Source organism: Myiozetetes cayanensis, unplaced genomic scaffold (assembly GCF_022539395.1).
Source record: "Myiozetetes cayanensis isolate MyiCay16 unplaced genomic scaffold, myiCay2020 scf5-8, whole genome shotgun sequence".
Classification (NCBI taxonomy): domain Eukaryota; kingdom Metazoa; phylum Chordata; class Aves; order Passeriformes; family Tyrannidae; genus Myiozetetes; species Myiozetetes cayanensis.
Genome location: NW_026087742.1, coordinates 72,751,845 through 72,882,217, shown reverse-complemented (window position 1 = coordinate 72,882,217; position 130,373 = coordinate 72,751,845). Strand labels below are relative to the sequence as shown.

Genomic DNA, 130,373 nt, shown 5'->3' with positions numbered 1-130,373 from the left:
TTAGCATATTTCTTACTGTGTGTAAACATTTCTTAAAAAGTGATCAAATTAAGTGTTCAATTCCCACGTCTCTAAATGCATTAATCCTGATGGAATCTCAATAATGAGCCCTTTTGGGGACGTCTGGAACATAGCCCCAGCTTCCATCTCAAGAATGGAAGTGTTGATCTGAGATTAAATCCATGTGCATTTACCGAGTGCTTGGATGTCATGGTGATAAACACCACTAAAAGTCTAAAACAAAAAGAACAATGACATGTAATAGTGAAAGGATTTGCAGGAAAATATAAATCTTGTTGACTCAGAAAAGAAAATTGAAAAATGGCCAAATAACATTTGTTGAAAGAAAGTATCTTCAGGAAACTCTGTAGAGTAGACAGTTGTTGAATAAAAGAAACACTAGTGACATTTTATAGTCTGTATTATGTAAAACTGGCTTGAAAACAATGCTAATATGAACATTAAATACAACCAGAAAGCTATTTATATAGAAAAAAACCAGGTTAAATCAAGAAAAGAATGGAAAGAAAGAGCAAGAAAGTCCAAGTGTTATCTTGGTGTGTTTTCATACATTTATGACATAATTACTTTGGAAAGAAAATCTCACAAAACAATCACATTCTTTTGTCTATCTCAATTTAATGAGGTAAATCATAGAGTCATATGATCATTAGGGTTGGAAAAGACCTCTCAGATCTTTGAGTCCAACCATTAGCCTAGCACTGCCAGGTTTACCACTAACCCATGTCCCTATGCACCATGTCTACACGTTTATTTGAACACTTCCAGGGATAATGAATTCATCACTTCCCTGGACAGCCTGTTCCAATGCTAGGCCACACTTCTGGTGAAGAAACTTTTCCTAATATCCAATCTGACCGTCCTCTGGCACAAGAGATCTTATCCTATCTCGTGTGACCTGGAAGAACAGATCCACCCCCACCTGGCTGCAACCTCCTTTCAGGTAGTTGTAGAGAATGATAATTGTAATAAAATAAAAAAAAAACACAACACACACACACAGACAAACAAACAAACAAAAAACAAACAAAACAAAACAAAAAAAACAAAACAACAAAAAAGGAAAGATTGCATTTTAACATAACCGTAATATTGTTTATTTTTTTAATTAACTAAATTTTAGATTGATTTTGAGATGCTTTAGTGGTTGACCTTTTCATATCAAGAAGTACATAATATATTATGAAATTTATAGACTCTCTGTGAACCTCTAATTTAAAGACCTTCAGTAAGAAAAAAATATTTGAATTTCAGTGCTCACTTCAGAGTTTTTAAAAATGCCTCACTGCATATAATGAAGGAAATACCTTTAAGCAACTTTCCTCTTAATATCTAGTAATAACCTTGGAAAGAAGTATTGTGTGAAGAATGAAAAAAAGCAAAATGACCGTAAAGTCATATAACAGTTAAAACTGAGTGCTGCAAGGTGACCTCATATCTGGATAGCCAGGAAGATACTTACATATGTGGTAGCTTGAAGAACACCCCATAGTGAAGAGGAAACTGTTGCTTCAGGGGAGATGTATTAGTTAGTTTACAGAAGTGCTAGATCCCCACTTTTGGTTCTGTTTGTTCTTGCATCTTCAGCTAAGTATAAAGAAACTGGAAAGCAGAACCCCTAGTTTACTGCCTTTGTTTTTGTCAACAACAAATACATGTTAAAATACATATTTTAATGTTTGCATGATATATTAGCTGTACATTAAAAATATTCCTCAAGAGAATATTATATCTTCAGGTAAATACTTTTTCTTCTGAGGGAAAATAAGTAATTTCACAAATACTATTCAGCACTGGTTTAGATTTGCTCTCACTGAAATACCCCTTTTACTGATATGTCTTTATTAGCATGACCAGGAAAAAAAGTCCCCTTTATTTCTATAAACATGACTTGCAAAGACCATTAGATTCTTGCTGTTCCTGTAAGTTCTGAACAGCAGTAAACAAAAGACAACTGATGATGTTCCAGAAAAGTAAGCATTTTATTTTTTTTTAACATCAGTACTGTGGGATAAAGTCTCAGGATATTTGGATAGATTTATTTTTTTTTTTTAAACTTGAGCACAATGTAACCAGGGTGCTCTTAAAGATTTTGCATAATATTAAGTAATTGTGCAAGCTTTTTCAGTCCCCAGTGCTTGAGCATTTAACTGAGCACTTTCTTTTTATTCTTTCTTTTGCGTATAGTGTGATTTTCTTGTGAGCAACCAGTTTCTCTTTTTGTTTTTCTCTCCGTTTTACAGTATAAAACTCACTCTAGGAGCATCAGTTAAGGTGACCAGCTTGTAGAATTTCTACATCTCCCATCTCTGGGGTACTTATCAGATACTAATCAGATACTAATCAGGTACTTACGTTCCTGTTTCCCCAAGGGACTATATAAATACTGAAACAAAAACCTCAAGTTGCCAGGAAAACCTGGTGATCATTTTGGTCCACCCCCCTGCTCAAAGCAGAATGAACTGGAACATGTTGCTCACATCCGTGTGCTGATAGGTTCTGAATAGCAACAAGGGCAGACGCTACAGACTTCCTCTGCAACAAAAACCTGTTTTTCTTCTGTTAACTAACAGGCTTGTTTCCATTTTTTTCTTTTTTTAATTTAAATCCAAAATCCATTTTAGTTCTGTGAGTCTTTCAATTTTAAAGAACGGGAGGGGTCTTTTTGTCTTGAATTGTTTCTAAGAAAGTTAGAAAAGAGAAGAATCATAGAATGATTTAGGTTGGAATGGACCTTAAAGATCATCTAATGCCAACCTCCTTACCATGGGCAAGGTCACCTTCTACTAGAGTTCCAACCCCACCTGCCATGAGCTGGAATGCCACCCACTGTAACAGGTTGCTCAGGGCCCCATCCAGCCTGGCCTTGAACACTTCCAGGGATGGGGCATCCTCAGCTTCTCTGAGCAACCTGTTCCACCTGACTATCCTCTGAGTAAAGAATTTCTTCCTTACATCTAGCCTAAATCGCTCATTGTCCTGTAACTATCTGCCCACATAAAAAGTCACTCTCCCACTTTTTTGTAAAGCACCTTTAAGTAGTGGAAGGACACAATGAGTCCTTCCTCGAGTCTTCTCTTCTCCATGCTGGACAAACCCAGCTCTCTCAGCCTGTCTTCATAGGAGAGGTGCTCCAGCCCACTGATCATCTTCATGGCTCTCCTCTGGATTCACTCCCACAGGTGCATGCCTTTCTTGGGCTGAGGACTCTAGAGTGGGATGCAGTACTTCAGGTGGGTTCTCCAGAGTAGAGTAGAGGGGGACAATCACATTTCTCAACCTGTTGGATGTAATAGAAGGGTTAACTTTGTTCATAAAATCTTATGTGTATGAGGGAGTCAGAAACTTTTTGTTGTAATTAAACAAGAGGAGTTTCACAGACAGCTTGCTAATCAAGCAAGTGTCAATACGCAACTGATAAGAACTGCACCTTTTCATCTCTGACAAATACCAGACTACCACTTACCCAGCCACCAGAACTCAAGCAACAAACAAATTTACATCCGAAAAGCCAATGCCAGACACCACTTAACATGTTCTTAACAACCATGAACGTGTATAAAAAGAGACACTGACTTCATTTCGGTGTGTGCTTCGGCAGGGCACTGCCCTCCAGGCCACCCAGCGCTGTTTTGCTTTATTATCGCTTGCTTAATAAATTTATCAATGTTTAATTGGAATTGAGTTGTCTAAATTCTTATACTAACTTATAACATTGGACATTCCTCTTTTGATGTTGCCCAGGATGAGGTTGGCTTTCCAGGCTGTGGGCACACACTGATGGGTAATGTACAGCTTTTCACTCACAAGAACCCTCAAGTTCTTCTCTTCAGGGCTGCTCTCGATCAGTTGTTCTCCCAGTCTGTATTCATGTGTGGGCTTGCCCTGATCAAATAAGTTATGCTCTCTCTTCAGCTGTCCTTCCCTTCACCTGAGATTTAAGATTGGAAAAATGTTTACAGCATCCTCAAGTTAAAGGTTTCTCTGAATAGGGATTTTATGAGTTTGAAGGTTTTCTGGAATCAGGGCCTAAAAGGAAGAGAATATTTAGGGGTCTTTTCTCTTGCCCTTCAGTGACGTTTTCAGTGAGAATCCTAAGTCACAATATTAATTAATGGAGAACTAATGTCTGTTTCTTGGACCAAGGGAATGGCTTCAGTAATAGGCAGTTCTAGTAGATTGCCACATTTTCTAGAGATTAGGCACTAGAGTGAAATCAAACATCATCTTTATTTATGTACTGTACATGTACTTGTATGTGAAATGAAAGAACCAGCCATTTAAAAAAACCCAAACCAACCAAAGAAAAAACACCAACAACAAACCTCTCAGCTTTTGAAATTACTTCATACTGTTAAACATACTAAAATACTGATATAAATAACAATAAATCAATAACCTTTAGTCCTGAGAATATGACTTTATTCCATCAGGCCTTGTAGTACTGCACAAGTAATGGAAAGGCTTTTAGTCAACTCAGAGTTCGCTTCAATAAATGGGAGGTCATCCAGAATCTCTTCCCTGCTGGTCCTTGGTTTCTATCAGAATAATGTAGCTTCTCCAACTCAGTTGCTGGCTAATGGATCTCTAAACCTTTAGAATGTAACCTTGACAAAATATATCAACTTGCAAGTAAATTTTGTTTCATCTGATATTATCAAATATGAAATAAATGGATGCAAATTTTTTTTTGTCCTCTCTTCTAGTTTTAAAACAGGTTTTTGCCTGTCTACAAAGATGAAAAGTATTTTATATACAGGGTTATTTCAATGATATATGATACTGTAAAAATGGTATGCAATCCCTTGTATTGGGATGTACTGTAATATTTTAAATAATGCAATTTAAGTCTTAAGAGGTTCTGTTAGTCCTAAGAGAAGAAGGGCTTTTATAGTTGAAAACTTCTCAAGTATCTAATCTGGGAGTTTCTCAAAAAGACACACAAACTTTTTTCATTCTTCAAAAATAAGAATAGTAAAAAAAATTATTTGTATTGTCGGAATGACATTTAAAATACTTTACATCGTGAATCTGCCATCCTTATCTTCAATGAACAGAACATTATCTCAGATCTCAGTATCTCAAGTCTCAACCCTTCTACAGTCTCTTATAACGACTTGGATTGGTTTTGTCTATTATAGTACTATAATAGAATACTTGAGCTAAGAGTGTAGTTGCTATAATCTCACTATTGAGTAGATGGAAAGAAGTAAGTATTACTTATCTGAACTATCCTCTACAACTTGCCATCTTCCATCATGAAATATAGTCACAATATAAACACCTCATTTATGAGCCTAAAATTAGGTGGACTAAACAGATCAAAGTAGTTCACTACCTTCTGCAATCACTGTAGCAAAATGTTACCATAATGTTCATTAGAAATAAAAAGAAAAGGGAAAAAAAGAGAAAAGAAAAAGGAGTATGCCAACAAGCTTTTAGTAAGTAAAATTCACTGAATCTGAAGGAGAAATTCAACATAAAACAGGGTAGTTGATAATAGCAAGATATTTTCACTATTTTATCTATGAAGAAAGTCATAACTAGCTGATTTAATCTTACACATAAATTTCCAATAGTAAAAATGTAAGGAGAAAAAGACATGTACAACTTAAATATCAATTCTTTTAGTTTTTGTTCTCCAGAGACAGATATTGTGTTGATTTTTCATGAAAATGTGACTTAATAGATTTCATAAGTTTTAGCAAATGTAAGATAACTTTTTATATGTTGGTAGAAGCAGAAAAAGAAAAAAAAGAGTCATATTCCTTAATTCAAAAGACATTGTTAAAAAATATGATATGTGAGTGCTTTATTAGGTACCCATTTTCAGTAAGCAAAAATGAATAAAGATTGAAACATGTTACATGGACATGCTATTATATATTTTCACTTGAAAGGATTTAAGAGTAGTTTTGCAGTGACAATGTTATAAATATCCATTTTGTCAAAATAGGAGAACTGAGAAGTGGTAATGGGAACACAGCATATGTCTTTCTGTTCCTTTTCCAGTAGATTAGTTTCCTGCAACAGTATATTGCAGCAGTATCTGTTTTTTCTTAAAACCAGAGGGATGCAACTGAAGTAATCCTTATACAGCTAATGCCGTATTTCAGCACTTACCTTACCTAGAATACTGATTTGATACTAATATGTATATGCTTGTGTGTTTTCTTTTGCATCCATACTGTATGGACTTTTGTCTCATAATTTTGAAATAACATATGTTTTCCATATAAATAAACATTGGGCACTATTAGTTATTGTTTTAATAATAAATATTTTAAGGAATTGTCTAATAATCTGGTATTTTTAGAACAACTAGGTTTAAAAAAAATACTGCAGTATGAGATCATAGTGTATCTAAAAAATGCTCCCTCTGAGCGTTTATAGCAGGTCAAGCTTCTACTCTGTTCCATAATGGAATGAGATCATTGCACAGTTTACACTGAAGAAAATGGCCATGGCTACTACAAGTTCATCACAAAATGCAAGTCCACACTATAAATTCAGCTTGTTATTTGAATTATGGCAAAATACTCTGATATGAATCAAAAATATGAAGCCTACAAAGAAAATAAAAGCCTAAGTTTGTGAAACGAGTGGGATTAGACTAATTAATGATCTTAGACTAACTTCTAAAGATAATGGCTTGGGTGAGTTCAGATAAAAAGCTAGTTTGCTTAGGTTAATTCTAAGTGGTATTTACCTACTAGAAATATTGGGGGGTTGAGTTTTTTTGAGGGGGGGTTTCTTCTGTTTGTTTAGGGGGGTTGTGGTTTTTTTTGTTTGATTGGTTGGTTTTGTTTGAGGTTTTTACTGAATAAAATAATGGTTTTTTGCACTCCTTGGGAAATTTCCTACCCCTAGCAATAGGGAGAAAATAATGTTTATTGGGAAATACTAAAATGTATATTAGGTGATACCTGCCACACAAGGAGAACTATACTGCTCAATAAAAATAAGTTGATCAATAAAAGCTTTATCTTTCCTTATGTTCTGCTTCTGTAAGAGTTTTGCTCATAAGATTGCCCTTTTTGTTTCAAACGAAGCGGCTGTTCAAATCATATGACGTTCAGATCCCTTAATGTTATGCTAATTAAATGCAAGGATGATAAAGAAAATTAGCCATTAAATATCTTGAATTTGAAACACAAAATTCTCAAGAAGACAGTGAATTATATCTATTCTATATCTTATAATTTTGGCATATATATGATGTTAGCAGTTGTCCCCAGCTGACTGTTAGCAGTTACATATAAACTGTTATTTATATAGTACATATAAAACAGATTTCATAAAATTGAGTACCATAAAATAATTCAAAATGTCAGCTAAAGAAAAAACTGGAGAAAAAGAGGTAAAATAAAATTAAACCAGAAACTATTTGTGTGTGATAGGAACATCTAATTTAAGCACCTCCTTGAGAGTCTAATTCAAAAAAGATATGCTCCTGGGCCCAGAGTACCATCCCAACATCTGAAAGTACACTTCTTGCACTGACTGATATATCAGTCTCTTGATTTGAAAAAAGATAAATTATCCTTAGCGTAAGGCCATCATAAAAGGTTATTCTTAGTACCCTCGTGTTCTACAAATCTGATGATTAGAGCAGCAAAAGAAGAGGTAGAATATGTAAATCCCAGTCCTTTCTTACAGAAAATGAATTGAACCTGTGCCTCCCATGGCTGAAGAAAGTTCTTTAAGTACTAGATGAGGCATTGAGACCACCTGAGGATCCAGGTAATTGTGTTCTCCATTCCTTATGCTGTCTCAGATCTACTGTAGATTCAAGAATATATAAGTCCACGAAAGATTACAAGAAAAAGCTTAAAGTTTTACTTTAGAGAGCATTTATCTGGGAAGTTCCTTCTGTTCCTCTCAGTTTTTCAATCTGCCAGGGATTTTAGGATTTTTCAGTTTAGGAACGGAGTGCAGCTTGTTAACATTAAGCTTTTATTATAATAGCTTTTTAAAGCGAATGATGTCATGGCAGAAAAATTAAAACTGAAGAAATATCAGCTGACAGCTCTAATGCAGATGTCACTGATCTTTCAAAAAATATCTGGAAATTAAAATTCAAATCTTCCTGTTAAACTCTGTCAGGGGCAAAAGGGAAGCTATCATATATATATATATATAACATTATTGTTAGACCAAATAATGCTTTAACATTAATTATGTATATGCATTTAATTATGTATATGCATTATTTGTATCTATTAGCTAACTTACCTATTTGTACAGAGAAGCTTCATTAGAAAGGCTTTAAATAAATCAAATTAAATTGAAATAAATTTTTAAAAAAGTGAAAAACCAAGAGTAATTATTTATTCTCTTCCTTTGACATCTTGCTTTTCCTTCAAATGTCTATCTTCAAAAAACTATGTAACAGATCTAAGGTGAAGTAGAAGACAATCACTGGAATCATGGGTGTTCCCACTTCCACCAGCTATCCCAGGGCCCCCACTCAAGGCTTTGGGGTGTCATTTCTTCTTTCCCAGCCTGTTTTTAGCTCATCTGGCCCTGTGAAGGAGGTGCAGGTGTTCCCTGCCCTATGGCACAAAGGGCTGCTGTTCTCCCATCCTTGCCCCAGACAGTGAGAGGCATTCCCCAAGCTGGTTCCCTTTGGGAAGCAAGAGGAGAACAGGAAAGTGGGAATGTGCTTCAACCATCTCTGACTGTCTTTAAACAGCTCCAGCTGGCTCCAACTGGCTACTGCTACCCCTGACCCTGAGCAAGACTTGCCCTGCACTGTCCCTGCTGGGGTTGCATCAGGCCGACAGTGCATATCATCATTCTCTGCATTTTCTTTTGTGTAATATACGTGACTGTATTACACATCCTCTCCAAATAAGAACACACTCATAAAGAGTCGAATCCCTTCATCATTACCCTGATTCATCCTGTGTTTTACCCATCTGGTTGTCCTCTCATCCACGCTGTTAAATACCAAGTAGGATCCAAGAATTGCTGTAGTCGAAAGTCAGTGACTTTCACTCTCTGCTCTCCCTTTCTCCACAGATCCAGTTTTTACCACAGAAGGCAATCAGATCTAATTTACTGCTTACCCATGGACTAGTCCCAAAGTCTTATCCTTCATGTACCCAGAAATGTGCCCCAAGGGAAATCACATAACATTTTTCCCAGAGACTGAATTCAGCCTAATGGTAGTGTCCCAGTAACTACAGGGGAGGCTGCTGAGAGGAGGGAGTCAGGTCTTAACAGACCCCCTTGGTGCCAAGACAGGAATTTAAGCTGAAACTGGATTTAAGGGATTTAAGTCCTCACTGGAAAGGAGATCCTTGAAGACAGTCATGGTGCCAACAGAGGTAGGCTTTATCCTTGGGGGTTTAAGAGATTCAAGTGGAAAAATATCCAGGTATCCTGCTGTGATCTCACAGCTTACCCTTCTCTGAGTAGGAAGTTGGACCGGAGACCTCTCAAGGTACCTTCCAACCTGAATTTTCTTGTGACCATATGATCTTAATTGCCTTTCTTTCAAATATAGTGCTTTTTAATTCTTTCTTTTGGGGAAAAATAGCCCTTATAAACAAGTAGAAAATAAAAAGACAACAAAAAAAGTAGAAAATAAACCCCCACCAGTGGGGGTTTTAGACATCTTTTCGGAAATGCCTTTTGCTTTCAAAAGACGGTTGTTACTCATAAAATAACCTGAAAAGCAACCTTTTGGAAATCTTTAAACTTGTTTTAGCACAGCTTTTTGCTTATTTGCTTTTGTTCTTTCCTTGAGCTTACTTGAGTTTAATAATGCATTTTTCAAGTATTTCTTGCTTTCACATTATAAATATTACGAAAATGCATTCCCAATATCTTTTTTAAAATTGAATTTTGAACTAGATCTGATCAGATTTATTCTGACTAACATTCAGGAAAAATTCATGTGAAAACAGTGGTCTAAAGTGCAGCCCTACAATATGTCACACAATTCCAAGTCATTCAGACAGCCTATCATTTTAGTATGTGACAAGTTGCCACTCTGGTGAAATAACCAGTAGAACATGTAGTAACCAGTAGAACAAGATGCAGGTCAGTATTAAATGGCAGTAAAAATATGGACAGTCGGAAATAAAATGAAACCAAGTGTGTTACATTTCAGTTAAAAACAAAGGGCAATGTTTATCTATATGTCACCTGCTTTTTCTAATATATACATATTCTGTTGTTTGTTTGTAATCTCATTGAAATGTGGCAAAAGCCTGCTTAAAACAAGTAAGGTGACATATATGAGAGAACAAACCCCCCCATAAGTAGGCAATTATTTGAATATAATAACTTTATTAAAGATTGCATTGTGTTTTCTGTCCTTGAAACTAGGAAACTTATTTTAGTCTTTTTGTAGCTCTAAGAAAAATGGCATGAAAACATTAAAGCATAAAATCTGAAGAGCTGTAATCTAAATTGATGCCTTAGAGCATTGATTTTTTTTTAATTTTGTAGATTTTAGAAGTAGTTATATAGTAAATATAGATTTTAAAGTAGCAGCACATTATCCCTTACCTTTTAACACAGCAATTACTCATAGCAAACCCTGTTACCCATTCCCATATCAATTCCCCTAAATTCCATTAGTCTGTTCAGTCTCATTTTCAAGGTAGAATTGTAGAGAACACCCTAAAATCTTTGCAAGAAAATATAGACATAGACACAATGACCTCCAGGTCCAGAGCTTTGGAAAGCCTCAAGGACTGCACGTGCTTCAAGGAAGAGAAGGTCCTAAAACTCTCCCAGATTCAATTCCTGAAAGGCACGTTAGGGGGCAAAACCGGGGCAATGGTCAGATAGGGATTGGGTGGAAATCATTATAAAAATTGTGAACACCTGTGTTTGGGAGCACACGTGGTGGTATTGCCTGGCAGCCTTGGGGCTCATTAAAGCCTTTTTGTGTCCTTATCTTACCTCTTACCTAATTTGGCCTGGAGTTTTTTTCTCCACAGCCTTTTAGGCAACAAAATGAAAACCTCTGTCCTTAATTATCATCATGGTGATGTAGCTTTTGACTAGTAGACTTAAAAGCTTGATAATATCTTCACTGGGAATATGGCTTTTGTTGAAAATTAGAGCTACATCTTCCTCAATTTAAAAGGAAAGAGTACTGTTAAAGAAATTCTACAGTTAATTCTCAAATGTGGAATTTCTATAATCTGAAACGCCTTTAGAGAGTGTCCCTTAGAAAATTATATGATAACCCTTTTTTTTCCACAGGCTTTTATGGAAATTAGAATCTAAAGACTAAAAATGTTACTTACTTGTGTGGTAAAACAAAATATGTTGTTATCAGTGTTTTTGATCTTCACTGATTAAGACATCTGAGAGAAAAATCCTGATTATGAGATCAAGTAATATGGATTTGTAATTTTTATTATGATGCCCAGGAGATAAATGTGAGGGCAAATGATCTTCAATGGGAAACTGGTAAAGTTTTAATCATTTTAGTTGTTTGGGTTTTTTTTTAAATAGGTTAAAATCTGTCATGAATGGTGCTGTTCTTACCATGGTGCCTGGGCATGGTCTGGGTGAATTTTCATTATCAGTTGCAGCCTTATTTTGTATGATTCTGTTTACAAGCTGACAAAGTTCTACTTTTAAAGTAATTACATTTTTTACCTTGTCCTTCTTGTTCAGAAGATTACTAGATATCTGACTTTCAGCACAAATATGTTCAGGTGTGTCTGTTATCATCTCCACTTTAAACTTTACTAATCTCTCCATGTCTTCCAGAAAATCTGAATACTCATCCTTGTGACTGTTCCAATCACATTCTTATTTACTCACTGCTGTTTGAATGAGCTGTTTTGAGCATAGGTAATGGAAAACATGTCCTCTCCAATGCTTTGTGCAATCACAATGTTACTTTCAAGTTCCTATCGCAGAACTTGAATCTGATTGACATTAATAATGTTTGTCTGAGTCACTATCTTACTACAGTGGGACTCATGTTTATTGTGGGCTCCATTCAGGGGGCTCAGTGGCATGTCTGAGATGGATGCAGACACCTTTCTTGGGTCTAAGTAAAGGAAAAAAAAATACTGTAAGCCAGAATTCAGTTCCTCCTCATTCCATGGTACAATCAGGTCATTCTTTACCTCTTTTATTTCCTCATGGTGAACAGTAAGAGATAAAAAAAGTTTGATCATCCCTGGTGCAGTCTACATTTTCTCTCACTCTAACTATCTAAAAGTTACATTGTCTATTTGTCTTTGTTCCTTCTCTAGTCAATAAAGGAAGTGTAATAAAACACTAAAAAAATAAATGTTCAGTAGGTGTGATAAACTTGTCCCTACAATGAATATAGAGGAAACCAAAACAACTTATTTAGACAATTTTCAACAGCTTTAGACATCTATGTATAAACTGTGGGGGAAGTCTGCAGTATCTACTTTTGCTAATGTGGCTTGAGTAAAAACAAATGATATGATAGAAAATCAATGCAGATAGTGTGTGTGAATGGAACACCCCAACCTGCCTGTTCTGGAAGGCTTGTTCACCAAAACCTGGTAATATTATGAAGAAGACAGTATGACTTTAAAACAGCCATCAGCAGAATTAAACAGCAATGAGGGGATTGCCTGGAGATTTTAAAACAAGGATGACATTATACTGCAAAGAGTTTTAGACTGATCAGCTGCAGCTATCTGAGAGGTTCTGTCCCCACCAGCAGTGCACCCTGGAGCACCCTGACCCCTGCCCAGGTTGATCAGCACAGCTGCTATCCAGCAGCAGGCTAGCAGTGTAAAGGTAGTCTGCAGGGCCCCCGCTTTGGGGTGCAGGCATGTAAAACATGTAAAGATCACAATTGCCTTAAACACTGTCAGGGTCACAGGAGGAACTAGCTGTAAGAAAAGTCACCACAGCAGCAACTTGAGATAAGCACAGAAGGGAGAAATTTGCCACAGGAAGGTGCTAATTCCAGGCCTGGTGAGGCAGATCTGGATAGAATCCTGCTTAATATATTCAGACAAAAATTCCCACTGTGGCAGAGTGTGAAAAAGGAAGCAAATGCTGATACACATGCCATCCCATTATGGGAACGGCATCTATGCCCCATGGATAGCTAGAACTTGGACTGTATAAAGGTGATAACCCAGAAGAATTAATAGGGACCTCCACCACGAAGAAGACCAGAAGAAAGGCCAGTGGGATGCTGGATCCACAGGGTGGTGATATCTTTCTACTTAATCTGTCTCTCACTTTCTTTCTCTCCCACTTCATATTTCTTTCTACCTCTCTCTACCTCACAGTTACTGTTAAATAAAATCTGTACTGTTGACTTTGACGGAGGCATCTCACAGAATCATAGAATCCTGGAATCAACTAGGTTGGAAAGTACCTCTGAGGTCACTGAGTCTGACCTTTGAACCAACACCACCTCGTCTGCTAGACCATGGCACTAAGTGCCACATCCAGTCTTTTCTTAAATACCTCCAGGGATGGTGAATCCACTACCACCCTGAGCAGCCCATTCCAATGCCCAACCACTCTCTGTAAAGAACTTCTTCCTAATGTCCAACCCAAACCTCCCCTGGCACAGATTAAGACTATTGAACTGTTGTCCTACTGCTGGTTGCCTGGGAGAAGAGACCAATCCCCACCTGGCTACAACCTCCTTTCAGGGAGTTATAGAGAGTAATAAGGTCTCCCCTGAGCCTCCTCTTTTCCAAGTTAAACAACCCCAGCTCCCTCAGCCTCTCCTCACAGGACTTGTGCTCAAGTCCCTTCACCAGTCTCATTACCCTTCTCTGGACTTGTTGCAGCACCTCAATATCCTTCCTAATTTGAGGGGCCCAGAACTGGACACAATAATCAAAATACAGCCTCACCAGTGCTGAGTACATGGGAAGAATCCCTTCCCCAGTCCTGCTGCCCACAGTATTCCTGATACAGCCCAGGATGCCATTGGCCTTCTTGGCCACCTGGGCACTCTGCTGGCTCATGTTCAGCCTGCTGTCAGTCAGCACCCCTAGTTCCCTTCCTTCCTGGCCACTCTCCAACCACTCTGTCCCCAGCCTGTAGTGCTTCATGGGGTTGTTGTGGCCAAAGTGCAGGACCTGGCACTTGGCCTTGTTGAACCTCATCCCATTAGATTCAGCCCATCTATCCAGCCTGCCCAGGTCTCTCTGCAGAGCCCTCCTACCCTCCCTCTACCACTTAATAATTGGATCTTAACAAGGCACATCTCCTGAGGTACTTCCTCACTGGATGGGAGCATCAGCACCATGTGAGGAGCAGCAGGGGGACACACAAAACCGGGGTAGCTTGTCTCCTGCAGGAGGGGTATACACCTAGGGGAGACCTCAAGGCTGTGGTGGAGGGTGAGCTTGTGTAGCTGTGAGTGTGTGCATGTATGTAAGGTCATTAGAACCTTTGAAGATTAGTTATGAAGGAGCAGTGTCAGGATTGTGAGAGTGACTAACCAGTCTTATTCTTCTTTCCCAGCCTTCCCTAAGGTCTCCTAAACTCTGCCTTTGCCCTGTGACTGGTGGCCCTTCTCTTCAAGGTGGATGCTGGGAGAAGTCCTGATGTCCCCCTGGGAAGTCTTACTTGGCTTCCCTAACATTTTTGCTGCTCTCTGACAGGTAGGTGGAATTTGTAGATAGTTACTAATATTTGATAAGTTTCTAGTACATGATTTAGCTATTTTATTGGTTATATTGATCCTGAATGTGTAGTTCACAGATATCTGTTAAATTATGTCACTAATCAATAAACCACCATGATTCTGATTTGATATAAATGACAAGAGGTGAGTAGTTTTTCCCTGCAAAAGCAGGGGAAATAAAATTCAAACTAAGCACATGGGTTTGCATTCTGTACTATTGAATTTAATCTTCTCATTATTATTCTGCATCTCAAGGTCATCCAATTAATTTTCAGAGGGGGGAGAGGAAGACAAAAGTCTGCCTATGCAGTAGCAGTATTTCACAAGTTTTGCCATTATCAAATATTTATTAGCAATGATCTTGATACCAAAAAAAAAAAAAAAAAAAAAAAAAATTAAAAAAAGCTTATTACTTAAGAGTACATAATTTGTCATTACTTCACTGCTAACCCTTTTTAAACTCCTACCTCAGGCTTACCCCAGGGTAACCACAATCTCTTGTCTTCAACGGCATGCTAGTCTCTTTAATTATTTTATTACTGTATATTACCACAGTAAATCCTGAAGTAGAAATAGACAAATTATATCATAGTCCCTGTTTTGAGCAGATAGAGGTCCATCAAAGAAAGACATGGTATTAATCTATGAGAATATCTACCAAGGATAATCTTTTCCTCTATCTTATCTCATTTTAGTTGCAGCCCTTGTGGATAAAAAAGCAAAGCAAAATGTTCCTCCATTTTTTGTCAATATCCCATCATTTTTTAATCCATACATCTTGATCACAAGCCATAATGTCATGTATTGACTTTTTGGCTATATTTTTTTAGCAAAAACTCTAATTTCATGAAATCAAATAATTAGAAAATCAAATTTGCAATTTATGTTACTACAACCACAGAGAAGAGAAGAGAGGAGAGGAGAGGGGAGGGGAGAAGAAACTTTTTGAAAGTAAATTTTCCTGATACTGAATATTAAAGAAAACTGAATTTGCTGTATAGTTTTTAAGGGTATATATAGCTTAGATAATTATCTTCAATACTGGACTCTTATCATCCACACTACTGAAGAGGTAACTCACTCTCTGTTTTTGATTTCTTCAATTAGTTTTCTCCAAACAAATCAGGACAGAAGTAAACTACTTAGTACAAATTTACTTCAGAATGAGAAATCCTCTTAATTAAGCAGTACCAAAGCTGCCCATATGACTTGTCTAAATTGGAGGATAACAACAAGGAGAGCAAAAGTACATTGAAGGAATCTTACCCTCCCTTGAGGGTAAGATCCTACCTCACCCATGATTAGTGGATAAAAGAATTGCATGTTTATACAATCCTTAATGTTTCTCTCTTCTTCATGGCAATCCTCCTCCAGTATGAGTCAGGAAAATTAAGATATTTCACAAAACCAATATTTTTTGGAAATGGCATTTTTTCTGCACTGATAATCAAATAACATAAACAAGATGAAACTCCTAACATTTCTGCTAACAAAATTTGTATCTCTATGTCTTGTATGTAACTGGGTGGTTTCAATTGCCTACACTTAATTATCTTGGACAATTTGAGATTCCCTGAGGATCTTAAAAATACAAGTGGGCTGCAAAGACTATATTAATGTCTTTATTTGGAAAGGCAGCTGGAGAGTATAAGCAGTGTCTTCTAGGGCACTTGAAATGCCATGAAACACAAAAATCTAGGTAACTGAATAGATCTGTAAGAAGAATTGACCTTAGGCTCCTTTTTTTGTCAAGGTCCCAAATACAGTTCATGTGAGTTTCTTAGAATCCCATTTCAGAAGGAAATGAATCACTCCTAACATACTTTTTTTCCCTCCACTGATCTCAAAAGAAGCTTAAAGACCAGCTCTTCTTAGCTCTTAGAAGCTTAAAGACCGCCTCTATACAACAGGCCTTTTAGTAAGATAGTCTAGCACTGGCATCATAATACTGAAATAAAAGCAGTGGAAGGTGATTGGATATTTCTAATCTTTCCTTCATCAACTTCTGCCAAAATGAAATATTCCTGAAGGGGTAAATATGTATTCTGTGAATTAGTGCAAGATAAAAATTCATATGGCAACATGGTAAATAAGATCTTGAAAAAGGCAGAAATAGAGTCAGCTTTTGGTTTGGCCCCAAATTTCTGAAGAGTTTATGGGTATCAGTGATAAAAAAAAATCTTAACACTTTCAAGCAGTCTTATTCTCCCAGTATAAAACTCAGCAGTGTCAGCATCAGAATAGAAATCCAGAACAAAGGCTTTTCTACATCTGAATATGTTGTGGTTTGATCGTGGTAAGTAGCTAAGCACCACACAGCTTCTCATCAGTTCCACACAGTGGGATGGAGGAGAAAACAGGGAGGGTAGAATGAGAACACTTGTGGGTTGAGATAAAACTGGTTTAACAATCAAAGCAAAAGCTGCATGACCAAGCAAAGCAAGACAAGGAATTCATTCACTGCTTCCCATCAACAGGCAGGTGTTCAGCCACTTCCAGGAATGCAGGGCTCCATCATGAGTAACTACTTGGCAAAAAAAATGCCATCACTCTGATTGTCTCCCCTTCCTCCTTGTTCCCTCTCCCAGCTTTTATTATTTACCGTGATTCCAGTCGGTATGGAATATCCCTTTGGTTAGTTGTGATCAGCTGCTCCTCACTGTGTCCCCACCCAACATCTTGCGCACTCCCAGACTGCTCACTGGTGGAGAGGGGTGAGAAACAGAAAAGGCCTTGATGATGTGTAAGCCCTGCTCATCAACCAGTAAAATGTCAGTGTGTCATCAGTCCTTTTTCAGTCACAAATTCAAAGCCCAGCAACATACAGGCTACCATTAAGAAAATTACCTGTGTCTCAGCCAAAACAAATACAAAGAAGTTTCACACAAGCTTCATTATAACTATTAGGCTATTATCTATAGCAATGACGCAACACCGCCATTTTGGTCTAGAGGCGGCTTGGTCTGTGAATTTATTCTCTAAATCAGCCTAACATTCAAGCCAAGTAGGCATTTCAACCTCAGGTGCTGGTGCCCATAAATGAAGATGTCTGAGCCAGGAGAAAGTTATGAAGCAGTTTTAAGTGCAACCGTCAGCAAATCTAAGAATATCCATTCATTTTGCACTTCACTGCTTTTTCACTGCTTGATAACATACATTTTGAGAAAGACATATTTAAGACTAATTGTACTTTGGTTTACTGGCTAGCTTAGTTAAAATGCATGAGGGAAGTGTATTTTGGATCAAATTAACAGTGACTGCTTTAGCTTCCTAATCAAAATAAAACCACGGAAAAAAGCACCTGAAATAATAATTAAATCTAAAATAAAGCATTTGCAATCAACACTCAAAACTTTTTTTTTTAAAAATAATTTGCCAGAAGCAATTTTAATTTCAATTTAAGAAATAAAAACCCCTTTGAGTGGGAGTCTGGTTAGATTTAGTCACTGATAGTTTGGTGTTTATAATGAAGATGCTTGATTTAGTTGCCTGATGGTGGCATCTAATACCTGTGTAATTATCCAAGGGTGTAAAAGATAACTGAATGGGATTAATAGGCAAGACAAATAACTAAGAGATTGATATGACAATTGTCTGTTGCTTCAAAGAGTAGTTCACACATATGTTATTTTACTCAGAACTATCTATATATAAACTTGATATCTGAAGCCAGCAAGAGGAAGCTGGCTGATGCCACTTCAAGGCCACGCTTTATAATTGCAGCTGTTCAGGTCACTGACTGCATAGAGTGTCTGAGTTAGTACCAGAGGACAGTATGAGAGACCCCTGTGTATGATGCAAGCAGGTGAATGATTTGCTGTGCTTAGTGGCAGAGCTCAAGGAAGAAGTGGAGAGGCTAAGAAGTATTAGGGAGAGTGAAAGGGAAATCGACTGGTAGAGTCATATGTTTTTGATGCCAAAAGAAGTCCAACAGGAGATGGTGAAGCCCTGCCTCTCCTGCCTTCAGGCAGATGGGGCAAACCAAGTAGGTGGGGGGGAATGGAAACAAGTCACTGACTAAAGAGGAAAAAGAATCCCCTCCCAAATGCCATCACCTTTCCTGGTGCCCTTAAAGGACAGGTAGGAGGCCCTGGACCCAGAGAGTGAGGCAGAGGACAGTCAGGAGGAATATCTGTCTGGAGGGTCTCCTCGTTGCACCCCATCTACCAGACAGATTAAAAACACAGCTAAAAAAAAAAAAAAAAGAGTAGTAGGTGACTCCTTTCTGAGGGGAACTGAAGGCCCTGTATCCCGACTGGACCCATCCCACAGGGAAGTCTGCTGCCTTCCCAGGGCCCAGGTGAGAGATGTTAGTAGGAGACTCTCTGAGCTAATCTGGCCCTCCAATTATTATCCACTGCTGATGGTCCAGGCTGGCAGTGATCACATTAATGAAAGAGGTACCAGGCTAATTAAAAAGGACTTCAGGGCTTTGGGTCGATTAGTTAATGGGACAGGAGCACAGGTGGTGTTTGCCTCAATTCCTGCAGAAGCAGGGATGAATGAAGAGTAGGAAAACCCATCTCTATCAATAGGTGGCTAAAGGATTAGTGCCACCAGTGGAATTTTTGTTTTTTTGACCATGGGGCAAATTCTTTGGTACCTAGTCTCCTCAGATCAGATAGGCTTCATCTATCTAGCAAGAGCAAAAGAACTGTATCCCATAAGTTGTCAGGAGGGCTTTAAACTGGGTTTGAAGAGGGAAGGGGTTGAAACCTCTCATCCAGAGATGAGCCTAAAGGTGAAAAGCCAGAGTTAGAAGTGAAACCAGCAGCCCAGCTGAAGTGCATGTACACCAATGCATGCAGCATGGGTAACAAACAGGAGGAGCTGGAAGCCATCGTGCAGCAGGAAAGCTATGATGTTGTCACCATTACAGAAATGTGGTGGGATGTCTCGCATGACTGGAGTGCTGCCATGGATGGCTACAAGCTCTTCAGAAGGGTTAGGCAAGGTAGAAGAGATGGAGGTGTGGCTCTGTATGTTAGAGAGTCTCTTGCCTCTGTAGAACTTGAAGTCAGTAATGATAAGGTTGAGTCCTGTGAATCAGAATCAAGGGGAAGGCCAACAAGGCTGACATCCTAATGGGAGTCTGTTATAGACCACCCAGTCAGGATGATGAGGGTGATGAATTGTGGGAACAAGCTGAGTTACTCTGCATCTACATTTAGATAATCAGAATCAAAAGGGAGGATTGACCTTAGCTAAGTGCTTTGAGAGAGAGAATGTTATTTCTCAAAGAGGAAAACCACTTTAAGCAGCCTGTATGATAAGTGTGTGTTTTTTCTCTCATGGCTGAGCACAGCCACCACATGATATGAGTGTGAATGTGTGAGATCAGGGCACTGGTTTGGGATGATCCTGGGAATTCCGGTTGACTAAAAGAAAAACACTGGGTGCTGTTTACGAGAGATATGAATAAAAGGGGAATTCTGAAAAGTGTTGGTGGACAAGTCCCAAAATCGAACTCTGTGTGTGCAGTCTCATTTTCTCCTTCAGCACCCATAATGAATTATTCTACAAGCAGCTGGCAGATGTCTGAAAATCACTGGCCCTTGTTCTTGTGGGTGACTTTAACCTGCTGGATCTCTGCTGGAAACTCAACACAGAAGAAAAGAGGTAGTCTAGGAGATTCCTGGAGTGTATAGAGGATAATTTTGTGCTCCAGCTGGTAAATGAACCTACCAGGGGTGGGGCCCCGCTAGACCTGCTGTTCACAAACAGAGAGGGGCTGGTGGGAGATGAGGTGGTCGGAGGCCGTCTGGGGCACAGTTACCATGAAATAATAGAGTTTGCAATACTCAGGGATGCAAAGACGGCCATAAATAAAACTTCTATGCTGGACTTCCACAGGGCATACTTTGGCCTATTCAGAAAACTGGTACAGAAGGTACCTTGCGAAACAGCCCTTGAAAACAAAGGAGTCCAGGAGGGATGGACACGTTCAAGAAGCAGGTCTTGAACACATACGAGCAGGTTGTCCCAGTATGCTGAAAGGCAAGGCAGAGAGGAAGACAGCCGGTCTGGCTGAACAGCAAGATTTTGAATGAAAATTAGGGTAAAAAAGAGAGCTTACTGACTATGGAAAAAAGGGCTGGCTACTCATGAAGAGTTTAGGAATATAGTTAGGTCATGTAGACAGAAAATTGGAGAGATAAAGGCACAATTTGAACTCAATATAACCACTTCTCTTTGGGACAACAAGAAGTGCTTCTACAAATACATCAATAGCAAAAGGAGGGGCAAGGAAAACTTCCATTCTTAGTTGGACATGGGTGGGAACACAGTTATCAAAGATGAAGAAAAGGCTGAGGTACTTAACACCTTTTTTGGCTCAGTTTTCAACAGTAAGACAGGTTGTCCTCAGGACAAGTGGCCTCCAGAACTGGTAGACAAAGACAGGAAGCCAAATAGCCCCCCTGTAACCCAGGAGGAAATAGTCAGTGACCTCCTGAACCACTTAGATCCTCCCAAGTCCATGGGACCAGAGGAGTTCCATCCTAGGGTGACGAGGAAGCTGGCAGAAGAGGTTGCCAAGCCATTCTCCATCATTTACTAACAGTCCTGGCTCTCTGGGGAGGTCCCAGATGATTGGAAGTTAATGAATGTCACGCCGATCAATAAAAAGGGCTGAAACGAGGATCCAGGAAACTCCAGGCCTGTCAGCCTGACCTCAGTGCCTGGCAGAGTTATGGAGCAGATCATCCTGAGTGCAATCACACAGCACCTACAGGATGGACAAGGGATCAGAGCCAGCCAGCACGGGTTTAGGAAGGGCAGGTCCTGTCTGACCAACCTGATCTCCTTTTATGATCAGGTGACCCACCTGGTGGATGAGGGGAAGGCTGTGGATGTGGTCTATCTGGACTTCAGCAAAGCCTTTGATACTGTCTCCCATAATATATTCCTGAAAAACTGACAGCCCACGGCTTGGACAGGGGCACTCTGTGCTGGGTTAAGAACTGGCTGGAGGGCCAGGCCCAGAGAGTGGTGGTGAACGGGGCTGCATCCAGCTGGCGGCCAGTCACCAGTGGTGTCCCCCAGGGATCAGTGCTGGGCCCAGTCCTGTTTAATATCTTTATCGATGATCTGGATGAGGGGATCGAGTGTACCATTACTTATAATTTGCAGATGACACTAAGCTGGTGGGGAATGTCAATCAGCAGCAAGGCAGGAGGGCTTTTCAGAGGCACCTGGACAAGCTGGAGAGATAGTCTGATTCCAGTGGGATGAGGTTCAAAAAGGTCAAGTTCCAGGTTCTGCACTTTGGCCACAAATGTCCCATACAGTGCTACGGGCTGGGGACAGAGTGGCTGGAGAGCAGCCAGGTGGAAATGGACGTTTGAATTTGGATCAATAGGAGGCTGAACATGAGCCAGCAGTGTGCCCAGGTGGCCAAGAAGGCCAATGGCATCCAGGGCTGTATCAGGAACGGTGTGGCCAACTCACTACTCAGCACTGGTGAAGTCACATCTAGAGTCCTGTGTCCTGTTTTGGACTTCCCAGTATAAGAGATAGAGCTACTGGAGAGAGTCCAACAAGGGGCCACAAAAAATGACTAAAGGACTGGATCATCCATCCTGTAAGAAAGTGCTGAGAGAGCTGGCATCGATCAGCTCAGAGAAGAGAAAGATTGAGGGATCTTAAGAAGGGATATCAATATCTGAATGGAGAGTGTAAAGAAGGAACCAGGCTCATTTCAGTGGTGTCAAGTGACAGGAGAAGATGTAGTGAACACAAACCGAAACATAACGGGTTCTGCTGTTGTTTTATCTCAACTTCTTCCATGTGATGGTGACTGAGTAGTGGAACACGTTTTCCAGAATAGCTGTGTAGAATCCATCCTTGGAAAACAGGGAGATTTGGCAGAATGACCTCCAGGTTTCCATTCAACCTCAATCATCCTGTGATTTTGTGGTTCTGTGAAGTCAGAAGTATCTTCTTGGAAATAATCAGAACTTAGATGTTGTAAATATATGTATGATTATATGTTATTATAAAGTTTAAGTTTTCAACCCAACTGTAAGTTCAAAACATACAAGCTGTACAAAAAGGAGTTAGCATTATTATTTTTAAAACATTACTTAAAAAAGAAAAGCTAAATGTAGTGATAAAGATGATATATAAACATATTCCTAACAGTAAGAACCTTAATAATATTTGGCAGGAAAGAACATAATATTTATATCATATATAAAAGTACCTATAAATTTTATAGTTTGTAAGATTAATTGAAAACACAGCTATGTAGACTGTTCTTTCATCTGAAATAGTGTGTATGTGTACAGACAGAAATTCACATATTTTAAAATTTGCAGGTGTGTAGTATAATACATAAAAAGTAGCTTTTTGACTTGTGTGTATACATACAAGTCACAAAGAAATGTCATGAACAGCTCTACCTATGACATATGTACGTAAATATATACAGAGAAATACATAATGTACATACGCCTATGCTATTAAGACAAACTACTTTTACAATACTGTAAAATACGACCAAGGTATAATGATTTTGTTGAGATACAGGACATGTTCCTTTACATTTTAAAAGCTATGTAAATCTGGAAATTAAATTAGAGTAGATTAGAGATGTAATTAACACTGAATTCACTAAAGATTCACTAAAGATTCAGATTTCAACACCATAGGTTTGTCTCACATGGAAATGTGAGTACTTTGCTTTATTATGCCAAAGACGACATTGAAACTGTGAAGAAAATTTTGTGTAGTAAAAAGGCTATTGAAGAGTAAATTTGGGATCAAAATCGTAAAGTTAAAGGTAGCTAAATAACAATAGGATTTATCTCAGTTACACAAACTAAAAAATACAAAGTGTGTGAATACATGAATTAGTTTTAGGAAAACACCAATTCAGAAGCTGTAGGTTTTCTTCCATTTGTAAGAATACATTAATGAATGTAAAGAATATTCTTCAGTAATTAATTAAAAGGCACATGCTGAATAAATTACTTAATTCCTAAGGACGTAAAACTTGGCAGAAACATCTGCTGTTTTCTTATAAAGCCAGAGGAAAAAAAGGAAAAAAAAGCATTATTACATTGTCTCATTTAGTCTCAAGAAATAAAGGAGAATATAAGCTTTATGAAACCAAAAAGTAATTTGTCTTGCAGTAATAGTAACAATGTGGAGTTCTCAACATTTGACTACACTACAAATTCTCAAGAATTTCTTAAGAGTGGGTGTGTACTTGGAAGTGTAGAAGAGATGGTTTTGCCTGACTGCCTGATATTTTTCCAGGTGGCAAGATACATTTTCTCTTCCTGTAATTGTTTCAGTTTTTCAGTTGTTTAGAGTACCCTTTAGCTCTATTCTTCACTCCTACTAGCATATTTTAAAGTTACATGTCTACAATGCGTCCCTTTCAATGTTTAGTGAAAGGATCTTACTGCAGGGGGTTCAGTCAGCACTGTCCGGGATCTGAGTGGTGGCAGCAAGCATGTTCAAAGAGAGAATGTAAATCCTGTGATGCCTTGTCTGACTCAAAAATGAGTGTTACTGTGCTCTCTACAATATAAATATTTACATTTCCTTTATGCATCTCAATTAACAGTGTATGACCTTATTATGCTCTTTCAATATGTAAACAGGGCTTTTAAGAAAAGAGAGAGTGTTTTTACCATGTCCTATAGAGGCAGAACAAGGGGCGATGGTTTTATACTGAAAGAGGGTAGATTTAGATTGGAGATAAGGAAGAAATTTTTTGTGATGGGTGTGAGGAGACAATGGAACAGGTGGCCCAGAGAAATTGTGGACGCTTCATCCGTGAAAGTATTCAATAAAGTCAAATTGAATGGAGCATTAAGTAACCTGATCTAGTGAAAGATGTCCCTGCCGTGGCAGGGGAGTTGGACTAAAAGGTCTTCAAAAGTTAGGAGGATAACTAATTGATCTGCTTTATTAGCACAAAATTAAATAGAAATGTTTTAGATTTTAATATACACTTTTTATATATTAATATTTTATATAAATACAACACTTTATTATATGTAATATATATTTTAAATTGTAAATACATATGAAAACTAAGATGTATACATATGCACACACACACATATATATAAAGTTTAATATGTATAAATAAAACATTTTTTTTCCTGAGGACATTTCAGCTTCTATAATTTTTATTCTTTCTTGCAGTGGCAATTCAGTGGTAGTCCTTTCAATATATGAATAAAAAAGCAAGAAAAAAAGTAAAGGAATAAAACAATACCAGTTACCCTTGTTATACTCTACTGTGGTTGCAAGCTGTGCATATATTATGCCTGTTGTGATGAATACAATCTTGTAATTCTGCTGAGAATGCAATTAAAGAAATTCCAACTCTAAGCAAGCTATTTTAGTTAAGTTCCAACACACATAGTATTGCAAACCGATGTCTACTTTTCAGGAATTTTTAGAGAATTAAAACTTAAGTCAACTTTTTTCCTTTGACTTTCTTGTCACTCTATCTAGTGTAATTGTGTCTTTAGATAAACCTAAAGAATAAAAAAAAATACAAAATACAAAAAACGATGACATGATGATGCTGATAAAAACAGTGCTGTTGTTCCATACTGACTTTTTTTATTTTATTTTTTTCCACTGTGATAACAATTTGGTTTTTTGGAAGGAGGACTGTTTTTATAAACTGAATCTGGTAAATTTTCATTGCAAGCAGTACCCTTGGTGAGCAGCAAAATCTTGGCATGGGCAAAATTTCTTGGAAATCTGGAGGAGTCCCAGCTGACTGGAAGCTGAGTAATGTTTTTCTGATTTTCAAGAAGGGCAAGAAGGAGGACCCCAGAAACTACAGGCCTGTCAGTCTCACTTCAGTGCCTGGTAAAGTTATGCTGCAAATTATTCTGGGGAGTATTGTAAAACACCTCAAAGACAACACAGTCATTGGTCACAGCCAGCACAGCTTCATGAGAGGAAAGTCCTTCTTATCCAACCTGTTTTCCTGTTATGACAAGGTAACCCACCTCGTTGATCAAGGGAAGCAGAGGGTGTAATTTTTTGGATTTCAGTAAAGCTTTCAGTACTGTCTCTCACAGGATCCTTCTGGACAAAATGTCTAGCAGAGCTGGATAAACACATCATGTGGTGGTTGAGCACAGAGGGTAATAGTGAATGAGGCGACATCAGACTGGTGACCTGTCACTGGTGAGGTTCCACAGGGTTCCATTTTGGGCACTGTGCTCTTCAGTATCTTCATAAAGGACTTGGACACAGGACTGGAAAGAATACTAAGGAAGTGAGGCAAGAAATATAGAAGCAGCATATTGCTTTTGTATATATTACATGTAACACTACATATATTTTCAAAGTATTGGTTAAGGGGTTTTTTCAGTTGGTCATCAGGAAAATGATGAGGTATGATAAGAAAGATTTATGAGAAAAAACCACAATGGTAATAGACCTCTCATATTTTTTCTTCCCTTGTGTCTTCACTTGATCACAGACACTGAGAATTCCCTATGTTCCTCTTTCACATTTGCTAAAAGTTGCATTAAAAATACTGACTCCTCCCTTTCCATTCTCTCTCCTTTCTAAATGAATCTGTATACTACAGTTACAAATAATTGTCATGTGATTGCATTGTTTTTTTCAAGGACATATAATATCTTCAAATATGCAAGTTATCTTGTTATATATGTAAAAGATATATATACATGTATATATATACACATATATAAAAGTAATCAAATTTCTGTTACCTGTCAGGAAAAAAAAACATATCTAACAAACCAACAAAAAATGCCAACATTTTCACTCTCAAAAGACAATAGAAGTTTTATATTTGAGAAACTTAAACTTGTTTAGATATTTCTTGGAAAGTTAAATGCATACATCTATATTTTGAAGTTAACATAGCTCCAGGCTAATGTTATATAACACTGTTTACTGGCATAAGATAGTCCTCTTAACATGGTTGGCTGCTTTTTTTTTCATTTCATTGAGTTTCTGTAAACTACCCATGAATCCCTAAAATCTGTTGCTTAACTTCTTCAGACATTTTTTTACTTTTTAACATGACAATTCAAATTATAGAACAAAACAGTGTCTATGGAAAATTCACCACCATCATACACTTCAAAATATGAAAATGTTTTTCATAAAATCCAGATAAATCATACAGAGTCATGGTAGAAGAAATGTTTCAAAATTCAGTGTGTTTAGAGGCAACATCTGTATTTAGGTTTATTTAGGAAAAACGACTCATTAGGTCAAATCCTTGTTTCAGAGAATTTTCTTGTGCCAGCCCTTTTCACGTTTAACACATGGAGCAATAGTATTTTTAATATTGCCTCATGTTTTAATGAATGCAGGGAGACAACTCAGCGACACAGGAGCAGGGTTTTATACAAATATGTTCGTCTACACTCTCTAGGTACGTAGGCAAAGTATAGGATCATAGCTTATTAAAACCAGTCTTAGAATAAAAGGATAGCTCTCCTGTTCTGAGTTTATGTTTCAATTTCTCCGAGCTTCACTCCAAGAAAGGAATATCTGAATAATTCAGAATGCAGAAAAGGAAAATTCTGTTAGAAAATTTGATAAAAAAATTACACAGTGGGAAGATCCTAAGAATTTTTAATGGTATTCTCTTCCTGTGTCTGACTGCAGATTGATGCATATTATCACTACATTTAAATATGTTCAATTATCCATATGCATGCTCCAACACTTGTATTTACATATGTATGTATGTACACTGGACCTCCTCAAAAAAATGTATAGTAGTGCTGATATAAGCCTCAGGACAGGTGATGGTGAGGGGAATCCAGTCGCATGATAGAGGTGTGACTGTACCATATGACTGTGGCACAACTGTTTATAAGGTTAACATGAAGGAAGTGTTGCCTGATTACTCTCTCCTGCTTCCTAGACTGTGTACCAGGTCACATGTTTGGAGCTCACAGACTTATTCTATGTGCTTGTGATATGGGACCACAAACCAGGGAAGAGACAGGGATACTGATCTGAATAATGCGTTTCAGTCCCTTAGTGGGGTTCTAAAGACTGAGTTTCATATTTAGCCTATGAGGTTTCTCAGGGATTGTGTCCTTTTCTCTGTCATTATCTTCCATCTCAAGCAATTGCTACAAACACATTAGTGGAGATTGCTCTATTTACTTCTCTTTAACTTCATTTCAAACAGAGTAGGTTACCTCTGCATTCTCTAATATTGTTTGTGATAATAGTTTATTTAGACCTTGTGGGAGAAAAAGAAATAGATAAATAAATAAATTCTGTATTTTTTGTTTTCGTTCTGGTATGCCTCATTTATATGACCAAAAAGTCTGTCAAGAAAACAATCAAAAATTAAGGACTTTACCAGGCATGAAATCTTGTTTTAAAATGCTATGTTTCTAATGCCTCCATAGCTCTTTATGGCTTTGTTCCTCTATTCTGAAAGCTTCTTTGTTCCACTTTATTAAAAGGGGAAAAAGGGCTACTAGATCTTTGTGACTTAAGAATTTTGTCTTATCAACAGAGAACACAAGGAATATTTGGAACCTGCCAGTATCGTTCTGTAGAAATTTGCTGTGTCTCTCTCAGTAATGGTATATATATTTTTTCCCTCTATGATCTTGCAATGAATTCTTTAATGATTTTATTTTTATTTCCTTTTGAAGATGTGACATAATAAATCAATATGCAATTTGAAGAAGAAGGAATCTAATTTTACTTACTCATCTGCATTTTCTAGGTTAAAACCTTGTAGTTAATGTAGATCTTTTTAAGGATGATTTAATGGAGATTCTTTTTAAGAATCCTGATTCATTTTTTTTGATTTATGTTTCTGACATTACATTTTCTTAAGCATTTTCAGTAACACACAGAGTATAAAGACCTTTAGGAACCAATCCCCTTTGCCCTGAGCTACATCTTCCTGGCATATGTGAAGTTTAATTATATTGACAATTAAGAATGCAGACAAACAATTTTCCATACAATAGAAGTCACATCAAAATTTACTAGCATGAAAACCAAAGTGTCAAGATATTAATATTAATATGGAATCCTGGCATTTTGAAAACATTAATGAAGGGAAATCCCAAATTTAATAATCAAACTTTACTGAAGGCAACTTTTGATCAACTAGAATGTACTGGTAAGTAGATCTGTCATTTATCCACTGCCTTTTGCAGTATAATGAACATACTTAAATGGAAATTCAGTTTTGACAAAAGATTCCAGGTAACTGAGTATCCAATTATCTTTGGGTTCAAGTGAATTTATCAAAATGTCTCTTTGGGATAATGAGAACTTCGTCTTATCAGGTTGTGAGAGGGGAGGGGTGATGATTAGATGCACAGACAATATCCAGAAGTGGACTTCTAACACAGGTTGGTTTCCGTGTATACAGGAATTGGAAAAAGTCACGAAAGCAAACCAAATCAACAGCAACAAATGAAAGTGCTAAGAAGACAAACGTAGAATAAACAAGCTGAAATAACTGGGATATATTCTCAAGATCTGAACAAGATCACCCATGATTCGGATCCATATAAAAGAGTAGACAATACAATGGCTCTGTAAATGCTGATCTTTGTATTTTTCTTCGGGTGTTTGTTTTGCCACACTCTTTTATGGAGTTTACCGAAAGCTCTGTACGCCTTTGGTAACCTGTTGTCTATTTCTGCATCAATCTTACCGTCTGAGAGATGATGCTTCCCAGGTAATTAAACTGCTGGACTGATTTGAGCTCTGTTTCACCAGTGGTGATATGGGGATGATGGGAGACTTCCTGAGGTGCAGGCTGATATAAGACTTCTGTTTTCTTCAAGCTGACTTCCAGCCCAAAAAGCTCAGCAGCCTCTGCAAAGCAGGATGTTAAACACTGCAGAGCTACTTCTGTGTGGGCAACGAGGACGGCATCATCACTGGAAAAAAACCCAATCATACACAGTATTGGAAGCACTAGAATCACTGATCCCATTTGCCTTTTTCAACTGCTCTTCAATACGTTTAGGATTCCTCCTTTCTGCATTTGTTCTGGAACTGCATTTTATTGTTGTTTTTGCTGTATCATGTCAAGTCGAAATTAAACAGCTGGAGTGTGACTTTGTCATAGATGACTTTCACTCCAAATTTCAGGAAGTAAAGTACAACAGATCAAAGTGTCATCCCCTAAGTAGCCTATTAAAGCATCTTCATCAGTTAATAAGTCTCCCTAGTACATCACTTATGGAATTGTTTGCATATAAACTCAGTAAAATCACTGTGATCCATAATTTATTAGTTCTGGTAAAATACTCCAAATAGCACTTGATCAAATGTTTATGCAGAATGATACACTTATATGTATAAACTATGTCTCCATTGTATTGCATTACCAATTTCATGTACTTATCTTAGGAGAACATTGACATCAAAGTTAGATATTCACTTCTTTAAATCAAACATATTTGGTGTTATCTGAAGTGTAAACATTAGGAAATTTAGTTTACACATTTAAGCTAACAACAAATTTAAAGTAATCAAAATTAACTATTCTATACAGGGAATTTTTTGTTTGTGTTTTTTTTCTCTTCAAATATAAAAATATCTTCCTCTTTAAACTTTCCTGTATTTCATTTTTAGCTGATTTTCTTGTGAACTAACAACTTAGAGATATTTCTGAACGAAGAATACATTTCTATACTGTTCTCTTGGTAGTTTTAATTCCAAAGACACTTTTAATAAGTATTCATTCATCCAAATGATTTGGGGAAGGGGGACATCCTGTCAGAATTGCTTTACTTTCATTACAAGAGTTACAAAAAGCAGAAAATTTTCTTTTACATTCGTTTTTGTAAAATAATCCAGTCTCTTGAAACATTATGATTTGAGTGAAACAGATAAACCATGAAGAGAAAACCTGGCTTTCTGAGAAGAGCTAACTGGGATTTCAGGTTCTGATTTCTAGGAGAAATCAAAGTTTTACATTATTTTTACAGATTCAGCAGGAATTAAATCTGCTGCACATTTTTTTAACTACTATAAAGCAATCAGAACTTCACTTTTTTCCATGAAAATTTTGTAAATGCTACAGGAATACAATAACGTTATTAATAGTTTCATATTGAGATTAATTTGTTTGTTGAAGCGAATAATATCCCTACTCTTCCTTATTTAAATAAGTTCAGTACATGTTTAGTACATATTTAAGTGCTTAAACATTTAAATTAGTATTACTGCAATAGTAATTGTCACAATTTGTAAAGTTTTAGGAATTTTTTTGTTTGTATTCTTGTTTTGTCGTTATTTTTTTTTACATTGAACTATTGCACAAACCCAGGCCCAAGATACAAATTTTTTATTAAAGATTTATTGAGGATTGAAATAAACATCACGATCTTAATGTCAGTCACAAAATATAGTGATAAGACACAAAACCCAAATAGTTCCCACATATTCATTAGTCAGACATGAATTTTTTAAATTTGTTTTAATAATGTATCATAAATGTTTTCCTTAGACCCTGGATGCGTTAAAATCTTTCTAGTTTCAAGTCTTTTGCTGTTTGCATAACAAACTTTGGGTCAAATGTTATGGACAGTCTTAATATCACTATGGAGATTTTTAACATAAGATTTTTTTTTTCCTATAGATGTACTATAATATTTGTTGTAGAATAGCAGGAAGATGGAATAACTTTCAAAATTTTTAAATGAAATTGTAAAAAATACAATCACGTCATTTTCACCCTAAATGAGAACAGTCAACCAGGTTTGAGAAATGGCTTACAAAAGGAAGAGTAGTATTTCTTGGTTTTGTTTTGGGTTTGATTGGTTGGTTGTTTTTTAACTCCACGTAGAAATTTATTCCTTCATTATTCTACCGTGGGAGCATATTAGAATTTGTTTGCAAAGCACAACAAAAACATAACAGATAAAAATGGTATTTATGATTTGCATAAACTGTAGAAGAGCGATTTTTATTTAAATACTTATTGCATTGTGTTTACTCATTTTGATTAATTTAATCACTTAACACAGTATGAATAAAAAAGAAAGAAGAACTGCATGTTAGAGGCTCAGCAACCTACTGACTTTTAAGGTTATAAATTAAACTTGTATTATTTAAAGTATTCCTATCATTCTTAACCAGATGGACTTAAATGAAGTAATAAACATTGGTATTTATCTCATATATATATATATATATATAAAAATTATTTCTTCATCCTTTCATTCTCACTCTTTGCAAATATATTTTCCTTTCCTTTTCTATATAGTTATGAAATATCCAGTTAATCAAACCCATACCATCTTAAAATATCAATCTGGCGTGTGGATAAAAAGCAATCGAAAATAACTTAGGAATATCTTTAAGATGTGAAAACTTGTCTTCATAGGTGACTTTGTGGGGAATTCAAATGCGATTTAAATTTTTCATCACCATCCTAAAAGGTCAAATCACTTTCTTACCAAAAAATGTCATATGATATTTACTAAATGAGTACATCATTAAAAATTCTTTCTTTTTTGTTTGGTTTTTTTTCTTCTCAATGTTTTCTGTAAGCTACATAGCTTCTCAAAGTTACAGTAATTTTATAATTATTCCAATGAACAAAATCTCAGTCTCACAGCTAACACATAAAAAAATAAACCACTAAAATATTTTAAAAAACCCACCTTTTTAACTAACTAATCTTAACATCATCAGTTTTAAGCGATAAGCAGTTTTAAGATGTAAGGCATATGGCCTTAATACATCCTTTGAGAACTGTTATGGAATGTTACACTTGGAAAAATCAGGATACTCTATTTAAACAATCAATTACTGAGTAAATTACTTTAAATTCTTCTTGACCAAGACACAGTTTAGTTTATAAAAACAGCAAAACTAACAACAATAATACTAATGTCTGAGATTTCAAGATTTGATTAGAATTAAGTGACTGAAGAGAACTCCAAAAGTAGGATAATAAACTTCTAAGCCCAAATAGGAACTTTCATAAAGAAACATTTCTTTTTTGAGGATTATGACACAGACAAGATTTAATGCAAGAGATTTTTCAACATATACCATGAAGAGTTTTAAAAAATGCAGTAAGTAAGCTTCTAACCAGAATATTTTAATTAATGCTAGTAATTTTGAATGAATTAATATTATTGAGTTGTTCATATTAAAACAGGAATTTAAATGAATATCAATCCATAATAGATGAATCTTACATCATATTTATTATGAACAGAAGAGTCTCTGTTATCCCCATTGAGTGCCTTTATTTAAATGAAAGTTTGATGCTTGACGTTTTGGTGCACTGCAGGCTTCAGTATTGGTGCATGTGTCTATGAATGCTGCCTTGCACTTTTCTTCCTTACTGTCATAATTTTCAGTGCAAGATCTTAGTCTTTTGGATTGTTTCGAAAGGAAGTTCAGAACATCTACATTATTCACGAAATATATATTTTTTCAATTAAATCAAAACCCCACAGATAAAGCCCAAATCCACTTAGGAAGGAATGTAGTAATAAAATTATGTACTTGGTGGCAAAATCAACAGTGCCAAGTTGCCAGGTCATTATCTCCACAAGTGAAATCCTAAAGTGAAGGAAGTAGTATATTGGTATATTCACCATACCATTTAGGAAACTACTTCATAGCCTGACTTTTCTGATGGTTGAATTTATGTGTTTTCATGTTTGGCTTTTTGTTTCTTTATTTGCTTGTTTCCAACATAAATTTCAATTAATTTTGTTTGGTTTTGTTAGCTGAAATTAGATTAAATAACTTTTTGCTATTGGACACTTATTCTGCTTGTGTACTTACAGATAAATCCACTCAGAGATCCAATTTCATTAAGACAGAAAAGTAATCATAGTTGTTTATATACTAAAATATAGTGATATTATAGAAGAGTTTTCTGAAACTCTTTTGAGTTTTGACCACAAAGTATACAACCTACAAAAGTTTTATTTACCGTTATTTTTCCAGAGTATTTATTTACATTATTTTTAATAGTTTTTTTGGTTCAATTGTTTATGTTAGTGCCTCTTGTTATCCTAAATTTATAATTCAGGGGTTTTTTTATTCAGTTTTTGGTCAAAAGACTTTACTAGCATCTCATTCCATTACTTTCTTTGCTTCACCTAAACTTAATCGATTTTCTGTGGTTTGTATCACAACTTATTATTACTAAAAAAAATTGAATGTGCAGACAACTTCATTGTTGAAAACTTTGTCTTAATTTTTTTCATAAATGCTGAAATGAACCTGTGACTGCACCTGTTGTTCTATATATCTGTATCATGAAAATTATTTTATTTGTAGTTCCTGACTTTTGCTGGATATATATGATTCAAAATCCTGAATGAATCTACTGCCAACATAATTTGGTCATGGCTTATAATGTGTGCTTACATTCTGATTTTAATTAATTCAATTTTTCACACTTCATAGGTTCTTTTTACTAAATAACCTCTTTTATCAGCTCTAGCATCCAATATACTTAGTCTTTGACTGCAGCAAAATAAAAGAAAACCAAATCAGTATAACTGAAGTTAATTAAAAAGTGTTTACTAACATAAATCATGCTTTCATTTGTCCTTTACAAGTAAGGCCAGGTTGATCGAAAGCCTTTTTGTTTACTGTACTTGACAGATGCTAGAAACTCAGTAATATAAGGAAAGTCAGCAAATACATGTCTTCAGACAGAAATTAAGCCAAGCAATATATTGTCTCTTATGCTATAAGAAATGCTATACAACGTAGAAGGCTTAACTATCAACCCCAATAAACAGTGGATTAAAATTTGTTAAAGTAGTACTGCAAAATGTCTCTCAAGTGCCTTTACCCATAAGTACTATTAAAGTGATGCACAGGTATATATTTTGTCAGAACTGGGATTTTAATTAAACACGGTTCAGATTTAGATTAAATTAATGCACTAAAATAGTGAATTCTGGGGAAGTTTCATAGTGAATCTTGCTGTAAATCAGAGAAAAAATTTGAAAGAGGCTTTTCTTTACATAGGGTTTTTATCATGTTTTAAATATCGTAATAATCTATGATCTAATGCATAAAAACAGTGTGAATTCGATTGTTCTGTGTAGAACCTTTTCAATCAGAACATAATCACTGATTGCTGCAAAAGCTGGGGCAGTGTGAGGAGCACCAGCAGCAGGACACGTCAAAGATGTAAGTAGGCAAGTAGGGCTTTGTCTGAATGAGGTGTGTTCCCTGAGCATACTGGATGAGAAGACAGAGCCTGCACCCAGGAGCAAGTGAGCTGCAAAGAGGCTGAAGCAATCAGCTGAGCTGATTGCAATGGAAGCCATTGTATATTACTCAGCAGGAAAACAATATGCTCTCTGCCTGGCAAAAAACAGGGGTTTCTGCTTCTCCTGAGCTTCTAGCGCCATGGAGAACCAATGCAGCCACACAGATTCAGCTCCTCTTCAAGCATCTGACCACCCAGGTTTGTAGCTGTGGGATGCATGAGGGCATATTTTGAGAGATGCAAAGTGATTGCAAGCAAGCCTACGGTAGGTGTGATCAGACTGATGAACTGCTCTGTTTGATGGCTGAGCTGCAGGAGGAAGTAGGCGAACTGAGCAGTATTTGAGAGTCCTAGAGGGTGATTGATCAATGGAGCTCCACTCTGCAATCTCCAATGCATGTAAGCCAACCCTGTATGCATGTATTTGGAGACAGTGTCAGGATCTGGTCTTTTATGCCAGGAGGAAGACCCAAGGGATAAGGAGGTATGAGGCCCTGGGTATTGTAGCTGAAATGTACTGGGTAAAGAACTGACCGAAGGGCAGATCTCAAAGAGTTGTAGTGAGTGGTGCTACATCTGGCTGGTGATCAGTCACCAATGGCATTCTTCAGAGTTCAGTTCTGGGCCCAGTTCTGTTTAATATCTTTATCAATTGTCTGGATGCAAGAGTTGAATGCGCTATTAGCAAGGTTGCTGATGACACCAAACTGGGAGATGCTGTTGACTCTCTCAGGGAACAAAATGTCTATTAGAGAAATGGCAATAGATTGGAGCAATGGGCAATGATCAAAGGGATGAAATGTAACAAGTTCAAATGTCGTATTCTGTACCTAGGATGGAGTAACACCAGACACAAGTATAAACTGGGAGAGGAGTGGCTGGAAATCAGCCCTCTGGAAATCAGATTCTGGAAATCAGAAAGGGGGGTGGAGGTTGACAGCAGGTTCAATAGGAGGCAACAGCGTGCCCTAACAACCAAGAGGGCAAACCCCATCCTGGGGTTCACCAAACACAGCATCACCAGATGATCAAAGGAGGTGATTATCCTGGTGTATTCAGCAGTAGTGCAGCCTCTTTTCAAGTACTATGTGCAATCTGGGGCATTGCCATTTAAATCCTTAAATGTGCCCAGGGTAGGGCAACAAAACTGGTGGAAGGGCTGGAAGGAGTGTCCTATAAAGAGTGGCTGAGGACTTTGGGCTTGTCTAGTTTGGAGAAAAGAAGGCTGAGGGGTGACCTCATTATTCTCTACAGCTTCTTAAGGAGGGGAACTGCTGAGAGAAGTGCTGATCTCTTCTGCCTGGGATCCAGTGACAGGATGTGTGGGAATGGTTCAGAGCTGCACTGGGGAGTTTCAGACTGGACATTAGAAAGCTTTTCTTCACTAAGAGGGTGGTCAGACACTGTAACACTTTTCCTAGAGAAGTGTTCGATGCCCCAACTTTGTCAGTGTATAAGAACCATTTGGACATCACCCTCAACAACTTTTTAACTTGTGTCTGACCTTGAAGTGGTCAGACAGTTAGACAAAATAATCATTGTATGAACTTCCAATTGAAACGTTCTATTCCATTAGGGGAAATAGAGCAGATATCTATGGGAAAAAAACAGGGAACACTTGTACCCTTTCTGGAAAAACTAAAGTAGAATATTTATACAAATTTTGTTCTTTTAAAAAAAATGACAATAGTTCATACAAATTAAATTTTTTCAAACTGTAATTATGATTGTTCCAAGCAATCTTTCACATCATAGAACTTTGCTTTTTTTATTGCTGTCATGTCATTTTGTATCTATTTTGCTAGCAGTCCATGACATACAGCATTTGAAAGGTTCAAAATTGTTTTTCTATGAAAAAAACAAAACAACTTTGATTTTTTAGTCTATTGTACATTCCCCCTTAAAAGACATAACTGATTATTCACAGCAACATAACAAGAATAAGACTGTAACAAATAATCCAGTTTTCCTTATTGTTGTTTAACCATGGGGATTTTTTTCGCTGGTCTTATTTCTACTACTATCTGACAAGAGAATGAAAAGTTAATGTCCTGAAATGTATTGTGTATTTGACTGTAAGATATATGAAAGGGAAATAAATTTATATGCAAATGAAGAGCCACATCAAGCTAGATATGTCTCAAGGCTCTGCCAGATTCCAGAATGGTTGCGACTACCACAAGAGGTTACAAACAGAAGGACAGTTGTTGAGAGCTGACCAAAAAAAAAAAAAAAAAAAATCACACAAACATTTCAGAATCTGCCAGCCAGGGAAGTACAGTCAGTACAGCTGCTAAGCTTCAGTCTCCGACTGCATCAAAACATCCCTGAGGCTCAATGATCAACACTGAAATGCATTTCTTTGTTCATCAGGTTAATGGAGTCAACCACTAAGGTTGGATGGTGATGTGTGGTTTTCAGTTATATTGACAAGTACTTTGAGGCAGTAGAATACAACTGTACCCTCAGGCAAGTGGTGTGATTCTTGGAGATGGTCCTGTGCAGGGCCAGGAGTTGGACTCGATGATCTTTGTGGGTCCTTTCCAACATGTCAATCCTGTGATTTTGTGATTCTGTCTATGCAGTTAAATTGTTAGTATTTTAGGGATGATTTTAGTCCTGGACAATTTACTGTTTTCAATAATTCCTGGGGTACAGCTGAGGAGTTAGAAGAGCCCAGAAGCAAAAATCCTGACTGCAGCTATTCTGTCGCAAAGGATAATACATTTAACTGTGCAGTTATGGCTACACCTTACCATTTAACATCTGAGTCAGAGGAATGTCCCTAGCACTGTTTAGCTCATTAGTATCAAAACAAATCGGAATTTCACGTGACTGTTGTCTGAGGTGAGCATGAATAAAATCTACCACTTTACTACAAACTAGTAAAGAGTAATGAAACAAACAAAATATGTTAAGATGTGCTACATAATCCTTTGAAGAGCTGAAACAGGGCCAATTTTTTTAAAAATTTATGCTTTCTATTTCTTCTGCATTACTATATTTCAGTAATGTGGAGTTAAAACATTGTTCAGGCATCATCTTTATCCTTATGATGTCTCTATTTTAACCTTGTTATGAAAGTCATATTCATTTAGGGGAATCAGTGTTTACTATTTTATATTTTGCAATGCTGTGTTGACCTCTTTGAACCAGCAAATAAAACTAGAACTACTTTTAGTTGGCTCCTTCTGATGTTGTTACAGCTTTACAGTCATGATATGCCTCCAGAGTTCCTAACCTACCTATCATGGGATAGAGCATTTCTGAGGACAAAAAAAAAAAAAAAAGCAATACCCACTTTTTTTTTTTTTTTACTAACATTTCTTTCCCAGTAAGTGTTTTGTTACACAGTCTTTTATCCATTTGTGCAGCCAATATGATAGGTAGATCGGCTCCTGGTAGTAGAAGGGAAGGAATACAATTTAAGGAGTGCTGTAGACAAAAACATAGAAGAAGAGTGGAAAAGGGGCTGACACAGTTGCTAAGAATAAGAGTATTTGTTTATATTTGCAAAACTAGGGACAAGAGAGGTACAAATAGGACTCAGGAAGGATGTGGCTTTATGCTTTTTTGATTTTTTTATTCTTGTGCCTATGTGTTATGGCAATTACTGATTAAGACAGATCTAGATAAGCATTAGTGTTTTGACAATATTTCCCACAGCATATGATACTTACTAAACACTTTAAACTAAAAATCAGACTAATTTCTGCTGTGCAAAATAATTTTGTCAGATATTGTATTTTATTTGTCATCTGACTTCCTGTGCCATTCTCCCTTCCTTCTCCTTCTATTTTATTTTATGACATATTATATAGTTACACCACTTCAAATCAGAGTTCAAACAATATTCATGCTAAATATCTTACTTATTAGACTATAAGGCCACTCTGTGATTTTTGTAAGTGAAAATGTTCATTGTGAGAATAAATACTGCAAATCTTTAAAACACTGGTCCATGTGTTTTTGGCAGATGAATTTTGTTTCTTTTTATAACTTTTATGTAAGTTGTTAAATATACCTACATAATAATTAGAATTAATCCATTTTGTTCAGGGGCATAAGTAAGATTTCTCGTCCAGGGTACAAAAAATAAGTCCAGTTTTATTTGTTCAGACAGAGCCCTAAATGTGTTTCCTGGATTACAGGCAAAATAATTACCTCAAATAAAGTTTTCTTCTTTTTTAAGTGTCATATTATCTTTCTAACAGCAGCATGATACTGTTCAACATGCCAAAGAAGTACTGAAGTAGTGTTGGGAAAATATTTGAAAACTGATCCCCCACTATTTCTGACTTTTAATTTGAGACAAACTTGAACTGTCTTGACAGCATCCTAAAATACTTATAGATGTTTATGACAACAGTCAGAGAGTTCAAAACTGGGAATAAACTATGACTAATAAATTAAAAAGCTGAAGCTATAGGACATCACTGATCATCCAGGCCCAAATTATGAACTTGTTATGGGCTAGGGGCTTTATATACATATTCACTTAGCTACAAGGAACTTTGTGGGTTTTTTTTTCATGTGCAACTTCAATTCAGTTTTCTTTGGAAGCCTGATATAAATATTATGATAGTGTAATAACTGCTATATTGTCTCATAAGATGGTACTTAGGGCTATTGGTACATATAACAAAAACTCCAAAACTCCTGAACAATGTGGTAGTATGCTGCTGGCTGCCTTTACCATTCCTGCACAACATGAAATATAATACAAAAAGAGAAGTGGAATAGAAAATTACTGAAGATGACAGAACTGTAGAAACCACGGATAATCAGGCCTTTGTTGCTTACATTAAAAACTTCACAATGCAATATGACAAGGTCTGTTTCAGAAAAGATCAATATTTTTATTTAACAGAGCTTTGGAAGTCTAGCAGAGTTTCCTTTCTTTCCCACTTGTGGCCCATATGTTACATGTTCTAGTCAGAGTAGTTAAATGGTGAGGAGAGGACAGAGTTGCAAAGGCAAAGTATGATTTTGAAAAGGAATGTATGATCAGTCATGATAAAAACAGCAGAGTTCAAGTATGGAGAGCAAAGGCCCTGAGACTTGACATGGAGAGGTCATTGTAGGCCTTGATGTTAACATATCCTTGGTGCACAATAAAAGTCAAATTAGAGGAGATCTATGCTGGATTGAGAGGAAAGGAACTTGAGGCAATTGCTATAATCTATGAGTTCAAGGAGTTCGCCGATGAAGGGAAGAAGTGATACAGAAAAGAAGTGGGACTGAAGCGTTGACTGTCAGAAACTGCTGGATATTACAGTATGATTATATTGTTAGGAGAAGAAACAGGGGAAAGGACAGCAGGGCTCAAGAAGTCATGGTGTTGAAGTGGGAAGAGACGGAGTCACAGGCAGGAGCAGGGGCCAAAAGATGGAAGGAGGATATAAGTGGAGAGGTCACGTTGGATCTTGTAAATCTTTACTGGAAACTACAGAGATAATATAGATAAAAGGAAGTGCCAATTCTTTTATATGCCATAAAAATAACGGTCCCACCTCCTCGTTTGGACTGCATGCTAGCAAAGATTAAACATCAAAAAGAATGGCATTTGATTCACTCCCTGTTAATAGCAAAACTCGGTGTAAATGATATAACTTGATAAAATTAAGTTAATCTTTTGGAACAAAAAAAAATTAGCCTATAACTGAACAAAGCAGCCCATCCTTTCTGTAGTATTTCAGTACATCCATTTACATTGGGAGAGGGAACTGGAGAAAAAAGGAACAACAAAGAAGAAAAAGACCATAAAATTTCCATCCTAACAGGAGAAAAATATGTTATGATGTTACAACATTTTTCCCAGATAAATTTTAGTAAATAATATATTTCATTGATTCCTGTCAGAAGGTAGTACCAATGGGGAAACCTAATGTTTATAGCCAACTCATGGACTAAATTATAGTGTAAATATTTATTCCAAAGGGTATCAGCTGGGGGAATAGTCCCAAAAAATTCTAGTCATTCAAGTGCTGGTTCTTTTTCATTCAAAACAGCACAGCTCTTCTCATGCTAAATAGTGTGATCAAACCCTTAGAGTATGTGAAGTACACAAAAAGCTCACAGAATTCAAAATAGTGTATACCTTACTCTGGCACAAATCTATATTATGGGAATTTTGTAAGAAATTGCATTTCTTTTTAGCACACAGTGTGCGTTTATAATGATGATAAATTTTATGATATCCATCAGAAAGTATCTTCTATTCCCCTCTAGAGTGCAGTTTTTTGTGAACTCCAACATTTTTTTAAATTATTTGACTGAAATAAATTCCCTAGCATATAATAAATTGTTTCATATAAATCTGAAAGTTTTACATAAAACAGAAAAGTGGGAGAAATTAAATTCAAATCAAATTAAATACAGAATCAGGTTAAATCATACTTTATTAGACAACAGTCTTGATATTTGCATCTGCAGTGATCAAATGTGGCATTAGAATATTTGTGTTATCTATTTGATTTCTGTAGCCTATGGAGATTTTGCCGCAGCAGTTGTGTTGTATAATGATCTCAATTTACACAATAAATAACTACTTTTGGTATTCTCTCACTGAAGCAGCAATACCACTCCTCATGATAACTCCCCATTTACTGTGCCTATGGCACAGAATGATTAAATGCTTCATTTTACAATATTGAAGATGACAAATCACTACTCTGTAGAAAGAACTGTTTAAATAACACACTGTAAAAAATGGTGCTAGTACATAATCATATGTATGCATCAAAATAAGTGCAGCAAATACATTTTGTTTGGTGCTAATCGTGAAGTTATATAAACATTATCTCAATTTTTAATGTAAATATAATTTAATTGTTGCTGTCAGGCCCTTCCTCCATACCTTTCTTGAGAGTTCATCTTGAGGGCAGAAAAGTCTGAGTATGGCACTTAGTGCCATGGTCTAATTGACCAGATGGTGTTTGACCATAGGTTGGACTGAATGATCTCAGAGGTCTTTCCCAACCTAATTGATTCTGTGATTCTTTTTCAAGTTACAACCGACAGGCTCCTGTTCCTTTGTAAATCCTCAAAAGTATCAGTAACAGGTTGTATCTTCTTTCTCATCCAGGGAATTCATGTATTCATTTGAAATTCCAGTGAACAAAGGAATCAACTGATGAATCTTTAAGGAAGATTAAGAAAATTTGCAGTGACTACAGGTTAAGGGGAAGGAAATATTGCATTCTAATCATGGTAATATAAGTGGTAGACTTAGATGTAATCTTGACAATCCATGTAATGACTCAGATATTCTGAGGCATCTGTGTTGTGCAAGTGCTAGGCTAAAATCCTCTTATGGTGTAGAAAATGATGTCTGCAGATCCCCTAATACCCAGTTTGAGCATTATTCCATAGTAAATTAATCATACCATATCTTTCTTAGTCTAATATATGTAAATATGTAGATTCTCTATAATGCATCATTTCATTGAGAAAATAGCAAGCAAAAAAATAAGTAAATAGCCTCAGAAACATCACAAAAAGTAGAAATGAGAGAGAAGAAAATCAAGGAGAAAAACCAAAATGCCAGAAGCATGTGATAACCTGGTAGCTAATCAGTATATTTTATCTGTGGAAAATAAAATTTAAATATTGTGGGGAAAAGGAAAGTAAAAGGGAAAGAAGGTAAATAATTCCCCTTACCCAGAGTTTATTTGGCTTAGAGTTGAACATTCTCTCTGATGTACATTCACTTATCTAAAATCATGTATCATTGTAATCTCTCTTGAGTTGGGTTCATTTCTCCTGCCAGTTTACCTTTAAACCAGCACACATAGTCATAAATCAAATCACAGATTTGAAGAGGAAAGTGAAAATATTGCTGACAGTTCACTCCCAATCCATGGTGTAGAGTTAACACATGGCATTTTCACCTTTTCTCTTTTCTCAACAATAATTTGGGCAATGCTTGGGGAAAAAGAATTTACACTTGGACAACTATTAAAATGGTTTCAATTATTAGAAGAATATATATATATATATATATATAAAAACTTCCTATTTTTAAGTAAAGAAAAAAAAAAGGAAAGAACATCCTCAAAAATACCACACTGACTTAGGTTCTTCAAGCTAGGCATTTAGAATGAAGATGAGATTTCAAGTTTCTGCAATAGACACCTTCAAGGATATTATTTCATGGTGAATTCTACTGAAGTAAATATGACTGAAATGAATCTCACGCATTATCAGCTAATCTTGAAGTATTTTGTGAGCCTTGCAGTAGAAGAACACAAAGCAAAGAGAAAGTGTATTTGGTCTGAAGACTTATCTTGATCTGTAAATACAATAGGCTGCCTTCTTTCACTGCACTGTGTAGAAAAATTAAAAGTTAATAACAGTGTGCCACAGGAGAAAAACAATCTTTTTCTGAGACTTTTTTTATATAGGAGACTTTTTTAATATTGGAAATAAGCACCATTTTGTTATCAGTTTTGGAATGTTTCAACTTTCTTTTGAATTTTTTGTTTCTTCTTGTTTAATTTCCATACATCAGTTTTTTTCCTTCTGTTATGCTAAGAATTTTTTTCCAATAAATAAATTTTACTGCCTTTTTTCATCTGTAAAAAACAAACCACAGAGCTATCTAAGTGCAAATTGACTTGAATATATTGTGAATGATCACTTGATACTCAGTATATGAAATGCAAAATGACAGATTTTAATTATTTAATTTACAATAATTTAATCTGTGAATCACCAGTTACATACAAGATTATGATGCTCTAGTGACTGCTTGATTCTGTGCGGTTTACCTCATCACATTTTTATAACCTACATACCTAGAATTTTTCAATTTTTATTTTTAAATTAACTGAACTCTAACCTAAACAAACCTGAACGCTGCTGCTTATGGAATGTCTTCTAGTTTCCATCTGGAAGAGTCAGGGGAGAGTCTGTAAGAGATAAGTTTGGTGCGCTGTGTAAAAACCGAACAAACACCCCACCCCAGCCCAGTTTTTAGAAAAGGAGAAAAAAATATTTAAAAGTTTCATTGTAATGGATATAATTTAACACATATTTTAAAATGCATCTGTAGCCATTTAAAATGTTTTGTGGTGTGGAAATAAAACATAACAAGTCAAAAGTTTATTATCCCCACCTAATTAAAATGTTTATCTGTCTAATGAATACAGAGAGTGTAATAATGATGTGCAATATGTGTCAGTACCATAGTGATTATTATGTATCAAGTGGAGAAGACCTATGCACTATTTATTTGTTGTGCTTAATACTTCCTTGCTTTTTATTCCTAGAAGATCACCTCTGACATCAGCCAGGCATTTGGAACTGTATGACATGCATCCAAGCATGCAAAGAATAATAAGTTTAGTGTCACATCATGTATTTTCCTAGTGTTCCATTATTTGACACAAACCAACTTGCTGCTATGTAGTTTATTAAAAGAAATCCAAAAACAAAACCCCCAAACAAACAAACAAACTAAAAACACAAACAAAGACACATGAAGATGGATTTGAAGCTTATTTAAAGAATTCATACTATGCCAAAAAACTACGGTAATGAGTACAGTGAAAAAAAAAAAGAAAAATCAATCTCCTTTACAAATAGTGGTCTGTTATTTAGAAAGTATGAATGAAACCATTAAAAATAATTGCTATTTTTGGGGGTCAGAAATGAAAATGTTAGTTTGAGTCAAAAAAGTCAGGGATAGACTGACTCACAGAACTTTTAATGGCATGGATATCCTTTCTTTTGCTGATTATTTTGTAGTGTGCCAAATGTCTATTCATCATTTGTAGATAAAGATCCTGTGTCAAGAAAAGACACAAATTGTTAATTAAAAGAAAATCTGGTCCCTTTTATGTCTTCTTTTTAAAAAAATTATATTGGACATAAACAGAGACTAGTGAATGCCTGAAGGAGGAGGTCTGAATACCATCAAAGACAAAAGACAATTGCATATCCTCAGTATTGGGTTTAATGCAGACCTTTTTAGAGTTCAGTAAAGTATAGCACTCTTTAGGTTTGTGAATTACAAGGAAATAACTGTAACTGTTGAAATTACTATTTTTCTGTTATAAATATTACAAATATTTAAAATATATAACTGTTATTTTTCCTATAAAAATAGATACTATAATAAATAATAATAATGGCCAGTCTTCGCGAGCGAAGATCCGGGGAAGGTCTTTACACCTTCCAGCCTGCGCATTGGATTTTTTAGGTGAGACACAGTGTGCGCGGAACTGAGCCCACCCTTTAATCCTAAGGTTCATCTGCCGGGGCCAAGCGAGCTTGGACGGTGGCAGCGAGGTCCTTAGGATGTAGATGGATGGCCTTTAAGGGCTAACGAGCTCCATCTGCCCGGGAGTGTCCCTGACCGGGAATCGAACCCGGGCCTCGGCGGTGACAGCGCTGCGCCCTTACCACTAGACCACCAGGGGCTCCAGATACTATAAATCTATTATAAATATATAGATATAGGAACATAAAATTATGTACATGCACCTAATATAAAAATGCTCTGTATAAACATATACAAAATCAATCCTCCAGAGAAATCTCTATAGTCACTTTTGCCTCACATTTTCTTTATAAGGGCAATTGTCCATTCAAATATATTAACAAGAAGTTTCCTAAATCCCATCACTCCTACTTATGGATTGATGAATTTCATAATAACAAATGATAGTAGTAAACTAGTATTTCCTCTTTCCACTTGCTAATGGGAGTTATTTCAGATATGTAATTTACATGACTGTTTTAAGTTTGCAAATATTGTAGCTGGAGTTTTATTCAAATCCTGAGCTACTGTAAACTGGAGAAGCAATTGCTTTTTCTTCTGCCTTTTTTTTTCTTCTTTACCTTTTGTTAAATTTGTAATTTTTCATTAGCAAAGACTGATAAGAGTTCAATTACCTTACTCTTCAGAAAAAAAATACAATAACCATATGTTGGATTGTTGAGTTCTTAAAAATGTTTTAAACCTTGTTGTGCTCATTACACTTTTCAAAGATGTCCAATTTAGGTATGAGATTTACTCCATTTAATATGTTTACATTATTTGTGTATTTGTTCCATTATTGTTTTGTAGAGTGCCCAAAATAACATTTTCTTCTACTCTACTGTTGATATTACCATCAGTTTAATAATTTTCTCACAATCCATTGAATTCTAGTGTGCAAATTTTACTGGCAGATAGAAATACAGTTAGAAAATAAGCATTTTTCTCCTAGCTTTCTCTTTTCAGTTTTTAGGAACACATTTTCACACAGCCTGAATGTATAAAACTCCAGTTTCAAAGTCAGAGAAAGGAAATAATATCCAGGAAAGATTTTGTACTTATTAGGTAACATTTTTGTGTTGCTTGAAAGTCCAGTGGCTAGATATAAGAATAATAACAGTTTGCTATTTAAAAAAAATTAACCAAAACAACAGAAAACCACAAACCTCACAAACAAACAAACAAAAAAACAAACTAAAAAAGTAACACAAAGAAAAGCCAAACATCACCCTCCACATCAACCTGGGAGCAGGATTAACCTACACTAATTTCAGTTTAACATTAGGTCTTAGTACTCCACAGTATTCTCCTATATTTGTCATGCCTGTAAATATAAAAAGCAGGCTAGCAATGATGATTTAAAATTACAGTTTGTTTCCAACTGTGCCTTCAGAGTGACTCAGTAGTGAAGATATCCTCCTCTCATTTTCTCTGCCATGAGAGGCCAGGAGTCTGCTGTCATATAAAGTAACAATGTGAGTGATGCTGACTGACAGAAAACACTGAGGCAGCCTAAGAAAATTTAATTACACTTCATCTCTAAATCCTAACAAAGAAGAAAAAAAAAAATTCTGATTCCGCTGGAATTCTCCTGTTTGTTGTTTTTTTTCCCACAGGATAGCCTACAATGCACTGAGTCACCACCATTGTCTCTAACTAGATATCTCTTCCCAGTGTTTTTAGTAGCCTGAAGTGTGTCCTCAAAATAGTGGTTTTTAAAAGGCACAGTTTTATTTCAAATTATCCTTCAACACTCTTACTTAAAAACCAAATAATTTACAAAGGTATTTACCTTTGGAAAAAAATGGTTTTGGGTTTTTCTATATTGTTGCAAGCATACATTTGCTTCCTACAGTGTAATAGTACCAAGATTTGGTCCAAATCAGTCTTAATATTTTTATAAAATTTTATCACAGGAGTGTATTTATGTCCTCATCTGATCCTTTGCAATAAAAGAAGGGAAAACAAACAAATAAAACCAGACAAAAATCTTTAATATTGAAAGATTTCAAGTATTAAAGATACCATGCTTGGTTCAGCTGCTATTTTTCAACATTGATAATTACATTTTTAATTCATTCAAATTAATATTCTGTGTACCCATTCTTGAAAGTATGACTGAAGTCATGATTTTTCAGAAAAATCTTAGAATATTTCATGTATCAAAATAATAGTTGAATAATAATGATAATTGAAAGACTGAACTGAAGTTTTTGGTTGCTTTCATCTGCAATAAACCTGCTTCATAGATGTACTTCAAAGATCTTGCTGAAGACATAAAATGTAAATATTTTCTGACAAAGCATTAATAATCTGTAAATTTGTGCATGTTTCAAAGGATTAATCAAACTTGTACTGGGGAGCCCACCTTAAGAACTTCAATATCAATATCTTACATCTATTGGAACAAACAACTTGACTGAGTTTACTGAAAAGACGATTAAAAGAAGCTATGCCTTCGAAGACCTATAAACTAGAGCTCAGTCAATGTATAGAGCCACTCCTTTCCCTGGTTTTATGAGATATCTTCGGAATAGAAAGGATATTTGCGTCACAAATCAGTGGCTTGGCTGCTTAAAGAAACACCTCAAAAGGTATGGCCAAAATGAAGTTTAATATGAATTTGTGAAAATGCAAGTTTACAGAGTTTGATTGCAAGGCTCAATCTACTACTTTTTTACACATTTTAAAACTTATAAAGGAAGATCAAATTCAAAATAAATTATTACATGGAAGCCTAGAATGCAAAAGGGGATAAAGATGCAAAGGATATGGATGCAAAGATAAAAGTGCAAAGGGCTTAGCAGTACTTAAACATTGAATACTTTAACATTTACAAAGAAATTTGATAGTGTTAACTACAATTATAAAAACCACTTAACTGTTGATTTGACATAGTAATATTCATACCATAATCAATTCTCATGCACACAGGTAAAATGGTGTATACACCTATCTCTTTGTGTGCAAAGGTACCTACCAAAAATTCCCCCCAACTTTAGTGAAATACTCGGATCAAAACCCTTCGTGTTCTCTAACAGGCAAGGCCTGCACCTCGAGGAGCATGGAGATGTGTGTACAGGGGGATGTTTCTGTTTGTTCCCACTTCTACCAAGCAAGAGCTCCCGCTACGATCTTGTATAGCTTCATGGCATAAGTGGTGCAGTCAAGGGATGCTTTACCACTCAGCAGTTTGGTTAAGGCTTTTCACGAGTTTTTGAGGTCATAGAACAGACAAGATGATGGTGGGGAGACATGGAGATTCCTATTTAAATCTCTGAATAAAGGGTGCTTATCTCTTATCGTCTTTAATAAGACAAAGTGATTAAGTTCTTAAGGAGAACCTAAGTTAAACAATTCAAATAAGACAGATGGATCTAAAACATTTTTAATTTTTTTATGACTATTTTTGCAGGTTACTTTACAGATTCCTTAAAGGTTAATGGTGTGCTTTAGTATTTTCATTTGTATTGATTTCATTTATAAATTACTTCCTCCCTGAATTTAAACAATGCTTTTCAGCAAAGTGTAAAACAATGTTTAAAGGATTCCTAAAATTTTTAGGCTGAAGAGACTACTGCCTGACTACTTATCTATATTTGTACTTGAATGGTGTCAAAGACTAATGGCATGGATCTGTTAGTGCTAGGGCCTGTTAGGCCTGAAAGCCATGAACTCCAGACAGATGTTTTAAATTGAGGAGTTGGTTCCGACTATCTTTCCAGAAAAAGCAGAATAAAACTGAAAAATATTTGTCAGATAACTGTTCAGGTCATGCTAAAATAAAGATATTGATATGTTTAGCTAACCAAAAAGCTCACCAGACACTGCTGGGTATGAGTGAGACAAACATAGATATCTTGGCCAGCTGATGTATAGCAGGGTATCCCGGCCTCTGGTTGCCACCATGGAGGTATGAGTTCTCCACCAGTCTGACATCATCAAATCTGCCAGCACTGCATGAATAATACAGCTAGTCTCACATAGTCTCAGATTTAGGCAAATGAACCTAGCCTGCCTTTTTGTTTTGGTTAGGTGTCCAAAGATTCTAAAGGGAGTTTGAAAATCTAGTTTAGGTATTCTGAATTTAGTCTGCATGAGAGATGTGGGTTTTTTTGGATGGACTGGTTCATCTGGAGGAAAATAAAATGTTTAAATGAGGCAAACAGGATTGATTTTCCAATTTCTTCTCTCTGTCACATATATTTCATAAGGTGACTGCTTTCCGTCCTACTTTAGTTAAGACTTATTCAGAATTCAAAACACTCTTAGCTTTTCAGCCTTGAATCTAAACACATATCACCTTTGATTAATTTCAGACCTTCATCAGCTAGGTCAAACTGAACTTTGGATTTATTTTTCTCAAAGAAAATATTTTAAAAAGTAAAGAAAAAAAAAGAAAGCAAAACTCCAAAATACCCCAAACAACCCTATCTTTATACAGAATAAGCCCCAAATCCACTGGTAATTCTATAGGTAAACTTTGTGATGGAAAGAAAATAAATTATTTTATAGTGAAATAAAATAATTAAGAATTTAAAAGATTGCTGAGACATTGGCCTCACCGAATAATTTAGCTTCTCTTACATCAACACTTCAGTAAGCAAAGTATAAATAAAGTTTTTCTCCTTTTAATTTTCCTTTTTTTTCCTTACTAACCAATTAGCTATTGTGAGACAAGTTCTCGTTCTTTTCCATACTATATCAGATAAGTTAGTCTTGTTAATTTATTTTTGGTAAATAAAATAGATAAGAGATGATCTTCTCAGAAATAGAGAAGTTAAAAATTTAATATTTTATAAATGCTATACCACATCGATATATTAAATTCTCTACACACTTTAAATAGCATTTGCATTTATATAAATAAAAAACTATAAACAAAAAGACCTAACAAAACTGAATGACCAAAACCCAAATCTTTGAGACAGCTTTTATCCAGAGTTACATATATCCTTCTTCGTCCTTTTAAAAAAAATTAGATACACAAGGAATGCCAGGTATGCTGTAAATCCTTCCCTAATAATGCACAGTTAACATTTCCTATGATTGGTATGAACTCTGATTGCACAAATGGTCATCTATGGTGGTTCAGATGGTAATTCTTTAAGATGCTATAAAATTATTTCTGTTTTCCTCAGGGAAAGGGGCTTAACATAAATGAAAAACTTTCCATCATGCACTATTTTAATGATCAGTATTTCTTAAATCCCCAAACAGTATAGCAGGTAGAAAAACAAAAGATTTAAAGATATCAGAAGCAGGATAAGCAACATATAAGTGATCAGTGGGAGTATAAAATAAGTAGTGACTATGTAAAATTAAAAGCAATATTATTATTAATATTTAGTTGGTCAGAATAATAACATGCTAAAGTAATCATAAGAACAGAAAAACAAATCCTGAAATTCTTATTATATTAAATTGGATATGGTTTTTTTAATCAGACACTATATTGGCAAGATCCACATATCAGACAGAAAATCACTATACAGTTCTTCAGTTAATAAATATTATCTTTCCACAGATATGTCTTCCCATCTAAGGAAATTGATAACACCCTTTCACTGTTCTCCAGAAGTCTTATAAACCTGCCATTATAGAAAATGTCAACATTCTATAATAAAAAAATGTGAAGAGCCTTGGATGATCTGTATTTTATTGACAGTATTAACTAGTGGAGGTATACCTGAAAATTTGGAGTAACCCAGGAGGGAATCAGTCTTCTTCAGTATGCAATGAACAATATTTAGTGACTCATACCAACTAGCTGTTTCCTGATTAGAAATGACAGTTTGGTTATTGGCAGTTTTAATTAACCTGTTCAGTAGAATATTTCTCCTAGGGAATAAAAAAAAAAAATTTGATTTTTTTTTAGATTAAATTTATCTGGGACAAGGAAGCCAACTTACTCTTTCCTTTTTGAAAGAGAATATGAAGACACTCCACACTTTTGCTCTTACTGATTTGAACTGTTAGAGAGGATGAGTCAGAGATGATGGCTTATACCAAGAAGAATTTAGTTTTTATCCTTGTAAAGAAATCTTTGACATACTTCTACAAAATTCTCTGCTATAAAGCAAGAGTGCAAGCATTAACCTCTTTGTTCTGCCACCTAGCTACTTCTTTTTAAACAGCCTGCAGAACAGTAACTCACTTAAAAATTGTTCTTGTAAAAATAACCAACCAACAAGACAATCTCACTCCCCTATGTTTAAAATGAAAAATTCCATTGGCAACTTGTGAAAATTTTTATCTATTGGTTAATTCCAAGATACACTGCCAGTGTGAAAGAGACAGAAATTTTAAATTTAGCAATCTATTTAAAACTGATATAAAATACTTAAATTTTCAGGTTACATTTTTATCTTTAATATTACATCTCTCTCTCGCTCCCCCTTTTCTTTTTGGCCTTACTTGTCATATGCATGAGTGTTCATCATAAATGGCCATGATTATTTCTACTGGGTGATGCTGCTATCTACTTAACTAATTCTGAGTTCAGTTCAGTGAGAATAAAAGATCTGCAAGGAACACATACAGTTACATCTATGGAATGTGAATTTCTTATAACTGGGAAATAGTTAATTCTCTTTAAACTTTTTCCTTTTATTTCTGGCCTCCACTTTACTCACCTTTACCTCAAAGACTTCAGCAACATCATAATTGATTTGCTTTGAGATGTCTTGATATGAAAGTTTTTTCCACAGAGTTATTGATCTAAGAAAATATAAAGAACAGGTTTAGTTTTAGGGTATCTTTAAAGGACCTTGGTAAACTGTAGGGTTTTTTTGTGAAAAAAAAAAAAAGATGATTCTAAAAGACAGGGTTGAGGACCCAGAGGTCTTCCGTGTCAACTGTGTGAGTGAACCAACACAAGCAAAATACTACCAGCACAGTTTCAGTAGTACTGTAAAAAGTAATCACTGTACTTGTCACATGTCAGTGCCTTAATCCAGAATGGATATCATTGTGGAATTTTTCAAACAGCCAGATGTGATAAATTAAATAGTTAAACCCATAAAACTAAGGAGAACAGAAATTACATCATTCTGATATTTAGCTACCCTGGTTGCTTTTCAATTTCCTCTAAATACAGCTTTGTAAATATTTTGCCATCAGGTCTTGCTGAAGAGGATGTTACTAAGGTAGCTAAACCTTTTTAACACTTGAAACTTACTCTTAATGACTGTGATTACTGGAGGGCTTTAAGAGTGTTTAGATCAAGCTGAAATATAACTTCCATGTTATGAATACTTACAGGCTGAAGGGAAAATTGAAACTGTAGCTACTCAGCAATGGTAATTCATGACCAAGGAAAGATTTGGAATGGAGAGACAGAACTTCTAATGAGATTAAGAAAGAAGATATACCATAACATTGTCTTGTAGCAATTATGGAATATGGGTGTTCAGGGATCACTTTTGATAAACAGAGCTGCCACTGAAGGTTGAACCCAACACCAGGCTGAGGCACCCGATATTGACCTTCATGGGATTGGTGCTGGTGCAAGTATATATAAGGAGTTGCCTCATGCCATATCTTTGCAAACTCCTTGTAGAGCAACTTATGGTGGTAGGATTCTGCTCAATGCACTGTTCACTAAGTCTTTTTATAGTTAAGTACAAATGTCTATTTAATTTGCCTCAGAGATACAATAAAAATTCATCATATTGATAACCTTATATAATACTGTAGAGTGATAGACAAGGTCTTGATAGCCTGTGTACTGGTATACATCATAGAATCATAGAATCAGCCAGGTTGGAAAGGACCTCTGAGATCAAGTTCAACTCTTGATCCACTACCACTGTGGTTACTAGACTATGACACTAAGTGCCACATACAGTCTCGTTTTAAAAACCTCCAGGGACAGAAAATCCACCACCTCCCTGGGCAGCTTATTACAGTATCTGACTACTATTTCTGTAAAAAATTTCTTCCTAATATCCAATCTAAACCTCACCTGGCAAAGCTTAAGTTCTTGTCTTATTGATAGTTGCATGGGAGAAGAGACAGATGCCCACCTGGCTACAACCTCCTTTCAGGGAGTTGTAGAGAGTGATGAGGTCACCCCTGAGTCTTCTCTTCTCCAGGCTAAACAACTCCAGTTCCCTCAGCCTCTCCTCATACGACTTGTGTTCAAGTCCCTTCACCAGCCTCATTACTCTTCTCTGGACCTGCTCCAGCACCTCAATATCCTTCCTGAACTGAGGGGCTCAGAACTCGACACAGCACTCCAGGTGTGGCCTCACCAGTGCTGAGTACAGGGGAAGGATCACTTCCCTGCTCCTGCTGGCCACACCATTCTTGATGCAGGCCAGGATGCCATTGGCCTTCTTGGCCACCTGGGCACACTGCTGGCTCATGTTCAGCTTCCTGTCAATCCAAACTCCCAGATCCCTGTTCACCTGGCTGCTTCCTAGCCACTCTGTGCCCAGCCTGTAGCGCTGCAGGGGTTGTTGTGGCCAAAGTGCAGGACCTGGCACTTGGCCTTGTTGAATCTCATCTCATTGGAATCAGCATCCAAATACAAGAGCCTGTCTTACAGGCTACACAGTTAAATACTTATTCTTTTGTGATGTTTTGATGAAAATCATGAAACATTTTCTGTGTTAATTGATTATGTGTACAGGATTTTATTTACTTTCTAAAAAAACTTGAACCAAAGTTTAGACTTGGATGTCTTCAGGGAATTATGAGGACTGTATACTTCCAACATTTAGCAATCAGACCAAGATATGAAAAATTGAATTATAGAATTCTTAATTATGAAGACCAAAGTTTGAGAAGAAAACTTTAAGTAAATTGCCCACTTTCACATATTTTTGCAGGACCAATCATATTTCCATTGATTGTAATACAAGACAAATTCAAGGAAACACAGTTGTACTCTATAAAAAGTAAGATTTTTTTAATAATCAATTGATGACTGTCAATAAAAAAAAAAGAAGAAATAAAAAGAAATACAAATATGTCATGTCATGTTCTGTGTGTTTCCATTTTCTTTTCCTCACAGAAATGTAAAACTAAAAAAAAAAAAAAGGTTTGGTTGTTCGGGTTTTATTTTAAGGATAAGATTGATCTCCCATATTTGAATGTTTACAATTAAGATCTGAATTTGCCTTACAATCAATATCATTAAACAGATACTCTTAGCAAATTATTTGTCTGACATAGTTTGGACAGTCATTTCTGGATGAGATGAATCACACTTACAAGTACTATTTCTTGTCTTGGTCTGTGAAGGGAGTCACCTGCCTGTCTGAGGTATGGACATCACATCTCAACTTACTTTTCTGAACAAAATCATCTCTGCCGTGCTACTTCAGATACTGGAGTTAAATAGTATTATTGCTTCCATTGATCAAATAAGTGCAAATTCATGCTTAGAATATATCAAATATGACTAAATTTATTCAAAGCCTCTTTTGCACTGTTAAATAAATTTAACAATTTATATCACATCATTTCTATATCCTGAAGTACTAATTTTAAATGCCTCATTATGTACAATATATTTGCATACAACTATAAATCAAGGACAAAAATAGGCTTTCAACAGGTAAAAGATCTCTTTATTAAGAACTCAGAAAATCAAAAGATATAATAAAAAAAAAATTGACTGAGTTTATTAATTTACAGCAGTAGTATATTTCACCTGTCAATTTTTAATTTATATGTCATAGTTTTGTTACAGTAAAAGTGAAATACTTGAATAGATATGCAAGTCTATGTTCTGTAAATGCAGTATTTAATTATCTGTTGTTTTCTAAATAAATGATTTTGCTTGTATTAATTGCAGCACAGACTTATCCTGGAAGTAAGAAATAGCAGTTGTAATTTAACATTCCCCGATGAAATCCGTAGAATTCATTGCCAGTGATTGAAGGCAGAGGCAAGACATGTAGAAATTTTGAATATAGAGTGTAAACACTGCTCTTGTGGATGAAAATTCTGAAATATGCACTTGTCCATATCCCCTGTCCCCTTCACCATGTGTCCCATCCCACCCTCCAAAAAAAAAAGGCAAGTAAATAGCCTTTTGTAATTCCTAGTCCATTGATGATAATGCTAATGATGTTAGCAGCTCATAGGATTCTTATCCTCCCTTAGTCCAATTAAGTTACCTCAGCAATCCTTCAGCTGACTTTCCATTTTTCATAAATGCTTTTTCAGAGTTTTTTACTGCCAGTTCAGACAATTTCGACAAAGTGGTCTCAAAGTTTATTTTCATCTCTACTGATTTCTAACTTATATTTGTTTTACTACATTTAGCAGTTCTTTGTTATATTTTTTAGATATAGTGGGCACTGGTCAATAAGATGTTGCATTCCTATTGGTTACATTTTCTTGGTGATCACTTACTACTTAGTTTTGATTTTGTTGTTTTCATAGCTCCTATCTCAAGTGCAATTGATATTTTAAAATAAAACACCCATCCTGCCCAAAAAAAGACCACTTTTTTTTCCAGTTACAAATTATTATTAAAAAAACTGTCTTGTACCACAAATATGGTTAAATTTTTTTCACTAGCAAAATATAGAAAAGAAATATGAAGGAAAAAAGGTTTGCCTGCACAAGGCCTTTTTAAGCAAGGCACCTGCACAAGTACTTATATTTGTTTCAGTCTTAACAGTGACTCTGCTTGTGCTATCAATTAGAGGAAGTTTCTGTAGATTATTGCACCATTCTGTACGTGACCAAGTTATGTATTGATTGTAATATGCCTTGAAAATAGTACAACAGAAGGTTCCTAATTTTCAAGACATATGGCTTTCTCCAACAGTAGGTTTCTCTTTTTCTTCAGGATATAACTTTCTGGTAGTACAATTAATGACACCATTAACACAATTAAGCCATTCATACTTCTTTGTTATATGGTCATTAGTTTTGTTATGCCCTAAAACTGACTCCTTTCAAGGGCTATACTCCCTTAGTGATCAATAATTGACCATCTGTGTTTATAGCCCTAAGATTTCCACTATCATCCTGAGCCTGTATCCTTAGGGTCCCCAGAAGAAACATTCACTCTACATAAATTCTTATTCTAAGATCATTGTTAGTTCACTCTATTCAGCAACAGTTTCTTTGGGTACTACATATGAATATGTATATAATACCTTCTCAATTATGTCTTATTACAACAGTGGTTTTGGCTGGGATACAGTTAATTTTCTTCTTAGTAGCTGGTAAAGTGCTGTACTTTGGACTTAGGAAGAGGGTAATGCTGATATCACATCGATGTTTTGGCTAAGTTTTCTGCTAAGTAGTGATTACTGTTAGTCAAGGAATTTTCAGTGTCTCATGCTCTGCTATTGAAGAGGTGTACAGAAAGCTGTGAGGGAACATGGCCAGGACAGCTGATATGAACTAACCAAAGGGATTTTCCATACCATAGAGTGTCATGTTTAGTATTTAAACTGGCGAGGAGTTGGCCAGGATGGACTGATCACCGCTTGGGGCCAGGCTGGCATCAGTCAGGGGGTGGTGAGTAATTGTACTGCGCATCACTTGTTTCTCTAGGGTTCTGTTACTCCCTATCTCTTTCACTATTATTGTTGTTGTTGATATTATTATTATCATTATTATTTCAATTTTTAATGGTCCTTATTTTAACCCATGAGCTTTACCTTTTCTTTTCAATTCTCACCACCACTGTGAAGGTGGGACTGTGGTGTACTTTGTTGCTGACGTGGTTAAACCATGACAGATTGCCATTATTATACTTGCTTGCTTAAATTCTTTTCATTCTCTTAAGGGTAAAAGCTTAAAATAGAGAATATTAGAAGAGAAAATAATTCTTCCTAGATCCTGGGAAAGGTAAACTTGTAAACTTGACAAATGCCACCCTCCTCAAGGTGCATTAGTCATTACACTTACCAAAGAAGCTATCTCAAAATAAATTTCTGCTAAGGGTAAAGCTTAAGTACTTTACATCTGAACCACTACAATCATAACAGACTAGAAATACAAGAGAAGTAAAACTCATGAAGATTTTTTGTTGCTCCCTTATGTTTGAGACATTTGTTACGTCTTCAGGAAATGCAGAAAACAAATAGTTCATCATATACTTCATAGATGACCTCTCTGTTCTTGCATTTAAAAAAAAAGATAAGAAAGGTCACTTCTATGTTGTACACTTGTGTATTGGGTTTGCTTGGCAAGCTTTTGTTATCAAGGGGGCTGCAGGAGTGGCTTTCTGTGAGAAGATGCTAGAAGCTTCCCCTATGTCCAAAAGAGACAATGCCAGTCAGCTCCAAGATAGACCCACTGTGCTAAGCCCATGCCCATCAGAGATGGTGGTAGCACCTCTGGGATGATAGATTTAAGAAGGGAACAAACTGCTGTGCCACAGCAGTCGGAAAGAGGAGTGAGAATCTGTGAAACAACTGCAGCACCAAGGTCAGTGAAGGAGGGGAATGAGGTGCTCCAGGCATCAGAATGGAGTTTCCTCTGGAGCCTGTAGGACAGACCATGGTGAGGCAGGCTGTCCCCCTGCAGCCCATAGAGGTCCACAGTGAACAGAGATCCACTTGCAGCCCATGGAGGGCTCTGTGACAAGGACCTGTGCTGGAGCAGTTGGAGCAGAACCACAGTTCCTGGGAAGGACCATGTTGGAGAAGTTCATAGACAACTGTCACCTGTGGGTGAAACCACATGCAGGAGTAGCAGAAGAGTGTGAGTTGGAAGAAGCATCAGAACCAACATGTGATGAAGTGATCGCAACCCCCTTTCCCAGTTCCCCTGTGCTGCTAGGGAGTAAGAAGTAGAGAAAATCAAGAGTGAAGTTGAGCCTGGAAAGAAAGGAGTAGAGGGAAGGTGTTTTAAGGTCTTGTTTTAGATCTCATTATCCTCAGTGTAATTTAACTGATAATAAATTAATTTCCCTGAGTCGGCTCTGTTTTCCTGTGATTGTAATTGCTGAGTGATCTCTCCCTGTCCTTATCTTGACCCATGAACCTTTCAGTATATTTTCTCTCCCCTGTCCCCTTAGGGAGGGGAGTGATAGAATGGCTTTGGTGACCAACTTGTGTCCAGTGAAGGTCAATCTATCAGAGCTTGGATGAGTTCTTTGTACAGTTATTCTCTGAACAGAAATTAGACTTTTTAGGTATGTGAAACTTCTGAAACGTCATCATTCTGACTTCCTTTTTCTTTTTTTTTTTGATTCCTCTGTTCTTTTTTTTTTTCTTTTTAAATCTACAGAGCTTGTAGCTACCTGCCATTATGTTCACAGGACTGGGCATTTTCTTAGCACTTGATAACATTCCTAGAACACTTAAAAGGCTAAATTTAAAATAAAGCATTTGATTGTTACACATTATCAGCCTGCTTTAAGTTGGCAAATTTTGTACATATTAGACAGATGTCTATATACACAAAACCATAAAAAAAAAAAAGAAAATCAGAAAATTCAAAGCAATGGTAGATAACAGAAAATAAGAGGAAAGTATATTCAGGAGAAAGGAAGCTGTTTCATATTCTACATTCTAATATTTGGTGATTAATTTCTCTTTCAGAAAAATTTAAGATAATAAATTTAAGATAAAGGTGACACGGGATGCTGAATGGACTTGGACGCTGAGGCTCTTTAATCACATTCCTCCTTGTCCTGTCACTACAAGCCCTTGTTTAAAATCATTCTCCAGCTCCCTTGTAGGCCACTTGTGTTTGATGCTTCTTGTGTTTGGTCCTTCTTGTGTCTGGGGCCCCAGGGCTGGCAGCAGTACTCCACATAGGGGTCTCATAAGAGCAGAATGGTGGTTCTCAGTGGCTGAATTCATTCCAATGGATATTTTATATCTGTATCTATATGTAGATATATATGTACACGTATGTAAAGTCTATCTATACTTAGTTATGTGTGTAGTCAGCTTATTTTACACATGTGCAAATATAAGCAGTCACACGCATATATCCATTTGAACTGAAATCTGGAATTATAAGTTTTCAGTTCCTTACGTATTTTTTGCTAGTGAGTTGGATCAGTTTCTGCATTTTCTCTTCAATAATTAGTGAAAACTTTTAATGCAATGGGAAATCAATAAAATATATTTTGGATTGCACGGGGTGTGCAGGGAATTAAGCTTTCTTCCTTCACATTTAAGGAGCGACATTTAATGCAACAATAATCCCACTTAATTCTTTAGATGTGCACAAACTGAGATGCCATCTGTTTTGCTACTAGTCTTTCAATGCCCAAACATGCTAAATCTGTATGATACTTAAGTCTGCTTGGGCTTCATGGGACAAATGCTCTCTAACCCAAGGCTTAGAGTGTCTTTATTTTCAAGAGCACATGAAAGATACACTCAGTTCAGCAAAAAAAAGTTGTACTTTCAGTAAACTTTTCTGGTACCAAATTTACTTAATTAGCAATGACCACAATGGGAAGGGACAGTCTCCATTCCTTTCCACTAATGAAGTTTCAAACATTTACTTTGCACCTTTACGAGACTAGTAGGCAAAATATGAAGTGGGTATTCAGGGGATATGATTGGAGGTTAAAAAATTTACCATTAAAGGCTCTCTTTTATGGCAGAAAAATGCATAATTCTTAACTCCAGAAAACTAGATATCAGGAGCTAACTCCTGGCTGGTACTATGGAAACAGAAGAAGTATTATTGTTGAAATCCTTAATACTGTTTGCATACTTTGTTCCATATCTCCTTACTGCAAAATGCACACAGTTTTCTTGGAGTGGCGATTGTATTCTAGGCATTTTTTTTCTTCTGGTAAGTGTCTTTACCCCTGAATTTTAGAGTTTTAAATTTTTATACCTAATTTCTGTGCATAAATATCTATTTATTCTTAGTTCTTTGCAGGTTTAAAAGTTAGGGGTAATAATAGTGCCTTCTTAAGAACACAGTCTAATTTATTCTTATGTATAAGAAAATTCCTTCTAAAAGTGGGAAACACACCAAGTGAAATAACAAGACAAGAATTAAGGAATTCAGAAAACCACCAACCAGACCACAGACTAGAGAAAATAGGTGCAGTGCTGCTCCATGGAAATTGTTGGAACTAAGTCAGTTCAAACCTTTTGGTCATTCTTCTCTCAGCCTTTATTTGATTTGGTTATTCATAAAGCCAAATATATAAAACTCTCAAAACACACACTGCTCCTCACCCCCCAACACATTGCCTTCAAAATTGTAGCGTACTCCCTTTCGGTTTTCTGAAAGCAGATAATTAAACTACATTAGAGATTACTTTCATTGCCATTTCAATACTATAAATAACTTTATAGGACAACCATAATGTACTGTAGAGTGGAGTACACTTTTAATTTGCTTATTTACTTTAAATTTCTAAAGCCTGCAATGAAGACTTATCTGAGCAATATCAATCTTATTCATTTATTTACTATAATATATTTGTCTTGCAAGCTATTTGTATGTATATAAATTCACTTTGACTGCATGAAACCACATGTAATATACCATACCTTTCATTCCTATAGTTTAACAGAACTAAGTCAGTCCCAGTAAAAGAAGATGAAATGAGATATAATTTACCTGGCTTTCTGTGAACTTGTAACAAGGTTAAAAAAATCAGTTCTGTAAAAAAGATACAACCAAACCCTAAGACACAGAGCTGTTTCCACAAAGGAGCATAGGTTGAATTTAAGCTACCTATAAATATAAATGAGACAAGGACAAGATCCTTGTGTATCTGAAAGATACAAAGAAAACAGCTTCACTGCACCCTGGCAGTACAGGAAGAAAAATGTCATTGCAGAGCAGTCAGTATTTTCAGTTGTATGGATTCTTTTCTAAACACAAAAAATCTTTTTCAGCATATTTTCTAGCAGACAACATTGAAAGTGAATCAAAGTTTAAAACAGCACTTGTCAGAGCTTGATGCTTTAACCACTGCATGTTATATCTCTTTGTTTCCCAGAGTAGTAAAGCAGCAGCAGATAATTGTGTTGCTGAGGAAAGGCACTGAACCCACCTTCGGCTGATGTAAATGTAAATGCTTGTTGAAAACATGTTGACTTATGCAGGCTGAGGATCTGATCTTCAATATTTTGTGATCTTTTTAATAGAGAAAAAAATGCAGATACATACTAAAGCAAAAGGACAACTCAGTAACTCCTTTTTTTTTTTTCCCCTCCTATGTTTGCAGGGGGAGGTAGGGATAAGGAAAGTTAAAAATGTGATATAAAAGCATAATACATCATTTATCTGAGAAATTTGGAAATTCTCTTTCTTGAAATTAAAATCTAAACATATTTGTCTCATTCTGTATGCTTTGAAATTAGAATAACTCATTTTAAAATTATATACTGAGTCTTTCAGAAACACCAGATGTGTTGTTCAGGAAACACTCATGCCAAAATAATGCACTTCTTTTAAAGTTAGATTTTTAATTTTTGAGATTCATTTTGTGGTTTTACTCACATGTAAAAAAAATAAAAATAAAAAAGAGGATCAGTTAAACATTTTTGAAATTGCTATTGTTGAGGTATAGATGAGATTTCACCCCTAGTAAAAAGATTAATATCTAGTCTGTGAAAGTACAGTGTACATCAGCACTGACACCTTTCAAAGTCTATTTTACCTAAAGTATTCACATTTTAATGACTTGATATGATATATACTTTATTGTCCAAATTCTACTTTTCCAAGAGAGTGTGCTGTGTTGAATCTAAAGCATTTGATTCAGTGTGGGGTAGATACTTAAAAAAATAGATACTTAGAAAAAACAAAGAGGAAAAAATGTAAAGCAATAAAAACAAATGGAGGGAAGGAAGGGAAGGAAGGGAAGGAAGGGAAGGAAGGGAAGGAAGGGAAGGAAGGGAAGGAAGGGAAACTAGTAACAGTCTAAATTGAGTAACAGTTTTGAGGAAGTAAGGTGTTGTATGAACCTAGTAAAACTTTCAAAAAACGTTTATAACAAGAAAGCTAACTGAGACTTCTGGTTTTTTTAACAAATAAAATGAAGTAAGAAAACTCTGCTGAAGTCCTGTATGGTCTGTTGGAATATTTAATTACTGACTACACTTTTCCCCAGAGACCTACAGCTAAGCCTGCTTATAGACAGAAAACTGAAAATCTGATCCTGTCTTCTTTAAAGGCTTCCCTCTCTATCTGCTTTTACTGAGAAATGTACATGCAATGTATATAACAAAACAGAGATGGTTTTACAATGTAACAAAATAATTTTTTTCCTTTTAATTAGTGGTTATATGATATCTTTGGCATGTGTGAAAGAAATTTAGAAACTGTTATGGTGGCTGGACTGTGTACAAATGTCAGTGGCCCACTAAAGCCACTCTATTATTCCTCTCCTCAATGAGACAGGAAGAGAAAATACAACCAAAGGCAATGCGGGTTAAGGTAAGGGCAGAGAGAGATCACTCAGCAATTACCATCATAGGCAAAACAGTCTCAATTTGGGGAAAATTAATTTAATTTATTACAAATCAAATCAAAATAGAATAATGAGAACTAAAACAAAATCTTAAATTTTGTTTAAAAACCTTCCCTATCCTGGGCTCAACTTTACTCTCAATTTTTTCTATCTCCTCCCAGTGGCACAGGGGAACTGGGAATGGGAGTTTGCACTCAGTTCATCACACACTGTCTCCTCCACTCCTTCCTTCTCAGTCAGAGGACTCCTTACTCTCTTTCCCTGGTTCAGCATAGAGTCCTTCCCATGGGCTGTAGTTCTTCAGGAACAGACTGCTAGAGTGTTGGTTCACCCCACGGGGTCACAAGTCCTTCCAGCAAACCTGCTTCAGTGTGGACTGCTCTCTGCTTCTCTTCTTTTCTTCTGATGGCAGCCTGAGGTTCTGATGTCACTCATTGTACTCAGCAAACCTTTTAACCTTACAAAACAGCATATTGTAAATGAACTCACCAGAGTTAACATAAGTATGAATAAAAATGAAGTTTGGTTCCTGACTCAATTTTAAGGAAGAGACCTGCATTTCAAGTAAAACAATTCATCCTCCTCCCCATATCCCACTCCTGATATAGAAATATGCTATATTGTAAATAAAATCACTTAAAGTTATAAAAGTTCAGTTTAAAGTAGAATTTGTTCATCACTTTAACATGGTACAATAATTTTTCAGTTCATCCAACTCTTCATGGAAAGGGTTGTTGCCCTGTGCAGCTGAAGGCAAGCACAGCTCAGATAGGGTAGAGAGAGCATGTCCCCTGCACACGTAACTCAATTCATTAGCAATATCCAACATAGCAGCACATGCTTCAGGCACAAAAAAAACTACACATCTCTCCTACTAAGATCATGCCAATTTCAACTCAATTGGCAGAGTAATTTATCTAAAAACTGTACTAATTATTGCAGGTTTGCCTTTCCCACACATAAGCCCTCAAGTTTTAGAGGACTTCTATCTGAACTAATTTAAGCCAATATAGTTTTCATCAATAAGCCATTAGTGTCACACAACATGGTATCAAAGGAGACATTAATTTCTTCAGCTTATATTTTCATATATTTACATATTTTCAGCAAAATATGTCATTTATACTTGCCCCTTGCCATAGTTTGACAAATTGAGTTAGAATTGCCAACTCTGCAAAATGGAGATAGAAAGCACATTGCACTTGCTTATGCTCAGACATCATCAACTGTTTAAAAGAGGTAGAATGATTTACCCTTCTTAAGCAGGAAAGTTCTTCCCAGAAGCAAATCTGGTTTGCTGTCTATCTGCTTTGCTTCATGCAAGCAGTTCTTAGAAGGAGCACAGCTGCAAAATAACACTGTAATCAAGAAGACAAGAAGTACCAACACAGAGCATTCTGTAAGACCTTGTGCATGAGGAAGCACACTTTTTAAAGCTCAGGGAAATGAAAATTAAGTTCAGACATAGAATAGAATGGATCCCAATTCACATGTACAGAATTTGATTTAAAAAAAAAAAAAATTTGGAATTACCCTGATATATTTGGGTATCACAAAAAATGTTGGGAATATAAAAGGGTATATGATTGTGATGTGAAGTGTCAGTATTAATTGAAAAAGTAATTGGAAACAAATATAATTTGGCACATATTATTAGCATTTTAGTCATCACTACAAGAAGTAAAGATGTCCCTAAAGATTCTTCAGAGTAAATGTGTACTAACGTAATAGATGGTAAAATGCTGGTGCATTTAAAATGCTGGTGCAACAGTCTGAAAATAGAAGAAAATACTCAGATTTCTTTTGCAGCATGATTTTTTTGCAGAACTAGAGAATGTAGAGAATTTTTAGTACAAAAGTTCACCTATAATATGCCTTATACATATTCAGGAAATATTATTTGCATTGATATCTGGATTACTTTAAATATCCTGGATCATATTTTTTTTTTTTAAAGCAAAAAAACATAGTTCTCTACTTAAACTAATAATTTTACCATCTACAACATCTGAACCTTGCATTTCTAAAGGTGATACATGCCAGACTGGGAATTGTTCAATTGCCTTACTGAGTTCTCAGTAGAGCAAGTAGTTTTACTGAAGTTGATTAGTTTATTCAATTTACTAAGTATTTAACACATTTACACAATATATCAATGTTATTTCTTTCTCACTGGTGTCTGTAACCCCTTGGACTGTTTGCATGACTTTGAACACCTTTACTGAAAGCTGACATTTAAGCACACATTGCTTTTTTTCTTCTTTCTTTTTACTTTTTTTTTATGAAACATTGAACTTAGAGGGTGCAACTTGAAATAAGATCTGCAAACCACAGTGGGAAATATGTGAGATCAGAGAAAGGTACTGATACAGCAAGTGTTACTAAGACTGCAGTAAAGGACACTGCTTTAAACCCGTCTCTGAACAGTTACTTCAAAGCAGGAACACTGTACTGTTGATCTACTGCTAGTAAAAATAAATAAATAAATGAAGTTAAACTAAACTTAATTCAAACCATTAAAAAAAAAAAAGAATTAAAGGTCACAGCCTGAGATGGTAACTTCATAACACGTCCTATCTAAGGACCTCTCATGCACCTATGGCAGCTATGTCTAGGACTAGGATTTTTGCTGATCCTGAAGATATGATTCATTGATTACTGGCTGATTGCATCCTTAATAAATCAAAAAAACCCCACTTTGATACAGAGCTGAAAAGTTGTTTCAGCTTTTGTTCAACTTTTAAAATTTTGTGCTATAATGCCTATTAAATAGATTTTATAACCAACTAGATAATAATACTATGCAGTTATCTTGTATAGAAAGAGCTGCCTATGATCCTGGAATGAAATGCAGTGTGAGTACAGGCCTGGGATTATGATGAAGAAAAGGTGAATATATCTGAAATACTTCTTTTACTTGTGATAGGATTTCACTATAACAAATTGGTTGGAATCCAGCCAATCTATTCTGTAATTTTGGTGCAACAACTTAGGAACAGCTCAAAGGCTAGGTAGCAATTGAAAAGAGAAAAAACTGCAATTGTGATTCACAGTTTTCAAACAATTTGTTTATTTCTCACCTAAGTCCATTTTTTTCTATCTGTATACTTTTTCTTAACCATTATTTTTGTTGCATTTAAGATCTGTTTTACCTAAAGCTAGTTGAGTACTACTTGGTTCTAATGCTATACAATTATTCTCTGTTTATGCTTAGTTCACCCCTCTTTTGAAAAGAGAAGATGACAACTACAACATTTTAAGCATACTTCAGGTTGACCAAATCTTTATTTTCCTTTTGGTTTCAATGCTGTTGCTACTGTAAAATTGCTGATTAATTGATATAAGAGCAATAGTTCAGAATGCAGTACATTTATAACATAATTTTAAATTGTTAAGATCAAAAAGAACACCTTGACTATCCCAGGGTGGAGTAAAATAAAAGGGCTCACAACTGCTTTCTGGCACTAGCACCCCAGATTCATACAGTATAACTGTAAGTATTCTGTGAAGCACTGTGTAATTGCATCTGCTTGTCAGGAATAGTTACTGGACTATCTTGATTTTAGAAGTCACCAGGAGCTGTTTGGAATAATTATAACTGTCCGAAGACAAACATGTCAGGAAACAGAAACATCTTACTTGTTTAACAGTAGAGATTGCTCAGTGCCTATACCTGCAAATATTTTCTGTATATTTTACTAGTACACATGTATGACTAAATACATTACAAGATAAATGTAATCTCACTGTGTACTTCAGTTGCCTGCAAATTTCTTTAATGTTTTACATTAATTATACCTTAAGGCTATGCACTACAACAGCTCAGCCAGTTTAGAAGGAACTTTCTTGGGTTTTCAACTGAAAGACCTACCAATTATTACAAACTGGAGTGTAAATTTAGAAAACTTCACAGATCCACCTTATAATCCTGTACAATATACCCCATAGTTCACTGTACGCATGCGTGATTTGAACCATGTTTAGGAAATGAAATAAAATTGACTACATTTACAAGACTTTACAGATATTGACTAATCCTTTTTAAATTAATGAAAAAATACACCAAAGGTCTTACACTGGAAAAAATCTGGCAATCCTCAATTAGTTCTTAAAATGGGTTAACTTACATTGAAGTAGTCACATTGCATTTTAATTTTCCTCAGTTTATTCTAGAACTTGACATCCTATAGCCAATATATGTGTGCAGTATTAAATTATGTCTTTTAGAAGAGCACTTGAAGCATATATCAGAATGTACTCTCAAAAAATAGCAGTTTATCTCACTAATATTAATAAATTAATGTATCCTTACTGGAATCATGACCTGTGTTTACATTTATCATGCTTCTGTTACATACACCACAGATACAAAGACAGATGACTGTCAGTGCCTGTCACTGGAATAATAGACATAGAATTTCCATGGTTATCTCTGCTTACAGTTTAATGTCTTTATATCAGTACCTTAACTTTCAAATGGCTTTTTTTCTCAGACTTATGAGATATTTAAAAAAATAACATGAAGAGAACAGCTAATTAATTTTCACCAAGTTTGCTGCCAGTGCTAAGTTTAATACTGCACAATAGCAATTATATATTATGCAGAAGTAAACTCTAAATGTCATAAAATTTAGATTTCAGAACAGTGGAAAAATAATATTTGTACTTACTCAACAAACACTGATTACGTTGCTGCAAAATCAACAGTTTCTTTCAAGGCAAATGTTGAATCATTTGCTTTCCCTTACTCTGCTCTGAGTGTATACTGAACAGTTACTGCAGTTGCCCAACACTGGAGCAGAGAGGAGGACTGTAAGCAAGTCTATCAGGCATAAACAGGAAAATCAGAAGAGAAAGAAGATTGGCTACCAGCCTGCTTCAGTCTAGGCTTGTGTCATTGATGAGCTCTCAGACCCGCTCATTTCTACCCTGAACAGCAACCACCAAGGACTTGCAGCCATAGGGACTAAGGATAGAACATGAGCTTCATGACATGGTGTACTCACGGGTAACCTAAGAAAAGATTGCTGAATGGTGTTGTATATAGTGCAATGATGATTACCACAAAGTGTAAATTGATCCTTACGACAACTCGTGCTGCTAATGAATGAATGAATGCAGCAAAGTTTGGTTTTAAAATTTAAAATTATTGATTTTTTCAATCTTTTACACACTTCCATACCTACAAAATTTGAATCCTCAACAAAATATATTTAGTTCCATTGCTTCCCATAATGTCTTATACCCATGAGTTCAGGTCTTACACCCTGAACTAAAAAGAAACTAACTGCACTGACAAAGTAATCTTGTCTTATGATTCCAAAGTATCACACAAGACTTGAAGGAAACCAAGAAGTAAGAGATATGTAGCATATCGGCTTTTGAGGATGCTTGCCATAATCAATCTAAGCATAAGCCATGGTATACCATTTACTCTGGGGCTAGTAAATGGCCTGGAGCAGACCAATTTCTCTGTTTAATTGTCAACACAGAAGCCACTTTCCAAAACAGCTAAATATACAGAGGACCAAAGTAAGTACTAACCCAGGAAGATTTTTTTGTAGAGTAGAGGCTACAGTTTGGAAAGAACAGGTAATTAAATTTAAATATGCTTAAGTATTGTTTCTATTGCAGCTATAAATCCTGGAAATAAAGAAAACTTGAGCACTCGGTAAGAAATCATTTGCAGCACGCACTGGTGGGGGCAGGAAATAGGTGGCTTAAACACCTTGTGGAAAACCTAAGCCTAGGAAGAATTTGCAAGGAAATTGTTTGTGTTTGCTTACAAAATAATCAGAAAAAACTTTTTTTTTTTTGCTTATATCACAATTAACATCACTGAACAATCAAAAATTCATATGATTGTTTTCATTTCCTAATAAAAATATCTCAGCAATGCCCCAAATATTTGATAGGTACTGCACGTTGCAAGTTAATTAAACATTACAAAAAAAATATACTGTGGTTTGAAATATATTGCAGTTTCTGGGTAGATGATTATGGAGAGATGATTAAAAAGAGGTTATATTGGTACTACTCTTTATACAGTAAATCCAATTGTAGTAGAGTAGCATAAGACTTGTCATAGCAGGCTTAGGTATAGGGTTACACAGCAGTTAAAAACACAAGAACAATTATATTAGGGCAAAACAAATGCTCCATGCAGACCAGCATTCTGTTTTTAACAGTGATCTACATAGTCTTAAAATAAAAATGTAAGAAAAAAAAGACAAGCAACTTTCCCTTTGAAATATCCTCCAAGCTTCTAGTCCTTAAAACCTGGCTGGACTATGGTGTTTACATGGACTATAGCCTAAAGCTGTCCATTTTGAATTGCATACTTTATTTTTAAATGCACTCATACTTCTGCAGTTACTTGTCAGTGCAATTCTTGAAGTAACCATGTTATATATATATAATAGTTGTTTTGAAACCTTCTACTTTATTATTTAGTAAGAATGGTTTTGTAGAGTGGTGAGTTTATATGTTTGGTTTTGTTTTTTAATCTAATGAGAAACAGCAAATAATTATTCACTATTTGCCTTTTCTTATCCATCCATGAGTTTACACCACTAGCATATCCTCTGCTGGCTACTGTTTTCCAAGCTGATGGGTCCTAGCCTATTCACTTTTCTTCTTATGAAAGTCATTTTGTACCTCTGATTGCCCTTGGTTTTCTTTGTAAATATTTATTTTGTTGTAGTAAGAACTTCAAGCAATTTCCAAGAACTGTAAGCCTAGTAGGTCTCTATGGTAACAGCTTTATGTTTTCTATTTCATTCCCTTCATTTTCTAAGCCATCCTCACATTATTTGCCAAGACGACTAATAATGACCACTTATCAGATGCTTTTGGATAATTATCTACAAAGACTGAAGTATGTGTTCAAAGTCTTCTAAAAGCAACTATACAGGCAATACCACACTGTGTTTCTCTTCTCTGTGCACCCCTTATGAGACTCTAGTGAAGTATGGAATTATGAATGTGGTTTTAGTGGCCAAGAGCATTTTTGAGCTATGAGACTTTTTGACTGACAACATAATATGCTATTAAATTCCTGAACTGAGGATAGTTTGTGATTTTTCTCTGAAGATAATTAGCCAAATGATTTTGTAAATATAGATGTCTTTAATGAGCAGAGAAATCTTCCTCCTAAATAATTAAGGAAATATTAGCTATTTTGAAAGTACTTTTAATAATTATCTTACCTAATTTAGTAACTGAGTAATATTTTCATTCAATGAAAATAATGTTTCAGATTTTCAGCTGTCTTCCTGTCAGAGAAAAAATGAGTACTTTAAGAAGTACAACATCAAAAAAAAATTGAAAAAAATTATTTGATCTCAAATCACTATTTCATTGTATTAAATAGAAACTAACCTTCAGCTATTTTAAAGCTTTAAACAAAAGTACTTATAGTACCTTAGAAGGACAATAAGCAACTATCTGTTTTTCTATCTGTGTGGGTAAACATTGAACAACAAAGAATAGTTTTAAAAAAAGAAAAAAATTAAGGACAAGTGCTGAAACAACTCAATCACCTCTGTTCCCTCACAGGAATTCAGGGCTAATAATAACCCTACACATATTGCAGAGGAAACAGTACTTATCTCTGAATCTAATTAAATAAAAAACATCAGACCTAAGAATCAAGCTTTCTTGCTACTGCAAGTATGAACAATAGAAGATGATGGATACGTGGGTTTTTTTGTTATTATTATTATTTAATCAAGGTTGAACAGAATGTAAAGCAAAAAGCTAGATTAAGCATGGTGGTAAAGTGCAGAAAACTGAACAGTGCTGAGCTTTGATCTTGAAGAAGTAAAGGCTTTACAGGCTTGGTTTCCCTGATCTATATTGTGCAGTTTGGCAGACTATCTCTTTTCTTTATCAGCATTTCTGATTCAGATTCACTGCACTTCCTTTTTCCAAGAAGTAGGAGTTCCAATTCAAATTCCAAACACCAGTTCTTTTGAAAAGAAGCTTAGGTATAGCATTGACAGCTATATTCTGCAAATTCTCATTGTATACTATGCCATCATCACTCTTTGTGACATGTTTGATTATAGTAATAATGAATAGCGTCCATAAAACTGCATAGTAATTTGGATAATCTATTCTTAAGATAGATTAAAATTTATGTAGGGACTGGAAAGGCTCTTATCCACTGTGTGGGCTACAATGTCTTCAGGTTTTTTGCATTGATTCATTCTTTTTCCTTTTACTCATTTGTCTTCAATAGTAAAACTAGTCTCAAATTTAATAAAAATCATAGTATCAGGTTTTTATTTTTGGAGGTGCCGTAATTTAAAAATCTACTTGTCCTTAAACTTATTCTAAACAGCAGAATAAGATAACTTTAAAAAGAATAGAATAATCTGTTGATAAAAAGTAAAATAAAAAAGTAAAATAATTCTTCAGATGTTTCAGACCAGACATCGGAATATAAGTGCATATTGAATAAGTCATAAGCAGAGAAATTCCATTCATCTAAGTGTAAAAATCTTTAGAAATTTCCCTAACTGTAAATAAAAATATCTCCTGTATATTTTTCACCACACTGCTTTCATAATATACTTTGATGCATAATGAGGACAGTCTAAATTAAGGATAAACTCTACATGCTTATTTTGGTCGTGCTTTGTGTTCTTGTTAAATCTTGTTTTTAGTAGAAGACAACAAACACTTTTAAAATTGTACCTTTCCGTAATACGTTCCACTAAAAACTGTAGAAGTAAAGGTGGTGGAAAGTCTGAAAAAACAGCCGATATGCTCATACCTCAATCATGCAGCTACCTGAAAATTTAATTTCCCTTCTCAATTTTAATGAAAGCAAGTATAAGAGTGAAATCTGAATTATTAAAGGAAACTTTGAAATTATCATATGTGTTTCATTTGCACAAGAAAAAAAGAGTGAAAATGCAAAATTTACTATCTTCTGAAATTTAATACAAGTAACAACCGAATGAAGACAAAAAACACCATTGAGGGGGTTATTCTCTTTTCCTTTGTTTGAAGCCAAGAAAAAGAAGAATCATGTGAACATAAAATAAACTTTCAATACATAACTTGATTCACTAGAGAGGTAAATCATGTGTTTAAAATTAAGGCGTAAGTTAGCATATTTATTGGTTTGAGATCTGAAGAACTTTAACCATTTACTCAGTAAAGTGTGTTTGATAAGAATCAATTAATCCCCAAACAATAGCCAATAGATATTTATGTCTCAAATTCAGTCAAATTATCATGTTTGGTTCAATTTTTGTCTTGAAAGAAAAGTTCACTATAATAAGCCTGTCACAGTCACAATTCTCCAAAAAGCCTAAATAAAAAAGGAATCAAAATAATGCCCTGTTTAAAAAAGACAATTTGCAATTCATAAAATGTAGCATTTTAGGGTGATGGGTTATAATTCATTTACATGCTCTGCCGCAGCCCGGAGAAGGAAAGGGTGACGACAACACAAGGGGTTCTTGCTCTGTAGCAGGTCTTTATTGTTGGCGATCGCAAGAGGGTACAGAGGCAAACATGCTGTCTCTGACTGAGGGGAGAGTTAACACTTATATAGGGTCTGGGATGGAAGGGACTAGAACTTGGGAGGAACATGAGACTGACAGGGTTTAACAACCAATGGGGATTCAACAACATGCATAACATAATCAGGAACCAATAACTGGACAGAAGGGACGTGGTAGAACGGCCCATACTACAGCAAATCCTAGCCAATGGGGAAGAGGAGATTCTTGACCAATCAAGGAAAAGGAAAATCATGAGGGGACAAACATCTTAATACTATATAATAAATATAAAATATATAATAAATATAACTGGGGTACATATTTTTTGAAAAGGCATTAACAATGAACAGTAAAACATTAACCAAACAACACAAAACATTGTCTTTAACTGTGATTGAGGCCTAAATGGCCTGTAAACGTTTCTGTTATTAATAAAGTCCTTTCTAATAGTTCTCATAGACAGCACACCATTTCTTGAATTGCTCTCGTTTCTTCCTCTTGTCCTCCTCAATGCTCTGTGTATGAACTTCAGGTAAGAATTCCTAGAATAAAATGCTTTGTTCCAAAACTTTATGTAACGTCTGTCATCTGTTTTCTTTAAAAGAACAGAATCTGTGGCATTTAAGCATTTCATTTAATACACTAAGCATTAGCATCTTATCTAAATTTCCTTAAAAAATTAGTAACTTTTCCAGAACTTTTCCAGTACTACACTCAAACAGTTTCCATTCCATGAAATGTTAGCAGCGGTAAAAGCATTGGACATCAAGCTCTCACTACAAATAAATACTGCATTCATTCTCAACCGTATTTGTTATCAGGAATGAGTAAGGCATTAAAAGTGTAGCATAATAGCTTTTCTGATTCTCATAAAGTTCAAAAAATCTGAAACCAATGGAAGTCATATTTTTGAAAACACAAGAACTATGTACAAAGCTTATTTTTATTAATAAAATTTTATTAGTAGCTTATTTTTAAGACACAGTATGAACTCCTGCTTGGTCATTCTAATTCTGCTGGAGATGAGGCAGACGAGAGCAGGCTCATTCTGTCACATGGAAAGGACAACCAGGCATGTGGTCTGGAATGGAGTCTTGGCAGGATCTGGCAGTTCCCTTGATCTTGATATAGCTAAGAATGAAACAAACAGTACCACTACCCCAGCACCCAGACAAAATTAGCTATCCTGATTATTTACTGGAACAGGTTCTGCTATGCCTTCATCCCAAACTGAAAATCACTTTCCCAAACAATTCCTGGACAGGACCAAGTACAAGTCATTAACCTTTTCCAATATACAATTTGTAGAGATTGTGATTTGGGATGGCAAGAGAATTTAACAGTATTGTGTGCTGAATGTTACCAGTTAGTATCAGTACCAGAGAATAGTTTAAGATTTGTTTAGTTTACTAGTATATAGAGAGAGAGGAAAAAAATGGGGTATCCTACAGATCTTCCCTTAACTTAGAAACAACTACTGAATTTAATAATGCTATTCATTTACCTTTAAGTCCCATTTTATTTTTTCTACTACGGTTTTCTTCTTATATCAACAAAAATTCTTAAATTCTTCATGTCATGTTGGATGTGTGAATCATCTTTTTTTTACTTGGGAAAGGTATACTGTACCTGGCCACTTTCACTACTGCTGGTATCTCTGCTATTAAATCTCAAGTTGGGCGACTATTTTTTTTTATTTGTAATTAAGACATAAATGTAATTGAGATCAGCTAAAATTCACTTAATCATTTCAAGTGTGTCAAGATCTGTAAAGACAAATAATTTTAATTTATTAACTGTTATTCAAGGAAAAGGAAATTGCCAAGCAGAATTTATGAAATGGCATAGGCTGGGTGAGGAAAAACATTTCCCTCTCTCAGACACTCTTACACAAACACTCCTGCACCAGTTACTGTTGCAGGTGACTGACACCTACTCCAGTGACCACAGCAGCAGGTCAGCCCAGCACAGCCTGGGGAGGTGTGACTCTCACTCCCCCCAGTCTCTGAGTCAGGCTCTGGGCAGGGCTCAGCACCAACACCTTGAGTCCTCAGCTTCTGTGTGTTGCAGGGTGGTATGACACTATGTGATTGTGTGGTTTTATAACCAGGCACTAGGAAGGTGGTCAGCCAAATCATTCCATGACGATATCATGGGTTACCTCCTTGCTTGCATTGTCCTGTCATACACTTTTTGCTATATTCAGTTACTCACATTTTCACTAAGCAAGATTGTAACACCTAGACTTTGTCAAGAGCGCAGAAAAATTTAACAGAAAGTTCTACCTTTTGGCCTATTTTTTTCTTTTCCAATGATTATTGTTTTTTCCTTCCTTATAATAATAATAACAGACTGAAAATAGGATGATTAGCATGAAAAGCAATGTAGAATATCTGGTTTAAAATTAAGTTTTATTTGGAAACACTCTTTCCAAAGCTTTTTGAATATGTCTTTCAAAAAACAGCCTGGCACTTGACTGCTTTTCTTTCCATCCCTTAAGCATGAAAGCTTGCTTGACATTTCTTTCAAAAACTGTGAATCAGAGTGTTGCTCAAAAATGAAAAGCAGCCCTTTCCAAAGGAGCTTTAATTCATAGAGTTTTGGTAGATTAGATTTTTCTGTATCATTTACATTTGATATAATTATAAGTTAGATAGTTACATTAAGCTAAGTAGAGATTATAACTGGAAAAGCCTTTTGTGAGGCAAGAGAAAAACCCCAAATATTTCTAGTATCTGTTTAAATGTAGTATAAATATAATGAACTTTAGTAAGGGACAAAGAAAGGAAGAAAAGCATAATCGATATACACCATTGTCCCTTGCATGCTCACTCTTTTACACTCAAAATCTTGTTATGGACAAGAAGTGGAACAGACCTCATATATGAACTCAAGAACTTTTTGTTAATTTAAAAAAAAGTGTAACTGACATATAATAAATTTAGTAAGAGTAGTTCAGTTATGGTGATACTACGAAGGGCATGTGGGAAGAGAGAGTGAATATTCCTCTAAGGATATGTGATCAAAGGCAATTTAAATGCAAAAAAGGGATAATAAGAAAAGGAGGAAACCATAAATGAGAACATATAGGGACACAAATCTTACTGACCAAGGATAAGGGAGGATAAGTAATAGGCACTAACAAGAACCAAGCCTGCTCAGTCACACTAGCTGAATTGCATGTGTAATTAGGGAACAATTATTTCAGTAAGATTAACTGATGGAGTACCTTGTCAAATGGGATACTGTGGAAAAGGGTGAAGCCATAAACAAAACATACAGACACAAAACTGGCAATCAAACATGATGGAGACAAACACAAGAAACTAACATCCTCAGTCACATGAATCAATGGGCTATCCAGGTACTACAGGCCAACTGGGATTTTGTAACTTATAAGGAGGGTCCAGGGTATTGGAAGTTATCAATGTGGCTGTGTTAACCGATGAGACAACGTGCAGGGCAAGGCAGTCTGTGGGATAAAGACAGAAAATGTTATAAAAAAGGGCCTGTCACATGTAAAACACGAACAGTCAGTACACCTGTCTGGCTGAGATCTGCCTGATAGCTACAGGCTGCCCTGTCTTTTTCTATAGTTTTTTAACTCTCTCTCTAGGTCATCATGGCTAGGCTTTGCGAACAAGGATTTGAGAAGGGCTCTACCCACGCTTGCTACAAGCGCGCTGATGGCTAAAAAGGCCAATGCGAGATAAACAAGTCCAGTTGCAGAAGGTGCAGCAGAAAGACTCCCCAGGTGATATCGACGTGATTCTTTCTGCGTTGTCTTTTCTCCTCGAGAGTGATCCTGCGTGTGTTCTCAAAAGCAGCAGCAGCGTTATAGATGGTGTGTCTCCAGGCCTCCCGGTTGGAGGCCAGGGTAGACCAATGGTGGTGATCAATATGGCCAAGGCTGAGGGATTGTTTCAGGCAGTCCTTGTACCTCCTCTTCGGGGCATCCTCTCTTGCGGTAGCCAGTGGCAAGTTCCCCATAGAGCACGATCTTAGGGAGGCGGTAGTCCTGCATCCTGGAGACGTGCCCTGCCCAGCGCAGCTGTGTTCTCAGCAGCATGGCCTCAATGCTCGTGACTGCTGCCTGTTCAAGGACAGACGTGTTGGTCACATAGTCAGTCCAGTGGATGTTTAGGATTGTACAGAGGCAGCGCTGATGGAAGCGTTCTAAGAGACGCAAGTGGTGGTGGTAAATGACCCATGATTTGGATCCATATAAAGGAGTAGACAGTACAACAGCTCTGTAAACACTGATCTTTGTACTTTTCTTCAGGTGTTTGTTTTGCCACACTCTTTTATAGAGTTTACGAAAAGCTCTGTATGCCTTAGCTAACCTGTTGTCTATTTCTGCATCAATCTTACCGTCCAAAGAGACGATGTTTCCCAGGTAATTAAACTGCTGGACTGATTTGAGCTCTGTTTCACCAATGGTGTTATGATACTCTCTCTAGGTAATCTCATCCTTTATCCCATGTGCGTCACTGTTGCAAGGACTCAGTGCCAGCTGCTGGCCTAATCAGCTAGTAGATTTGGCCCTAGCTGTTAGAGTCAGACTAAAGATATAGGTGTCCCCAGCCTGTCATGCCAGCAACTGGAATGAGCAGGAGTCTCAGCTGTAAGTAGACACAGGCACCCAGTGTTTAGGGAAGGTGATCAGGGAGGACAAAATGGGTAATAGGAAGAAAAGTGTATGAAAGGCCATGTGTAGAATAGGGTCCATTGGTGCACTTGTCTGTCTGGGATACAGGCGGTGAGGGTTCACATCGGTGCTCAGGGGAACTAAAAATGTGTGTGTGCTTGTGAACCTGGAGGTGTGGTGTATGTGCAGCACTAGTGACCTCCTACCTCTGCCAGCCCAAGAGGAGGAGGGAACATGGGCTGGCTGAGCTTCTATCTGATGCGGAGAAAGGCTGAGAGAGTTGGAGTTGCTCAGCCTAGAGCAGAGAAGGTTTTGGGAAGACCTTATTTCATTCCTATTGTTTGGACAGTGCTCTCAGGCACATGGTTTGACTCTTGGGGATGGTTTTGTGCGGGACCAGGAGTTGAACTCAATGATCTTTGTGGGTCCCTTCTAATTCAGCATATTCTGTGATTCTGTAATTCTATTCAATACTTAAAAGGGGCTTATAAGAAAGATGGAGACAGACTTTTAATAAGACATGCAGTGACAGGACAAGGACGAAGGATTTTAAGCTTAAAGAGGCTATGTTGAGAAAGGACATAAGAAGGAAAATTTTATATGCTGAGGGTGGTGAAACACTGAAACAGGTTGCCCAGATAGGTTGTGGATGCCCCATCACTGGAAGTGTTCAAAACCAGAGTGGATGGGGGTTCAAACACCCTGATCTAGTGAAAGATGTCTTCTCCTATTTAATGGGGATTGAACTGTATGATCTTTAAGCGTCTTCCAACCCAAATAATTTTATGACTCAGTGCACCAACATCATTACCACTATATTGACAAACATCACAGCAGAAAAAGAGAGACAAAACTTTGAAAATTCAATCAGTCCTATATTCTAATGGACCAAGTCTGAGACCTAACATACCCTAAACCCTACTGATATCAAGCGTACTTGTTTAAAAAGCAGTTGCTGTGTAACTCATAGTGGAGGTGACTTGGTAACTATGTTAATAGATGAGTGTAGATTCATTAAGCCAAGCTGTGAGTCCCACATTTATTTATTAGTATGAACTTGATTAAAGCTGAAACAGAAATATTTATTTGTAGTTTACACAAATGAATACATCTCATCATGAAATAAGTTGTTAATCATGAAGATTTGATGAGGTTTTTTCTATTTCTCTAATTTTGCCAGAAGTATCTTGACAATAATAAGTCTTAGAATCCTTGCATGAAGGTAATCTTAATGTAATCTTAAGAAGGTAATCTTACCTAAACAACTACAAGCAAAAGTTAATTTGCTTGTTTTGTTTTGTTTTGTTTTTGGTTTTTTTCGTTTTGTTTTGTTTTGATTTGGGTTTTTTTGTTGTTGTTGGTTTGTTTTGGTTTGGTTTGGTTTGGTTTTTTGTTTGGTTGGGTTTTTTTGTTTGTTTGGGTTTTTTTGTTTTGGTTTTTTTTGTAAAATCTGATGAAGTACAATGGCTATTGACTGGGAAAAAAACCCTCTAAAACCTCTACAAAATTAAACCAGGAATAGGATTTCTATAAGTTGTAAGAATTAGAAATAGAAGAAACAAAACACAACTTCCTACATTTTGTTCTGTATTTCAAAAACTTTGCTATTCATGAAAATGATGATATAATAGTTCCTTTTATAATGGCTTTTGGCTCTGTATTGGCTTGTGAATCAATATTTTGTCAGAATCTAAACATTTGAGTAATTTTTTAATGAGAACTGCCTCCTTAAATAGAATACATTTGCCACAGATGTAACTTCTACTTAAAGTAGGGCACAAACAGATAAAAGTGAATTCAGATCCTTTTCTGTCTCCTCTAATATCACATATGCTAAGTATGTAGTATGAAAGACTGAGACTTAGGACTGTTCAGTCTGAAGAAGATAAGAGAAGGCCTAGAGAAGATGTGTATAAACACTGAACACTTATGGGATGTAATGAAGACAAAGAAGCCTGACTTTTTTAAGTGGTGCCCACTGACAGGACAAGAGGCAACATGCAAAAGTTTAAACACTTGAAATTCCATCTGAATGCAAGAGAACACTTCTTTACTATGAGGGTGAAGTAACTAACACAAGTGAGAGCAGAGAGATCAGAGACAAATGAGAGTAAAATCATACACTTCTTAGCTCCTAGGGAAAAAAAATCCCACTAATAACTCTGTCTTATTTTTTCTGTTAGACTAATAAGGGTCTGATACAATGAAAAAGATATTTTAACCTTCTGACAATGATAAATTGGTAATTACTGTTTAAAAAAAAATCCATGTATAAAGCTGTTTATAAGTTATCGGTATTAGAGACACAAAACAATTCCTATGAGAAGTCTACAGTGGAAAAATGATTCAGAAATTCTCTGAACAAAGGCAGCTTATGAATTCCTGACACTGTATAAAAGATGTAGGCAGACTGTACATTCACTTAGAGTGTAATTCCCTCTGTGAAATGCCATCAGAAACCTATAAAGCATTTAACTCCCACTTACAGTCTATTTGAAGTGTTTAAATGGGACTTCAAGGCTGTCTGTGCATCAATCTGATGATCTTTGCCAGAACACAGGGTCTGATCAACAGGCTGACTCATATATACTTCTGTACCCAGCAAAGTGATTTAATGGGGCTCAGCATAGATCCAGAGACATACATTACAGATGCAACAGCCTGAGTGAATCAGGGGTTGTCATAGTTCGTATTTTTAGCAAAGAATTTTTCTTTCCTTTCCTCCTGCCCGTGTGTGTGCTCTGTGATGGGCCATTTTAGTTGAACAAAAGAATCACCCGGAGCCCTTAACGATGGAGATTTGTCTCCTTGACAACGAAGGGGGGAGTTGGCTGGTGTGTGACTGGAAGGGGGTGGAGGCTGGGGGGGGAGGAGACTCTCTCTCTCGCACTGCCGGGGTGAGAGGCTGCTGCGGGCTGCAGACACTGCCGGGCTCCTTTGTTTCTTTTCCTGTCGGAGGGGAGTTTCTGGCGGCTGCTCTTGGCTCACCTCTGGCTGACTACAAGCTCTGCTTACAACGGACCCTAATCAGCTGAAGTTTGTGAGTTTTCTTCCATTGGGAGAACTTTCTGTTTTATTGCTGTTGTTCCCCCCCCCTCCCCCCTCCCCCCGGTGGCAGCCAAGGATCCAACAGCGCCACCTGGTGACGGGCACTGGACATTACAAGTTCAACTCCTTCAGTGATCCAACAGCGCCACCTGGTGACTATAATAGGACACTACAAGTTTTTTACACCTTCAGTGACCCAACAGCGCCACCTGGTGAATGGTACAGGACATTACAAATTTTGCATCTCCAGTGACCCGACGGCGCCCCCTGCTGACTGTGGTTGGAACAGCACCAAAGGGTGCAAGAAATTGAACTATTTCTTTTTTTTGCCGGTTTATCAGTTTTGTTCTTGAAGGGGATTATTGGTGGGTATAGGAGTATTACTTAGTTATTTTACTTGAGTTTTTTTTTCGTGTTCCTGTTAATACACACATACCTTTTAATAAAGGGCTGTTATTTTCCCTTTTCCATAATTTGTTTTCCTTCAATTGGAGCCTCTTAATTTTGGATTTATAATTGTTTGGAAAGAGAAGTTTGGGTCTTTTCCTCCTAATTCATCCTCAGCAAAAGACCCTTGTCTCATTTAAACTGGGACAGGGGTATATTCTTCTGGAAAAGTAAAATTCTCACAGAATTGATGATGCATCATTCCTGAAGTTCTGGATAGACTTCTAAGGGAGACCATGTTTTTCTGAATTCATTATAAAGGTAACAATAAAAATTCGTCACTTACTGATTTCAATAGGTAACATAATGTATGTTTATGTAACGTGGCAAATATTTCTGAATTTCAAATTTTATTAAGAAAAATACTCACATTTCCCAGCTGTGTTAGATACCATATCTCATCTTTTGGAACAAAAAATATTAAATATTCTTACCTTAACATCACAGAATAATCAGAAACTCTTCCTGAAGAATTCTTCCCAAAAATATGTGGGAAAGCAAAGAAGCAGGAAGCTTTTCTTTTCTGTACCTTTTGTTTTGGGTTTGTTTTTGTCTTTGTTTTTAATTAATTAAATATAGGTTGGGGATTTTATCTGTTTTTTTATGGTGCTTCCTTTCTGTGTGAAATTTCTATGATGAACCACCTGTCACCCACATAAAGTTCAGGGACAATTGGTGCTAGATGTAAAAAGTAATGCTAATGCATTTCCCCTCCACCACTACCACCCCAAAGGTCATTAAAATGGAAGAGAAGAGAGGGTTATTTTCCATTCCAGGCAATATACTGGAGGTAATGAGGCCATCACATTTCTATATGCAGTGGATTGTTTAGGAAATTATTTAGCCTTCATGAAAAGGAAAAGCAGTCCCATGAGGAAGTATAAGCCTGCATACATGATGCGGGTTAAGGGGCAGGATGGAGAATTAGTGACATGGTTTAATGGTAGACTTCGCAGTGTTAGGTTAACAGCTGAATTGGATGATCTTAAAGATCTTTTCCAACCTAAATGATCTGATGGGGTTTTAATTCTATATACTATATGACCTCACAGGTCTATGTATCTGTCTACTGCACATATGCAGTTTAAAAGACTTAAGTTGTGACTGGGAGAGAAGAGTTATTCTTCTCTTCATTACTGATTTATTGCAGGGTCAAATTCTAAAGCAATTCTTAAGCAACATATTTCCACACTGGATATATATATAAAGCTAAATTAGTAGATACAAATATCTCAAAGTTTTGATGTATAGAGAGTGAAAGCACACAAAATAAGATCTCAACACCCCAGAAAGAAGTGATGCCATCCAGAGGGACTGTGACAGGCTTGAAAGGTGGGTTTGTGTGAACATCATGAGGTTCATTAAGGCCAGGTGCAAGGTTCCTCACATGGGTCAGGACAATCCCAAACACAAATATAGGCTGAGTGGAGAAGTTATTGAAAGCAGCCTTGAGGAAAAGAACTTGGGGACGTTGCTGGATGAGAAGCTCAACACAGAATCATAGAATGTTAAGGGGTTGAGATGGACCTTTAAGATCATCTAGTCTCAAACCTCCGTGTCATGGGCAGGGATACCTCCCACTAGACCAGGTTGCTCAAGTACTTATTTAACTCTCTTTGAACATTGCCAGGGTTGGGACATCCATAACCTCCCTGGGCAACCTGTTGCAGTGTCTCCCCACCCTCACAGTAAAACATTTCTTCCTAATATCTAACCTAAATTTCTCCTCTTTCTGTTTGTACAAAATACTCCTCGTCCTATCACTGCAGTTCCTGACAGAGTCCTTCTCTGGTTTCTGTGTAGGCCCCATTCAGGTACTTGAAAGTTGATATGAGGTCTTCATGCAAACCTTTTGTTCTCAAGGCTGAACAACCCCAAATTTCTCAACCTGAACATGACCCAGGGATGTGCACCTACAGACCAGAAAGCCAACTGTATTCTGGGCTGCGTCAAAAGAAGCATGGCTAGTAGGTTGAGAAGAGACTGCTTTGAGACTCAAACTGGAGCCCTGCATCCAGCTCTGGGATCCAAAAAATTACAAAGACATGGACCAGTCGGAAGACATGGACCAGTCGGAAGACATGGACCAGTCATGAAGATGATCAGAGGAATGGAACACCTGTCCTTTGAAGATAGGCTGAGAGAGTTGGGGTTATTTGGTCTGGAGAAAAGAAAGGTCCAGGACAACTTCTAGCAGCTTCCAGGACACCTTCTAGCCACCTAAAGGTGGCCTACAAGAAGGATGGAGAGATACTTTTTACAGGGGCTTGTAGTGATAGGACAAAGGACAATGGCTTCAGACTGAAAGAGAGTAGGTTTAAATTACATATTAGGAAGAAATCTTTTACTGTGGGGGTGATGAGACAGCGGAACAGGTTGCCCAGAGACGCTGTGGATAACCCATCCCTGGTAGTGTTCAAGGTCAGCTTGGATGGGACTTTGAGCAACCTAGTCTGGTGGAAAGTGTCCCTCTCCATGGCAAGGAGGTTGGAACTAGACGATCTTTAAGGTCCCTTCCACCTCAAACCATTCTCTGATTCTAATGACCTTCAATTTAAATATCCACAGAACAGAAGTAACAGCTTGCCTTTTCCTGTCAACCATATTTATAGTAAAACCAAACACTTATATGTCTCCAGAAAAGACCTATGTAATTGCAAAATGTTATGTAATTGCAAAATGTTATATTTTTCCTCTTGATGACACTTATTAAATAACCCAGACTAATAAACTTTCATTTTTCAAGCAAACATGCTTGCAAATAAATGTAATATAAATTTTCTTCAATTGTGTATAAGATGAAAAGCTTAAGGATCAATATGCAATAAGTTAAAGAATCATTATGCAATATTTTTGCATCAAATTAAGGTACAGATGTCCCTTAGAAGAAAAGTAGAAATTCAGCATTGTGTGCTGTGTTTACCAGGACAGTTTCTGTTGGATAACTTGCTTTTCTCTTTTTCCAAATAGTCTTCTCTCTGCAGAACTCTTTTGTACTAACTGGTTGTCCCAGTTTACAAGGTAGTTCCTCAAGTACACAACACTTCTTGGGTATTAGAATTACTTTTTGTTGGATTTAGTCAATTATTCTGCCAGAAATAATTAATTACGTAATTTTATTAAATCCCTTACAAAGCACCAGTAAATTTTCTAGTCCTGATTCTTTCAGAAAAAGAAATCCCAACAAAATCAAAAGATGCCAAAACACATCTATTCACTTCTCTATTCAGTTTGGCAACATCTGGCTCAGCAAAATAGCTCTTCAGACACTGACAAGTGCATCGTCTACGAGGTCTCTTTGGTTGCCTGAGCACAGGCATGTATCTAAGTGAGATGTCACAGCTGGCTTTAGGTCTGCCCCACAAGGAAGTGTCGTTTATGCCTGGTAACACAACTGCTAGATCTAGCTGAATGCCTCAGATATGCTCAGGTGTCTCAAATGGCAGTAGGTGCATCTGAATCCATTAGGCAACCGATCTGAATCCTGTGCTCACACATGCATGTAAATGTACATTTATATAGCCTGGATCTGAATTTCTGAACTGTAGACCTCTAAATTCAGTTGTATGACTCTAGAGCCTAATTCCAGATAAAATTTTCTTATAAAACTGAAATGTTTAAACTCTCAGTTTACCTATGAAATTTGCATCAATCATATGTAAAACCAGATTAAATGATGGCACGTTCTAGATGCAGCTCAAAGTTGTTAGGAAGAAGTGTGATAATGATATCTGGGGAAAAGTTAAAGTGCTTTGTAACACTAATGTTGTGTGGTTCCAAAGGAATCTTAAAATCCAATTTTATACTTCAGTGGGAATAAGTCGAGTCCTAATTTGGTCCTAGTCCATTAGATTCTGCAGTTTGTTAGAAGTATGTTTGCTTGACATAGGAGCTACTTGTTCTAAGCTCCTTAGTCACTGGCAAGAAATAGATATTTGTTCAAATATAAGTAACTAAAATAGGTCAGCTGAATCAGACCCTCTAAGTGCCTGTTTTGTCCATTGATTATATGGGAGTTTTACATGGCTGGTTCAGATAAAGATTCTGTGCTGTGGACATTTACTAGGTGCAATTAATCCACCCTGCCAATTTATATTTGTTTGATGAGAATAATACTTCACTAAGAATCTGAGTTAATATTTTCCTTTTAGAAATTCAAAAGAAATGGTGCTATTATTTACCTTCTTGAGAATTTTTAGTTCAACATAGCAATAAGTGAAGAGGTTTTCTTAATAAAACTGAAGGGAAATATTTTGATGCATGAATGAGATTCTACCTCCCAATGCCAGAACTCTGTTAAAAGATATTCGTTTGCGGGGGGTGGGGGAAGTAACAGAAGCTTCATTCCAGCAGTCCAGCAATCTATGGAATTGTGTTTAATTACTTTTGATATAATTCTAATCATCTATGATGAAAATTTGTTCTTTGGTGAAACTAATATGAGTTGATGTGTAACTCAACGAGCAGCTCTGGTGCCAATATAATGCACACAGGGTTGGTCTAGCATGTGCATGGGGTGAGGTTCCCAAACTGATGGAATCTTAGAGGAGCAGAGAGAGCTGCCTGGAGCCTGCAGCTTGCAAGACAGTGGCTGATGGAACTTGTCAGGGACAGGAGCAATGGTGGCAAACACTGCCCGTGCCCTCAATAAAAGAAGCCTCTGGGTATCCCTAGTGGTACTCTTGGGAGCACTGAGAACAGAATGGGCAACTGGAGCATGGAACATCAGCAGGGGCATGGAGTGGCAGTTTACATGGAAGAAGCTGGCACAAGAAGGACGTTCAGGAAGAGGACTGTAGCTTTGCCAGCTCGACTAGGGAGCAGTGGCATACAACTACCAGAAGGCCACGGCAGGCACAGCTGCCCAGACAGAGTTCCAATGGAACATATTGCCACCCTGGTATCAGATTCAGGGTGTGCTCTACTCTTACATCAGTACCTGATGGCAGCAGCCTGGGAGGTGTGCCCAAGTACAGGAACTCCTCTGCTTAGTGACAAGAGCTTTGAAAGAAGGAGTTTGAGAAGACCCAGGGAGTATAAGGGAGAGACTAAAACTGCAGTGGGATACTATGGGAATTCCACTCTACTTTTCTTAGGGCAGGTCTAACAGGCAGACAGGACACATGGAGGATTCCCTGTCCTCTACCCACCTGGCTGAAAGTAGAGACCTAAAGGTGTAGGGAGCAAGGGGAACAAGTTCCTGCCTTGCACATCAGGTGCATCTCTCCTGTACTGCCCCACCTTCCCAGGTGCCCTGGCAAGTGGAACCAATGACAAGGACTATGGTTCATCACAGTTGGAGGCGTCTCCAAGGTTAAGTCAGTCCAGGCCATGTGTCAAAACTGCTTTCATAAAGCAAAAAAGATAGTTCATTGTCATAGGAGACTGTCTCCTAAGGGGAACCAAAGGCCCAGTATGCAGCCCAGACACACATCTTACAGAAGTTAAACATGTGAAAAGAAAGCTTCCTGCACTAGTACAGCCCTCAGAATATTAGTTTTTCAGGTAGGCAAAAGCGATGAAGTAGCAACAAGTCCAAGGGCAATGGGCTTATGAAAGGCAGATCCTGTTTGACTCACCTGATCTCATTCTATGAGGAATGGCCCCCTCAGTGGATGAATGAAAGGCTATGGGTGTGGTTTACCTGAACTTTAGTAAAACCTTTGACACTGATTCCCACAGCATTCTCCTGGAGAAACTGGCTTCTCATGGCTTGGATGTGTGTACTCTTCACTAGGACAAAAACTTCCTGGATGGCTGTCCCAGAGAGTGGTGTTTAATGGAGTCTTATCCAGTTGGCAACCAGTCACAACAATTCCACACAACACTATAGGCTTGGGAAGACCAGCTGGAAGGATGCCATCAATATAGGACCTGGGGGTGCTGTTTGACAGCCACTAAACATGAACCACAAGTATGCCCAGGTGACTAGGAAGGCCAAGGGCATTCTGGCTTGGATCTGAAACAGCGTGACCAGCAGGACCAGGGCAGTGATTGTTCCCCTCCACTCAGCACTGGTGAAGCTGCACCTCGAATCCTGTGTTCAGTTCTGGGCCCCTCACTACAAGAAAGACATTGAGGTGAGGGAGCGTGTCCAGAAGAAAGCAAGGAATCTGGAGAGGAGTCCAGAGCACAAGTCTTATGAAGAATAATTGATGAAACTGTCAGTATATAATCTGGAGACAAGGAGGCTTAGGGCAGAGAGATCTTATAGTTTTCTACAACTACATGAAAGGAGTTTGTGAAAAGGTGAGTGCTGGTCTATTTTCCCAAGTAACAAGTGATAAGAGAAGATGAAATGATCTAAAGTTGCACCAGGGTAGATTTAGATTGGATATTTGGAAAAATTTCTTCATATAAACAGGCTTCCCAGGGAAGTGGTTGAGTCCTCATCCCTGAAGGTAATTAAGTGAGGTGCATGAAGTCACGATCCCAGCAGGGGAGGGTGAGGGACTGAGCATGGACTCAGTAAGAGAGGGGAGCTGGAACAGTTTTATTGACAGGACACTAGTTTTTATAACCTTACACAAACACAGAAACATTCCTTATAAAGCAAAACTTGTGACAGCAGCATTTGATTGGCTGCTGCTGTTACCTGGACGACAGGGCAGGCTTTGGGGCACCAGCTCCATTCCTGTAATGAGTTGCTCTATGCTCTGCTTAGCCTAAAGCCTGTTGTTGGGGTTTGGTTCTTTCCCCCAGGCCTTTAGTCTGCCTTAATCCGCTACATTTAAAAGATGTGTAGATGTGGAATATGAGATGCTGGAAAGCAGTGCTGCAGAAAGGGACCTGGAGGTTCTGGTTGATGGCAAGTTGAATATGGATCAGCAGTGTCCTGGCAGCCAGGAGGGCCACCTGTGTCCTGGGGGGCATCAGGCAAAGCATCGCCAGGCAGTTGAGGGGGAGTGTTATCCCACTCTGCTCTGCACGGGGACAGCCTCACATTGAATATTATGTGCAGTTTTGGGTACTGCAATATAAGAAAGACATTAAGCTCTTAGAAAGAATCCAGGGGAAGGAATGAAGATGGTGAAGGGGCTTGAGAGTAAGCTGTATGAGGAGAGCCTGAGGTCACTTGGTCTGTTCATCCTGGAGAAGAGGAGACTGAGGGGAGACCTCACTGCAGTCTACAACTTCCTCATGAGGGGGAGAGGAGGGGCAGGCCCTGATCTCCTCTCTGTGGTGACCAGTGACAGAACCTGAGGGAATGGCCTGAAAATGTGTCAGGAGAGGTTTAGTTTGGATACTAGAAAAAGGTTTTTCACCCAGGGAGTGGTTGGGCACTGGAACAGTCTCCCCATGCAAATTGTTACAGCACTAAGCCTGAGAGAGTTCAAGAAGCATTTGGATTAACACATGGTGTGACTTTTGGGAATGGTCCTGTGCAGGGCTAAGGGTTGGGCTCGATGATCCTTGTGGGTCCCTTCCAACTCAGCATATTCCATGATTCTGTGAACTTGATAATGGAGTAGGGCTATGAATCTTGGGACCTTGTACATTTCAGTGTCAGCAACTTGAGAGATCTGGGGATCTGGAAGCAACTACTGGGTCGATTGAGTGTCTACAATTTATAATGTATAGAAATATCAGTGTATGTATAGGTATTCTGCCAGCAGACTTCAGTCTTCTTCAGTAGAGAAGAGACAGCTATGAGCCCATCCACGCTTGTATGAGTGATGGGTTTTTTTCTCTTCTGATCGGTGTGGTTAGTCATGTGCATATATATTGTGTGTGTATTCATGCATATGTGCTTATGAAGATTTGTGCTCACCCTTGCCACTGGCTGGACTTGGGGACAAAGAGCAGTTTCATGCTCATCAGGCTACTGGATTCAGCAACCTCTCACACTTGTACTGTTGATGTTGTCAAAACCCATCTTTTTTTATACAACCTTCTTCCCCTCACTACCTCACTTTTGACAGCAGTGAAAAGTGGGGAATGTGACAAACCATATGTCTGATTCCAGGGTTTTTTTATTGTGTGCATCATCAAGATTTCTAAATTAAATCAACAAAAGCAGGTCATGAGTTAAATGCCATCTAGTTATTTCATCACTTGAGTACAATATCTGACTAGAGAATATAATTTTGTTTATTGACATGGTCCATTATCTTTCAACCCCAAAAATCAAATCATATGAAAAACCTCACGATATTTTTTTTCTCATGCCCATAGAATGCTGTTTCTCTCCAGAAATTCCATAAACAGTGAGGCTGTTCTGCAGAGAGCTTACTCCCTCTGGCATGCCCATGTTTGTCATTGGGATCCAGTGAAGTGAACTGGAAGAGGCTGAATGAATTGGCCATGTACAGATGATGTACTCCTGGTGGGTCCATTCATAGACAGAGCACAGCAGTCAAAAGCATTCTTTTTCAGGCATAGCAAGAAAGAATAAATCTGTTAGGAGTTGGAGGAACATTTTCTCTACATCTTCCCTTAGGATAAACACAGTGACATTTTCAGAACAGATAGAAAAGGGGAAAGGCATTGCTCATAACATTGCTTTGCTACAAGATCTTATCAGATTATCATAGCTACAAAAAGCAAAGTCTGATTATTCACATCTCTTCAACAAAGGAGGCAAATACCTCTGATGAAGAGTTATCTATCAGCCCTTCCTTTCTTCTAAATTGATGTTTTAAATATTGTCAGAAAAACTGAATAAGTTAACATAATTCTCCTGAGCTTCGTTTAAAAGATAACCTCCTTGCAATTCTAGTATTTTCCCTCTGAGAAGGAGGGAAAGGCTACATACAACTGTTTGCTAAGGCAACATTTATTTATACTTCATAGCATGAAAGGGGTCTTTGACATGATAAAGAGTGTTGCTTAGAAGTAAATTAGTCTTTACTAATATAAATTAAATCTTCAAGGACACTAAGAATTCACCTCAGAGCAAAGCATTCCTTATAAAGCACTCAGGAAATAATTACAATCTGAAGTCTGGGGCTTTCTCAGAATACAAGATTCAAAAACTTTCATAGGAAGATGTTACAAGCATGGCTTTTTTTTTAACTTTGGTAGTTTCAAGGAATTGGTGTATAATTTTATAGAAGAGTGTGTTGATTAATTGCAACAGTAATAGGATTAGTTTGAATAGTCCAGGTCATGTACAATTTTTCATTGTATAAAAAGGAAAAACTTCTGAACTAATCATAAGGGCTACTTTTATAGGCTCCAAATTTTAACTGACTTTCTAAAAGAGACAGACAAAGTTTTCTTCAGAGTTGGGAGAGACTTCCAAGAAAGGTGGAGCAGCTTTGATCATGCACAGAAAGTTGAATTAGCCAGCTCAGTGATGTAGAATAGCTGTACTTTCTCTCCTCTGGTAGACAAGTCTCCTCAGGGTTGAAGCAGGGGGTGTCTAATTGAATCATTTCCTCATTCAGCTCAAATACAGCATGTAGTTCAAATCCAGAATATTTGTTTTTCAATGCATATTGTGATTATGCATCTTAATACAAATACTGGAGATTATAATTTAACTCAGGAATTATTTTGCATTGAAAATAATAACATGAATATTATCAAATTTATCTTTCAAGTCCATTTGAAAGCGTTACTTAAAGAAATGTATACGTGTAAAGTTTGTTCTTGCAAATCCCAGTGAAATGTTTTGAGTTTCAAGACATTTTTCCCTTCTTTCTTTCCTCTCTATATCTCCTTTTCTCTACTTCTGAAGTCTCTATCAATGAACCTGAAAAGTCCTGAAAGCTTTATCTGTCCTGCAGTTTCAACAAACAGTTCTGTTCCATCAAAGCATATTAGAAGTACAGAAGGTAAAACAAAAGGTGCACTATTGAATCTTTGTTGCAGGAAACTACTTATCCATCCCCCAAAACCCATCTTCCCAAATTAATTTGTCAACACTCAGAGCAGTTATATACTTCCTCTCTGTGCTTCAGTTGACTGTATTCCAATGCCTAACAATGTTACTGCGTAGTCTTGAATCAAATTCCTGGGAAAAATTGCTGAGTTGTGAAAAAGATCTGTGACAAAGCATGTGGACTACATACTTGCAAGACAGTAAAAGCAAAATTGCAGAGAAAGGTAAGATTGTTGAGAGTAGAAAGTCAAGGACTTAAATAATGACAAAAGATAGTGACAAAAAATAAATTACGTTGAAAGCGAAAAACAAAAAATTCAGAGGGTAGTTACTCAGCAACATCCAGAATCAAACTGCTTCAGGGACCATCTTTTCCTATAAGATAGCTGCCTAACCAGCAGCTGGGTTGGTGAGTATAATAGTGCTGAACCTTCTAGATCATTATTCCCGACTTCCTATGTATCAAATAAGTAATCTGCTTTTTACTTTTAATTTATATATAACTTTACACGGCCTCTTAGTAAAATTTTCCCCAAAAGGCCCAAAATAAAGTGATTACAAGGTAAAGAATTTTTCATTTTTTGTCAAGAGGAAAATGCTATAGAGGTAACAAAAGTATAAGAAATAAGGAGTCATTTAAAATAAATGTGTTTCTGAAATGGCTGAGCTGATTAATTGATTTATTAAATAAGTACTTAGCAAGAAAAGATGCATTAGAAAGGTACACGTAATTCCAAAGCAAAAAAGACTTCATGAATATACAGTTTGATAAGAAGTTTTTGGGAAAGTACTCTTTGATGAAGCACGGTACCTACCACTTGGCCTGGATTATTTACGTTCCCTCATCTCCAAGACTATTGAGCCACCACCAAGTAGTACTTTAAGCTGAGAATACTTAGAATACACCTGAGATCCAGGTGCTGAATGAGGTAAGAAATGGTCTTCAATTGAGGAAAATCCTATCTTCTAGACAATTATGTATTTATATACATATTGAGACAAAAGCACAGTTAATGCTTAGTATTATTACCTTAACTGTGTCACTCATTTGACTGTTCTGGTTATTCTAGCATGTATAACTTTCTACAGTTCCAATCTTCACCAGTCCTTATGTATGCACCCCAGAACTTTAAGCTATGAATCTGGCAACAAATTCTGATTTAATTCAGGGCATGGACTTGAAAACACTATAGAAATTAAGTATTAATTATGCAGTATATGTGATATATTATATGTATACTATATATTTATATTAATTATACAGTGAGTTAGGCTATTTTCAACACCACCTCCACCTCAATTATAATTTATTCTAAAGAAAGAACTGTATGTAGCTTACGACAGGCAAGTGTAGAAAGAGAGGAGAAAAGGAGATTGTATCATGATTAAAGACATGGAATAAAGATCTCATTTGGTTGGTGAGCATAATAGCACTGAACCTTCTAGCTCATTAGTCACAACTTCATATGTAGCAAATAAGTATTTTGTTCTTTATTTTTAATTTGTGTATAACTTTGGAAACATTGGAACATCAGAAAATGTGTCTGTAGCAGAACCAGGTTTAGAAGTGGGTTGTTTAAAAGTTCCCCATGAACATCCACTCACTTTTTTTTTTTTTTCCCCAGGACTCAGAGGTTAAAAAAAAAGGAAAAAGAAATGAAAGAAATAAAATTCTGCAGAATTTCTGTTTGCTGAGTAGGCACAGCTCTTTACAAACTAGTTTGTCTGATCAATTCAGATATAAAAGTACAGTAAAAAAGACAGATGTGGTGTATATATTTAAATAAACAAATAAATTATAAATTTTAAAAAAGTTTCAAGTCAGAAGAATATTCCTCATCCACCCTTAAAACTTTATATCTTCAAACGGTTTAAAAATAATAATGACTAAAGCCTGATATTGTGGATAAGTACATAGAATTCTCCACTCAGCAGTTTAAGAAATTATTAAAATGCTGAGAGTATAATTCCAGTCTCCCAGTCAGGCCTGTTTCAGCAAGCACTGAAAGAAATTAGGCTACTCCCAAAATTTGCTATGGGTTTAATTGTTTTGAGGCGACAGATCTCTTAAAAATACTAGGATTATATGAAGACCTTATGGTACCACAATTCCTGCTTTGAATACTAGAAGTCTGCTTCTGAAGTATAATTCCAATGACGAGAAAAAAAAGGAGCAGTCATTTTGGTATGTCCTGAGGCATTATTACAGTATAGTTTAATGGTTCAGCCATTAAAATCTTTTTTTAAAGATCAGCAGAAAAGAAGTCCCCCAACCTCTTCTAGTCTTTTACAGCTAATGAAGTGTATCATTCTGAATTAATGTTTTTTGATAACATGTACTTAATAAAATCTAGACTTGCCATTTCAACCAGGAATACCAGAAGTACTATTTCACTATATTATGATAATATGAATAGGTGCTTGCAACAGGAATTGATAAGCACAAGGGTTCTATGACAATAGGTGTGAAATCCAAAATGGATTTCCCATGTATTCCAGTCAGTAGTCTGTCTAAAACATTAATACACTAATATTATTATAACTTTTTTCATACTTTTCAATGACTTAGTAGTTGAAATTTTTCTACTTTTCTCCATAAAAATTTCACATTTTCACAATTAAGATTGTGACTGTGGTTTTAACACTCAGCAATAATCCAATTTATCACCTTTTTATTACCATTTAAACAGAGTGATTATTTAAATTAATTCCAAGTATTGAAGAGATGCTTTTCCCACTAACAGACGTTTAATTTGTCTAAGAGACACACTGATGGCATTTCCAATCTCAAACAAGGTAAATGCATGAGGGGAAGAGTAACTGTAGCACTCAAAAGCTGTCCTTGCTGGTATGCTGTGGATGAATTTTTCTTATATTTTATAGCAGTGAAGCAATGACTTCCACATAAAATTTTCTTCTCATACATTTAAGAACTAGAAACAGTAAGGGCTTCATTACCTCCGTTTTGGAGAGCTAATTACCACACAGCTGCTTGCTTATTGCCCTCTCTGTAATAGGGAGTAGAATAAGGGTAAATATGAAACAGCTCATGGGTTAAGGTAAAGCCATTTTAAGACGTTAAAGCTCATAAGCCAGCAAAGCAAAGAAAATACTTTGTCATTTGTTCAACCATTTCCAGGAAAAGCAGGGCTATATCATACGTAACAGGTACTTCAGAAGACAAATGTCTGTGGCAGGAGGGCCTACCCCCATAAGACCCAAAATCCAGTCAGAGAATGCACACAATACAAGCCATCATGAAAGTTCAACTGCTGGCGCCAGGGTGTTGTCTTGGTGCTGAATTATGCTAAAAGCAGCCTGGTTCACCAGAGCTTCAAATACACATCTTACCTTTTGAAGAAGGATTTGACAGAGAAGCTGTTAGCTGGCCTATAAATATGTGACTAGCAGTCAATCACTTTATACTATAAAAGTCCAGTCCCCTCTCATATAGTCAGGTTCTTCTAAAATAACCCTTCTTGGGGTGTATGTGTGGAGATTCCTCTCACGGGTGGGGACATCCTCCAAGGATATTCCTCAAGGCTGAGAGAAAGAGATACCCCCACAAGCATTGGTATGGGGGAGTTACATCAAATCTCTACTTAATAGTCATTTCCGTTTTGCTAGCTTTAATATAATTGTTTCAATAATTGCTTCAATATAGTGCACTATCCTATTCTCATTTTGTCAATCATTAAAACCGGTGACACAAAAGTGGTTCAATCACAGCTATGTAATTCCTTAAATTTAAACCATTGATGTAACCCAAGACTAAGACTGGATTCAGCTGCATATAAACTCCTCTCTGAGAAGGAGTTTAGAAAGCAAAGCAGCCCTTTCTGCACCTCATGACTCAACGATAGGTCTTTTTTAATACATTTTCTCTAAACCTTCCACTTCCATCAGTGACAATGCCTAAGTCCAATTGTCCTCAACTTCGTCCTTCTTCCCCCTAGCTTTTACTAGGTTGAGGATGACAACATTCACCTAAGAGTTGGACTCAGTGATCCCTGTGGGACCCTTCCGACTCAGAATATTCTCTGTGTGTGTGATTAAATGTTTTTGAGATATAGTATAGAATTTAATTCAAGTGAACTTGGTCCCTTTGGATCTGCTGTCCCAGATGTGTACCCTTCCAGCTTCCTGGTCAGTCTAAACTTCTTACTGCTTCACTATGGGGGCAGCATGAGAAACAGTAAAGGCCTTGATCTTTATCACATATGAGTGCTTTATGTCTCTTAAAACATCGTCATCAAAGGTATTAGCAAAAAGAGGCTTCATATAACTTTGTGAAAGCATGAGTTAACAGAGTTCAGCTGCAAGGTTCACTCAGTTACTTACTACATAAATGAAGCATACAAAGCAAAATCAGATTAGAATAAATTTTGAATGATTTATATGGAGACTGGGAATGCAAAATGATACTGATGCAAAATGGTAAGGAAAATCCTCATGTTGAGTCATAAGGTTCAGAGAGGACCCACCTGGCCTGGGGTATCAGCCCAGGCTCCATCTTCAGCTTTCAGTAACAGTCTGAGTATCACAAACTTGAATTTGTAAGCTCTGAAAGACATCCCACTCAGATGGAGATGCTGGTTGTAGGCTGCTGCAGGGCTGCTCAACAGGCCTCCCTTAGGGAGACTGTTTATTGTACCACAAGGTGATTGACTTTAGGAATCTGAAAATCTCCATCCTAACTGTAAACCAACACATAATTTCTGGAATTTTCTGTCAAGTAACAATAGTACTGTTCCACTCTGGCTTTGATTCAGGCAACTAATACTCTAAGGCTATCAGGGAATGACTGATTATCTCTCATCCCCTTCCTTGGTCAGGCAACAGAAGTTCCTGATATGGACAATGTTCCTGGTAAGTTCAAGGGGAGCTTTTCACCCAGGAGCCATTAATTAGGGCCAAGTCCTAAGAAGAATCCTTGAGATCATAGCATGTTCTTTCCTGAGGAGGAGAGAGGGGGATGAACCATCACAATGTTCCAAGTACCATCAAGCACTGTTCATCAATAAGTAAAATATTAGTGTATCATCAACACTGCTTATATCCAAAGCAGAGTGCCATACATGCTACTGTAAAGAAGAGTAACTATCACAGTCAAAATGCCCAATGAAGTACCATGACAAAACATATTCGATACCCAAGCTAGCTTCCTTGCATTAGGTAGACATCTTTGAGTAATAAGAACAGAAAAAAGCACAGGTAACTAAGGATCATCGTTTAATTTTTTGTTTTCAGCACTATGTAATATGGACATCAGGTTTATGACACTAGCTGAACAAGACTATTACAAGTACATCATTATGTGTTGGTTTTTTCCTTTGCTTATATTTTCTGGAATAGATAATTAATCATCCGCCTTTGTAATGCACCTGTAATAATTGATAACTCTTGCTCTGTGGAGCAAATCAGGAACAGTTAGAGAATTTTGCCTTTGGCTACTTTCTAGACCTACATACATGTCACTCTTCACAGGATGTCTGAAATGGTCACCCTTTCACCCAAAATCAAAGTACAAAGGTAAATAAACAATGTTTTAACAGATATATTCAGTACTGAGAAATTTCACTTCTTTTTTTTTTTTCCCCATTTTTTTAATGTGAATCCCAGGTTTAATTAAATCTGTGATTATTTCTTCCATGTTTGCACTACTACAGTATCTGAATTAAAATATTAGCCATCCTGCTACAAGAAAGGCAGATTAATAGCTTCTCATGTACTACTAAGATGACAGGTTAACAACTACTTACATAGTCAACATGAATTCTGCACCAGACAGTACAGAACAACGCAGAAGTGAAACATTTTCTGGATATTAAGCTCAATTCTTCACTGCATCAACCTCAATTTTCTATGCTTCACTGACAAAATAGGGTCTTTCAGCTGGTAGCATAGTGATCTGGACTAGACTAAATTCACATCAAAATTGACTGTAAAACAAGATTTCAATTCTAAAGGTGCAAAAAATAGATTTTTTTTCTTTCTTTTTCTTTCTTTTTTCTTTCTTTCTCTCTTTCTTTCTTTCTCTTTCTCTCTTTCTTTCTTCCTTCCTTTCTTCCTTTCATCTTCCTTCCTGCCTCCCTTCCTCCCTGCCTCCCTGACTTCCTTTCTCCCTTCCTCCCTCCCTCCCTCTCTTGCTTCCTTCCTGGCAGTTTTGACAATTCATGCCATGTGATGTTTTACACATCAAATATCATAGATGAAAGGAAAAAGGTTTAGATTCATTAGAACAGAGGCAAAACTTGACCTATCTGTAACAAAATCCTAATTTTTTTTTTTTTAATTGTGTTATTGCCTTGCTACACCATATTAAACTAAGGATATTCCTGCTAAATTTGGACAGACAGTCAAGATATATATTTTGGTAGCATCTTAGATGGACATGCTCTTATGAAACTGTTACTGAAAAATGTAAAGAACCCCAAAAAACAAACCAACATTTTTTTTCCTCCCACATCTTGTACTATTTCAATATCTTTGAAATTTAGCATGCAAAATAAAACAAAATATGTCAGGTACTGAATGCTTTGCTTTTAGAACTATTGTCAGATGTACCATTATAATATGTACACTATCAAGAAGAGGAACTGCAAATTTGCTACTAATTGTGCAGAGTCTTTTTCATCTTCTTAGCACAATATTACAGAAAAGGTTACGATGATAATTAATTCACAAGTTATGAAGTTATCTGTTCTTTTCAAATGTCTGACTCCACTGATGTTTTTGTCATTAATCACTTTTGCTGAATAATTAAGATCTAAAGGGATTACTAAAACTATAAGACAGTTAAGTTTTGATCAGTAAAACAAAATTACAGTGACAAATGAAGAGCTTCATCTTTAGAGATCAGTTGAAGCAAAGCAACAAGTGTGGGGACACTGTAAACAGAGTAGTGCTGTATGTCTACAAGTAATTCAGACTCTTAGAAAGCAGTTTCAATGTATAGTGTAGCACTTCAGTCAGAGTTAGGAAATATGAGAAGATAATAGAAAAATATTGAAATGCTTTATAGAAAATATAATTAATTTTTTTACTGAAGTACTCTAGAACCACTGTTAAAAAATCCTGATGCACATCCCCTTTTATTAAAAAGAATAATAAAAAAAAAAGTGGCACCAGAGAGCAATACTATAAGATTACTATAAAAATAATAGAAGCATTCAAAAAGAGTATAGAAAGATTTTTCTCTTTTTCTTTTTTTTTTTTTTCTAGTATGACTAATGTAATAATAATGACCAGTCTTCATGAGCGAAGATCCGGAGAAGGTCTCTACACCTTCCAGCCTGCGCATTGGATTTTTTAGGTGGATTTTTTTAGTGTGTGCGGAACTGAGCCCACCCTTTAATCCTAAGGTTCATCTGCCAGGGCCAAGCGAGCTTGGACAGTGGCAGCGAGGTCCTTAGGACGTAGATGGATTGATGGATTGCCTTTTTTTTTTTTTTTTTTAAGGCTAACAAGCTCCATCTGCCCGGGAGTGTCCCTGACCGGGAATCGAACCTGGGCCTTGGTGGTGACAGCACCGCGCCCTTAACCACTAGACAACCAGGGGCTCCCTATTATTATTATTATTATGACTAATGTATGCTTAGTAAAAATCCCAAAGTCGTGCTGATGGAAAGATTCTTGCAGTTGATGAAATCATGTACCTGCAAGATTATTTCAAAAACCAGTGTGGAAAAAGGCAAAGAGTCTATTTTAGTAGATGCAATAACGGGAAATATTTTCTATCTTCTAAAGGAATTGTCCAGATTAAACTTAATGATTTAGAGTTTTAATTTAACTGCTTGACTTAGCCATAACTACTTCAACCTATGAACAATATGATGATTTCCAGATAACTATAAGCAAACAAAATTAGATATTTTCATGTTAAATTAATTTAATTATTGCTTTCAGCTAGAACAATTTTCACTTGAGAACACATTCTAGGTAGTGTCTGACCACATATCTGAATTAGACTTCTTCATTTATAAACCTTTTTGTTAAGAAAGGACATATTTTAGCCAGGTACAGGCACTTAGTGCAATATTATCCAGTTTTGTTTTGGTTTGTTTTTTTACTCTAGGATATCATTAGTATATTCATTTTCAGACTATTTTTCGGGGAAATAATATTCAATATATTTTTCAACAGAAGTAACCTGATTTAAATAGGCAAAGATCCTTAATCTCTCAAGAATAAAGCTAACAAAGAGTTATGAAAACTTCTGTAAGTATTTCTACACCATTGTGGGCAGAGTGAATCAAGAAAATGTTAAACTGCATTTCCAATATTGAATATTTCTTAACCCCTACCTTTCTTTGCCTGAGCTCCAACTTAAGAAAGCATTTTAATTTTCTTGTTCAAGTCTGTTTCAGTAGAAAAGAAAAAAAAGAAGCAAACCCAAATCTAAAATCAAACCTCTTGTCAGCAATACTTCATAAATGTTTTAGACAGACTACATATAACTAAAAAAGCTTAAGTCTATATGACAAATCAACTTCCCCTACTCACATCCACTGCCAACACTTTCATAATCAGATTACTCTCTCCAGTTCTATAGATCAATTAGTAAGATAGCTCTCAGAATCTCAGTATTGCTGAAGTTGATATCTACTCCTCCCCCACCTATTCAAGTAGAGTCAGCTACAGAATGATGTCAAGCATCAGTAGTAAAGGGAAAGAAAAAGGCTCTGTTAATTCCAGGAAAAGACCCTTCAGCCTCAACTGACACATGTACAAAAGTGACCCTCCCCCCCAAAAAAAAACCAACAAAAAAACCCTGTTGGAGGATGCAGCAAGGCCGTGGTGCCTAGCACCATGGAAAAGAATGTAAATAAGAGGTGAACATCCAATCATATGTGAAGGCTAGTAGTAAATTATAGATAACAGAGCTAAGAATAGGGTTAGTATGTAAGATTCTACAGGAGAGTGTGAGTGCAGCTGTGTGGGAACAAGATGTAATATTCTGGATGGAGCAATAAAAGCTGAATTTAGGTCATCATCGTAAGATACCCAGTTTTATTTCTATGGTCGTCCTCATATACAATGACAAAACCCCATCTCCTTACAACCTCTCCTACCCCACATTTAAGAATGTAGACTAGTTTTAATAACTCCTTCAAATCCTCCTGTACCTTAAAGTGAAAAACAGAATATTAGAAAACCTTTCATTACTTTATTTTATATTAAAAAAACAGATAACTTTGTTCTTAACTGTTCATCTTAAGCCTATGCACACAGTCCAATTTAATTTTCTGTGTTAAAAGTTAGTTTATTTTCCTTCCTCACAAGCCTTCCAGTAGTGGTGAACAGTTGATAGAGTTTGGGTTCAAAATTTGGGTTCAAAATTTTGTTGGAAGAAATTCACCTCAAGAAAAATATTTAAACATTGGAGAGGAATTTGACTTGTGTGCACTCTTGTAAATAACAGTCAGCTTTCATTTTAGTTTATGGGCTTGCACCAAATAGCTTTTAGGAAAGCTTAAGGACAACATTATGAGTCATTTAGAATCTGATTCCTTTTCCTTTATTTGTGGAATCAGCCAAAGTCTTGTTCACATGATTTATTTATCCAGCCTATCTTAGTTGTGCAGATGTATTATTAAGACCTACACCTTTTCAGCTCGATTTCTCACTCCTGATAAGCCAGCTACAAAATCTGTTGAAATGAGCTGAAGGTGTGCCAAAATCTTGCCACAGGACTGCTAAGGCTAACACAGGTCTACCCTTCAGCATGAGGCAACATATAGACTTCCTCATCACTGACAAATTCAAAATAAACTGTTACACTTTTATTTTATCGATAATTTCAGATATAGTTAATCTTTTCCTGCTGATGTACGCAGGATTTTTAGGGGGTATTAAGGATATTAGCTTACTGAAGAGAAACTACTGTTGATATGAAAAGCTTTGATTTGAAAACAGGACAAGGTGAAGGTTGACTTCACTGTCTTGCCAAATATACATATTCTGATAATGTCTATACATATTTTCATAATGTCTGTAGTGCTTTTCCCATGTATATGTAGAATACAGGTAGGCCTGTCATATTCACACTCTGGAAGACAGCAGCTTCCCTTAAAGAGAGAGGAAAACCCACCATCAAGGTTCCATCTCCCACTGAAGAAAAGAACATGTAACTGGTTAATTGTTCATTTTCAATGATGCAATGTATGTACTAAATATCAAAAGGTGATCATAAGGTATTAAACCACTCATGGGCTATTGTGTTTTGATATATTTCTACACAATACGTGTTCAGTGGAAGAGTGTCCTCACCTCTGTCTTCCATGCTTTTAATGACATAAACTGTAACTCTTACTGACACTGCCTTCTAAGGTGTGTTTTTTGAGTTACTGATTAAGGAAAAAGAGCATACATCTTGTTCAACACTATTCTTCTATGTAGATTACTAAAAAAATCAACAACAACTTGTTCATCTCTTTCACTTTTACCTACACATACTCTTAATGCTTGTTTACTACAAATGTGAAGCAGTTTTATTACATCTGTCAAAGGTTCAGGTTGGACATCAGGAAGAATTTTTTCACTAAAGGGATAGTTAAGCATTGAAAAGGACTACCCAGGGAGGTGGTGGAGTCACCTGAAAGTGCTCAGGAAATGACTGGGCATTGCACTTAGTTTGATGGTTTAGTTGACGTGGTGGTATTCAGTAAAAGGTTGAAGTAGATGATCTTGGAAGTCTTTTCTATGATTCAACATGATATGATTCTATGTTGTTACAGGATGTGTTGCACCTTTTACTTATTCAACTAAAGTGACAAGGATATTTAGCAAACACTTTGAACTTTTCAAGTCGCATAAAATAAGTACAACAAAAATAAAACAAAAGAAAGTACTCTATGAAGAGGAAATCTGTTTGCTTTTGTCTTCAGCTATAACTATTTAGTCAGTTCTAAAAAGACACAGTTATAAAGCTTATGTAAATAGTTACAGATTTATTTATTTTGATGTTTATTTTGTGATATCTTCAATAGAATCATAGAATCATAGAATCAGATGGGTTGGAAAGGACCTCTGAGATCATCAACCCTTGATCCACTACCCCCACAGTTACTAGACCATGGCACTAAGTGCCACATCCAGTCTCTTCTTAAACACCTCCAGGGATGGAGAATCCACCACCTCCCTAGGTAGCCTATTCCAATGCCTGATTACCCTCTCTGTAAAGAATTTCTTCCTAATATCCAACCTCAACCTTCCCTGGCAGAGCTTGAGACCATGCCCTCTTGTCTTACTGATAGTTCCTGCGAAGAAGAGACTGACTCCCCACCTGGCTACAACCTCCTTTCAGGGAGTTGTAGAGAGTGATGAGGTCACCCCTGAGCCTCCTCCTCTCCAGGCTAAACAACCCCAACTCCCTCAGCCTCTCCTCATAGGACTTGTGCTCAAGTCCCTTCACCAGCCTCGTTGCTCTTCTCTGGACCTGCTCCAGCACCTCAATATCCTTCCTGAACTGAAGGGCCCAGAACTGAACACAGCACTCCAGGTGTGGCCTCACCAGCATTGAGTACAGGAGCAGACTCAATTCCCTGGTCTTACTGGCCACATTGTTCCTGATACAGGCCAGGATGCCATTGGCCTTCTTGGCCACCTGGGCACACTGCTGGCTCATGTTCAGCCTCCTGTCAATCCAAACTCCCAGGTCCCTTTCTGCCTGGCTGCTCTCCAGCCACTCTGTGCCCAGCCTGTAGCGCTGCAGGGGGTTGTTGTGGCCAACGTGCAGGACTTGGCCTTGTTGAACCTCATCCCGTTGGAATCGGCCCAACTCTCCAGTCTGTCCAGGTCCCTCTGCAGAGCTCTCCTACCTTCCAGCTGATCAACACTCCCCTCCAGCTTGGTGTCATCTGCAAATTTACTAGTGGTGGACTCAATCCTCTCATCTAAATTATCAATAAAGATGTTAAACAGAATAATAGAAGAATATAAAGCTAACACCACCTGAAATCTGATCTATACCTGAAAAAAATATTGGTTCAAATATTAGTGCAACAATAATATATCTGCTAAGGAGTTACAATTTCAGTGAGAACAGCCACCAGCCACACCATAGATATATTTGTCCTTGTTCATTCCTATAAAATAAATTAAATCAGATTAAACATTTAAAAACTGCCTCAGGTTCAAAAAACCTTTTTTTTTTTTTAATCTTAGTTTGGAAAAACATGATGTAGCTGCAGAAATACTTGTGTTGCATTATTCTCAGACAAAAATTAGAGTCCTGAGCTTAACTTCAATTTTCCCTTGAAAAGACATAAGGTTTGCAATAGGTCAGTGCCTGCTTCTTTATAGAGCTAGAGTTAGCAGAGCAACAGTAATTTGGTAAAACATTCTGATTTCATGCTACATCTGGTAGTGACTGAGCCTTCAACTAATCTATTCTTCTTGCAAGTAACAAAATACTTTCACTGTTTCTGTTAGAGACAAAGTAATCACAATGCAGCTTCCTTAAGAGAATGATATAAAAGGGCAGATTTTCAGCTATTACAAATTGTCAAAGCTCTATTATTTGCTGCCAAGACCTGTGAAACTGTACTGACGAGACTCCTGTCAATAGCTACACTTGATATTCTGTTTCAATGAGTAATACCTTTATTTTCACATAAAGTTTGTCAAGGGAAGAAAAAAGTTTATGCAGTCAGGTTTACTTTATTTGATTTCATAGAAAGCGTGATATTAAGTTTGGTGAGTTAACCACAACCAGCATTCAAATAGTCTCACAGCCATTCAGTCAATCCCTCTCCTGTGGGATGAGGAGACAACATAAGAAAGGTAAGAGAACTTGTGGAGCAAAATAAAAGTACTTTAACACGGAAAACAGAGCTGTGAGCTTCCATAAAGTAATGAAGGATTTTATTCTCTACTTCCTATCATTTCCATACTGGAATCAAACCCTACCTTCCCTGTGACAGGCCCAAGAGACAAGATTCATGGCACAGAGTATTCCCTATCCTCTCTATACCTGGATGAATACAATGGACTCAAGGGATGATGATGACAACGATGACGAACCTGCCTGGTTCAGCAGACATGTCTCCTCTGTGACTACCCCACCTTCCCAGGTGCCCTGGCACAATAGGTACAAGGTTCTGCAAATGGAACCAAACAGTGATGAGCACAACAGTTCATCTAGATAGGAGGTATCTCCAAGGTTAAGTCAGCCTATACTCTGTATCAAAACTTATTTCATAAAACAAAAAAGCTTCTCCAGCACCAATTTCAGATCTAACTTTTTTTCTAAATCTAGGGTAATTTTTTTCCCCATTCAAGTAACCATGAGAATTAATAGGTACTCCAGAAGAGTGCATAGCATCTATTTTTAGAGTTCTATATAGCACTTGGGACATAAAGGAGGATCATGATAGCCTTTCACTACTAGAAAAGAAGCTTTCAAGGATGCTGTCACACAGCTGTTAGAAATCTCTTTAGATTTCTTTAATCTGCTAGTATATCCTTACAGTACTGCTGCATTTGTGGCAACAGCCTTTGATTTATGGACACATTTCTCAGCTTCCTCACAATCATACAGGAACCTTTTTCAATTGTACTAAGTGGTGAATTACTTCTACCGCCTAGATATGTTTATTTTTCTCCAGCAATAGAAAAAAATCAAGCAGCTACCACAACATGGCCCTGTTGCTGTAGTCTGAAAGGTAGCAAGAGACTTTTGACTCTTTTTGTGCTGATAAGGACAGGTAATAGGAATAACAGACAAGTTGTTTGGCTTTGGTCTGGTATCCGAGAGAATACATGATACAATCTATTGTCTGTTTTTAGTGATTGGTTTCTAAAACATCCTATGTGGAAGCCAGCAAAGAGAGAGTAGCTGTACATCTAAGGCCTTTTAAAATGAGTTGTTACAGAAATTCTGAAGAAGGAGTGTTATGCCCAAGTGAGAGAAAGCAGAAGTTTGTGTTGGTATAGTGGTTCAGAGGGAAAGGGAATATAGTATCTGATTATCCAAAGGCTTCTTATCATAATATGCAAATATGAACTTCAAATGTGTGAATTGTCCTCCAGAAATAACAAGAAAAGTGAGTTTTTCCTTATTAGTTTTGCTGAATTGAGGCCTTAATTACCACGCAATTGCTACAACTATATATATAAAGTGTGTATAGCAAAGCATTTTTCTGTGACTTTTAAATTAGATGTAGTACAATGACTTAAATATTTTAAATGTAATTGAAATGCAGAGGCTTAAATATGATAGTGCAATAACTTCTAGCAGTTACCAAAACCTCCTGAGAATCTTAGAAACTGTAGCCTTTAATATTGATTTGAAAATGCATGAGTGCTAAGAAAACAGCTTATAATTTTATATCCATTTAGTACACGGTTAATCAACATTACCTAACTTAGTGCTATCTAATTTTATTCCCGTAAGATTGTGATTGTACCACTACTGTCCCATTTAAAGAGCACTAGTCGCTATCATTACAGTGAATCACAGTTACCTAGGAGATAACCCAATAAAACAATCTTCCTGATGCTGCTTCTCCAGTCAAGCAAAGTACACTATAATAATAACCTACATTTATATGGCACTTTTCATCCCAAAGCACTTCACAAATTATATACAGAGAACATCACAAAACTGCAGCAACTTCTAAGTAGTTGTCTCAGTAGTGAAGGGCATAAGGCAACCAACATACAGAATGCTGTCTGAGAGCAATGCGGAGGAGGAAATTTAAGTGACACTTCTCCTATTATTAAATTGTTCCTGCATTTCCTGTATCTGCACACACAACAACAACAACAAAAAAATCCCTCTATTTTAACAAATTTTCTATGGTGTACATGGAGACAAAAATAGAATGAGAGACAGGTTGCAGGGAAATGATACAGTAAATGAGTCAATCTTGCTTAGTTTTGAACCTGAGCATTATAGCAGACATTATGTTCAGAATAACAAGATATGTACTTCCACTGAGATGCAAGCATGATATGGCAAAACAATCTGTAGTTGTTACAACGCATTTCTCAAAAATATCTATTCAAATCACTGCTACCTAATGACCTGAATTCCTTAAATTCCTGTAATCTAAATGGTGTGGTATTGTACATTTCACAGATCAGGTTTGCATAAGCCAGAGACCCTTAGAAGGGGGAGACAACACGAGGTGAGAGCACTGTTAGCCTTGCTATCTAGCCTGCTGTCCCATTCCTCCCACCCATCATACTAAACAAATATAATGTAAAATTCAGCTTCATTAAAAACAAAAATGTTACTTCCTTACATCTAAAGTCACTCAAAATGTAATTTTGACTGCATTGATCACAACTATTAAAAAGTAAAATTTGAGTATCTGCACCTTCTTCCTGTGTAAGAAGCAGGGTTACACCTCTGGGTGTTAAGGCTTTCTTTCTTTCCTTTATTTTGGTGTTGGGGGAAGTGATAAATTTTCTCAATATCCCATACTATGTAAATGACCTGATCTTCCTTATTGATATGGATATACTGTCACTAACAGTTTTTAAAAGTCTGGATTTTCTGAAAAGCAATTTTTACCCTAATAAGAATATCAAGACCAACCATAGATTCACAAGTGGTTATTCACAAGTTTCATGAGTTTTCATTTATATTTAATGGCACTGTTATTTTACTGATATTGGAGCATCTTTCCCTACCCAAACCAATGTATATGTAGTTTTGAGCAAATTGCTGAATGCTTTGAAAAGTACACAGCTCTGCAACAGCCTTGGAAAAGTTGACATTCATTTCACAGCCATTTTAAAACAAAGTCTGAGTAGCTACAAATACCATGCAAGGTACAAAAGAGTTGAAACTAGATCTCATGAAACCTGATATCTAAATAGGAAAGTTTTTTTGCAACATATAGCATATCTGTGTTCATATTTATCTGACATAGGAAAGTCCTGTCCCTGCTTAAGATATTAATAACTCAGATAGGTTGACCATACAACCTAATTTGTTACGTACAACCTTACAAATGCGGTACAAAATTCCTAATTCAGCTTATCAATAATTCTGAACCTAAAACTAGGTTTTAAAGTTAGACTAACTAAATATTATAGCACAAGCATGGGAAAACCAGAATGCTAGAGACACATTATGTATACGTAAATGGAGTAATAACTCTTGAGGGAAAGAAGTACCATTAAAAGCCAGAGGGAGTACACAGAACTTGAAATCACCGAGTCATTGATTCAAAACATAAGTAATAATAATATCTTCTGGCTCTGAATACAGATGGAATTATATGTTATGTATGTAGCACAAAGTTTTCTTAAATTAGGTATATTCTGCTTAAATATTTAATTTTCTCAGTTCCCTTCTTAATTCTTCCAAAACAGTACAAAAAGTTATAAATTCTGTCAAGTGCTTGACTGCTGTGACTGGAATGCTGTAAATAAACGTGTGAAACTTTGTGCAATAAAATAATGAGTGAACACACAAAGGACAAAGTGGTGGTGATGACCTCTAAAATATAAAAAGTAGAAAGAAATCTATTTCACTTATATTCATCCATATAGGGGGGTTTAAATGTAGTTATCTGTAAGTTATCAATACTGAAATTTACGAGTAGAAATACAATAAAAAGTATGTACCTGGAATATTATAATAAACTGGAAATTGAAATGTTGACTGACTTAAAATTTTGAGGATATTGAGGATGGGATGTAATTGTGTTTCTGAAGAAACACTTCCCTCCTAACTGCCCTGAGAACTTACAAAATAAGCAGAATAAAGACAATTTTATTAGATACTGACATGAGCATTCTGGTTGCAATTTTTGTGTTACACACAATATTACAATACACACTTGAGGAAATTACCAGTTTAAATGAGGGTAGTTATAAACTTATCATGGTAAATTAAAATGTTCTTATACAGACATCAGATTTGTCATAAATAATGGTTTAAGAACACTGGAAGAAGAAATGTATGTTTCCTTAATCTCAGATGGTTTTCTATATCTAGTTAATAAGTACTATAAGATTTTGATTTAAACTTTTGATTAATCTATTTCTTAAATATAGTTACTGCTCTGCATTTTTTATATTCTAAAAGAACTAGCTGAAGACTTATACTATAGCATAAAATTTAACATTGAAGTTATCTTGGTAGTTTGTCCTTGAACACGAAAGTTACAAAGGTTGAATTCATCATCTATCTAAGGCTAAACAGTCTGTACTGTTTGATCCCTTTTGCTAGTGATTTTGTATTTTGGGAGCGGTGTGAGTTCCCAGAAGTAGGAAATCTACCAAGATGTTTTGGTTCAATGTGATGCTCTTCCTCACCTCTGAAAGCCGGAGCCTTCTGACCTGGAACTTAGCAGGACCTGAAGCAAGTCAGTATCTCACATATCTTGACACATCTGCATTTTCTCAGACCTGGCAGCTCCTCAGAAGGGCAGCATAGTGGGTGTTTCTCTTATACCACCTTGATTATCTCCCTTAAAATGTCACAAAGATATTTTCTCTCTCTTTTTCGTTTTATCTGTTTTGAAAGACCACTGTTCAAAACGAACATTTATCAATATAACTTGGGAGCAACATGTTTCATCCTTCCATTTGAATATATTGGTTTGCACACCCACATCCTGCAGCCTGCTAGTTTGGCTGTAATTTGAGCATTCTGTAATGTAATAAATTACTCTATATTTGAGATGCATCCATATTATATAACTGTATAAACAAATATACATTCAGATGCATCAGCATAATTAATTTAAAAAAAGATTAAGCTCTTTTTTAAAAAATATTTTTACTTTGACATCTGATACCACAGTATTTGCATAACATTTTAATTCCCCGGAAGGTTCAGCACGTAAAATATGAAAATATAAACTGTTAATGATACTTTAAAAATGAAGCAACCTCTCCTCTTTCTTTTAAAAGCAGTACAAACAATCATTCTCTTTGAAACTGTAGCTAGTATAAATTAATTTTTTTTATGAACCACATGATATTAAGCTCCTGTGTATGTGGCAAAGGGGGTGTCAGTTTCTCATTTGACAGGAGTGGGAGCAAATACAGCTAATTTAGATGATTTTCAGGTTACTGTAGGAAGGTGAACTTTATCCTGCTCTTCATTTTTACTTGTGAGGCTCACCTGTCAGCTTCTGCATTTCTAAGAAACAATAATGCACCAGTGTTAAATTTATCTTCTTTTATTCCTTTTCCTCCCATCTCAGCTTTCTCAGTTGAAATCACATCCGTAGTTAATCACTGGAAATTAACTTATTTGTAGCCATAAATACCTACTGAGAAAGGAAAATCTGAATTTTGTGAGGCCCTTTCAAGGCAATATAATGCGCTAAGGTATTTACTAATCTGATGAAATCTCTTTGCAAATTTGCAGCTTTGTCTGCAGCAGATCTAGCCCCAGTCCTAAACTGCCTGTTCAGTTTCAGGGTAGAGTGTGATGAGATGAAGATCAATAAGAACAATTTCTGAGAAAATACAGGAATATGAGTCAGAAAGATGAAGAGTAAATCCAGTTAGTCAGTACAATTTTAACAATAACTTTATGGTTATCAACCTGCTACTTGTTGGAAGAAAACATGATGTGATGCAGCACCTTCAGAGCAGTATTTTGAGGGGAATACAGAGTTGGATGAACAAAGGAGACAGGTACTTGAAGTACAGAAGGCACATCAGCCAGAGCTTTAAGATGGATTATCCTAGACCTTTTCTTCACAATGAGTTATTCAAACCTCATAAACATAAAATAAATTACAAAATACATCAGAGAAAAGTTGTATTTCAAATTATAAAGCTTGAAATTACTGAGAAATACAGCACAGAAACAAAACAAAACAAAATAAAAAGGACTTGCAAAAAGATCATGTCCTGCTTATTGTGTTTTTACATGTCTAATTTTAGTTGGTTTCAGTCAACTCAGCGCCTGACTTGGATCTAACTGTGCAATTATTGTTCATGGGAGGATTTATTCCGTTTTTCCTAATGCTTTAAATTTTTTTTCCTGATCTTATCAGTATTCTTTTGAGCTGCGGTCTCGCATCTCCATGCAGGGACTCTTCATTGCTACTGCCATGTCCTGTAATCTTTAGTACCTTCTCTTACTCAGCAGGCATAGTTACTTACGAGGGAAGAAGAAGACTCCTTCATTCCAGGAAATACACATTACCCACTCAGTCTCAATGGAGAATACAATAACACAGAGAACACACATGTAAATCATATAATGCCAAATAGGCTGAAGTGAAGCTTCCATGAAATGGAACAAGATTTTTTCTTTCCAGATTTAAAAAACAACAATATTAAAACACTTTTTTGTCTGAAGACTCCTCTGAAACAGATATTCCATTTGATTTAGATACTTCAGAGGTTAATTTACCTTTCTGTATATACAAGATTATTTTGTTACCAACTGTGTAGGTTTCTCTAGCTTCATATATATAAAAGGTTTACATAAATGCTTTAAAATATTGGCAAGATATCAAGCTTGTAAGGTCATTCTGGAGTTACGTAACTGGAATACAAATTGGTTTGAAAGTACTGTTCAGCATTTTGACACAGAGCTAGGAAAATAATACTAGAGGGTTTTCTCTATTTCAGTAGTGTTTCAAGACCAATAAAATTAGTAACAATTATAAATAAAGCAGTCTTATTGTTGCCTAAAGCAAGAGGAGATAGGTGAAAGCTAGTTTCATGATAACTACCCTTAAAGCAAATGGACTCTTGATCAACTAACACTATTGACAAGGAAGACCAAGCAAACTACCTAAATGTAGAAATTAATCATGTTTATGATAACTTATGTCAAAAATTTGTACAGTCTATAGCAGCTATGAATTCACATTCTGTAAAGGTAGAAGAAGTTTGTTGAAAAAAAACCTAGAGCAGTCTCCGTGGATGTGGGTTTTTATTTGTATGTGTTCATTGTCCTCATGATTATATTGGCAGAATTGCAGGTCTGCTATTCTGACACAAAAGAACACGACTTGGTTGTCATCTTAAAATCTCTGCAGATTATTGTGTGGGATTAGAGAATCTGCCAAGGCACAGAATTTAATTATTTTAGTGACAAATTTGTGCATCTTAGGTAAGTGAGGTAAGGAACTTCCTATGAGAGTGAAGATATTTTGGGATGACCAAATTCATCAATACTTTCATGAAATTAGATACCTTTTAAATAAATTCACACCTAAACATCAATTTTCTTCAAGGAGTTCTGAGAAAAATAGGCACTGAAGGTTCTCTAATTTTTCTATCATTTGGAGAATATTCAAAAAAATAAAGGCAATTTCTCAATTTATTTAGGGTTTCTTTTTGTATTCCCATGTCATAACTATTTAATCTAAAGTGATTTTATAACAATATGTGGATTAATAGCTCCCATATTTATTGTATAATGAAAGTGTTTGCTATATTTGCTAAACTTTCTACAGGTAATTTTAGCACCATGTTATCCCTTATTCTCAGCTTCATGGAGTTTCATGACATATCTTGGCTCTGATACAACAGGACCTGGTCATTATGACATGCACATGAGGAAATTTTAAAACAGCTCTGAGCATTCTTTGTCCTCCTGGCAGAACTGATTGCCTGTGCTTGCAGCTCTTCATTCCCACTGGAACATTCCTTCCACCACCCTTTCTTTTAAAAATATAATCTCTACTTTTAACATCCCAGAAGTGAAAGCAGAAGCGTCTCTTTGATAGATAGTGCTGCTGTGTGAACATGAGCCCCCTCCCTTGGGTTTGGGTAAGCAGCCTAAAATGCAACCATGTGACCTGAAACTGGCATGAAGATTTGCTCGAGAAAGGGATGGAAAAAATCTTTCCAGGAGCTTTGTCTCTTCATCTGTCACCTCTTACCCTGCCTTTGATTGTCTGTGGTATTGCTTATCTGAACCCAAAGCTTCACCCATGGACTGACATCCCAGCCTGGATTTGACCTGTCACCATCCCAATTTCCATGGTCTTACCAGGCCATACTGGGTGCAGGTTCCGCTCTCCAGGTGTGATGTGGATCCCAGTTCACAGGTCCATATCACAGCCTGGGCCTCAGCTGATCCGCATCCCCAGGGAGGTGTGACCAGTGCCTGGGGCTTGTGCCAGTGTCCCCCAGCTGCCCTACCAAGTCCTACCCTGACTGACCCTGACTGTTCCTTGTCCATAAACACAGACCCTGTCCTGCACTGCATCATAAATCTCTGCAATCAAAAGGTATTCTGAAAGGCGCAATTCACCTGAAATGAAAAGAAAAAGAACAGTAAATAGAATTTTCCAGGTAGTTTTAGAAAGGATCGCATGAATACAGTTATGAGTCAGGGTAACCAATGCTCCCAGATGACTGTGTGTTTCCTAATGAGAAAGGACTTAGAAAGCAACTTGAATCTGTCAACTGAGATCCTTTGGTTTGTCTGACAGTGTTTAAGAACACGAGTGTGACTGCTACCAGTCAATTTAGGTTTAGAGCTACAGAATTCCACAAAAATCTCTAATTTTTCACATTGATGAGATTATGGGTTTGGTTAAAATAGAAATTATGCAGATACATTGTAAATTGACAGTAAATTGTAAAGTTTGACTGAGTGCCATACACTGATTTGATTGATTACTAGCACTGTCCAGTGTAAAAAAATGATTATATTAAAATAATTTAGAACAGTTAACAGGGATAGCTCAATAACTATCTAAAATGGATCATCACCTGGTGGGGATTTTTCAGTTGTGTTTTGGCTACCTGCAATGCTGTTAATTAAAAAATCAGACAGAAATATAAATCACTACTGATAACGCTTTCATATGTAAAAGGGGCTGGTACACTGAAGAGTAATAACAAGAGCAAATCAGAGATAACTGGATTATTTAGTAAGCTAAACCCATGCAAAGAAAATGAACTTTAATATAGCTAAAATAAAAGACATATCAAGAACAAGTTCATGCCTACATAATAGAGACTCTTCTGAAAATCAGTTATGGGATGGAAAAGTCTTTTCAGATGAACACGTACCAGAAGAGAAAGTGGTAAGTTGTTCTAGAGTTAGCTGCTAGCCAAAAAAACTCATCCCTCTCTCACACTTCCAGTAACCCTATGCTGTACACAGTGTGATTCATATTTAGGCAAGATAGATCATTACAACTGTAAAAAATAAATTTCATATCACTATGACATGTTTCTTGCCTTTTCGTATTCATATTTCTCTTCTTGTATCATCTTCCTTTCCCTTGTCTCTTTCCAGATGCTCAAGAAATAGAAGAGTGAGATTATCCACAGCTGCAAGGTAATTCAAAACATCATAGAGGAAGATGAGAGAAGCATTCACAAATAGCGGAAAGGGTGTTAGTAGGTCCTGTGAGAAGGACTGGTCCGTATCATCTGTGTCTAACAGTAAAAGGCCAAAGGTAAATGAACTAGACAAAGGGAGTCAGGCCCTCACTCTTATCTGTGATTTCTGAAACTTTCCTTGGACTTAAAGTCTGAACAAAATTGTTGGGTTGAAAAAAAACCCAAATCAATTTCATCTACCCAGCTGAAAAGTCTTAAGACAGCTCGGGCTAAAGATATAAGTAGGAGGAAAATAAGGAAATAAGTAAGCAGAAGTGCAGAGCTTCTACCTTTATACTGTGGTGTATGTACTGTTAGATTTCAAATTCTGAATATAATTTTGTTATTTTCATGTTTTAAAATGTAGATTGAAAAACTGAGGGGAACTGAGAAGAATAAAATGATTTGTGCAATAGCTGAAACATCTTAAAGTGAGGATTTTCATCTCCTAGAATCTTAGTAGGTCATAAGAAATAAACAAAAATCCTAACCTCTGGTAGAAGTTATATTTTCTTCCTTGATGAAGAGAAAATATTGAGAGTTAAGTATTTCTTTTCCTAGTGAAAAAGAGATATATGAGGAAATTAGTGGGCATAAATTGATGCAACAAAGTTCAAGTATTTACATTTTTCTGAATTAATATTCAACTATTTTTAATAAATGGCTACTGTCTAAAGAGGTAACTGAGAACAACTTTCACCATCCATGGAAATATAAACTATCTGACTAGACATCCTGCATGACCTGGCACTGCTCTAAGCAGAGGTGTTGGTCTCTTCTGAGAACACCTTTCAACCCACATAGCGTTTCTGTGATTCTGTAATTTTCATCATGTGTTATGCTTTATGGTACAAACACCCTTAATTTGTTTCATCATAAAAAAAAAAAAAAACCCAACCAAAAGAAAAACCCCTAACAAACAAACCAAACAGAACAAAAAATACCCAAACCAAACCAAATCAAAAAACAAACCAACCGAACAACAAGAATTGATACAAAACCATAACACTTAAAGGAAAAACAGTATTAAGAGACTGATAAAGGAAGCTTTATTCAAGAAACACTATAATATCAGGAAGGGACTTATTTTCTAACATGCCTCTCCATATGAGTCTTTCCATGTCATAGCTTAGTATCTAGGGTCAAATGTTAACAATGCTAAGCAGTTGATGCCAAGTGAGCAGAATAACTAAACCATGGGTACAAAGTTATTGTGCAATAGCTCATAGATATGCAATGTTGAATCAAGGAAGTGAGCTACTGTCTCTAAATCAATTTTACGTTATTTTAAAATAAATGTAATCTCAACTGGACTCTTATATATTAGAAGTTATTATACAAGACTATGTTAATGTCAAATATTCAAGTCCTTTACTCCCCTGTATAATTTTTAATTATTAAATTGTTGTCTTCAAATAAAGGACATGACATTAATGAAATAATACATTTTTAAAGAATAATCAATAGGTTGTGTTTAATTTAACCAGCACTTTTTAGTTTGATAATTAATTAGTTGGAATACAATAAAAAAATAATACAAATACAAAGGTGTCTGGAAGTTCTGACATACGTAGTAATATCAACTTAAATCTTGCTTATTTAATCTTCACAAGTACAAATACAAATAATAGAGCACTTACAAAAGGGAACATAATTACTCTGGTATGATTCAGAATTAATCTCAGAAATAATTAAAAATTAATCTCTCTTATTAATTATGTGTACTGATAAATCATCAAGTTTAAGAAATTTTCCATTAAAATTGTAATCACTATGACTACCACAAGGCACAGTGAATGATAATACTACTTGAGGTTTACTCACATATCTGTGACCTTTCCAAACTTCCTGTATGTGGGAAGGAGAACATTTTTCATAGTTTTCAAATATTAAATCTTCATATACAGCTCATTAAAGAATGTAACAAGGACATATGGCCACACTTTCTGGGGAAAAAAGAAAGTTTTGAGTGATTTTCTATGTGCTCTTTCTTTCTGCTAACCATTCACAGTTAAGCAAAAGTGGGAAAACATTTTATTCCTGGATCCCTAACTTGCTGATAAAAGTTGCTCTTCACAAATGCTCCCTTTGGGTTTGCCTTCACATTGACCCAAGTCTGTGGAGGGGTTCTCTTTTTTATGCAACTTCATGTCTTACAGTCAGCTCTAACACTACTTTATTTTTTAATTATTGAAACAATACATGAAGCATAATATGAAAAAAAGACTAACAAAAATAAGACATGCCAAAACAGAACAATAGCCTATTAGTCACTGCCAAGGACAGTTTTATTTAATTTCCCTCTGACATTCCTTAGCAAATGCATTTATAATTTAAAACATCTACAGCAGTACAAATGCTTAGCCTGAAATTGCTGATGGTAGATTTCAAATTGGATCTAATGTGACTTCATGCCAAGAGTGAAGCAATTCTGTTGCATGGTATCTTGGCTATGTGCTTAAATTGTAAGGACAAATGTATATACATGTGTCAGTTTAATCTTTATTGTGTAGTGTCCATTTCTGTTGTCATTATTCACACCCCGATGGACAGGATTACAAACTATTCTAATTTTTGAGCTAACATTTTTCTGAGTGATATATCCTCATTTGATCCCTTGTCTTACACAATCAATGTAAACATACAAATCAGTTTGTTTAGTTGCTATACTATAACCTCTACATGATCAAAGGGGAGGGTCGTGGAACTTGCATTTCCCTCCCCCCAATAATTAACAACTTTTTAAAATGTTCCAATACTGGTCTTTCTACTTACTGGCTACTCATATATCTGCCATGGAGAGATTTAAATTCTCACATAGCTAATGTGAGTTTTTCCTACCTATTCAGAGCCTTTCAGAGTAGCCAGTGCTGTAAAGGAAGCTGATATGGGAACATTTGGTATTCTTGCATATAGAGGGATAACTGCATGGTCAAGAAATATACCATGTCCAGCCACAAACTATTCATCTGAAGATTTTAAGTGAACTACTAGTTCAAAATCATAGCTTCGATTATGCAAGTAGGATAGAGTCATAAAATAGATGAAGTTTGAAGGGAAATTTTGGAGGTCATCTAGACTAACTCCTTCCTCAAAGTAGTGCTATGTCATAGTTACAGAAGGTTTCTTATGGTGTTGTCTACTTGAATCTTTAATATTTCCAAAGATGGAGATTCTGCAGACTCTATTCACTTGTTCTACTGTTTGATAACTCAAAAGGTGAAAAAAAAGTCTGATACAGGTTTTCCATGATCCAACTTGGTTTTGTTGTCTTTCATCCTTCCACACTATAATTCTGAAATCTGGATTGATCTTCTCTGCTCCCTCCCTTTAATAAACTGTAGACAGCAACAACAATCTCCCTCTGAGCCTTCCTTTCTTCAGGCTAAATGATATGCCTCTTCCTCAGCCTCTCCTTATATTGTTGCTCCAACTCCTGACTGTCTTGGTAGCCCTCCACTGGACTATCTCCAGTTTTTTAATGCTCTTCCTGTACTGGGGAATCAAGATCTGGACACAGTACTCCAAGTGTCTCACCAAGTGTCTCACCAGTGCTACCCAGAGAGGAAGAATCACCTTCCACCACTTGCTGGAGAACATCTAGTGCATCATAGGATGCTTTTGACCTTATTTTCTGCAAGGACTCATTGCTTGTTCCCTTTCAGTTTTGTTTCCACCAGGATTCCATGGTGTGTGTTTTTGTTTGTTTGTTTGTTTTGGTTGGTTTTGTTGTTGTTTTTGTTTTGTTTTTGTTTTGTTTTTAATATAAGGCTGCATCTTGTGAGTCTCCATCTACTAGTCATTCAAAGACAGCCTCTCAATGTCCCTTTTTTCATGCAGCATGAGACATTGGCTTTTGACTTAGTATAGTCTCTGTGAAGATCCCTTTAGATCTCATGTTTATTTTCTTAATTTTTCAACAGCAATTATTTATCTTTGAACATTTTAAATAATTATTTCAGACATTTGAATCTGCTGCTATATAATCTGTTTTTTGTGGGGTTTTGTTTATTTTTTAATCTCTAGTCCATATGTCTTCTAATATGTAGCTGTGCTACATTCTCATATTTCCTTGGTATTTTCTACTCAATTTCTGAAGTTCAGATTTTACTTTTCTCTAACACTTGATTGTTTGTATATTTAAATGCCTATTTAACATTAAGTTTGTGAGTAGTTTCTCTGAAGCCAGCTTCATTGATTAATGTTAAGTGTGGTCTTAATTGCATTGTTGGACTGTGGCCAGAATGACTGATGTATCACCTATTGCAAGCTATTAATGACTCCTTGTAATCAATGCAGCTGCAGTGAGAAAACAGGATGCCTTTTTCCACAGTGAAGGGATGTCTGTCACCTAAACTTAGATACTTGAAACTGAGGTTAAAATTTAGGACCAGAAAATCTAAACTACTAATCTGTGCAAATTGTGATACGATACAGAGACACTTGGAGCTTCACAATATCCATCATCCCTTGCAAGGTAAAGGCTTCTTGGGGTCTATATATTTTTCTCATTATTCCCTTTAGAAGGAATGAAGACAACTGGCTCAGAACAGATGATAAACTTTGTATAACAGAGGCAATGAGAGATGAATATGACCTTGATAATCAAAATTGTGTTGCAACACTACAGTGCCTGAATTATGGTTATTAGTATGCGGGATAGTTTTTTTTCTTACTCTTGTGTCATAAAACCCACAATCATACAAAAGACAGTCCTTGGCTGTTGACTGCATAGAGGTCAAGAGCAAGGCACTACTGCTAAAGAGCCTGGACATTTGAGGACCGTGCTTCTCTGAGCAACTCGTTAGAGGATTAGCAAGACGAAAAGTACATCTTGATCCAATTCTTAACAAGAGACAGATTACTTAAAAGTTCAGTGTGCTAATAGCTATAAAGTATTTAAATTCAATTTCTTTGTGGATAAGTTTCAGCCATTAAATTACACTGTATTACACAAATTACACTGTAGTAACTAATTTTAAATTAATCATGTTGGTATATAATTAAAAACCAAAATAGAAATGGAAAAACAAACAACCAACAACAACACACAGTCTTTCAGAAGGAAAACAAAATCATTCAAAATATAGAACAGTACATATAAAATTAAGTGGACAGAGAATAAAATTTTTGACCTAAATATTAAGGCTTATGAGGCAAACCATAAAGTGGCAGAGTAAACGTTCAGAAGAAATTTTTTTGACCACACTAGAAGTAGGATCTATACAAAGAACTAAACAGATTCATGGATAAACAGGGATTAAATGGGCTGCACCAAGGAGATGGGATGCATTGGAAAAGAAACATTGTTTTTCACATACATTTACTATCGAGGAAGCTAAATAAATCATATCTCTTAAAGCTGAAGCTTCACCTATATGAAAGATAACTCTCAGAAACTTTCTCATATATGTTGATAGATGTGATTTTAAAACAAAGTTAATAAAATGAACATATTGCCTGGACCAGAGATTGTTCACACAATAGTTATAAAAGAAATCATATTTAAAATGACTGAACCTTTTGATGTGCTGTCTATCACCCATAGCATTCTTCCACAGGAGAATTGAAGTTCCTAAACACAATGTCACTTTTTAAAAGGCCTTGGCTAACCTGAGGAACAGTAGGGCAGAGGAAGTGCAGCAGGTAAGAGAATGAAAGCTAAAACACAGGGCACAGGAATTAGAGCACGTAGCAGTGAAAAAACCCCAAACTTGAAACTGACTTTCAGATACATTGCTTGAAACCCCAGCAGGAATATAAATACTGGTTTTGTTTGTAAGGATAGACTATTTGGAGAACAATAACATTTTCATAGGTAATTGATGCTTCAGACTTCCTTTAAGAAGTTAGCAAGTGAAGGAAAAAACATCATCCACTCAGTGTTCCTGTATTACTTCATCTAGAATTGTTTCCAGTTTTCTATGACCTTATGCACAGTATCACAGAGTCATAAAGGTTGAGGTTAGAAGGGAACTCTGTAGGTCAACCTGTACAACTCCCTGATCATACAGGGTCAACTACAGTAGGATTCCCAGGTCCATGTCTAGATGGTATAGTCACAATTGCATTTAGCACTGGAGAAAAATCACAGTGCCATGAATCTCTCTGTGCTCTCCTCCTCTGCTGCTGCCTATGGAGATGAACCTTAGGTGATCAAGCTGTCTGAAAGCAGTGGTGTAGTTCAAAACTACCTGGAACACCATAAGATGCTGCAGACAACATGCAAGTGCAGAAATAAACAAAACGTGTAGTTCTGTGAAGAAAAAAACCCAACCAAACAATAAAACCTAGTTGTCTTGATACCAAGTTAACAGATTAACAGTCACTGAATAAGGCAAAATGTCTTTCAATAAGTAAAAAATATTTCAAAGGTAGAAATAAAAGAGGAAAAAATTGACCCCTCTTATAGTGGAGATAAAGTAAAGTGAAGTTCTCCAAAAGGTAGTATGAAGTTGCTAACATCTTTATATAGTTTATGGAAAAGGGAGTAAAAACCAAGGCAACAAGATTTACTGATACAATTAAATTAAAGAAAACTAAAATATTACTAAAGATTTTTGGAAGAACCACAGAAGTTGAAAGACTTAGTGATAAGTGAAATTCAGTATTTTATATGCAAGGCAGAACTGAAGAGAAGAAGCAACTATGGTCACATGCACACTGATATATTAATAATTATCACAGTTGAGGAAAAGTGTCCTAAAGTCATTTTACATAGTCTTCTGAATAAAGCAGAACAGTGGCCATAAACCCAAGGATATGGGTACAGCCTCTGGCAGAAATAATTTGATTTCCTTCTTAGCAGCCCATATGGTCCTGTGTTTTGGATTCATGAGATTAAAACATGGCTGTTTTGATTGTGGTCGAATAGTTCTTGCACAGAAGTGCAGGGTTTTTTAGTTTTGTTTCTGTTTGAAATTTTTTCCACTCTGCCACTCCAGTGAATAGAATGGGAGAGTGATCAAGAAGTTGGAAAAAGACAAAGTCAGAACAGCCAACCCCAACCAAACAAAAGCATACTCCGTACCGTATGATGTGCTCAGCAATAAAAGCTCAAGGAAAAGAGGACAATTATTTGTCTTCCTGAATAACAAACACATGTGCTGAGCCCCTGCTTACCAGGAAGTGGGTGGACATCAGCATGACAACAGAACACAGGGAATTAATTCCTAATTTTGCTTTGCTTGAAGCTTTGCTTTACATGTTAAACTCTCCCACAAGTTTTTCCTCACTTTTTCCCTTTTGATTGTCTCCTACCACTGAGAGGAAGTGAGAAAGGGACTTAGCAGGGGCTTAGTTACCAGCTGCGATAAATCCACCACAGTATTATAGATTATTATAAAGAGAAAAAAAGACATAGATTTTCCACTCCTTATTCTGGTCTTACTCAATTCACTGAAGATATTCTAAAATGAAAAAAAGTTATGGAAGTAGAAAAGAAGAATAACTTAATGTATTAGATGCCTGCTGCCTGGGGATATAAATAAGCATCTACAAGAAGTGATAGATATGGGGAAATGTATCAGAAAGAGGATAAAATTATGAATGATGTATTTATGAATAAAAAAGGAATAGTAACTCACAACTTATCATGGCTTAGAAAGATTGTAATTAAATTAATTAACACATCGCCAGAATAAGTGAATGTCAGAAACATGAATTGGTTTAAAATGCATGAGATGGTGTAGTTTTCTAATTATTATTTATAAATATATAAATGGCTATCAAATTGTGTCACCTAGATGTTCACTTCATTTAGCAATCAGTCTTCAATAGCTGAGATGGTGCACAAGATATAGACTATTCATTATAATATTTATCTGAATATTTATTATGAGACACTGTTGGGGACAGGGCATGGGATTAGATGTAGTAGACAAATCTTTTACTTGTGCCATCATATCAACTGTCATAAATTTATGTATCTCATAAATCTGATGTATTTGTATACAGTAAATGTATTTAATAGGAAGAAACAAACCTCTCTGGACAGTTACTCATCTGGGTTTCTCAGTTAGAAAAATTTTAGGCAAATGTCTACAATTGTATTGTATGGGTACTTCTCAATGTTTTGCATTAGAAACACTTTATGTTTGTGATAAAGAAGAGATAAGTGTCTATGAAATATTAAAATATATTCCACAACATGATAAGATTTTAAGATACAATGCTGAAGGTAAACATGATTCTTTAGAGTTATTTAGAATCCTTTTTCCTCACACAATTGTGCCAGACACAGATAAACACATCCTTCATGCTTATACAAACTAAAATAATGTTTATAGGATTCTAACTGGAGATCTGTATCATATAACTCCAGTCCTGTCTTAAAAAGTGTGATAGAAGCGTGTCTTAGTAATTTCCAAACAATCTTGATTCAATGGTCCTTTTTTTAGAATCACACAGGCTTGAATAGAAAGAAAAAAAAAAGAAAACCAACCAAAAAACCCAAACACAAAACCCTCCCATGTAATTTTCTTTCAAAACTTGTATATTTCACTAATAGGTCATATCAAGGTGCTGTACCCATTCTGCTAATATATCCCTATATGCTGTATTATGATGCTGCTGTTTCAGATATTTAAAGGCCTTTTTTAACACTCTCTGCCAAGATACGCCATGAATGTCAGAGTGCTTTAAATCAAAACTGAAAACTGACTTGTTTTTCTCTTTGCTTCCCATCATTAGCTTGGCACTGCAAGCTGTGTTATTAATTATTGTACATCTCTTTTAAAGCACCTTGAGATGTCTTGCTGAGATAAGGTACTATGTCCTATAATTGGAAGTTGTTCCCATTCAGTCAGAAATTAGTTTAAAGTACAGTAGAACAAAGTCTTTCAAAACTTCCATCAACTATAAAAGTGTTAATATAAATTAATAGTATAAGGCAGATTTTTGAATCTGCAGCTTATATTTTACAGCTCACAGAAGCAATTATATTTTGCTTTATGCCTTCAAAATAATTGTGTATTCATAGTGATTCACATCAACCTTCATATTTTTATTTAGGTGCAACCAAACACATAAAGAGAAGGGCAGAGGAGATGCAGGTATAAGACTTCTGTTAGTATTCATATGATGAACTTCTGAGACATAGGATTTGCACCATATTTTACTGTTAATGTAGAAGAAGTAATGAGGAAGGCAGATAGTTTGACCTAAGAGGATAGATGCAAAATCAGGATAGTTTCTTGAAGTAAGAAACTTTGACATTGCTAAGCTATTTTAGTTCTTTGGCTGGACATCATGGGGCTTCAAAGAGCATGAGAGATATTAACATCTCATTTGAAAATGGAATTAGTTGTAGTTTTAACCCTGTAGTTTAAGACAACCTCATCTCTAGCAGTACTGTTTTAAAAATGCCCTTGTCTAATTTCACTTCAATTTCGACTGTTTGTTAATAAGAATAGTTTTCTACAGCAGGAGAGGTTTAAAGGTTATAAAAGAGGTATCAAAATTAGAAATTCACAGGGAAAACTGTAGAGAATGGAAGATCTTTGACATTCGGGTTGACTTCACTGCTGAGGCCAAGGCTTCTTCAACTATACAGAGGACTGACACTTCTTCTCTGTTATTTCATCTTCTGGCTATGTATGCAGTAAATATCTAACTCATACATAATTATTTTTTTCCTGCAGATCCCAAATACTTAATATGTGAAGATAATTCTTTCTCAGGAAGTAAAAATTATCTTTCAAAAAATCAGAAGAAAGCCACTGACACAGCTGGATGCTGAATTCATGTGACCAGTGAATGTAGTTGTACTTCTACCCGTTTTAGTTATATAAAAGCACTTTTAGAGGTTCTTTAATAAAGGCAGCACAGATGATTATTTGCAGAAGTACTCTAAGCTTAAAACGTAAGCAACTCTAAGCCTTCTTAGTCATGGACAGATGTTTATTAAAATCAGCAATTAATAAAAAAATTTGTATCTCAAATATGGAAATTAATAAAACAAAGTTGGAGAAACACAATAATTTTCTTATTCTTCTGTGTCTCAGAATTCTTGTCCTGTGTTTGTCATGAGTGAAAAGCTATTTCAGGTATCCTGTGGTTTCCTCTCTGCTCATTTCTGTCAGTGAAGCACGGTATGTTAAATATAAGTGTATAAGAAGTTGTGTAAAAAAAAGGTATTTTGTATTTTCTCACATCTATGTTAAATATGTTTTCACTGTGGATATGGAAGAAGAAGACTTCTTGGTATCCACAGGAAATTGTCAGAGACCAGTATAATGTTCACAGGACAAGCATGGCAACAAAATGGACAAATTTCACAATTTAAGGCTATAGATATTGCTAGGCAGCAATGGACAAACAAAGGGAGAGGTGATTATAAAATCCCAGATGCTACTGAGAGATTTAATGTTTGGTGTCAGATCTAGCCTCAGGTCAAGCTTGGTGGTTAATGGATGCTTTGTTACTAAGTAAGGGATGACCATAGATGAAAAAAAGAACTCACTATGGTGAGGGTGTCAGTCATGACAACATTAACCATTCTAAGCCCATTCACAGTTAAAAAAGTAAAAAATTATGAGGCCAGAATCCTGAAGACATTTATTTTTCATTTCTCAGCAGTCCATGGTCACAAGGAGGAGAATGTAATTTCTATCATCAAGGATACAGATTTGAACCTAATGATACTGGACTGAACAGGCATTGATCAACTCATCAGTTTATTCTTATCTCTTGAAATTTCCAGTTTCAGGAGTAACCTGCACTCTATTTTGCCATTGTGCCTTGCACAATGCTTGAAAAAGTATGTGTAAATACAGTTATGAAAGAGAGAGAAAATGTGACAATGTTATTCAGTGTGGTTTCAATTAAAGCATGCATTGCTTTTTCTCTTTCATAACAGACAGAGCACCCTGAAGATTTGACTAACTTTCCCTCCACCCTTTTCTCATCACTGCATGTTATACCATTAAAGTTATGGAATCTCATTTACCCATGAGCCTGATGTGATATCTTGTAAAAACTTGTACACTTCCAAAGACCATATTTGCAAAAATTATACTCACGCTGAAGATAGTGAAGTGGGTGAACTGTGATAACATTTCCCCAAATGAGGCTTTTATGAAAGAACTAATTCATATTTATTTACATTCATTTTCTTGAAACGACTTTTTTCTGTGAAGAAATTGTAAGTGGAAGTTCAAAAGAATCATGATATCAAAGCTGATGTTTGAACTGACTGGTAAGCTGTGTACACTTAACAAGACCTTGTATTATACTTTGCTGTGCAGTTATCTCATAGAATGTTTAATTTCAAAAGCAAATAATGAGCCTCGATTTCTTTCATATAGTTTCTGGTAAGCAGACATTTTTGATGTCTATTTTAAATTGAACCTGAAGATTTAAATACTGATCCAACGACTAACATAACTAAGTGTATTTCTATTGAGACAGTTAAAAATAAATTATGCTGTTGACTAGAAATAAAATACAAATCTTAACATTTTTTACTTTTTGGTCCTATTCTGCTCTCATTCACCTGAAATTTCTGCTTTATCATAAGTGTTTCATTAGAGGGCAGATAGAGCTAGTACTAAATAAATAATTTTTCTTGCAATTAAATCTCAATTCCCTAGTGTTCTAAAGTGAAACTGGACCTTATACTGGTGGTGAATAAGAATATATTTTAAAAAAGATCTTCTTTTCCTTTCATGTCTTCAAGTCTTAACAGGTTTAAAGTTGTTATCAAGATTTTACAACTTCTTAAAATCAACATTCAGTCTTTCCCCATTATTTCTTGTATGTTGATGCAGCAGTACAGGCCTGAAAAGCTTTGTATGCACTTTTACCTAGTTCAGAAGGCAATTCTTCTGTAAAAAGAAAATGTGTGATAACTTCATATCTGCCTCCTTAAAGGTGCCATGAAGTCACATTTACAGTGCTCACGTGAAATACCCCTGCAGTACAACAGTCAATGGTCAGCCTATCATGTGTTGTGTTATTATTCAAAAATAAATTATTATTCAGTGTTCTTCCAAAAGTTAGATGTCACTACAGGTTCATGTGTGAATAAGAATGAAAAATTCAGGCTACGTTAATTTTTCATAGTGAATTGTCACTAGCACAGGTCAGTAGTGTTCTACAGCTGCAAATCTGATGGACTTCTTTTTTAATCCTGTGGCAATTACTTCTTATAAGCAGTAAAAATGAGATAAAAGAAAATAAAAATATTTTTATAGAAATGCAAAAGCTTTGAAAATTAATTAATATTACAAGAATTTTTCAAAGGTATCAGAATGTACCATTTTGACACTTTCTCTTAAATTATTTGTCTGAATTCTTGCTCTTGTTTAAACTAATCTGCAATTAATACCGTGAAAACCAAGTTTCTAAGATATGAAACATGTATCTTAAACTCTTTTCTGTGAGAAATTTGCTTCGAAATTTTCACTTAAATTGAAAAAAAAAATCCTTTAAAAATTCTGGAAACTCAAAATCCTTTATAACTTAAAAATTACTCTCCTTTCAAGCTTTTCAGCTTTTTTCCTTTTCAAAGGTGGGTTTGTCTTATTTAGTCTCATTGATTTCAACAGCATTTCTAAAGAAGTTTGAAAATATTAAGATGTATAGTCTGTCAGATTCACAATAATTTAAATAATGGGGTCCATATATTGTTTTAGATAAGATATGATTATTGCAATATTTTTTCTGCCCTTATCTATGTCAAAGAATTGTATTCACACTGTTACCCTTTACTGAACCCCAATAACTAATTATGACAAAACCATCTCTTCCAACACCTCTGACAGTAATTAGCTGTCCAATATTTTACTTTGTTCAGCTTCAGAAGCGAAAAATCAATTCTTGTCATGCTGTGTTATAATAAAGAGACTGTGAGAATTTAGCATTTTCTTCCAAGAGACTAATAAATGAACAAAGCATCTTCTAGTTTTCTCACCAATAAACAGTTCTGTACATTCAGTTCCTGCTTAGAAGACTACTCTCTTCACAGTAATCACATCATCTTAGAGAATCTTCTGTGAATTTTCTTGAATCTTATAGCTGAAATTCCTACTAGCTTGCATTATAAGGTATTGAAGTGTTTATCTAAGGCACATGGACTAAAGCAACAAAATTATCATCCTCCATCCATAAACTACACTACTGTACTAGTACCTCATTCAATTATTTGTATACCATGACCCCAACATTTTTTCCTATGCCCTAGCCAGACTGGCTCAGTTGGTAGAGCCTGGCGCAAATATTGTCAAGGTCTTGGGTTCGATCCCTCTGTAGACCATTCACTTGGGAGTTGGATGTGATGTTCCTTGTGGGTCCCTTCCAACTCAGAATATTCTGTGATTCTGTAATATTCTTCCCTGTATGGTAAGAATGACCTGGGTTCCTGGCTTCTAGGCAGACTTGTGTTTGTCAGCTGGAAATCATGTCCTGTTTTAGTGAACTCAGTTTAAGCAGTGACCCAGTTCATTCTGTGTGACTGCTCTGTATGGTTCATAGTTTTCCACTCTGTCAATCTTAGTGCTATCTGCATATTTTGCCGGTAAGGATTTTATGTTTTCTTCTATGCCACTGATAAAAATATTTCCAGATCTATTATTATTCACATCAGAAATTCAACAAAAATGTTCTCATTCAACACTTAGTTGTCATAGATTACTTCAGTGGACATATCAGCCAGGCATTACTATGCTTTAAATGGGTCTTTTATTACCATAATACTTTCCTGTGCTAATCTATCTGCTATAAATGAGCCTACTCTTTTCAACAATAAAATCAAATAAGAAAAGCCTACCAATTATGTTCTTTACAAAGACTGAACTGTCAAATCAAGTATCTAATGAAATTGTGGAAGGATTTATATTATACACAATGAAGTAACCTGTTATCCCTCAATTGTTGCTTTATTGCGGGACTGTCCTTCAATGTGCAAGAAGCTGTGTAAAAAAAGGTATTTAGTATTTTCTCACATTATGTTTACACAGTTAGAACAAGCATTTGTATTTTATCACGTTAGTTCTACAGACCAAGAACTATTAAAGATGGCTTAAAATTTACTGAAAACAATCAAAGTAAGAAAACCACAACACTAGTGCCTCTAGACCTGGTTCTACAACTGTATTCTAAGAAAGCAGAGCAAGAGATGTTTTGTTCTTCTAATTTCTTTTATTTCACTGATGTTTTCTCTGTAAAATTGTAGACCTTATCAAAGTACACAAGAGGAGAATTTAGTGTTTGGTTGTTTTTTTTCCCCTAATAATTTAAAGAAAATAATTTATATATTTCAATAAATTTATATTAGTCCATAGCAATAAGCAGATTCTGAAGAGCTTTATTTCTTCAAAAACTGGATTTGCTTTCATTAATTGATTGATAAATTAATTAATCTGAACCTTTTTTTTGGAGACCACTTTTGGAATTGGAATTTGGAACTTGCAAATTGTTCCAGCTGATCCTCAGAGATCAGAGGGGTGGGGTGTGTCTGGGCTTAGTTTCTGATTATAACTGATTGGGCACTCTGATTGCATTCAATAAGATTTTAGAATTGCTGCCAATAAATGCACTTAGGGCATTAGTGCTAAATATTAAAAGAAAAAAAAAAGAACAACCAATTGATAATTCATTAAGCTTAATTTTACCATCATAAACTTAATTTCACTGAATTATTCTCCTACACAATTGAAGGCACAAATCTTACCAAAGATGTATCCCTGCTTAGGGGAGGAGAGAAGCAAGCCCAACAATTTGTCTGCAAGGTGGGGTGGTAAACTTATCCTCTTCTATGCAGAATTCCAAATGCCAAACTTATACTTTTGGGAGAAGTGTAGTCAAACACCCTGTTGCTGCCGTTATAAACACCTGAGGGCAACCACTTCACATGTAAAGAAAGGATATTGAGAGCTTTGCTTACGAAGGCTGTTCGGGCTTGCACAATGGCGGAACAGAACCATGACATGACACGTCACCTCTTCCACCTGGTTAAGGCAGCGATACGTGTGATGCGGTCTCTGCCTGGCAGCCTCTCACTCCCGTCAGCAGGCTATCAAGGGTGGAGAGGAAATGCTCATTTCAAATTACTTGGCACATAGGTGATATTCAGATAGGACTGGTAGATCTGTGCTCATCTGAGGAGGCCGATAGTGATCATGTAGGGTATCCCGATGTTTCTAAAATACTGTGAGACATCTCCATTTAGACATCTGAAGCCCACTGTTAATGTTGATGAATGTTCAACACAAGATATTGTTCATGATTAAATATGGTTTATGTTTGGAGGTCAGATGAGTCATACTAAACATGGGTTTTGAATATTTAAAGTGTCATACTCTAACTATGTCTCCAGAAAGAAGAGTTGTCGGCCAGGTCTTATGTCATGCATTGCAGCTCTGGTGAATGTCTGAAAGGGCTATCTATAGCTTGGTGGCATAATTAAAAGAGCATTAGACTCCGTGAGTTGGTATAAATTTCTCATGCAAAGACATCTGACATAATTTGAGATTCCAGTAATGTCACCTCTGGATTTGTGCAGTTTTGGAGTGGTGAGGGTCTTCCATAGGTACTGTATAATACCTGTCAAACCTATATTTAGACACCTTGAATCTCCTTAAATCATGCTGCTTGTGGCCAAATGAACTAAACTTCTTTTAACATATACCGAATAAGGTACATTTTCCCAACTAAATTGAATACTCTTAAAATTATTGAAAACACTATTTTAATGCCAATGCCTAAAAAACTACTCTGATGCATTTAATCTTTAAATAATTTTATCATATTTCTTTATATATTTGTACACTTATACTAGTTTGTTTTAATTTGTTCTAATATTCAAGTATAAATAAGGAATCACAGTTATAACTTATCTTCTATACATGCAAAAGGAAAGTATTCAACTTTTATTCCTGAAAATTTTCATGTTATCTACTTCCTTTGCATTTCTTTAAACAACAATTCTCTACAAAAACATCTAATACTTCTTCATTTATTATGAAGTTTTTTTTTTCTTAGTAGTAGTATCATCATCTTCATTATCATTCAGTATTTTTTTCTGCTCCATTTATCAATTGTAATTGAAAAATTGCTTACTGACAAGGACCTGTGCCCAAACTCATATACAAATTGATTTCTTCTAGTTAATAGTCTTGTTTTCATTAAATTTAGTGCATACTAAAAATTCCCATAAATTAATCTGAACTATATTAATAACTTACACATATTTGAAAAAAAAATTGTATTATGGGTTTTTTCTTTCTAAATGCAGATGCTTCTTTTAGTGTAATTGTAACAAATCTACAAATTATGACAGCTAGAAATAATGTCTAGGTCGATAACCTAGCGGAAAATATCACCCTCTGAAATAAGTTCAACAAAATAATTCACATTTGCCAGCAAATACCTGTGTAGTCTCCAAGCATCACAAGACTTCCACCACTTTTCCAGCATCAACTTTTGTTCTTCCTTCCAAAAAATTTTGTAGATTTTATTTTTCATTTTGCTCTCCTTCAGTAAAACAAAATATTTGATTTCTACTACTTTACAGTTCAGTTGTCTTTTCTTAGTTGTGAGTTGCTGATGCACTATGAATCCACATTAAACACTTCATTTTGAATAAATATGTTTTCACATAAAAATTCAACTTTATTTTTTTGAATATATGACCAGAACCTCTATTTTCCACCCACTGCTCATGAGAAGAAAATGCTGATTTGTATTATATAACATTTAAATACTATATACATGTATACGGAAGCATATATATTATAAAATCTATTTAAACTATATTTTGTATTTTATTATATGTACATCCTTTTTCAGTACCATTATGTACCCACCCAGTCATAACTTAAGCAGAAAAAATAATCTTTCTTTAGTTTTGTATGGAAATTACAATGAACTCCAAACAGATAACTTAATCAGGACAAAGTTTAATCACAAATTATTTCCTTTGCTATTAAAAGCTCAGACATTTCTTGGAATGTTTAGCCTTTGCCTCCATTAAATAGCAATAGCTGTATGTAGCAACTACATTTCCTGTTAAAGATAACTGGGGAAAAAGAGAATGAGGATCTTGAACCATGGGCTAAAGCTGATTTTGATATATGCTAGAGGACTGGGTAGAAAATGAGGTTTTTCAGGATGAAACACAATAAAAAGAACTCTGACCCCACTGTGGTCCCACAGGTTTTCATCTAAAGATGCTTCTTTCATAATATTTATGCCAAATTTTTCTTAGTTTATTTTCTTGAATTTCCTTATAATTAGTTAACTATACTCAGTTCTTTGTTGAATTCTAGAGTGCTGGCCGATCAAGAACTTTTTTCTTATTATCATAAAATAAATGTGAAAAAGTTTGAAATGTTTGTTATTTCTGAATGTATTGTACCACTGTGGCCCATCAAATATCGTGATATTCCTGCTTGCAAAGTCCACTGATCTATAGACCTTGTCTAAGCCTAAAAACTTGCCTTGATTTCTGCTTATTTTAGCACAAAACCAGACCTTTAATGTCAGTCAGGTAGTACAAGGACTATTGATTAACCCTTGGACTTCTCAGAACTTGTTTGCATTTGTTCTACTAAAAATTTGTGATCTAATGCTTATTCATACCACAAAAGCTGTACAATTGAGGGCCAAAGTCCATGAAACAGTCTAGATTAAGAAAATAATTATCATAGTATAGAATTGCTGACTAAAGAAAAAGAAGGAAAAACAGTAGAGAAGAAAAATGACACAATGCATGGCACTGACCTTTCCTCAGCAGGAGCTCAACAGCCAGGACTTTCATAGATCAACCACCTACCACTACCTCTGTAACTTTAAAATAAATGGGAACTTTCTGTGAATAGTAATTGGTAATTAATTCAATGATGCTCACCTGTGATGCATTTTAGCTATAGAAACAGATTAAAAGGGGGAAAAAAACCTCCATACAATGCATTTACATCTAAAAGGGTTTAAATATCTTGTATTTCTATGTTGGAAACTAAAAGAAAAAATATTCATTGCAATTGCACTCAGAACTTTTTAGCATCTCACATAACCTTGTAAAATGAACATATTTCTATGAAAAGTGAAAATAATTGTAATAAAAATCACAATCTGATCTCCTACAGGAGATATTCCTTT

The 130,373-nt window shown here is 36.1% G+C and overlaps 1 long non-coding RNA gene across 1 annotated transcript; it reads left to right on the top strand.

Moving 5' to 3' along the window:
• Positions 1–34,872: 34,872 nt before the first annotated feature.
• Positions 34,873–122,237, top strand: LOC126649756 (uncharacterized). Its single transcript, XR_007631134.1, has 3 exons — positions 34,873–35,060; positions 112,189–112,230; positions 121,916–122,237. It is a non-coding gene; the product is annotated as an uncharacterized LOC126649756 (long non-coding RNA).
• Positions 122,238–130,373: the final 8,136 nt, after the last annotated feature.